The 131,227-nt window shown below is 31.4% G+C and overlaps 2 protein-coding genes and 2 long non-coding RNA genes across 27 annotated transcripts; all 4 read left to right on the top strand.

The window, feature by feature from the left end:
• Window positions 1–743: 743 nt before the first annotated feature.
• On the top strand, window positions 744–4,000 carry LOC145128696 (uncharacterized). 4 transcript variants are annotated; one of them, XR_013717057.1, is made up of 6 exons: window positions 744–1,075; window positions 1,240–1,433; window positions 1,530–1,653; window positions 1,733–1,798; window positions 1,897–2,048; window positions 2,216–4,000. It is a non-coding gene; the product is annotated as an uncharacterized LOC145128696 (long non-coding RNA). The 4 variants fall into 4 exon arrangements; XR_013717056.1 differs by having other exon boundaries at window positions 1,897–2,499; window positions 2,677–4,000; XR_013717054.1 differs by having other exon boundaries at window positions 1,897–4,000.
• A 9,489-nt stretch (window positions 4,001–13,489) lies between these two features.
• LOC145129726 (G-type lectin S-receptor-like serine/threonine-protein kinase At4g27290) lies at window positions 13,490–93,577 on the top strand. The gene is made up of 8 exons (XM_079064504.1): window positions 13,490–14,562; window positions 23,937–24,139; window positions 91,873–92,026; window positions 92,166–92,307; window positions 92,398–92,608; window positions 92,687–92,924; window positions 93,056–93,206; window positions 93,290–93,577. The coding sequence occupies exons 1-8, from the start codon at window positions 13,490–13,492 to the stop codon at window positions 93,575–93,577; spliced, it is 2,460 nt and encodes an 819-aa protein (XP_078920630.1).
• Window positions 93,578–107,955: 14,378 nt separating this feature from the next.
• Window positions 107,956–111,061, top strand: LOC145132582 (uncharacterized). Its single transcript, XR_013718152.1, has 2 exons — window positions 107,956–108,255; window positions 108,648–111,061. It is a non-coding gene; the product is annotated as an uncharacterized LOC145132582 (long non-coding RNA).
• A 1,359-nt stretch (window positions 111,062–112,420) lies between these two features.
• On the top strand, window positions 112,421–125,787 carry LOC145128485 (G-type lectin S-receptor-like serine/threonine-protein kinase B120). Of its 21 annotated transcripts, XM_079063287.1 has the most exons (20): window positions 112,429–112,871; window positions 113,002–113,041; window positions 113,234–113,500; window positions 114,082–114,232; window positions 114,320–114,360; window positions 114,435–114,580; window positions 114,829–114,930; window positions 115,044–115,085; window positions 115,209–115,320; window positions 115,396–115,441; window positions 115,633–115,653; window positions 115,831–115,909; window positions 116,894–117,626; window positions 117,930–118,023; window positions 124,523–124,657; window positions 124,767–124,924; window positions 125,017–125,227; window positions 125,311–125,364; window positions 125,437–125,548; window positions 125,645–125,787. In XM_079063287.1, exons 16-20 carry the CDS (start codon window positions 124,811–124,813, stop codon window positions 125,769–125,771), a joined length of 618 nt encoding a protein of 205 aa, XP_078919413.1. In that variant the 5' UTR covers window positions 112,429–112,871; window positions 113,002–113,041; window positions 113,234–113,500; window positions 114,082–114,232; window positions 114,320–114,360; window positions 114,435–114,580; window positions 114,829–114,930; window positions 115,044–115,085; window positions 115,209–115,320; window positions 115,396–115,441; window positions 115,633–115,653; window positions 115,831–115,909; window positions 116,894–117,626; window positions 117,930–118,023; window positions 124,523–124,657; window positions 124,767–124,810; the 3' UTR covers window positions 125,772–125,787. The 21 variants fall into 21 exon arrangements, 14 of the variants coding, with proteins under 14 accessions (XP_078919414.1, XP_078919403.1, XP_078919406.1 ...); XM_079063283.1 differs by having other exon boundaries at window positions 112,425–112,871; window positions 113,002–113,046; window positions 113,234–113,328; ... (1 more) ...; window positions 115,209–115,441; window positions 115,633–115,909; XM_079063282.1 differs by having other exon boundaries at window positions 112,427–112,871; window positions 113,234–113,328; window positions 113,446–113,500; window positions 115,209–115,441; window positions 115,633–115,909.
• The last annotated feature ends 5,440 nt before the right edge of the window (window positions 125,788–131,227 follow it).

The raw sequence follows: 131,227 nt of genomic DNA, 5'->3' as shown, positions 1-131,227 counted from the left end.
TCGTAGGTATTTCTTATTTTTCTAGTAGTGATGTTAGTGGGAGCATGATAATTATGATAAATGTTGCAAGTCAGCAATGTTAATTATAGAAAAACAATAGACCTGAGTTCGAATCCCACCCGCATTGTTTTTTTATTTTTTTCTTGTCCGTAGGTATTCCGTAGGTAAAATTAATGGGTGCATGTAAGGGTGGTTCCGTAGGTAAATACCGACGGAATTCCTACAGAATTCCTTCCGTCGATATTCCGTAGCTATTCCGTCATAATTTCGTTACTAAACTAGGGCATTTTTTTCCGTAGGTATTCCGTCACTATTCCGTCGGTAATTACCTACGGAAAATTTCCGTAGGTATTTTTCGTAGGTATTTCTTATTTTTCTAGTAGTGATGTTAGTGGGAGCATGATAATTATGATAAATGTTGCAAGTCAGCAATGTTAATTATAGAAAAACAAAAGTTCAATTGGGAAAAGTTGTTTTGCTATAATTAAGGGAGAGGAAATTATACTTCATTTCAATTCTAAAAGCTTAGATTGAGGTTTTAATCATCTTTAGTCAAAGATATATATATATATATATATATATTACTATATTATTATACAAAGCTTACTATTTCTAAAAATAGATTTAAGACGTGCAAAACTTTAAGCTTTAAAATACAATAAACCAATGCATATCGGTACTTCTCTGGCTTATTTGTTTACATAATTGTCTATTTTCTTCACTTTTTCTCTCCTTAATGGGCTTAGCCAGCTTACTGATGACCAATTCATAACACAAATCAAGGGAATATATTTATTTTGAATTCAAAGATTCACTGATATCTCGCCCTGCACTCTCTCTCATCTTTTCTCTCAAAAATCGAACTCACCGCCATCCTCCTTCATCATCAGTTAAAAGTTAAAACCACCACCACATCACCTTCCGCCTAATGATGCCACCCAACGTATGTACATTCTTTCAGCAGCATAAAAACTACAGACTACATTCCTCTCGATAAACACCTCTACGAGCCCTAAAAACGCCTACTAACAGCCGCCACCCTCACCGCCCGTTGCCACCATGTATCTCCATCTATGTAAGGTTTTAATTCGGGAGTCGATGACCCGTCTTCACCGTCGCTGAAATTTTCAGTTTTCCCTTGTTTCAAACTTTCACACGATTGAATAAAAAACAATTTGGGTTTCAACAAAATTTGATTAATTCATGTTTTTGTTGGTTTAATTTTACTTTGGTGAACAGGGGTTTACACCATCAAAATAAATCCAGGCGAAACCTAAGGATCTCAACACTGTCGTCGTCCCTGCTTCATCACCACCATCAGTTAATTAATATCTCCATCACTCTCTTAAAACCTAAAGATCTATGCGCCGCCACTTCATCCTTATATCTGATGTTGATTCCTCAAAGATTCGAAGGAGATACATCGAAGCAAGGTACATTTTCTTTAGTACGTTATGATTTTGGGTTTTGCATAAAAATGATTCTTGATTAAACCCAAAACGTAGGTTGATCCGAATTTGTGTTTGAAGGTCTGGTTCGATTTTCCTGTGGGATTGCGTTTGATCTTAAAACGTAAGGATCTATGCGCCACCACTTCATCCTTATATCCGATGTTTATTCATCAAAGATTCGAAGGACATCCATCGAAGCAAGGTACGTTTACTTTAGTAGGTTATGATTTTTGGGTTTTGTATAGAACTGATTCTTGATTAAACCCAAAAAAACACTGCAGGTGGGTTGATCTGAATTTGTGTTTGAAGTTCTGGTTCGATTTTCCTGTGGGATTGTGTTTCATTTGGTAACATATAGTTCCTCTTCTTTCTCATGATTTTGGTTTCTAATTGTTCTGATTTACAATAGCGGAATTAATATTTTAACAAGTTTTTTTTCTTGTAGGATAAAGAAACAAGAAATAGAAGCAATGAAAAGAAAAAAAAATCAATGGTTTCTCCTTCACAGTTCTCCCTATATAAAATCCTTTCTCTCTTGGCCCTAAACCGCTAAAATCGCACCTTGAAACCCCAAATGCCACCCTTAACACCATATGGGTCTATCTCTATCTCTGTTAACCTTCTCTCTGTTTGTTATATGTGTTTACCTCTATGTGTATGTGTGTATATGCCAATGAATTGTGTATATGTGTTTAAGTTTGTGTGTTTAGATTTCAGTATGCCATTATCTTTACAAATTGTGTGTTCATCTGTCTGCCTTTCAGTCTTTGTGTCATCTGTGAAGGGTTCAGGAATGCATAAAAACCATGTAGCCACCTGGTATGATTTCAAAACCTTTCTTCATCTTTTTATTTTATTATCGTTTCTTATTTTACCTTCTCTGATCTTCACCCATATATCACTTGAATGTTTTTGTGAACACATGTAACTAAGGGCTCTTACTTTGCAACACTTACCTGACCAACATGATTCCTATTAGCAATATTTTCTGGTGGTTGTTGATATCTTTAGTTTTTTCGGCAGATCCCACCATAAATGATCTATCGAGGTTATGCTTTATATAGTTTCTTTTGTGTTTATGTTAATGAGGTTTTTAGAAAATTTCAAGGTTAAGGTTCATCTTAAGCTCTAAAAAGATAATAATGTAAGGGCAAGAGCAGATTTTTATTGTTTATTTCAAAATTAAAGCAGTTGTATAAAATGAGCTGTAATTATCTGGATGTAGGACATATGGTGGTCAAATGAAGTTGTGTACAAGGTACGATGGATGTGAGAGTAGTATACGAAATCTACAACAGGTAAGATATCCTCATAAAGCTCCAATTTGCATGTTCCATAGCTCCAATCTTCAAAAAGAGCTTCACACTTTCCGATAATTTCAAGTTATAGCAAGGTATTTCTATTTAATTGTTTTTTATTGCAACTTACATTCATTTTCTAATACTATGTGAGTGTGTGTTTGTGGGTGTGGCTATGTATGTGTATTTGGTGCATGTTTATGTATTTTTCTTAAATGTTAAAGTTTTACATGATTCTTGTGGCTTGCTTGATGTTACATGATTCTTAAATGTATTTCTCTCTCTCTCTCTCTCTCTCTCTATATATATATATATATATATATATATATATATATATATATATATATATATAGACACGCAATACAATTATTGTGGCTTGCTTGATGTTACTTGAGGCGGAGTAAAGGTGCATGGGTTGGATTCTATCACCGGGAGGGGAAGAGGACAAATAGAGGCTTGACCTCCATTACAGGTCCCTATTATTGGTAAGTAAGCTTCTATTTTTTATTTACCTTAAACAATTGTATAATAAGCATATTTAATTGTAACTTATGTGTAGTGCCTGCATATTTGATTTTAGCAACAGTGAAGTTGTACTTATAAAAAGGCAAAGAGGTAGACAAATGGGAATCTTATAAAGATTTAAATGTAAAGTGTATTACTAAAATAGGTATGGAGTATAGTGTATTGCTATTTCCAACAATTAGCCCTTTTCTTTTTTATGACAAATTCACAACTAACCTGTTTTACTCTATAAAATTTTAAATAGATTGCTATTAGGGGTAAAATGTATATTGCTATTGTGGGTATAAAAGTGCACTGTTTACATAAGTAAAAAGATTCATAAGTACAATGTTATTGATTGTCAACAAATTTACTTTTAATTTTAAAAAGACTAAATTCAACAAATAGCAATGTACTCATTTTTTTTCTTACCACTGCTAGGTAATATTCATCTTGTGTTAGTTGTAGATTGGATTTGCGAGTTGACATCCAAAAGTAGCTAACATTTAAGTATTTTTTTTATGGTTGATGTTGGTTCTTTGTTACGAGGCTAGCTGTGGTGGAGAAGGTTCTCTTGAAGAAAATCTTGGTAAAGTTGTTGGAAGTTGTATCATCATATCTTTCACATGAATTTATTTTGTTTACAACTTCACATGGTTTTATTTCATTTAAAGCTTCTATGTATATCTGTTTGAATTTGATATTGTATTAAGTTCCTCATGTATAAAGAAAGCAACAAATTGAATATTATATTGTATTAAGTTCCTCATGTATAAAGAAAGCAACAAATTGTGATATTTTTGTTTTTAATATGTGATTTTGGATAACCTTTTGATTATTTTTTTGGGTTTAAGCTAAAAGTGAAGCTGTTTACCGAATGATGTTTTACAAATGATGTTTTACAGTTTCAACCAATTTGGTGATCTTAGAGTAGAATTAAATAACTTGTGTGATGCTTTGCTTCCCCACCCACACACATTTTTTTATATAATATGCATTTTAATAAAAAGTAAATTCAACCGGTGGTAGTATACATTATTTTTTTGTTGTATAAGTTTTCAATCCAAGTTTATTTTTGTTGGTAATTTACTAAGCATTATTCAAATAAATATGATCAATTTAAATCTTATTTTTTAATCGATCATTACTTGAAGGAAATCATAGAAATGATATATGGATTTCTTTAATTTAATGTAAATAAAAAACATGTCAAATGCGTTTCGGGTTATTAAAATGTGTTTGAATGTTTATACGTTACAACCAATTAAACTTCATTTCTCAAATTACTTATGTTAATATTTTAATAAATTGTATTTTAAAAATAATAAATGTATGAAGTTGATCCACTAACTACGTGTGAGGATGTACCGCTACCCCTTGTCGCAACTTTTTGGATGGTTCCATGAGCGAAACTGGAATTGAAGTTGGCAGAATGGTTTCTGTTCCGCATGACATGAGTGGTGGAATGGCATTGAGAGACACTAACCCATTCTAATTTGGTTCTTTGACTTCTACGCTTCTTCACCCATAGAAAAGATGACGATATGTTGCATTTCTTTTTAATTAATTTTCTACACTTCTGATTTGGTTTTGTTTTAGATTAAATTACAAAACCGGTTCATAATTTTGATCCTTACGGTAACGTTTTACAAAAATAAATCATTAAGTCTGTCTAAAGAGTAAATTACAAGAATGGTCCCTTTCTTGTACCCAAATGTCAAGTTTAGTGTTTCAAATAGGTATTTATTGTTTTTGTTAAAATGACTTTTTTACCCTATATGTAACAAAATTAATCTAATATCAATATAAATAGAAGATATTATATATAAAAGTGATTTTAACCCAAAACAATATATGTTTAACAAAGTTAGGTAAATGGTTTTATTTAGAGTATTTTAATCCAAAGCAATAAATTTTTATCCTTAACTCAAGAAAACAATGCAATGTTATTTTTAACCAAACAACACTTCTATTTTTAACCCAAAAAGGAATGCATTTAGGCTCTACACAATTTTTTTTGTTTGTTTTGAAGCTAAACCAACAAAATACTTAATTACTTAAGCAAAAACATCAACATACTATTCTTTTTTACCTAAAACAACATTGTAATTACATTTTTAATAGAAAACGATTAGAACTTAACCATATCCAAACCTGTTTAATTATCATGTCATGTCACTTCAACCTATTTCTCTTTTCACATTATTATGTTAATGTCGTGATGTGTTTCGATGCTTAAAAGCTCCATAATTATTTTTAAAAATAAGAAAATAAACTTGATACAATCATTTGGAGAGGCGAAAATGAAAAAAAAAATTAAGTTTATAGTTTATAATAATCAAACAGAATATTTGATTCAATTCACGTCAACCAAAAACATGAGAAATTCCAATTTCTCATAATTCGAATATCTCCAGATTAATATTCATTTGATGAAATCCAATAATTTTATGAACATTTCTCGAACCAACCATTGATGCATTGCATGTTTTTGGGATTATAAATGTTTTTGAAAGGAAAAATTATCATCTAAGAATAAACTTTTTATCAAAAGAATACTCTTGCACTGAAAGGAAATTAATAACCAAAACTAAACAATTCGTCGCCGATCTGTTATGACAAAAAAACAACCATAAATCGTAAAGTACATTTATATATAAAAAAACAACACTGTACATTTATTTTCAATCCAGATAAACACTTTTTTAACAAAAATTTAAATATACTTCTATTTTTAACGCAAAACAACAAATTATACTTTTTAAAGGGACATTTCCGAATGACAGATAAACACCGAAAAAAAAACGATTATGCGAAAAGTAACTTGTGTTCCTTTAAATATAACATGTTTCCAATTGAAAATAATTGTTGCAACAAACTATTTGTCGCCGCCGCTTTGCGCGGGTAACGGCTAGTATATATATATATATATATATATATATATATATATATATATATATATATATATATATATATATATATATATATATATATGAATTTTATGTTGGAATGAATCAACATAAGGAAACTCTATATATGATTCATTTATTTGCGTTCTAAAATTCGATTATGATTACGGCATCCCTTTTCATAATCTGAATTATGAGAACTTGGCAAATAGAAATAGAAATATTATAGCAAAAGGACTGGTCTAGTATCATGTCTTTATGTGAGACATCATGAATCGTGTCCCATATGCTTCAGATATAGGATCGATTGCATGTGCTATAATATTCATCATTTCTAAATTTTTCCAAATGCTCAGGGCATTAAGAGGGGAAAAGTCTAGAATTGGATATGACTAAAATGATTAAGCAATTGTCGAGGACAATCTAAGGTTTACCAAAGATTGGTTGCTCAGGGACAGTTGGAAGTATAATGCTAAATTTTGGAGAGGACCTTATTGACATATTCTGAAAAGAGGCAGCTCTTGTTCAGAAGTGATAGTCAAAATGAGAATATGGAAATATTCCCATAGGTGGCAGTTGTTCATTAAATCTGTCTAAGATTAGGAAACTTAATGCAAGAATGATGTTCAAAGAGATGTACTTTGAATTTGAGACTTCGGTTCCATGGAATGATCTCCATTGGAATACTCTGTAATGTCTGTTGACAAGTCTTTGTGACTTTGTGCATAATCATTACAGAGGACTGGTGCATATAAGTTTAGAATCTAACAGATTTAGGTAAATGGCAGGAATTTGGAATTCTTGCATTTGCGGTAAGGATTTGGGATTGTGAAATGAGAATCATTGGAATTATGTTCAATCGATCTATTTCACAAAGCAAAGATCATAGACAAACTTAGTATACATACTTGGTGTATGGCATAACTAATGTTTAGACAAACATAGTGTGCATACTTGGTGTATGGCATGACTAGTGTTTAGAAAACATAGTGTACATGCTTGGAGCATGGGACAACTAGTGTTTTAATTCAAGTATTAAGTTGATAAATTTGAAACATTATAATGTGTAATCAATATGGTGATAAATAAAAGATGTTTTTATTTATATTCATAAGTTTTGAGACCATATTGGATTCAATTATTCTTATGTTTCACTTTGCATGTTTTGACTTCCAGAATAATTAGGTCGTTCTTCCTGAATGACTAAGTTATTCAAACAATCCACAGTCGGTCATATGTTGGAAGTAGATATGAATCAAGACTGTCATGGGTTGGCTTGTAGAGGTCTAAGATGTTGGACAAAGTGGTGCTACAACACTCATGAGTGCTCATAAGTTCTGAGTATTGGATTCAACCCACGCTCATTGGAATCACTTCATGGATTTTATCACGAGTGATCGTGAAACGATAATATCTTATATTCTTCAAACCTATAGATATGAGTTGTTACTATGAGTTGGTTATACATTGATTGCACGAAAACGCATTTGGTAACTCGGTGCTATAAAACGTGCCTTTGTGTATGATTCAACAAGTAGTAGAATAAGCCATATGAGTCGAAGTTTATCCATTCCTTTTACCCTTAAAGGGATAAAAGCGATATTTGTGGGGCCCTCAATGATTTAGTGATGACACTTGTGAGTGCTTGACCAAGCCAGGACTAATGTGATTTGTTCAATTAGTCGGTCGTCATAAATCGGAAATCGGGAAACAACAAATGGACAGAGAGAATGATTATAATCCATGTCTCAGTCCATATGATATCTAGAATGGAGGAATATATGATCCCTTATCTAATGGACGCGTCATTGATTTGTTCAGAGTTCGACGGCAACAGCTTTTAAAAGCTACGATTGCTAGTCGGGTTTGAAGTCATACACAATAATAGTTTTAGACTTATCCAAGTGGGAGACTGTTGGATTAGTGTCTAAGTCCACAACTATAATTGGTATGTACTTGACCCGATTGGCATGGTCCATTTGGGTTGCATGGCATCATGCATTTAGATAGACTAAAATGAGAGAAATAACACTTAAGGTTTGGTAATATATTATAAGTTCTAATATATTAATAAGATTATTTGATTAGTATTGATCAAGAATTAATTTGGAATTAATTAAGTGATCAAAAGGAGACTAATTAAATATATGGGTTGATTGTGTAAATCATCCATACTTGTATAGTGGGCTAATGCTCTATGGATTATCAAGTTGGGCTAAAACCCATAGGATACTCCATGGATGCTCCATGGTGTTTTTGTACCCATGGATCATGGAAATGAAAGGCCATGACAATTAGGGTTTACATGGAGTAACCCTAATTGTGACACACTATATAAGCATCTTATTCTTCCAAAATCGGCAACCATGAGAGACTATGAAGGAATGGTGAGGGCTAGCCGATTTCATGGAGTGTATCATTTCTCTCTAAGTTATTCCAAGTGAATTTGATGTTGTGTGAACCATTTGAGGTGTCACACTTGAGGCATTAGGCTCTTAAGCTCCATGGAATCAAGTTACATCAAAAAGGTATGTCTTCTAACTTGCTTTATTACATATGAATCAATGTTTTGTATGCTAGTTAGGATAATACATTGGAATATTCATATTTGCATGTATAATAGAGAAAACATAGATCCAAGGTATTTAGGGTTGCATGTACACTTAGGAGTGTTAGAATGCTCAAAACCCAACAAAATTAACATAACATCAATATATAGACAAATTATAACTCCTTTGCTGGAATAATCAAATTTGCTATATACACATTTGTCAGCCTAGTTTAATGCAAAACCATTAGACAATATCACATCATCAAACTTTTGATGCCATTGTTTTGGTGCTTGTTTTAAACCATATAATGATTTCTTCAACTTGCACACCTTATGTTCATTACCATGCATCACAAACCATTTAGGTTGTTTCATGTAAATTTCCTCATCCAAGTCACCATTCAAGAATGCAGTTTTGACATCCATTTGGTGAATCACAAGATTATGTATAGCTGCAAGAGCTAAAAATAATCTAATAGTAGAAATTCTAGCAACAAGAGCATAAGTATCAAACAAGTCAATGCCTTCTTTTTGCCTAAAGCCTTGGATAACCAATCTGGATTTATACTTATCAACTGTGCCATCCACCTTCATTTTCCTTTTGAGGATCCATTCAATTCCCAATGCCTTGCAACCAGGAGGTAAATCTGACAATACCCAAATATTGTTATGCATGATAGAATCAATCTCATCTTGAATTGCTTCTTTCCAGAATTAAACATCCCTAGAAGCCATAGGTTCACTAAAAGTACTTGAATCGTCATCAATATTAAAACAATATTTATGTAGAAATATAGTCTCATTCCTTGTTCCTTCAACTAGATAAAGTTGAAAATCAGATCCAAAAGACTTAGCTTTTCTAGATCTTATGCTTTTCCTAGGTTCAGGTACAAAACTTGCACCAACAGAAACATCTTCAGCTTGATTAGTACTCTTGCTAGAAGATTGAAGAATCATGTCCCTTGGTCTATGTATAGATGTAAATCTTTCTTCATCAAAGACAGCATCTCTTGACTCACCCAATGTTTTCCTTTTGGGTTCAGTGAGCCTTACAACTGCTCTACAGCCCCAAACTTTGAGATAACTCAAATTTGGTACCTTTTTACACCAAAGTTCATAAGGATTATTCTTACTCCTTTTATTTGGAGTTCTGTTCAAGACGCAACATGCAATTAACATTGCCTCACCCCAAAACCCTTCACTTAATCTAGAATAGGACAACATGGAATTAACTATTTCTTTCAAAGTCCTATTCTTCCTTTCAGATACACCATTTTATTGTGGTGTATAAGGAGCTGTGGTTTGATGTATTATTCCAATTGATTCAAAATAAACTGGATCATAATACTCACCACCTCTATTACTACGCAAGAATTTTATTAATTAATTTTTATGAAGCTCAACTTGTTGTTTATAAATTTTAAAATTATCAAGTTCTTCATCCTTAGAATGTAGCAAATAGACATAACAATATCTAGATGCATCATCAATAAAAGTAACAACATACTTTTTGTTTCCAAGGGAAGGTGTTGCATGGAAATCACATAAGTCAGTATGTATAAGACCCAACACGTTGCTTTCCCTAACAACATCTTTGAAAGGTTGTCCAATGATTTTAGTTAGCATGCATGTTTTACATTTTTCATTATTTTGCATATCAAAAACAGGAATTAAACTCATTTTAGACATGTCTTTTAATATCTTGTAATGAATGTGTCCTAGTCTAGCATGCCATAATTCATATTTATTAAAATTATTGCTAGTACTAGTAGAAGCCATGCAAACAGAATTATCAATAAAAGGATAATTAATATTAAGCCTAATCATTCCATTACATACATATCCAAATCCCATAAAAGAACCATGTCTTGACAAGATATACTTGTCACTTTCTAATACTTGTTTGTAACCACAATTATTTAATACAATTTCAGACACAAGATTCTTACGAATCCCTGGAACATATAAAACATTGTTCAAACACAAACATTTCCTAGGAGTAAAGGTATGTAAAACAGATCCTAGTCCCTTGATTGGTTTAGTTGCAACATTTCTCATCTTCACAACAGATCCATCTTCAATTGGTTGAAATTCCTTGAACCAATATAGATATTTGCAAACATGACTTGTTGCTCTAGAATCAACCCACCATGCAACATTATCATCCTGCACATAAAATGCTTCAGAAATCACAGAAATATAATTCTGAATATATTTAGAATTCTGCATGAAAACATAAATCTGACCTTGTTGCTTTTCTGGATCCTTGGATCCACTTGGTCCAGCACCATCCTTGTTCACTTTACAAAAACGACAATCTTTCTTGAAGTGACCCGATTTGTTACAATTCCAACACACCAATTTAGCCTTCTTGTTGGAAGCCTTATCATCCTTTCCTTTAAACTTCCTTTTTACATTATACTTCTTTTGATTCTTTGATCCTTCTCCGTCCACCATGTTCATAGAAAAGGAACCAACTTGTTTCTTGCCTTTGGGATTGTTATCAAGTTCTTGAGTCCTTAAGGACTCTTCAATCCGTAAATGGCTTCCAAGTTGAGTCAAAGTCAATTCCTTTTTGTTATGTTTCAGATTGTGTTTAAAATCCTTCCAGGAAGGGGGCAGTTTGTCAATGGCCACAGCCACATAAATGACTACATCCACTTTCAGATTGTGTTGAGCAAACTGTCCCAGAATCCTTAACATTTCATGGAGTTATTCCATAACAGGCCCGGAGTCAACCATCTTGTAATCCATAAAGTTTTTGACAAGAAACTTCTGTCTAGAAGCATCTTCAGCCATGTACTGGGATTCAATAGAATCATACAGTTCTTTTGCAGATGCGACATTTTGATAGATATCAAACAGAGAGTCAGACATATCATTGAGAATATGACCACGACATATGTAATCATCATTTTCCCATTTTGATCTCCTTCTTGTTGCCTCGAAAGGTTCATCTTCAACAGATTCTGGTAAGACTGGCATGGGTGTACTCAGAACATACACCACTTTCAGAGTGGTAAGGAGAAACTTCATCTTCTTCTGCCATCTATGAAAGTCTTGCCCTTCAAACTTGTTCAGTTTGTCAAACTTACTTGTCATTTCCTTCACATAATCATCACTTGCCATGATTACAGAAATACTTTAATCTTTATTAGAAATTCAGGGTAATAAAAGGCTTGGAAATTCTGAGAATCATGTGTACACTTTCAGATTAAAGTATTTGGGTGGTACTCCCAACCTTTAATCGGATAAGACTCAGAAGAGTTTCAAGAACAGAGAATATGAAGTTATTGTTTTCGTGATTGTAGTTGTACCAGGAAAATTATGGCCAAAATGCTTAAAATACTTCCTTTGTCTGAAAACTATCAATGTTTTCTTTGTCCAAAAACTACTCAAACTATCAAAAGACAGTTTATAACAGTCATAAACTGTCACTAAAACCGTATTATTAATAAGGGTCAAAATGAAGTAAAAAACCGGGTTCATTTACAAGAATTCAGATTTCTAATGCATTTTTTATATAGCAACATAACTCATATTAAAAAGTTGCCCCTTGGACCCCGCCAGGGGCTGCCGCCCCTTTGACCCCGCTCCTAGGGGCGCTGCCCCAGACCGCCGTTCGTTTAGGGGCTTCGCCCCTAAATGATATATAGTCTACTTTAAATCTTGAATGAACTTAAACAAGTATGCACTCCACACCTTCCTCACTTGTTTAATATTTATGAAGATTGGTTTTGGTTAACAACTCAATCCATTACATTAAAATACACACTGATGATACAAAATCACCAACCTGTTGTGAGTGGCCGATCAAAAGTTATTGTCGTTTTAATATTCTCTTATTTTTTGCCCCTATTTTTCCTTTATGCTTCCCATCATCCAAAAGTGGTTTTTTGGATAACATATTAAAGATACAAGAATAACTTCGTACACCGTTAAATAAGAACTTGAAGTGGTAAACGGAGGTCAATCTCAGTGTATGACCTATGAAATTAACCCTGTTTTCTCTTTATGTTTCACATCATCCAAAAGAGGTTTTGGATAACATATCAAAGATTCAAGAATAACCTCGTACACGATATGTTAAATAAGAACTTGAATTGGTAAACGGAGGTCAATCTCAATGTATGACCTATGAAATTAACCGTGTTTTTTCTTTATGCTTCGCATCATCCAGAAGAGGTTTTGGACAACATATCAAAAATACAAGAATAACCTCGTGCACGATACGTTAAATAAGAACATGAAATGGTCAACGGAGGTCGATCTGAGTGTATTTCCTATGAAATCGTCTTAAAGTCCAGTTTTCAAAAGTGAAGGTTTCATGTCATTAGAATTTCTCATTATAACTTATGTAAGTTTTAAAATGAAAAATTCAAGCTTATGTGGTGCTATTAAAAGTTATGTCCTATGATATTAAACGTCTTAAAGTCCAGTTCTCAAAAGTGAAGGTTTCACGTCATTAGAATTTCTGATTATAAGTTTTAAAAAGAAAAATTAAAGCTTATGTGGTGCTATTAAAAGTCTTTCTAGTTTTATTTATTTATTTATGAAGTTGAAGTCTTTCGAGGTAGAAAAAAGTTCATCACAATACAGTTGTTCAATGTTAAACTCAGATATAACTCTCATTTTTTTATTCGTTGGAAAGCACTCTGTTCTGCCAAAAGTTCTCAAAGGGGATATATTCTGAAATTGTTTCTACAATCTTCATCCAAGCCTCCCACCGCCCACCATTTTCAAGAATATATCGATACCATTTTCAAGAATATATCAATGGTTGTCTATCTCATCCTTGTGTTGCTATCCTGTACCATATTCTTTTTCGTGTCATATTCTAATGCGGTAGACAGTGTATCTGCAAATCAACCAATCATAGATGGAAACACAATTGTTTCATATGGCGAGACGTATGAACTTGGGTTTTTTAGCCCCGGAAAGTCAAAGAATCGATATTTGGGGATATGGTACAAGAAGATATCACCTTGTACAGTTGTCTGGGTTGCTAACAGGCACACACCAATCACCGATGCATCTGGGGTGTTTGAAGTCACTACAGATGGAATCCTGCTGATTCACAGTGGTATTAGTATCGGTAATAGATCAGTGATTTGGTCATCAAATTCTACAATATTATCTGTTAATCCAGTGGCACAGCTTCTGGACACTGGAAATCTTGTGGTGTGGGATGAAAGTAGCAACAAAGAAAATCCGATCTGGCAAAGTTTTGACTACCCTGGTGACACATTCCTACCAGGAATGAAATTTGGGAAGGATTTGATAACAGGAAGAGAGAGATACTTGACATCTTGGAAGAGCCCTGATGATCCTTCTGTAGGAGAGTATAAACTCTGGTTAGACACAAATGGATATCCACAAATATTTGTGGTAAAAGGTCTAGTTAGACATTCCAGGCTTGGACCATGGCATGGTCTTGGGTTTCGCGGGTTTGCATTGGAAAACACGAATCCAATTTTATATGCAGAGTTTACTGTTAACGATAAGGAAATATATTATGGAGTTAAACTAAAGAGTTCAGTTATTCTGAGGAGGGTTATGATGAATGATGGCAACCCACGGCAGTTGAATTGGATCCAGCGAACCCAAGAATGGGTCATGTATGGAAATATAGTAGTTGATAGTTGCAGTTATTATGGACGTTGTGGTCCTTATGGAATCTGCAGCATCGAACTTCCCCCTTGTAGGTGTATGGAAGGTTTTGAACCACGAGTGTCAGAAGATTGGAATGGAGGAGATTGGTCGTTAGGGTGTCAACGCAGAAAGCCTTTGAATTGTGGGACTCGGGATGTCTTCCATAAAATTTCAGGAGTGAAATTTCCAGACACACAGCGCTCATGGTGTAGACAAATCGACTACAATAAATAATCGATAACTTCAAGATCGAAGTATAAAACTCAAATATCACGATAACGATTCAACGGAATATAAAACTATTTGAATAATCAACCAAGAATAAATCGAACGATAAAAAGAAAAAACACGCGATATTTACGTGGAAACCCAAATCGGGAAAAACCACGGGCGGAGGAAGCCGAGAACCAATTTACTATAATATTCAGTGTTTACAGAGATAGAGGAAAGAAAAACAAATATATCAAATATATATTTGTATGAATATGAGAGAAAAATGAAGATGTAATTTGAGGTGTGGTGTTTTTAATAAGCTTGGTTTCATTTCCTTTTATAGGCAAATGAATGTATGAATTCAATTGTCTATTACCATCCAAGCTTGACAAACATGCTACCATCCATTCTTGACAAACATGCTACCACCCATTCTTGACAAATTAAAACCACATTGTAGAATGGTATTCTAGAAATCATCCAATGTTGAAGTTTGAAGGAAACTTCCACAATCTCCACCTTGACTTCAAATGAGACAGGATGAAAAAACTTTAACTTGCACAATGATCATGCAAAACAGTTTATCAACAGCTCATCATACTCCAAATCTCTATAAGAATCTACAAACACCATATGAGAAAAAATTGATTTCGAAAAGTAAATATACTTCCTCCACCACGAGCCTATCAGGCTCAAATGCGATCTGAAACACCCACCAAATCCAAACATGCTTTGAATTTGGCTATTGGAAGACTTTTAGTGAACATATCAGCAGGATTATCATTGGTGCTGATCTTGTTTACTGTAATATCGCCTTTAGTAATAACATCTCTGATGAAGTGATAACGAACATCAATATGCTTCGTTCGATCATGGAACATTTGATCCTTCGTTAGAAATATTGCACTTTGATTGTCACAAAAAACAGTGTTAACAGATAACTTGTTTGAAAGCTCACCTATCAACCGTTTCAACCAGAGGGCTTCCTTCACTGCTTCCGTAGCAGCCATGTATTCGGCTTCAGTGGTGGATAACGCTACAGTAGATTGTAACTGCGCTTTCCAGCTAACTGCGCAATCACCCAAAGTAAACACGTACCCTGTAATCGATCGTCTTTTATCCAAGTCCTTTGCATAATCGGAATCCACATAACCAAGTACTCCATTATCGGTTTTTCCAAACCGCAGACATAAAGAGGAAGTACCTCGCAAGTAGCGAAAAATCCATTTAACAGCAACCCAATGCTCCTTTCCTGGATTCGCCATGTATCTGCTCACCATGCTTACCGCATATGACAAATCTGGACGTGTACAAATCATAGCATACATAAGAGATCCTACAGCGCTGGAGTATGGTACCTTTGCCATGTATGCTATATCTTCTTCGGTGGTAGGACTTAAGGCGGATGATAGCTTGAAGTGGGCTGCGAAAGGAGTGCTGACTTCTTTTGCGTCATGCATATTGAAACGGTGCAGAACCTTCTCAATGTAGCTTTGTTGAGAAAGGTATAGAGTTCTTGTACTATGGTCTCGCACTATTTCCATTCCTAGAATTTTCTTGGCAGCACCCAAGTCCTTCATATCGAACTCAGCATTCAAATGGTCTTTTATCTTTTGAATCTCCTTTATATTCTTCGCTGCAATTAACATGTCATCCATGTATAAAAGTAGATAGACCATTGAACCATCGTCACACTTTTTGTAGTAAACGTAGCTGTCGTAGGTGCACATTTTCAGCTTGTGACTGGTCATAAATGAGTCAAACCTTTTATACCATTGTCGAGGAGATTGCTTGAGGCCATAAAGAGACTTCTTCAATTTGCACACGTAGCTTTCCTTGCCAGGAGCTACAAAACCTTCAGGTTGTTGCATATATATCTCTTCCTCAAGCACACCATTTAAGAATGATGTAGTAACATCAAGTTGCTCTAATTCATAGTCATGAGAGGCAACTAATCCCAACAAGACACGTATTGACGTGTGTTTCACAACCGGAGAGAAAATGTCGGTATAATCAATACCTGGGATTTGACTGTAGCCTTTGGCTACCAAACGAGCTTTATATCTTGGTTTGTCACCAGGGTGGATAGCCTCCTTCAACTTGTAGACCCATTTGCACTTAACTGTCTTCTTACCCTTTGGAGCTGGAACGAGATCCAATGTGCCATTTTTCTGAAGAGATTCCATCTCCTCGTGCATGGCAACCATCCACTTATTAGAATGTTTGGATTGAATGGCCTCGTTGTAGCTTGTGGGCTCCATAACAGACTCAACTTCATTGGCAACTGTAAGTGCATAAGCAACAGAATTGGCTTGAACATATCTCTTTGGAGGTACAATCTGTCTGCGAGGTCTATCTCTTGCAATGGAGGGACTGTGAGGTTGGCTTGGAGCTTCGGCTGGCTCATGAGAAGAGGAATGTTGATTATTCGAGGGTTGAGAAACCTCGACACCTTCATGAGACTGGTCCTCGAAAGATGAATTTAAAGGAAACTCCACCTCCACTCGAACTTTGTCTTTTTCCGAATTTTCATTTTCTCTGGTCTGAATGTTGGAGACAGGATGAAGCATGGCTTTTTCATCGAAGGTCACATCTTTAGATGTCAAAACCTTGCTTAGCTCCGGGCTCCATAATTTGAACCCTTTAACACCTGTCGGATATCCGAGAAAGACGCATTTAATTGCCCTCAGTTCCAATTTACCGTTATCAACTCGGGCATATGCTGGACATCCAAATGGAATCAATTTCGTGTAATCAGCAGGTTGGCCGGACCAAAGCTCAAATGGGGTCTTCTTTTGAATAGCACGAGAAGGGGAACAGTTGATAATGTAGCATGCGGTTGAAGCGGCCTCGGCCCAAAAAGACTTCGGCAACTTCGAATGAGATAGCATGCATCGGACCTTCTCCATGATGGTACGGTTCATACGTTCCGCTACGCCGTTCTGCTGTGGTGTATGAACTACGGTGCGATGCCTCGTAATTCCTTCCCTACGGCAATAGGAGTTGAATTCTTCAGAACAAAATTCCAGTCCATTATCAGTACGAAGGTATTTCACTTCAAAACCTGATTGCTTTTCAACCAATACTTTCCAATCTCTAAAAGTTTGGAATACTTCTCCCTTTGACTTCAAGAAGAATGACCATACCTTTCTTGAGAAATCGTCAATGATCGTGAGCATATAAGAGGCTCCACCTTTCGATGTAACCTTCGCTGGTCCCCATAAATCAGAGTGTATGTAGTCAAGTGGCCCTTTCATCGTATGTTTGCCACCGATAAAACTCACTCGCTTCTGCTTTCCAAATACACAATCTTCACAGAATTCAAGTTCGATTGATTTGTGCTCCCCGAGCAACCCCCTTCGACTTAGTTCATTCATACCATGGTATGACATGTGAGCAAGCCTGAGGTGCCATAGACGAGAACGATCAGCGTTGGAGAGGGATTTAGAACATACCGAGACTTCGCCGGAGATAACTTGCCCATCCATAATGTAAAGGTTTGCAGATTTTCTAACTCCTCGGATGACCACAGAACCTTCCTTGAAAATATGGAGTTTCCCGTCTTTGCCAACAAACTCGTAACCTTTCTTCTCGAAAGTACCGAGACTTAGTAAATTTCGCCTAAGACCGGATACGTGCTTCACATCTTGAATCGTTCGAACAACGCCATCGAACATGCGGAACCTGAGTGTACCCCGTCCAATAATACGACACGAAGTGTCGTTACCCATTAGAACGTGGCCTTCGTTAACCTTTTCATATGAATGAAAAACGCTTCGGTTGGAGCTCATATGAAAAGTACACGCTGAATCAAGTACCCACTCACTCGTGGTCATTAAACCGTAGTCTGAAACGGATAGAAGCTCGCCATCGGAACCAGTTTCGGCAACATCGGCTTCAACGGTGTTATTGGTTGTTTTTCCCTTTGCGATTGCCTTTGCCTTCTCCTTGTTCTTTAACTTGAAACATTCATCGATCAGATGTCCCTTCTTGTGGCAATAATTGCAATACTTGCGATTGGCTTTGGACTTAGATCTAGATTGGTTTTGTGAAGAGCTACCTCTCTCGTTAGGTCTCCCTCTAATGTTGAGACCTTCGGCTTTAGAATCGCTGCTACTGTTCCCAACTATCTGCTTCATCTTTTCCTTTGAATCAAGTGCAGTCATTACCTCGTCAAGGACAAGAGTGTCCCGAGAATAGATAATGGTGTCACGAAAGTGATCGTAGGAGTCTGGGAGAGAAGATAATAAAAATAACGCCAAGTCTTCATCTTCGTATTTGACGTCCATATTCTCCAGATTTCCTACAAGATCTTTAAAGGTAGAGAGGTGATCAGACAAAGAACTACCTTCACCCATCTTTAGGTTAAAAAGTCGTTGCTTCAAGTGTAGCTTGTTGGGCAAGCTTTTCGTCATAAGTAGCTGCTCGAGTTTTAGCCAGAGAGCCGCTGCGGATGTCTCTTTCAACACATCTTGGAGAACGTCGTTAGAAAGATGCAGACGGATCTGCGACGACGCCTTTAGATCTTTCATCTCCTTTTCCTCAGTCGACCAAGTTGCTGGCATTTTATCCATTCCTAATAGTGCTTTGTGGAGATCCATTTGGATCAACACATCTTTCATCTTTACTTGCCAGAGAGGGAATCTTGTGTTTCTGTCAAGTAAAGGAATATCGTACTTCATCGATGACATGGTTGAAAATAGTTTTTTACGAATCGTTATCGGAAAACCCGGATAGCTCTGATAGCAATTGTAGACAAATCGACTACAATAAATAATCGATAACTTCAAGATCGAAGTATAAAACCCAAATATCACGATAACGATTCAACGGAATATAAAACTATTTGAATAATCAACCAAGAATAAATCGAACGATAAAAAGAAAAAACACGCGATATTTACGTGGAAACCCAAATCGGGAAAAACCACGGGCGGAGGAAGCCGAGAACCAATTTACTATAATATTCAGTGTTTACAGAGATAGAGGAAAGAAAAACAAATATATCAAATATATATTTGTATGAATATGAGAGAAAAATGAAGATGTAATTTGAGGTGTGGTGTTTTTAATAAGCTTGGTTTCATTTCCTTTTATAGGCAAATGAATGTATGAATTTAATTGTCTATTACCATCCAAGCTTGACAAACATGCTACCATCCATTCTTGACAAACATGCTACCACCCATTCTTGACAAATTAAAACCACATGTGTAGAATGGTATTCTAGAAATCATCCAATGTTGAAGTTTGAAGGAAACTTCCACACATGGTACAACATTGTTGGGGTTGAAACACACTTTTATTCAGAACTAGAACAAAAGAGAAGAGCTTACACGCTCAATATTACAAGAAAAAGAAACAACCCTCTAATACTCACTCTAAGTATTACACACTACACTCTCTGTTTGTGGTGTCTTACAACTGAGGTTAGAGCCTCTATTTATACTTAAACAAGCCTATAATTACTACTGCTACCATTTATTGTGTTCATTATGTGAACATACGAAGTTGCCATTTGAGTTCTTACTGTCAACAAAGGAGGCATTCATTTGTCAACAAAAGAGGGTGGTACAGCTACTCATGGCAGGTTCACACCCAAGTAGGTTTACACTCACATTCTCCCCCTTAAACCTAACTTGGCTCGAGATTCGTCACTCCGGTCATGTTTCGCATTTCACCATGTTTCACGTATGCTAAAGCCTTTGTAAAGATGTCCGGGTGGCAAATCGGTAAGTTGCCATGTCTTGTTCTTCTCGATTGCATCCAACTCTGTTTGCATAGCCTCCTGCCATGCTTTAGAGGTTACCGCCTCTTTAAAATTCAAGGGTTGATCAGCTGCAATCATCAACAATTCTCCGGGTTCAAGGAACACATTTTCGGTTTCAGAATAAATATCGGTTAACGGACGCAATCCCCTTGGCCCAATCTCACTAGAAGGGCTTTCCATATGGGGCGAGGTTGAAGAAAACGGGGCTGAGACAGGAGTATGTGGAGCTGGTTCAGGCTCGTCAAATTCAGCATATGGTTGTCCAACTTGGATAGCATCGATTCCTGGATTGTTTGGTTGTTCCAGATTGATTTCGGGGTCATTTTGAGGTGTTTCGAGGTGTATTTGGGGTTGTGGTTCAATTATGTTAAAGGTCTTAGGAGTCGCCATCTCTTCTTCTTTGTTTTTGTACCAATTCCATTCTTCTTTTTCGTCAAAAACAACATCGCGACTAACTCGCAACTTTCGGTCTTGCGGATCAAACAAACGGTTGCCTTTAGTTCCATCTTCCACACCTAAATACACCATCTTCTTACTGCGATCATCAAGCTTCTTCAGGTGACCACCTACAAGTTTAGCAAAAGCAACACAACCAAAAACTTTTAGATGTTCAAGGTTGGGCTTTTTGCCAAACCACGTTTCATAAGGCGTCTTGTCGGGAAGTACTTTTGTTGGCAGGCGGTTGAGAAGATAAACTGCATGTCTAACCGCTTCTCCCCAAAACTCTCCCGGAACATTTCTACCTTTGAGCAGACTTCTTGCCATGTCCATAACGGTCCGATTTCGCCTTTCTACAACTCCGTTCTGTTGAGGCGAATATGGTGTCGTAAGATGCCTTTGAATACCATTTTCTTCACAAAATAATGAGAATTCTTTTGAAGTGAACTCTCCCCCTCGGTCCGTTCGAAGTGTCTTTATTTTATAACCCGAATTCTTTTCAACCATCAACTTGAACCGTTTGAAAGCGCTCAAGGCTTGAGACTTCTCCGATAGCATGTAAACCCACATCCACCGGCTAAAATCGTCTACCAAAAGGAGAAAATATTTACTCCCTCCAACAGACGTAGGTGTGATCGGACCACATAAGTCCGCATGAACAAGTTGTAGAGGTTTTTGAGCTCGAAAAACTGCATGATCCGGGAAAGGAATTCGGGTTTGTTTGGAAAGAACGCACCCTTCACATACTTGGTTTGGGTGCTCAATCTTTGGGACTCCGATTCCCATATTCTGTTCGGACAACTTCTTTAAGGCGAGAAAGTTAACATGACCGAGTTTAGAATGCCATATCCAAGCTGGTTCGTCTTTTGTTGCTAAAAGACAAGTCGGTCTACCGGTCCTTAAAGGAGTTTTATATAACCGGTTTGGGGATCGTTTAACTCTCAAAAGTAGAGTTTTGTTTCTGTCAAACAATGTCAGATCCGACCCATCCATTATGACCCGACTCCCTTCCTCCGTCATTTGTCCAAGACTAATAATATTGTTTTTTAGACTTGGAATGAAATATACCTCATTAAGGAGTCTTTGGTCGCCATTTTTGCTATCGAATAAAATCGACCCTTTTCCCAAAATAGCGACGGTCGAACCATCCCCAAATTTCACATGGCCCGTAACGTGCTCATCTAGTTCCCGAAACTTTGAGCGGTCTCCAGTCATGTGATTGCTAGCACCGTTGTCGAGATACCATACTTCAGACTCGACTCGACTTTCTCCCGATGCAAGAAGATTAACACAAATCTTCTCTCTTAGAGACACTTTTTTGTGTGCATATTCTTGTGAGGTTGCCATCATTAAAATAGACTCTTCTTCGTTGGCTTGAGTGAGGTTTGCCTCCTCATCTCGATTCTTGTTTGGACACTCCGAAGCATAATGACCAAATTGTTCACAAGTAAAGCATTTGATTTTACTTTTATCCTTTCGAGAAGGATTATGGTCATTCCGATTTGTATTGTACTCGCGACCACCTCCTTGGCCACGTCCACGACCTCGGCCTCGTCCCCGGCCTCGGTTACCATGTCCTCCTCGTCCTCTTGAAGTGTTTGACGAGTTTCTCTCGCCAGTTTGCTTCGAATGAGATGCCCACTCGGCATGTGTAAGCAATAGAGAAGGTCCTTCTTCTTTTTCTCCATAGCTTCGAAGTCTCTCTTCATGGGTCTTAAGACGACCCACAACTTCTTCCACCGTCATATTCTTCAAATCTCCGAATTGCTCGATCGATGTTACGATTTGTATAAATCGTATCGGTATGGCTCACAAAAACTTCTTCACAACCGTAATTTCTTCAATCTTTTCACCTAGAGATCGAATACCGGTTACGATAGTATTCAATCTCATGGAAAAATCATCTACCGATTCACTGTCTTTCATCCGGATCACCTCGAAGTCACTTCTCAAGGTTTGAGCTTTAGCCTCCTTGACCCGATCGGCTCCCATGTGCATCATCTTGAGCGTTTCCCATGCTTCTTTAGCTGTGTCCTTCTCAGCTAACATCAGAAGTACGTCCTCTGGAATTGCTTGATAAATAGCCGCAAGAGCCATCCGATCTTTACGTTCGTCCGTTTCTGCATTTTTAATTACATCCCATACTCCTTGTGCTTGTAAATTCACTCGCATTTTTATGGCCCACACCGCGTAGTTCATCTTCGTGAGCATTGGATAGTGTAACGTAACGCTACCGTCTTTCCCGGTCCTTTGAAAACTTTCAACTCCGGCTTGAGAAGATGACGAGGTTGGTGTAGTCATTCTTGACATATACTTGGGCATACACGAGTAAGAATATTTTTTTTTGAAGTACGGGGACCAATATGAACTTTTCAGAAGTTCAGGGGGCAAATAGAACTTTTACAGAAGTAAAACAGGGGCTAAATTGAAATTTTTCTGAAAAAACGGGACCAAAATTGCAATTTTTCTGAAAAACAGGGGCCAAATTGCACTTTCCGAAAGAACAGGGGCTAAACTGCAATTTCCAGAACTTTGGTCAGCTGCTGACGTCACTGCTGATGTCACTGCTACAGTGCTTGCTACAGTGTCGTCTTCTCCGGCGAACCTTGGTTTTTCCGGCGACTTTTCCGGCAGATTTGACCAACTTTGACCGGTGATTTGGAGGCCTTCCGGTGGTCAAAAAATTAAAAAAAAAATATATTTTCGGAATCCTTAGAACGAGACCTTTCCAACGGTGTACTCCGAAATTGTTTTTGAGACAAAAAATTTTCGACCAAAAAACAGAGAATGCTTCCCCCGGAGCTTAACCAAGCTCTGATACCACTTGTTGGGGTTGAAACACACTTTTATTCAGAACTAGAACAAAAGAGAAGAGCTTACACGCTCAATATTACAAGAAAAAGAAACAACCCTCTAATACTCACTCTAAGTATTACACACTACACTCTCTGTTTGTGGTGTCTTACAACTGAGGTTAGAACCTCTATTTATACTTAAACAAGCCTACAATTACTACTGCTACCATTTATTGTGTTCATTATGTGAACATACGAAGTTGCCATTTGAGTTCTTATTGTCAACAAAGGAGGCATTCATTTGTCAACAAAAGAGGGTGGTACAGCTACTCATGGCAGGTTCACACCCAAGTAGGTTTACACTCACAAACGTGACCATGTCTCTTGGTGAATGTGAGATGGTATGCAGAAGGAATTGCGCTTGTACAGCTTACGCAAATGTAGATATCAGAAACGGGGGAAGTGGGTGTTTGCTATGGTTTGATGACCTGATGGATATTACTGAGTATGAAGATCAGCAGGAACTATACATAAGACTGGCAAGCTCTGAGTTAGCAGGTAAATATATTCTATACAATATATATATATATATATATATGAACAAGTCCCATATAACGATACCAATTGACAAACCATCTGGGATATTCACAGGTAAAATTTTTATCAAAGAAAATGAACCATGAATGAGAATAGTTGCGAAGAAAAAATGCTTTAGTCCAAGCTTCTTGGTAATCATAATATGAATATCTTGGATAAGCAGGGAATTGATAAAGGGGTTTTTCGAAGGAAAGATTGGATGACCAATTTTCTGGAGAAATGATTTTAAGAATTCGGGCTTTGCTAAAATCAATAGATCCTTCTTTATTATTAGAACGGTGATCAATCTGAACAGATCCAGATTCCTATAGAATGGTTTGATAATATTCTCGAGATTTGTAAGAGTTTTCATGAAAGGTTTTTCCTCGGCCAAAGAGGTGTTCAGTAAGAACATGAAAACCTTGATTGAGCTTAAGAATTTGAGAATCTTCAAGTATTTGGATTTTCAAGAGATTTGAATTGAGAACATAAGGGGCTTTATTTGTAGGTTTAGAAGTTGTTGAAAGTTGTGTTTCAGAAGGAATAGGTTTTGAAAAAGGGCCATTTTTCAAATAGGATTTTCAATTAGCCCTTTTTCAAAACCTATTCCTTCTGAAACACAACTTTCAACAACTTCTAAACCTACAAATAAAGCCCCTTATGTTCTCAATTCAAATCTCTTGAAAATCCAAATACTTGAAGATTCTCAAATTCTTAAGCTCAATCAAGGTTTTCATGTTCTTACTGAACACCTCTTTGGCCGAGGAAAAACCTTTCATGAAAACTCTTACAAATCTCGAGAATATTATCAAACCATTCTACAGGAATCTGGATCTGTTCAGATTGATCACCGTTCTAATAATAAAGAAGGATCTATTGATTTTAGCAAAGCCCGAATTCTTAAAATCATTTCTCCAGAAAATTGGTCATCCAATCTTTCCTTCGAAAAACCCCTTTATCAATTCCCTGCTTATCCAAGATATTCATATTATGATTACCAAGAAGCTTGGACTAAAGCATTTTTTCTTCGCAACTATTCTCATTCATGGTTCATTTTCTTTGATAAAAATTTTACCTGTGAATATCCCAGATGGTTTGTCAATTGGTATCGTTATATGGGAGTTGTTCCTAGTTGTTTACCCACTGAAATTCTCAAAGGCTTTTCTAAATTCAAAGAGCTATTTATTCAACAAATCCCAGAATTTGAATATTTGTTACAATTCACCATGTTATTTAAAGTTCCATGGATTATGTCCTGGACATTCTCTTATCAAGAAGCAACAGACTTCAATCCCCCTTGGCTCAATAGACAATTTCGTCTAAAATGGTGGCATAAAGTCACAATTTCTCAAGCAAACGAGCAAGCTGTTTTCAATCATTATCAATCAATGTATAATCAAAAGCCAGAAATTGAAGCAAATCTTATCAAGAGTCTATCTTCTCCAGATGCTAATCTTATTAGCAAAATTCGTGCCGCTGCAAATTCTTCCCCTGAAGATCTACAACAATTACTTCAAGAAATTCGCAATTCTCCAACTAATTCAGAACATTCTCCCACATCTGTTAAAAATAATTTTCAAGATACTCAAGATCCTTTTGATGATCCATTTGCAGATTAATTAAGTTTTTAATTTTGGTGTTATACCTTCAATGTAAGGTATTCTTTTATATGTGTTTGTTATTCAAAGGGGGGTAATACGTGTGTTATCAAATTGTTCAACTATTATACACTGTGTGGGTACATCAATTATCAATTATACACTGTGTGAGTACATCAATTATAAAAAATATTATCATGTCTTCTGCAGAGATAAGATGCTAAATTATTGCATGAAAACAAACAACTTTTACAAAGATGAAAGAAGATGCTCCATTATCGCCAAAGAAGATTTCCATTATCAAAAAATGACAAAATATGATGCCAATTTGTCAAAAGCTTTAAAGTTTTGTCTGCCACATCTACACTCCGACAAATGCAAGTTGATTCAATAATTCTCAAGATGATCCGGTAATCCTTCGGTTTCCCGTTTCAAGATGTTTCAAGACTCCAAGACTCCTATATATTGAAGAGATATGTTTTAATGAAGAGCATCTCAAAGTTATCTAAAAATCCCTCTTATAAAACTTCTCTCAAATGTTTAGTTCATGTCTAAGAAAAGAGTTCTCCTATCTACTTCTAGGTGTTCAAAATCTTTAGATTTTCAAATCATACTTGCTCCAGACGGATGCGCTGATTGTAATTTAAAAGAAGGTAATATATAAAGAATTTTATTCAACTATTGTCTTATCTCTGTTATCGCTATGACAATCTCTTTTCGAGTTATTCTAACTATTAATTCTACGAAATTTGAAATTTTTGTTAAAATAATACTTGCATTTAATAATAATCAAATCAATCAAATTCATGCTTAAAATATTTAAATAACTTTTGTTCTTTTATTATGTCTGATTCAAAGATACAAGCTAATCGTCATTATTATTGTAATCAATTAAAAGCTTTACAAGTTCTAATCCATAATCATGAGTTTATAAGCAAAGATAGAAAACAGTTTTATAAAATAATGTATGATTTTTATCATCAAAAAATATCTGAAACTACTAGTTAGATAATGGTATCAAAGCTACGTTTTAGACCAGAGATTAGTATGTATGATAACTCTGTTTGTTATTTGGTTAATTTTTGTTTGAAGAATTTTAAGAAAATTATGAGTTTTGTTAAGAATGATACAGAGACCAGACCAGTGATTGGTTGGATTAGCGTAAGACGTGCAAGTATGGTAAGTCACGGAGCCGGACCACAATCATCGTTGGGCCGATGCCCTCTCTGTTCATCCTAGATAAAACAAGTAAGTTTTCTTATAAAATTTTTAAACTAAAATTAATCAAATATGAGTAGATTTTCACGCATATTATCTAAAAAATATGATACTGGTAAAAATATTATGAAAAAAGAACAAGATTATGATGATAATCATATAAACTCTATTGAAGAAACTATTGATGATATAGAACAAAATTTAAATGATTGGACTATACCTAAAACCAATATAAACACAATTTATAGAATAGGGACTTTTGATTATTTTCAAAGTTACTCAATTAAAATGACTGAACAAACCCTATCCATTGGTCAAAACCAACAAAATATAAATTTGTTATCATCAAGATCTATTTTCGAACATAGACAAAAATATAAATTTCTTCATTTAGGTCTTGTTCAAATTGCTATCAAACCTCTTTTTAGAATTGGTGTTGATGCTCCTGTTCTCTTAATATTAAGAGATAAAAGACATACAGATTTTCAAAATTCTATTTTAGCTATGGCAGAAACAAATATCGCAAATGGACCAATTTATTTTAATTGTTATCCAAATTTTTCCGTAGGATTATTTGACAAAAATATTTTAGACACTTTGGTTTTAACTGTTGAAACAAAGAATTTAGAATTTAAAAATAACTCTAAACCTTTAGCAATTATTTATCGTGTTTGTTATAAAACCATGACAACTACCTTAGAACCAAAAACCCGTTTGTCAAATCCAAGAAATGAAACAATTATTTACGAAGCAAATACTAATCATACAAAAGTTCATATGCCTAAACGACTTAAATGGTCAGAAATTACTCAATCATGTAATTGGAATTTACAAAATGTTATTGAACCAAAATCTTTAGATTCTTCAAAACAAATTTCAAATATAATTGAGCATAATGATGGCTCAGTTGATATAAACTTTTCTTCTACGAATTTTTCTTCATCTAGATTTTCTACTAGTTCTATTCCTGAAATTGGTACTTCTAAATTTTCGCTTTCAAAATCAAAGTCTTTAAATTTAAAAACTGTTGACTATTCTAGTCCTATTCCTAAACCTCTTTATCAAGAAGACCAAACTAGTGATACAAGTTTACCAAGTCCTACTAAATCTGATTTTATTAATGAACTTCAAAATTATAGACAACAATTATGACTAATAAAGTTCAAATAAATTGTAATTCTTTAAATAGAAATAGAGTTACTGCTATTAAGAGATTAAGAAATTCAATAAAAATATTTAAAAAACTCTTACAAGAAAAGATATTAGAATTAAAAAATATAAATGATGATAAAGAACTATTAGAATTAGAACAAGAAATTAATAACATAAAAGCAGTATTAAAAACCTTTAATATACATCTTGATAATTATTTAACAAATTTATCTAAATATACGTGTTAATGAGTTCTAAAAGACAGATTAGTTGTAGTAATAATAATAAATTTTGGAATAATTTATTAAAGACCAGATGGCAAATTATTGCAAGCATTTCTAAAGAAATAAATAGAATTAAACAACTCAAAGAAGACGAAGAAATTAAATTAATTAATACTGAAAAAGACACATATAATTATAATATTCAAAAGGAAATAATATATTGTTTATCAAAAATGATTAAAAATAAAAATATTGTTATTAGTGCTCAACTTAGTATTATTAAAAATATATCTTTTAGATTAAATCAATCAACTTGTTAAAATGAATATTAATATAGATATTTCTAAAATACCATCATATGTTAATTTTGATTATTTAAAAGAAGAAGAATATTATAAAGATTATAATAATACAAAAAGAATTTGGCATGAAGAAAACTTTTCATATTATATAAGATTTTTACATTTTGGACTTTGGGAAGATTATGTTTTATCAAATCAAATTCACTCTCCGTTTTTTCAATGGTTCGAATTAATTTATGCTCCTAAACATAATATAGATTATCCTTTTAAAATGCAAACTATTTTTCCTGTTTCTTCAAAAACATACAAGGATGTTATTACTAATCAAGAAATTATTTCTGAATACCCGCCAAAAAAGGAAATCATTATTGATAATAATTTTATTGCAACTCCTTTAGTTAAAGTTCCGAGTCAGATAACAAATGAAAAATGTTTTCAAAACATTATTTATCAAAATAATTACTCAAATGAAACTCTTTTAACTATTTCAGATCAACTAAATAGGATTGAAGAAAATACTATAAATTTACAATTATCAAAAGAAAATAAAATCAAAACAAAAAATTTTTATAATAATATAGCAAGTTCTAGTAATGTCAGCTTTATTCCTCATCAAATAAATGGAAATTTTAATCTTGGAAATAAAGATTTAATTGATGAATTAGAAAAAAGACTTACTAATTTCCGTATTTCAAAAAATGTATCTATAAATATGTTAAGAACAAATAATGACTCTCTTGACGAATCTGATGAAAGTAATAATGAAAGTGAATTAAATTTAGACAATCTTACTCAACAATTCATAAATGACAATGATGATATAAATCAGCTTACAAATGAATTTTCAAGATTAAATAAGATTAATTATTTTGGTAATAATCCAAAACCAACTATTAAAAATTATTGGAATAGACCTTCTCTTCCTGATGTTCAAATTGAAGAAAGAGCTTTTCAATATGATCGTTCAGCTTACGATGGTACTTCTGTTTACGAATGGAATATCGATGGTAACTCTGAACATCAAATTCTTAATATTGTTCAAGAAATGACCATGGCAGCTAATGCTTACAAGTCTCACAATAATACTCAACTTCAAATTGTTAATATTATTATTTCTGGGTTTACTGGTACTCTTAAAGGTTGGTGGGATTTCTATATTACACCAGAAGAAAAGAATTTTATTATGAATGCCAAGAAAACCGTTATAAAACAAGAAAATAATTTACCAATTCAAACTCAAGAGGATGATATGGTTAATACTTTAATTTTTGCTATAATCAAAAACTTTGTAGGAGATCCTACTACTTTTCAAGAAAGAACTTCTGAAATTCTAATGAACTTACATTGTAGAAAATTAACTGATTTCAGATGGTACAAAGATAATTATCTCGTTAAAGTTTTTTCAAGACCAGATTGTAAAGAATCTTATTGGAAAGAACGTTTTATTGCTGGACTTCCAAAACTTTTTGCCGAAAGAATTAGACAAAAATTAAGAGAAAATTTTAATAATACAATTCCTTATCAAAACTTAACTTATGGAGACTTAATTAATTATATTAATAAAGAAGGATTAGCTATTTGTGCTGACCTTAGATTTAAAGAAAAACTTAAAAAAGATAGAATTAATAGTAAGAATGAATTAGGAAATTTTTGTCAACAATATGGTTATCAACCATTAACAGGTCCGTCTACTTCAAAAACCAAAAAATATAATAAAAAATCTTCAAAATATTTCAAGAAAAAGAAATATAATAAATCAGAAAAATATAAGAATTATAAGAAAAATAAATTTTTAACATCAAAAAACCCTTATAAACGATCTAATAAAAATTCTAAAAGAAAATCAAAAGACATTATTATTTGCCATAAATGTGGTCGTAATGGTCATAATGCTAATAATTGTTATGCAAAAACAAAAATTAATGAATTAAATATTTCAGAAGAATTAAAAGAACAAATTAGAAAAATTATGTTAAATTCTGATTCCGATTCTGATTCTAGTTTTACCGATTTTCAAGAAAATGATTTAAACATCTTAGAACAAAATACTTCAAGTTCGGAAGATTCTGATACATGCAAATGTGTTGGAAAATGTAATTGTAATTATTCAATTAATGTCCTTACAAACAATGACAAAGATCTTTTAAAAAATTTGGATTCAATTAAAGATAAAAATATCCAAGAACTGTTGATAAAACAAATGCTTAATAAGAATGAAAATTCTGTTTCAAATAATACAAAATTTTTTAATTTAAAAGACATATATGAAAGATTTTCTGAAACAAAACCCATTTCCATACAAGAACTTCAAGAAGAATTAAAATTAGTTAAACAAGACATAAAAGAAATTAAAGGCAAAATTATAACTCTAGAAAAGGGAAAAAATATTATTAATTCACAAAATAATGAAAATAAAGATGAAAAGGTTATCGAAAGAATTATAAATGATCAAATTTCTCAAAAATGGAATACTCAAATAACTCTAGTAAAAAATAATTTTAAAATGGATATTACTGCTCTAATTGATAGTGGTGCTGATATGAACTGTATACAAGAAGGTTTATTTCCCACTCAATTTTATGAAAAAACTTCTTCTAGGCTTACTGGAGCTGAAGGAACCAGTTTAAAAATAAATTATAAAATTTCCGATGTTCATATTTGCAACAATCAAGATTATTGTTATAAAACTCATTTAATTTTAGTAAAAAATCTTACTTCTCCTTTAATTTTAGGAACACCTTTTATTACTAAATTATATCCTTTTATGGTTCAAGATGATGGAATTATTACTAAAGTTTTTGGAAAAGAAATTATGTTTAAATTTTGTGAACCTCCGTCTTATTCAACTATTAATATTCTTAATTATAAAACAAAACAAGCAAATTACCTTATCAATGAAATTAATGATTTTCGTATACATAATCAATTACAAGATAAGTATATTCAAGACAAAATTATAGCTTTAAAACAAAAGTTTGAAAATAATGTTTGCTCAAATATTCCAAACGCCTTTTGGAACAGAAAACAACATATTGTCAAATTACCTTATATTAAAACTTTCAATGAAAAGGATATTCCTTCAAAATCAAGAGCTATTCATATGAATAATGAATTAGAAGCCCATTGTAAAAAAGAAATTCAAGATTTATTGGACAAAAAATTAATTAGACCTTCTAAATCTCCTTGGTCTTGTTCAGCTTTCTATGTTATGAATGCTGCTGAATTAGAAAGAGGATCACCAAGATTAGTTATCAATTATAAACCTTTAAATAAAGTTTTAGATTGGATTAGATATCCTATTCCTAATAAAAGAGATTTATTGAAAAAACTTTATGATTCAAAAATATTTTCAAAATTTGATATGAAATCTGGTTTTTGGCAAATTCAAATTCATGAAGAAGATAAATACAAAACAGGTTTTAATGTTCCTTTTGGTCATTACGAGTGGAACGTTATGCCCTTTGGTTTAAAAAATGCTCCTTCTGAATTTCAAAACATTATGAATGATATTATCATTCCTATAAACAGTTTTTCAATTGTTTATATTGATGATGTTCTTATTTTTTCAAAATCTATTGATCAACATTTCAAACATTTAAATCAGTTTTATGATTTAATTTATAAAAATGGCTTAGCTGTTTCAGCTAAGAAAATGCATTTATTTCAAAATGAAATTAGATTTTTAGGACATAACATTGTTAATAATACTATTAAACCTATTATAAGAAGTTTAGAATTTTCTAATAAATTTCCTGACGAAATTATAGATAAAAAACAACTTCAACGATTTTTAGGATGTCTAAATTATATTCATGATTTTTTCAAAGATTTAGGAGAAATGTTTGGAGTGACTAGTTTTGATTGAAGCATATTTGAATAAAGTTGAGAATTTTTTGCAATTGGAGTTAATGGAGAAAAACGATTCTGACTTGAGAAAGGAACAAGCTTTTGATTAATTGGTTTCTTGTCTTCAATCTTAGAGGAAGACGATGAACTCATTTTCCCTGCAAAAATTCACGAGAAAGAAAATCCGGTAATGAATTGCTTTCTCCTTTTATAAATTCAATATCAAAATCAAAATTGCCCAACAATGCTTGCCATCTAGCAAAGATTTGTTTAGAAATAATATTTTTAACATCTTTTTCTAAAATTGATTTTGCAGATTGACAATCAATTCTTAATAAAAAAAATTTCATAAATAAATCATCTTCAAATTTAGTAATACATAAAACAATACTTAAAATCTCCTTTTTAACAGTTGAATAATTCTTTTGAGTATTATTCCAAGCACCTGAATAAAAACGATCAGTTTCGACTATGATATTAGCATAAGGATGTGGTAAATTTAAACAAGGTAAAGAAGGAATTTTTTGTTTTATAAGTTTAACAATATTAGTATGTTCTTGAGTCCAAGGTTGTGGATTATTTTTTAATCTATTATAAAGAGGTTTGCAAAGAGTTCCTAAATCTTTGAAAAAATCATGAATATAATTTAGACATCCTAAAAATCGTTGAAGTTGTTTTTTATCTATAATTTCGTCAGGAAATTTATTAGAAAATTCTAAACTTCTTATAATAGGTTTAATAGTATTATTAACAATGTTATGTCCTAAAAATCTAATTTCATTTTGAAATAAATGCATTTTCTTAGCTGAAACAGCTAAGCCATTTTTATAAATTAAATCATAAAACTGATTTAAATGTTTGAAATGTTGATCAATAGATTTTGAAAAAATAAGAACATCATCAATATAAACAATTGAAAAACTGTTTATAGGAATGATAATATCATTCATAATGTTTTGAAATTCAGAAGGAGCATTTTTTAAACCAAAGGGCATAACGTTCCACTCGTAATGACCAAAAGGAACATTAAAACCTGTTTTGTATTTATCTTCTTCATGAATTTGAATTTGCCAAAAACCAGATTTCATATCAAATTTTGAAAATATTTTTGAATCATAAAGTTTTTTCAATAAATCTCTTTTATTAGGAATAGGATATCTAATCCAATCTAAAACTTTATTTAAAGGTTTATAATTGATAACTAATCTTGGTGATCCTCTTTCTAATTCAGCAGCATTCATAACATAGAAAGCTGAACAAGACCAAGGAGATTTAGAAGGTCTAATTAATTTTTTGTCCAATAAATCTTGAATTTCTTTTTTACAATGGGCTTCTAATTCATTATTCATATGAATAGCTCTTGATTTTGAAGGAATATCCTTTTCATTGAAAGTTTTAATATAAGGTAATTTGACAATATGTTGTTTTCTGTTCCAAAAGGCGTTTGGAATATTTGAGCAAACATTATTTTCAAACTTTTGTTTTAAAGCTATAATTTTGTCTTGAATATACTTATCTTGTAATTGATTATGTATACGAAAATCATTAATTTCATTGATAAGGTAATTTGCTTGTTTTGTTTTATAATTAAGAATATTAATAGTTGAATAAGACGGAGGTTCACAAAATTTAAACATAATTTCTTTTCCAAAAACTTTAGTAATAATTCCATCATCTTGAACCATAAAAGGATATAATTTAGTAATAAAAGGTGTTCCTAAAATTAAAGGAGAAGTAAGATTTTTTACTAAAATTAAATGAGTTTTATAACAATAATCTTGATTGTTGCAAATATGAACATCGGAAATTTTATAATTTATTTTTAAACTGGTTCCTTCAGCTCCAGTAAGCCTAGAAGAAGTTTTTTCATAAAATTGAGTGGGAAATAAACCTTCTTGTATACAGTTCATATCAGCACCACTATCAATTAGAGCAGTAATATCCATTTTAAAATTATTTTTTACTAGAGTTATTTGAGTATTCCATTTTTGAGAAATTTGATCATTTATAATTCTTTCGATAACCTTTTCATCTTTATTTTCATTATTTTGTGAATTAATAATATTTTTTCCCTTTTCTAGAGTTATAATTTTGCCTTTAATTTCTTTTATGTCTTGTTTAACTAATTTTAATTCTTCTTGAAGTTCTTGTATGGAAATGGGTTTTGTTTCAGAAAATCTTTCATATATGTCTTTTAAATTAAAAAATTTTGTATTATTTGAAACAGAATTTTCATTCTTATTAAGCATTTGTTTTATCAACAGTTCTTGGATATTTTTATCTTTAATTGAATCCAAATTTTTTAAAAGATCTTTGTCATTGTTTGTAAGGACATTAATTGAATAATTACAATTACATTTTCCAACACATTTGCATGTATCAGAATCTTCCGAACTTGAAGTATTTTGTTCTAAGATGTTTAAATCATTTTCTTGAAAATCGGTAAAACTAGAATCAGAATCGGAATCAGAATTTAACATAATTTTTCTAATTTGTTCTTTTAATTCTTCTGAAATATTTAATTCATTAATTTTTGTTTTTGCATAACAATTATTAGCATTATGACCATTACGACCACATTTATGGCAAATAATAATGTCTTTTGATTTTCTTTTAGAATTTTTATTAGATCGTTTATAAGGGTTTTTTGATGTTAAAAATTTATTTTTCTTATAATTCTTATATTTTTCTGATTTATTATATTTCTTTTTCTTGAAATATTTTGAAGATTTTTTATTATATTTTTTGGTTTTTGAAGTAGACGGACCTGTTAATGGTTGATAACCATATTGTTGACAAAAATTTCCTAATTCATTCTTACTATTAATTCTATCTTTTTTAAGTTTTTCTTTAAATCTAAGGTCAGCACAAATAGCTAATCCTTCTTTATTAATATAATTAATTAAGTCTCCATAAGTTAAGTTTTGATAAGGAATTGTATTATTAAAATTTTCTCTTAATTTTTGTCTAATTCTTTCGGCAAAAAGTTTTGGAAGTCCAGCAATAAAACGTTCTTTCCAATAAGATTCTTTACAATCTGGTCTTGAAAAAACTTTAACGAGATAATTATCTTTGTACCATCTGAAATCAGTTAATTTTCTACAATGTAAGTTCATTAGAATTTCAGAAGTTCTTTCTTGAAAAGTAGTAGGATCTCCTACAAAGTTTTTGATTATAGCAAAAATTAAAGTATTAACCATATCATCCTCTTGAGTTTGAATTGGTAAATTATTTTCTTGTTTTATAACGGTTTTCTTGGCATTCATAATAAAATTCTTTTCTTCTGGTGTAATATAGAAATCCCACCAACCTTTAAGAGTACCAGTAAACCCAGAAATAATAATATTAACAATTTGAAGTTGAGTATTATTGTGAGACTTGTAAGCATTAGCTGCCATGGTCATTTCTTGAACAATATTAAGAATTTGATGTTCAGAGTTACCATCGATATTCCATTCGTAAACAGAAGTACCATCGTAAGCTGAACGATCATATTGAAAAGCTCTTTCTTCAATTTGAACATCAGGAAGAGAAGGTCTATTCCAATAATTTTTAATAGTTGGTTTTGGATTATTACCAAAATAATTAATCTTATTTAATCTTGAAAATTCATTTGTAAGCTGATTTATATCATCATTGTCATTTATGAATTGTTGAGTAAGATTGTCTAAATTTAATTCACTTTCATTATTACTTTCATCAGATTCGTCAAGAGAGTCATTATTTGTTCTTAACATATTTATAGATACATTTTTTGAAATACGGAAATTAGTAAGTCTTTTTTCTAATTCATCAATTAAATCTTTATTTCCAAGATTAAAATTTCCATTTATTTGATGAGGAATAAAGCTGACATTACTAGAACTTGCTATATTATTATAAAAAATTTTTGTTTTGATTTTATTTTCTTTTGATAATTGTAAATTTATAGTATTTTCTTCAATCCTATTTAGTTGATCTGAAATAGTTAAAAGAGTTTCATTTGAGTAATTATTTTGATAAATAATGTTTTGAAAACATTTTTCATTTGTTATCTGACTCGGAACTTTAACTAAAGGAGTTGCAATAAAATTATTATCAATAATGATTTCCTTTTTTGGCGGGTATTCAGAAATAATTTCTTGATTAGTAATAACATCCTTGTATGTTTTTGAAGAAACAGGAAAAATAGTTTGCATTTTAAAAGGATAATCTATATTATGTTTAGGAGCATAAATTAATTCGAACCATTGAAAAAACGGAGAGTGAATTTGATTTGATAAAACATAATCTTCCCAAAGTCCAAAATGTAAAAATCTTATATAATATGAAAAGTTTTCTTCATGCCAAATTCTTTTTGTATTATTATAATCTTTATAATATTCTTCTTCTTTTAAATAATCAAAATTAACATATGATGGTATTTTAGAAATATCTATATTAATATTCATTTTAACAAGTTGATTGATTTAATCTAAAAGATATATTTTTAATAATACTAAGTTGAGCACTAATAACAATATTTTTATTTTTAATCATTTTTGATAAACAATATATTATTTCCTTTTGAATATTATAATTATATGTGTCTTTTTCAGTATTAATTAATTTAATTTCTTCGTCTTCTTTGAGTTGTTTAATTCTATTTATTTCTTTAGAAATGCTTGCAATAATTTGCCATCTGGTCTTTAATAAATTATTCCAAAATTTATTATTATTACTACAACTAATCTGTCTTTTAGAACTCATTAACACGTATATTTAGATAAATTTGTTAAATAATTATCAAGATGTATATTAAAGGTTTTTAATACTGCTTTTATGTTATTAATTTCTTGTTCTAATTCTAATAGTTCTTTATCATCATTTATATTTTTTAATTCTAATATCTTTTCTTGTAAGAGTTTTTTAAATATTTTTATTGAATTTCTTAATCTCTTAATAGCAGTAACTCTATTTCTATTTAAAGAATTACAATTTATTTGAACTTTATTAGTCATAATTGTTGTCTATAATTTTGAAGTTCATTAATAAAATCAGATTTAGTAGGACTTGGTAAACTTGTATCACTAGTTTGGTCTTCTTGATAAAGAGGTTTAGGAATAGGACTAGAATAGTCAACAGTTTTTAAATTTAAAGACTTTGATTTTGAAAGCGAAAATTTAGAAGTACCAATTTCAGGAATAGAACTAGTAGAAAATCTAGATGAAGAAAAATTCGTAGAAGAAAAGTTTATATCAACTGAGCCATCATTATGCTCAATTATATTTGAAATTTGTTTTGAAGAATCTAAAGATTTTGGTTCAATAACATTTTGTAAATTCCAATTACATGATTGAGTAATTTCTGACCATTTAAGTCGTTTAGGCATATGAACTTTTGTATGATTAGTATTTGCTTCGTAAATAATTGTTTCATTTCTTGGATTTGACAAACGGGTTTTTGGTTCTAAGGTAGTTGTCATGGTTTTATAACAAACACGATAAATAATTGCTAAAGGTTTAGAGTTATTTTTAAATTCTAAATTCTTTGTTTCAACAGTTAAAACCAAAGTGTCTAAAATATTTTTGTCAAATAATCCTACGGAAAAATTTGGATAACAATTAAAATAAATTGGTCCATTTGCGATATTTGTTTCTGCCATAGCTAAAATAGAATTTTGAAAATCTGTATGTCTTTTATCTCTTAATATTAAGAGAACAGGAGCATCAACACCAATTCTAAAAAGAGGTTTGATAGCAATTTGAACAAGACCTAAATGAAGAAATTTATATTTTTGTCTATGTTCGAAAATAGATCTTGATGATAACAAATTTATATTTTGTTGGTTTTGACCAATGGATAGGGTTTGTTCAGTCATTTTAATTGAGTAACTTTGAAAATAATCAAAAGTCCCTATTCTATAAATTGTGTTTATATTGGTTTTAGGTATAGTCCAATCATTTAAATTTTGTTCTATATTATCAATAGTTTCTTCAATAGAGTTTATATGATTATCATCATAATCTTGTTCTTTTTTCATAATATTTTTACCAGTATCATATTTTTTAGATAATATGCGTGAAAATCTACTCATATTTGATTAATTTTAGTTTAAAGATTTTATAAGAAAACTTACTTGTTTTATCTAGGATGAACAGAGAGGGCATCGGCCCAACGATGATTGTGGTCCGGCTCCGTGACTTACCATACTTGCACGTCTTACGCTAATCCAACCAATCACTGGTCTGGTCTCTGTATCATTCTTAACAAAACTCATAATTTTCTTAAAATTCTTCAAACAAAAATTAACCAAATAACAAACAGAGTTATCATACATACTAATCTCTGGTCTAAAACGTAGCTCTGATACCATTATCTAACTAGTAGTTTCAGATATTTTTTGATGATAAAAATCATACATTATTTTATAAAACTGTTTTCTATCTTTGCTTATAAACTCATGATTATGGATTAGAACTTGTAAAGCTTTTAATTGATTACAATAATAATGACGATTAGCTTGTATCTTTGAATCAGACATAATAAAAGAACAAAAGTTATTTAAATATTTTAAGCATGAATTTGATTGATTTGATTATTATTAAATGCAAGTATTATTTTAACAAAAATTTTAAATTTCGTAGAATTAATAGTTAGAATAACTCGAAAAGAGATTGTCATAGCGATAACAGAGATAAGACAATAGTTGAATAAAATTCTTTATATATTACCTTCTTTTAAATTACAATCAGCGCATCCGTCTGGAGCAAGTATGATTTGAAAATCTAAAGATTTTGAACACCTAGAAGTAGATAGGAGAACTCTTTTCTTAGACATGAACTAAACATTTGAGAGAAGTTTTATAAGAGGGATTTTTAGATAACTTTGAGATGCTCTTCATTAAAACATATCTCTTCAATATATAGGAGTCTTGGAGTCTTGAAACATCTTGAAACGGGAAACCGAAGGATTACCGGATCATCTTGAGAATTATTGAATCAACTTGCATTTGTCGGAGTGTAGATGTGGCAGACAAAACTTTAAAGCTTTTGACAAATTGGCATCATATTTTGTCATTTTTTGATAATGGAAATCTTCTTTGGCGATAATGGAGCATCTTCTTTCATCTTTGTAAAAGTTGTTTGTTTTCATGCAATAATTTAGCATCTTATCTCTGCAGAAGACATGATAATATTTTTGATAATTGATGTACTCACACAGTGTATAATTGATAATTGATGTACCCACACAGTGTATAATAGTTGAACAATTTGATAACACACGTATTACCCCCCTTTGAATAACAAACACATATAAAAGAATACCTTACATTGAAGGTATAACACCAAAATTAAAAACTTAATTAATCTGCAAATGGATCATCAAAAGGATCTTGAGCATCTTGAAAATTATTTTTAACAGATGTGGGAGAATGTTCTGAATTAGTTGGAGAATTGCGAATTTCTTGAAGTAATTGTTGTAGATCTTCAGGGGAAGAATTTGCAGCGGCACGAATTTTGCTAATAAGATTAGCATCTGGAGAAGATAGACTCTTGATAAGATTTGCTTCAATTTCTGGCTTTTGATTATACATTGATTGATAATGATTGAAAACAGCTTGCTCGTTTGCTTGAGAAATTGTGACTTTATCCCACCTTTTTAGACGAAATTGTCGATTGAGCCAAGGGGGATTGAAGTCTGTTGCTTCTTGATAAGAGAATGTCCAGGACATAATCCATGGAACTTTAAATAACATGGTGAATTGTAACAAATATTCAAATTCTGGGATTTGTTGAATAAATAGCTCTTTGAATTTAGAAAAGCCTTTGAGAATTTCAGTGGGTAATTTGCCATCTGGTCTTTAATAAATTATTCCAAAATTTATTATTATTACTACAACTAATCTGTCTTTTAGAACTCATTAACACGTATATTTAGATAAATTTGTTAAATAATTATCAAGATGTATATTAAAGGTTTTTAATACTGCTTTTATGTTATTAATTTCTTGTTCTAATTCTAATAGTTCTTTATCATCATTTATATTTTTTAATTCTAATATCTTTTCTTGTAAGAGTTTTTTAAATATTTTTATTGAATTTCTTAATCTCTTAATAGCAGTAACTCTATTTCTATTTAAAGAATTACAATTTATTTGAACTTTATTAGTCATAATTGTTGTCTATAATTTTGAAGTTCATTAATAAAATCAGATTTAGTAGGACTTGGTAAACTTGTATCACTAGTTTGGTCTTCTTGATAAAGAGGTTTAGGAATAGGACTAGAATAGTCAACAGTTTTTAAATTTAAAGACTTTGATTTTGAAAGCGAAAATTTAGAAGTACCAATTTCAGGAATAGAACTAGTAGAAAATCTAGATGAAGAAAAATTTGTAGAAGAAAAGTTTATATCAACTGAGCCATCATTATGCTCAATTATATTTGAAATTTGTTTTGAAGAATCTAAAGATTTTGGTTCAATAACATTTTGTAAATTCCAATTACATGATTGAGTAATTTCTGACCATTTAAGTCGTTTAGGCATATGAACTTTTGTATGATTAGTATTTGCTTCGTAAATAATTGTTTCATTTCTTGGATTTGACAAACGGGTTTTTGGTTCTAAGGTAGTTGTCATGGTTTTATAACAAACACGATAAATAATTGCTAAAGGTTTAGAGTTATTTTTAAATTCTAAATTCTTTGTTTCAACAGTTAAAACCAAAGTGTCTAAAATATTTTTGTCAAATAATCCTACGGAAAAATTTGGATAACAATTAAAATAAATTGGTCCATTTGCGATATTTGTTTCTGTCATAGCTAAAATAGAATTTTGAAAATCTGTATGTCTTTTATCTCTTAATATTAAGAGAACAGGAGCATCAACACCAATTCTAAAAAGAGGTTTGATAGCAATTTGAACAAGACCTAAATGAAGAAATTTATATTTTTGTCTATGTTCGAAAATAGATCTTGATGATAACAAATTTATATTTTGTTGGTTTTGACCAATGGATAGGGTTTGTTCAGTCATTTTAATTGAGTAACTTTGAAAATAATCAAAAGTCCCTATTCTATAAATTGTGTTTATATTGGTTTTAGGTATAGTCCAATCATTTAAATTTTGTTCTATATTATCAATAGTTTCTTCAATAGAGTTTATATGATTATCATTTTGTTATTTGGTTAATTTTTGTTTGAAGAATTTTAAGAAAATTATGAGTTTTGTTAAGAATGATACAGAGACCAGACCAGTGATTGGTTGGATTAGCGTAAGACGTGCAAGTATGGTAAGTCACGGAGCCGGACCACAATCATCGTTGGGTCGATGCCCTCTCTGTTCATCCTAGATAAAACAAGTAAGTTTTCTTATAAAATCTTTAAACTAAAATTAATCAAATATGAGTAGATTTTCACGCATATTATCTAAAAAATATGATACTGGTAAAAATATTATGAAAAAAGAACAAGATTATGATGATAATCATATAAACTCTATTGAAGAAACTATTGATAATATAGAACAAAATTTAAATGATTGGACTATACCTAAAACCAATATAAACACAATTTATAGAATAGGGACTTTTGATTATTTTCAAAGTTACTCAATTAAAATGACTGAACAAACCCTATCCATTGGTCAAAACCAACAAAATATAAATTTGTTATCATCAAGATCTATTTTCGAACATAGACAAAAATATAAATTTCTTCATTTAGGTCTTGTTCAAATTGCTATCAAACCTCTTTTTAGAATTGGTGTTGATGCTCCTGTTCTCTTAATATTAAGAGATAAAAGACATACAGATTTTCAAAATTCTATTTTAGCTATGGCAGAAACAAATATCGCAAATGGACCAATTTATTTTAATTGTTATCCAAATTTTTCCGTAGGATTATTTGACAAAAATATTTTAGACACTTTGGTTTTAACTGTTGAAACAAAGAATTTAGAATTTAAAAATAACTCTAAACCTTTAGCAATTATTTATCGTGTTTGTTATAAAACCATGACAACTACCTTAGAACCAAAAACCCGTTTGTCAAATCCAAGAAATGAAACAATTATTTACGAAGCAAATACTAATCATACAAAAGTTCATATGCCTAAACGACTTAAATGGTCAGAAATTACTCAATCATGTAATTGGAATTTACAAAATGTTATTGAACCAAAATCTTTAGATTCTTCAAAACAAATTTCAAATATAATTGAGCATAATGATGGCTCAGTTGATATAAACTTTTCTTCTACAAATTTTTCTTCATCTAGATTTTCTACTAGTTCTATTCCTGAAATTGGTACTTCTAAATTTTCGCTTTCAAAATCAATGTCTTTAAATTTAAAAATTGTTGACTATTCTAGTCCTATTCCTAAACCTCTTTATCAAGAAGACCAAACTAGTGATACAAGTTTACCAAGTCCTACTAAATCTGATTTTATTAATGAACTTCAAAATTATAGACAACAATTATGACTAATAAAGTTCAAATAAATTGTAATTCTTTAAATAGAAATAGAGTTACTGCTATTAAGAGATTAAGAAATTCAATAAAAATATTTAAAAAACTCTTACAAGAAAAGATATTAGAATTAAAAAATATAAATGATGATAAAGAACTATTAGAATTAGAACAAGAAATTAATAACATAAAAGCAGTATTAAAAACCTTTAATATACATCTTGATAATTATTTAACAAATTTATCTAAATATACGTGTTAATGAGTTCTAAAAGACAGATTAGTTGTAGTAATAATAATAAATTTTGGAATAATTTATTAAAGACCAGATGGCAAATTATTGCAAGCATTTCTAAAGAAATAAATAGAATTAAACAACTCAAAGAAGACGAAGAAATTAAATTAATTAATACTGAAAAAGACACATATAATTATAATATTCAAAAGGAAATAATATATTGTTTATCAAAAATGATTAAAAATAAAAATATTGTTATTAGTGCTCAACTTAGTATTATTAAAAATATATCTTTTAGATTAAATCAATCAACTTGTTAAAATGAATATTAATATAGATATTTCTAAAATACCATCATATGTTAATTTTGATTATTTAAAAGAAGAAGAATATTATAAAGATTATAATAATACAAAAAGAATTTGGCATGAAGAAAACTTTTCATATTATATAAGATTTTTACATTTTGGACTTTGGGAAGATTATGTTTTATCAAATCAAATTCACTCTCCGTTTTTTCAATGGTTCGAATTAATTTATGCTCCTAAACATAATATAGATTATCCTTTTAAAATGCAAACTATTTTTCCTGTTTCTTCAAAAACATACAAGGATGTTATTACTAATCAAGAAATTATTTCTGAATACCCGCCAAAAAAGGAAATCATTATTGATAATAATTTTATTGCAACTCCTTTAGTTAAAGTTCCGAGTCAGATAACAAATGAAAAATGTTTTCAAAACATTATTTATCAAAATAATTACTCAAATGAAACTCTTTTAACTATTTCAGATCAACTAAATAGGATTGAAGAAAATACTATAAATTTACAATTATCAAAAGAAAATAAAATCAAAACAAAAAGTTTTTATAATAATATAGCAAGTTCTAGTAATGTCAGCTTTATTCCTCATCAAATAAATGGAAATTTTAATCTTGGAAATAAAGATTTAATTGATGAATTAGAAAAAAGACTTACTAATTTCCGTATTTCAAAAAATGTATCTATAAATATGTTAAGAACAAATAATGACTCTCTTGACGAATCTGATGAAAGTAATAATGAAAGTGAATTAAATTTAGACAATCTTACTCAACAATTCATAAATGACAATGATGATATAAATCAGCTTACAAATGAATTTTCAAGATTAAATAAGATTAATTATTTTGGTAATAATCCAAAACCAACTATTAAAAATTATTGGAATAGACCTTCTCTTCCTGATGTTCAAATTGAAGAAAGAGCTTTTCAATATGATCGTTCAGCTTACGATGGTACTTCTGTTTACGAATGGAATATCGATGGTAACTCTGAACATCAAATTCTTAATATTGTTCAAGAAATGACCATGGCAGCTAATGCTTACAAGTCTCACAATAATACTCAACTTCAAATTGTTAATATTATTATTTCTGGGTTTACTGGTACTCTTAAAGGTTGGTGGGATTTCTATATTACACCAGAAGAAAAGAATTTTATTATGAATGCCAAGAAAACCGTTATAAAACAAGAAAATAATTTACCAATTCAAACTCAAGAGGATGATATGGTTAATACTTTAATTTTTGCTATAATCAAAAACTTTGTAGGAGATCCTACTACTTTTCAAGAAAGAACTTCTGAAATTCTAATGAACTTACATTGTAGAAAATTAACTGATTTCAGATGGTACAAAGATAATTATCTCGTTAAAGTTTTTTCAAGACCAGATTGTAAAGAATCTTATTGGAAAGAACGTTTTATTGCTGGACTTCCAAAACTTTTTGCCGAAAGAATTAGACAAAAATTAAGAGAAAATTTTAATAATACAATTCCTTATCAAAACTTAACTTATGGAGACTTAATTAATTATATTAATAAAGAAGGATTAGCTATTTGTGCTGACCTTAGATTTAAAGAAAAACTTAAAAAAGATAGAATTAATAGTAAGAATGAATTAGGAAATTTTTGTCAACAATATGGTTATCAACCATTAACAGGTCCGTCTACTTCAAAAACCAAAAAATATAATAAAAAATCTTCAAAATATTTCAAGAAAAAGAAATATAATAAATCAGAAAAATATAAGAATTATAAGAAAAATAAATTTTTAACATCAAAAAACCCTTATAAACGATCTAATAAAAATTCTAAAAGAAAATCAAAAGACATTATTATTTGCCATAAATGTGGTCGTAATGGTCATAATGCTAATAATTGTTATGCAAAAACAAAAATTAATGAATTAAATATTTCAGAAGAATTAAAAGAACAAATTAGAAAAATTATGTTAAATTCTGATTCCGATTCTGATTCTAGTTTTACCGATTTTCAAGAAAATGATTTAAACATCTTAGAACAAAATACTTCAAGTTCGGAAGATTCTGATACATGCAAATGTGTTGGAAAATGTAATTGTAATTATTCAATTAATGTCCTTACAAACAATGACAAAGATCTTTTAAAAAATTTGGATTCAATTAAAGATAAAAATATCCAAGAACTGTTGATAAAACAAATGCTTAATAAGAATGAAAATTCTGTTTCAAATAATACAAAATTTTTTAATTTAAAAGACATATATGAAAGATTTTCTGAAACAAAACCCATTTCCATACAAGAACTTCAAGAAGAATTAAAATTAGTTAAACAAGACATAAAAGAAATTAAAGGCAAAATTATAACTCTAGAAAAGGGAAAAAATATTATTAATTCACAAAATAATGAAAATAAAGATGAAAAGGTTATCGAAAGAATTATAAATGATCAAATTTCTCAAAAATGGAATACTCAAATAACTCTAGTAAAAAATAATTTTAAAATGGATATTACTGCTCTAATTGATAGTGGTGCTGATATGAACTGTATACAAGAAGGTTTATTTCCCACTCAATTTTATGAAAAAACTTCTTCTAGGCTTACTGGAGCTGAAGGAACCAGTTTAAAAATAAATTATAAAATTTCCGATGTTCATATTTGCAACAATCAAGATTATTGTTATAAAACTCATTTAATTTTAGTAAAAAATCTTACTTCTCCTTTAATTTTAGGAACACCTTTTATTACTAAATTATATCCTTTTATGGTTCAAGATGATGGAATTATTACTAAAGTTTTTGGAAAAGAAATTATGTTTAAATTTTGTGAACCTCCGTCTTATTCAACTATTAATATTCTTAATTATAAAACAAAACAAGCAAATTACCTTATCAATGAAATTAATGATTTTCGTATACATAATCAATTACAAGATAAGTATATTCAAGACAAAATTATAGCTTTAAAACAAAAGTTTGAAAATAATGTTTGCTCAAATATTCCAAACGCCTTTTGGAACAGAAAACAACATATTGTCAAATTACCTTATATTAAAACTTTCAATGAAAAGGATATTCCTTCAAAATCAAGAGCTATTCATATGAATAATGAATTAGAAGCCCATTGTAAAAAAGAAATTCAAGATTTATTGGACAAAAAATTAATTAGACCTTCTAAATCTCCTTGGTCTTGTTCAGCTTTCTATGTTATGAATGCTGCTGAATTAGAAAGAGGATCACCAAGATTAGTTATCAATTATAAACCTTTAAATAAAGTTTTAGATTGGATTAGATATCCTATTCCTAATAAAAGAGATTTATTGAAAAAACTTTATGATTCAAAAATATTTTCAAAATTTGATATGAAATCTGGTTTTTGGCAAATTCAAATTCATGAAGAAGATAAATACAAAACAGGTTTTAATGTTCCTTTTGGTCATTACGAGTGGAACGTTATGCCCTTTGGTTTAAAAAATGCTCCTTCTGAATTTCAAAACATTATGAATGATATTATCATTCCTATAAACAGTTTTTCAATTGTTTATATTGATGATGTTCTTATTTTTTCAAAATCTATTGATCAACATTTCAAACATTTAAATCAGTTTTATGATTTAATTTATAAAAATGGCTTAGCTGTTTCAGCTAAGAAAATGCATTTATTTCAAAATGAAATTAGATTTTTAGGACATAACATTGTTAATAATACTATTAAACCTATTATAAGAAGTTTAGAATTTTCTAATAAATTTCCTGACGAAATTATAGATAAAAAACAACTTCAACGATTTTTAGGATGTCTAAATTATATTCATGATTTTTTCAAAGATTTAGGAACTCTTTGCAAACCTCTTTATAATAGATTAAAAAATAATCCACAACCTTGGACTCAAGAACATACTAATATTGTTAAACTTATAAAACAAAAAATTCCTTCTTTACCTTGTTTAAATTTACCACATCCTTATGCTAATATCATAGTCGAAACTGATGCTAGTGATATTGGATTTGGAGGTATTTTAAAACAAAAATTATCAAATTCTTCTGAAGAACAATTGGTTCGTTTTTATTCAGGTGCTTGGAATAATACTCAAAAGAATTATTCAACTGTTAAAAAGGAGATTTTAAGTATTGTTTTATGTATTACTAAATTTGAAGATGATTTATTTATGAAATTTTTTTTATTAAGAATTGATTGTCAATCTGCAAAATCAATTTTAGAAAAAGATGTTAAAAATATTATTTCTAAACAAATCTTTGCTAGATGGCAAGCATTGTTGGGCAATTTTGATTTTGATATTGAATTTATAAAAGGAGAAAGCAATTCATTACCGGATTTTCTTTCTCGTGAATTTTTGCAGGGAAAATGAGTTCATCGTCTTCCTCTAAGATTGAAGACAAGAAACCAATTAATCAAAAGCTTGTTCCTTTCTCAAGTCAGAATCGTTTTTCTCCATTAACTCCAATTGCAAAAAATTCTCAACTTTATTCAAATATGCTTCAATCAAAACTAGTCACTCCAAACATTTCTCCAGTTCAATCAATTAGCCCTTTTTCAAAACCTATTCCTTCTGAAACACAACTTTCAACAACTTCTAAACCTACAAATAAAGCCCCTTATGTTCTCAATTCAAATCTCTTGAAAATCCAAATACTTGAAGATTCTCAAATTCTTAAGCTCAATCAAGGTTTTCATGTTCTTACTGAACACCTCTTTGGCCGAGGAAAAACCTTTCATGAAAACTCTTACAAATCTCGAGAATATTATCAAACCATTCTACAGGAATCTGGATCTGTTCAGATTGATCACCGTTCTAATAATAAAGAAGGATCTATTGATTTTAGCAAAGCCCGAATTCTTAAAATCATTTCTCCAGAAAATTGGTCATCCAATCTTTCCTTCGAAAAACCCCTTTATCAATTCCCTGCTTATCCAAGATATTCATATTATGATTACCAAGAAGCTTGGACTAAAGCATTTTTTCTTCGCAACTATTCTCATTCATGGTTCATTTTCTTTGATAAAAATTTTACCTGTGAATATCCCAGATGGTTTGTCAATTGGTATCGTTATATGGGAGTTGTTCCTAGTTGTTTACCCACTGAAATTCTCAAAGGCTTTTCTAAATTCAAAGAGCTATTTATTCAACAAATCCCAGAATTTGAATATTTGTTACAATTCACCATGTTATTTAAAGTTCCATGGATTATGTCCTGGACATTCTCTTATCAAGAAGCAACAGACTTCAATCCCCCTTGGCTCAATAGACAATTTCGTCTAAAATGGTGGCATAAAGTCACAATTTCTCAAGCAAACGAGCAAGCTGTTTTCAATCATTATCAATCAATGTATAATCAAAAGCCAGAAATTGAAGCAAATCTTATCAAGAGTCTATCTTCTCCAGATGCTAATCTTATTAGCAAAATTCGTGCCGCTGCAAATTCTTCCCCTGAAGATCTACAACAATTACTTCAAGAAATTCGCAATTCTCCAACTAATTCAGAACATTCTCCCACATCTGTTAAAAATAATTTTCAAGATACTCAAGATCCTTTTGATGATCCATTTGCAGATTAATTAAGTTTTTAATTTTGGTGTTATACCTTCAATGTAAGGTATTCTTTTATATGTGTTTGTTATTCAAAGGGGGGTAATACGTGTGTTATCAAATTGTTCAACTATTATACACTGTGTGGGTACATCAATTATCAATTATACACTGTGTGAGTACATCAATTATCAAAAATATTATCATGTCTTCTGCAGAGATAAGATGCTAAATTATTGCATGAAAACAAACAACTTTTACAAAGATGAAAGAAGATGCTCCATTATCGCCAAAGAAGATTTCCATTATCAAAAAATGACAAAATATGATGCCAATTTGTCAAAAGCTTTAAAGTTTTGTCTGCCACATCTACACTCCGACAAATGCAAGTTGATTCAATAATTCTCAAGATGATCCGGTAATCCTTCGGTTTCCCGTTTCAAGATGTTTCAAGACTCCAAGACTCCTATATATTGAAGAGATATGTTTTAATGAAGAGCATCTCAAAGTTATCTAAAAATCCCTCTTATAAAACTTCTCTCAAATGTTTAGTTCATGTCTAAGAAAAGAGTTCTCCTATCTACTTCTAGGTGTTCAAAATCTTTAGATTTTCAAATCATACTTGCTCCAGACGGATGCGCTGATTGTAATTTAAAAGAAGGTAATATATAAAGAATTTTATTCAACTATTGTCTTATCTCTGTTATCGCTATGACAATCTCTTTTCGAGTTATTCTAACTATTAATTCTACGAAATTTGAAATTTTTGTTAAAATAATACTTGCATTTAATAATAATCAAATCAATCAAATTCATGCTTAAAATATTTAAATAACTTTTGTTCTTTTATTATGTCTGATTCAAAGATACAAGCTAATCGTCATTATTATTGTAATCAATTAAAAGCTTTACAAGTTCTAATCCATAATCATGAGTTTATAAGCAAAGATAGAAAACAGTTTTATAAAATAATGTATGATTTTTATCATCAAAAAATATCTGAAACTACTAGTTAGATAATGGTATCAAAATTATGAGTTTTGTTAAGAATGATACAGAGACCAGACCAGTGATTGGTTGGATTAGCGTAAGACGTGCAAGTATGGTAAGTCACGGAGCCGGACCACAATCATCGTTGGGCCGATGCCCTCTCTGTTCATCCTAGATAAAACAAGTAAGTTTTCTTATAAAATCTTTAAACTAAAATTAATCAAATATGAGTAGATTTTCACGCATATTATCTAAAAAATATGATACTGGTAAAAATATTATGAAAAAAGAACAAGATTATGATGATAATCATATAAACTCTATTGAAGAAACTATTGATAATATAGAACAAAATTTAAATGATTGGACTATACCTAAAACCAATATAAACACAATTTATAGAATAGGGACTTTTGATTATTTTCAAAGTTACTCAATTAAAATGACTGAACAAACCCTATCCATTGGTCAAAACCAACAAAATATAAATTTGTTATCATCAAGATCTATTTTCGAACATAGACAAAAATATAAATTTCTTCATTTAGGTCTTGTTCAAATTGCTATCAAACCTCTTTTTAGAATTGGTGTTGATGCTCCTGTTCTCTTAATATTAAGAGATAAAAGACATACAGATTTTCAAAATTCTATTTTAGCTATGGCAGAAACAAATATCGCAAATGGACCAATTTATTTTAATTGTTATCCAAATTTTTCCGTAGGATTATTTGACAAAAATATTTTAGACACTTTGGTTTTAACTGTTGAAACAAAGAATTTAGAATTTAAAAATAACTCTAAACCTTTAGCAATTATTTATCGTGTTTGTTATAAAACCATGACAACTACCTTAGAACCAAAAACCCGTTTGTCAAATCCAAGAAATGAAACAATTATTTACGAAGCAAATACTAATCATACAAAAGTTCATATGCCTAAACGACTTAAATGGTCAGAAATTACTCAATCATGTAATTGGAATTTACAAAATGTTATTGAACCAAAATCTTTAGATTCTTCAAAACAAATTTCAAATATAATTGAGCATAATGATGGCTCAGTTGATATAAACTTTTCTTCTACAAATTTTTCTTCATCTAGATTTTCTACTAGTTCTATTCCTGAAATTGGTACTTCTAAATTTTCGCTTTCAAAATCAAAGTCTTTAAATTTAAAAACTGTTGACTATTCTAGTCCTATTCCTAAACCTCTTTATCAAAGAAGACCAAACTAGTGATACAAGTTTACCAAGTCCTACTAAATCTGATTTTATTAATGAACTTCAAAATTATAGACAACAATTATGACTAATAAAGTTCAAATAAATTGTAATTCTTTAAATAGAAATAGAGTTACTGCTATTAAGAGATTAAGAAATTCAATAAAAATATTTAAAAAACTCTTACAAGAAAAGATATTAGAATTAAAAAATATAAATGATGATAAAGAACTATTAGAATTAGAACAAGAAATTAATAACATAAAAGCAGTATTAAAAACCTTTAATATACATCTTGATAATTATTTAACAAATTTATCTAAATATACGTGTTAATGAGTTCTAAAAGACAGATTAGTTGTAGTAATAATAATAAATTTTGGAATAATTTATTAAAGACCAGATGGCAAATTATTGCAAGCATTTCTAAAGAAATAAATAGAATTAAACAACTCAAAGAAGACGAAGAAATTAAATTAATTAATACTGAAAAAGACACATATAATTATAATATTCAAAAGGAAATAATATATTGTTTATCAAAAATGATTAAAAATAAAAATATTGTTATTAGTGCTCAACTTAGTATTATTAAAAATATATCTTTTAGATTAAATCAATCAACTTGTTAAAATGAATATTAATATAGATATTTCTAAAATACCATCATATGTTAATTTTGATTATTTAAAAGAAGAAGAATATTATAAAGATTATAATAATACAAAAAGAATTTGGCATGAAGAAAACTTTTCATATTATATAAGATTTTTACATTTTGGACTTTGGGAAGATTATGTTTTATCAAATCAAATTCACTCTCCGTTTTTTCAATGGTTCGAATTAATTTATGCTCCTAAACATAATATAGATTATCCTTTTAAAATGCAAACTATTTTTCCTGTTTCTTCAAAAACATACAAGGATGTTATTACTAATCAAGAAATTATTTCTGAATACCCGCCAAAAAAGGAAATCATTATTGATAATAATTTTATTGCAACTCCTTTAGTTAAAGTTCCGAGTCAGATAACAAATGAAAAATGTTTTCAAAACATTATTTATCAAAATAATTACTCAAATGAAACTCTTTTAACTATTTCAGATCAACTAAATAGGATTGAAGAAAATACTATAAATTTACAATTATCAAAAGAAAATAAAATCAAAACAAAAATTTTTTATAATAATATAGCAAGTTCTAGTAATGTCAGCTTTATTCCTCATCAAATAAATGGAAATTTTAATCTTGGAAATAAAGATTTAATTGATGAATTAGAAAAAAGACTTACTAATTTCCGTATTTCAAAAAATGTATCTATAAATATGTTAAGAACAAATAATGACTCTCTTGACGAATCTGATGAAAGTAATAATGAAAGTGAATTAAATTTAGACAATCTTACTCAACAATTCATAAATGACAATGATGATATAAATCAGCTTACAAATGAATTTTCAAGATTAAATAAGATTAATTATTTTGGTAATAATCCAAAACCAACTATTAAAAATTATTGGAATAGACCTTCTCTTCCTGATGTTCAAATTGAAGAAAGAGCTTTTCAATATGATCGTTCAGCTTACGATGGTACTTCTGTTTACGAATGGAATATCGATGGTAACTCTGAACATCAAATTCTTAATATTGTTCAAGAAATGACCATGGCAGCTAATGCTTACAAGTCTCACAATAATACTCAACTTCAAATTGTTAATATTATTATTTCTGGGTTTACTGGTACTCTTAAAGGTTGGTGGGATTTCTATATTACACCAGAAGAAAAGAATTTTATTATGAATGCCAAGAAAACCGTTATAAAACAAGAAAATAATTTACCAATTCAAACTCAAGAGGATGATATGGTTAATACTTTAATTTTTGCTATAATCAAAAACTTTGTAGGAGATCCTACTACTTTTCAAGAAAGAACTTCTGAAATTCTAATGAACTTACATTGTAGAAAATTAACTGATTTCAGATGGTACAAAGATAATTATCTCGTTAAAGTTTTTTCAAGACCAGATTGTAAAGAATCTTATTGGAAAGAACGTTTTATTGCTGGACTTCCAAAACTTTTTGCCGAAAGAATTAGACAAAAATTAAGAGAAAATTTTAATAATACAATTCCTTATCAAAACTTAACTTATGGAGACTTAATTAATTATATTAATAAAGAAGGATTAGCTATTTGTGCTGACCTTAGATTTAAAGAAAAACTTAAAAAAGATAGAATTAATAGTAAGAATGAATTAGGAAATTTTTGTCAACAATATGGTTATCAACCATTAACAGGTCCGTCTACTTCAAAAACCAAAAAATATAATAAAAAATCTTCAAAATATTTCAAGAAAAAGAAATATAATAAATCAGAAAAATATAAGAATTATAAGAAAAATAAATTTTTAACATCAAAAAACCCTTATAAACGATCTAATAAAAATTCTAAAAGAAAATCAAAAGACATTATTATTTGCCATAAATGTGGTCGTAATGGTCATAATGCTAATAATTGTTATGCAAAAACAAAAATTAATGAATTAAATATTTCAGAAGAATTAAAAGAACAAATTAGAAAAATTATGTTAAATTCTGATTCCGATTCTGATTCTAGTTTTACCGATTTTCAAGAAAATGATTTAAACATCTTAGAACAAAATACTTCAAGTTCGGAAGATTCTGATACATGCAAATGTGTTGGAAAATGTAATTGTAATTATTCAATTAATGTCCTTACAAACAATGACAAAGATCTTTTAAAAAATTTGGATTCAATTAAAGATAAAAATATCCAAGAACTGTTGATAAAACAAATGCTTAATAAGAATGAAAATTCTGTTTCAAATAATACAAAAATTTTTAATTTAAAAGACATATATGAAAGATTTTCTGAAACAAAACCCATTTCCATACAAGAACTTCAAGAAGAATTAAAATTAGTTAAACAAGACATAAAAGAAATTAAAGGCAAAATTATAACTCTAGAAAAGGGAAAAAATATTATTAATTCACAAAATAATGAAAATAAAGATGAAAAGGTTATCGAAAGAATTATAAATGATCAAATTTCTCAAAAATGGAATACTCAAATAACTCTAGTAAAAAATAATTTTAAAATGGATATTACTGCTCTAATTGATAGTGGTGCTGATATGAACTGTATACAAGAAGGTTTATTTCCCACTCAATTTTATGAAAAAACTTCTTCTAGGCTTACTGGAGCTGAAGGAACCAGTTTAAAAATAAATTATAAAATTTCCGATGTTCATATTTGCAACAATCAAGATTATTGTTATAAAACTCATTTAATTTTAGTAAAAAATCTTACTTCTCCTTTAATTTTAGGAACACCTTTTATTACTAAATTATATCCTTTTATGGTTCAAGATGATGGAATTATTACTAAAGTTTTTGGAAAAGAAATTATGTTTAAATTTTGTGAACCTCCGTCTTATTCAACTATTAATATTCTTAATTATAAAACAAAACAAGCAAATTACCTTATCAATGAAATTAATGATTTTCGTATACATAATCAATTACAAGATAAGTATATTCAAGACAAAATTATAGCTTTAAAACAAAAGTTTGAAAATAATGTTTGCTCAAATATTCCAAACGCCTTTTGGAACAGAAAACAACATATTGTCAAATTACCTTATATTAAAACTTTCAATGAAAAGGATATTCCTTCAAAATCAAGAGCTATTCATATGAATAATGAATTAGAAGCCCATTGTAAAAAAGAAATTCAAGATTTATTGGACAAAAAATTAATTAGACCTTCTAAATCTCCTTGGTCTTGTTCAGCTTTCTATGTTATGAATGCTGCTGAATTAGAAAGAGGATCACCAAGATTAGTTATCAATTATAAACCTTTAAATAAAGTTTTAGATTGGATTAGATATCCTATTCCTAATAAAAGAGATTTATTGAAAAAACTTTATGATTCAAAAATATTTTCAAAATTTGATATGAAATCTGGTTTTTGGCAAATTCAAATTCATGAAGAAGATAAATACAAAACAGGTTTTAATGTTCCTTTTGGTCATTACGAGTGGAACGTTATGCCCTTTGGTTTAAAAAATGCTCCTTCTGAATTTCAAAACATTATGAATGATATTATCATTCCTATAAACAGTTTTTCAATTGTTTATATTGATGATGTTCTTATTTTTTCAAAATCTATTGATCAACATTTCAAACATTTAAATCAGTTTTATGATTTAATTTATAAAAATGGCTTAGCTGTTTCAGCTAAGAAAATGCATTTATTTCAAAATGAAATTAGATTTTTAGGACATAACATTGTTAATAATACTATTAAACCTATTATAAGAAGTTTAGAATTTTCTAATAAATTTCCTGACGAAATTATAGATAAAAAACAACTTCAACGATTTTTAGGATGTCTAAATTATATTCATGATTTTTTCAAAGATTTAGGAACTCTTTGCAAACCTCTTTATAATAGATTAAAAAATAATCCACAACCTTGGACTCAAGAACATACTAATATTGTTAAACTTATAAAACAAAAAATTCCTTCTTTACCTTGTTTAAATTTACCACATCCTTATGCTAATATCATAGTCGAAACTGATGCTAGTGATATTGGATTTGGAGGTATTTTAAAACAAAAATTATCAAATTCTTCTGAAGAACAATTGGTTCGTTTTTATTCAGGTGCTTGGAATAATACTCAAAAGAATTATTCAACTGTTAAAAAGGAGATTTTAAGTATTGTTTTATGTATTACTAAATTTGAAGATGATTTATTTATGAAAATTTTTTTATTAAGAATTGATTGTCAATCTGCAAAATCAATTTTAGAAAAAGATGTTAAAAATATTATTTCTAAACAAATCTTTGCTAGATGGCAAGCATTGTTGGGCAATTTTGATTTTGATATTGAATTTATAAAAGGAGAAAGCAATTCATTACCGGATTTTCTTTCTCGTGAATTTTTGCAGGGAAAATGAGTTCATCGTCTTCCTCTAAGATTGAAGACAAGAAACCAATTAATCAAAAGCTTGTTCCTTTCTCAAGTCAGAATCGTTTTTCTCCATTAACTCCAATTGCAAAAAATTCTCAACTTTATTCAAATATGCTTCAATCAAAACTAGTCACTCCAAACATTTCTCCAGTTCAATCAATTAGCCCTTTTTCAAAACCTATTCCTTCTGAAACACAACTTTCAACAACTTCTAAACCTACAACTAAAGCCCCTTATGTTCTCAATTCAAATCTCTTGAAAATCCAAATACTTGAAGATTCTCAAATTCTTAAGCTCAATCAAGGTTTTCATGTTCTTACTGAACACCTCTTTGGCCGAGGAAAAACCTTTCATGAAAACTCTTACAAATCTCGAAAATATTATCAAACCATTCTACAGGAATCTGGATCTGTTCAGATTGATCACCGTTCTAATAATAAAGAAGGATCTATTGATTTTAGCAAAGCCCGAATTCTTAAAATCATTTCTCCAGTAGTTTCAGATAATGGTATTAGAGCTACGTTTTAGACCAGAGATTAGTATGTATGATAACTCTGTTTGTTATCATATATATAACAAACAGAGTTATCATACATACTAATCTCTGGTCTAAAACGTGGCTCTGATACCATTATCTTTGCATTATCTAACTAGTAGTTTCAGATATTTTTTGATGATAAAAATCATACATTATTTTATAAAACTGTTTTCTATCTTTGCTTATAAACTCATGATTATGGATTAGAACTTGTAAAGCTTTTAATTGATTACAATAATAATGACGATTAGCTTGTATCTTTGAATCAGACATAATAAAAGAACAAAAGTTATTTAAATATTTTAAGCATGAATTTGATTGATTTGATTATTATTAAATGCAAGTATTATTTTAACAAAAATTTCAAATTTCGTAGAATTAATAGTTAGAATAACTCGAAAAGAGATTGTCATAGCGATAACAGAGATAAGACAATAGTTGAATAAAATTCTTTATATATTACCTTCTTTTAAATTACAATCAGCGCATCCGTCTGGAGCAAGTATGATTTGAAAATCTAAAGATTTTGAACACCTAGAAGTAGATAGGAGAACTCTTTTCTTAGACATGAACTAAACATTTGAGAGAAGTTTTATAAGAGGGATTTTTAGATAACTTTGAGATGCTCTTCATTAAAACATATCTCTTCAATATATAGGAGTCTTGGAGTCTTGAAACATCTTGAAACGGGAAACCGAAGGATTACCGGATCATCTTGAGAATTATTGAATCAACTTGCATTTGTCGGAGTGTAGATGTGGCAGACAAAACTTTAAAGCTTTTGACAAATTGGCATCATATTTTGTCATTTTTTGATAATGGAAATCTTCTTTGGCGATAATGGAGCATCTTCTTTCATCTTTGTAAAAGTTGTTTGTTTTCATGCAATAATTTAGCATCTTATCTCTGCAGAAGACATGATAATATTTTTGATAATTGATGTACTCACACAGTGTATAATTGATAATTGATGTACCCACACAGTGTATAATAGTTGAACAATTTGATAACACACGTATTACCCCCCTTTGAATAACAAACACATATAAAAGAATACCTTACATTGAAGGTATAACACCAAAATTAAAAACTTAATTAATCTGCAAATGGATCATCAAAAGGATCTTGAGCATCTTGAAAATTATTTTTAACAGATGTGGGAGAATGTTCTGAATTAGTTGGAGAATTGCGAATTTCTTGAAGTAATTGTTGTAGATCTTCAGGGGAAGAATTTGCAGCGGCACGAATTTTGCTAATAAGATTAGCATCTGGAGAAGATAGACTCTTGATAAGATTTGCTTCAATTTCTGGCTTTTGATTATACATTGATTGATAATGATTGAAAACAGCTTGCTCGTTTGCTTGAGAAATTGTGACTTTATCCCACCATTTTAGACGAAATTGTCTATTGAGCCAAGGGGGATTGAAGTCTGTTGCTTCTTGATAAGAGAATGTCCAGGACATAATCCATGGAACTTTAAATAACATGGTGAATTGTAACAAATATTCAAATTCTGGGATTTGTTAAATAAATAGCTCTTTGAATTTAGAAAAGCCTTTGAGAATTTCAGTGGGTAAACAACTAGGAACAAGTCCCATATAACGATACCAATTGACAAACCATCTGGGATATTCACAGGTAAAATTTTTATCAAAGAAAATGAACCATGAATGAGAATAGTTGCGAAGAAAAAATGCTTTAGTCCAAGCTTCTTGGTAATCATAATATGAATATCTTGGATAAGCAGGGAATTGATAAAGGGGTTTTTCGAAGGAAAGATTGGATGACCAATTTTCTGGAGAAATGATTTTAAGAATTCGGGCTTTGCTAAAATCAATAGATCCTTCTTTATTATTAGAACGGTGATCAATCTGAACAGATCCAGATTCCTGTAGAATGGTTTGATAATATTCTCGAGATTTGTAAGAGTTTTCATGAAAGGTTTTTCCTCGGCCAAAGAGGTGTTCAGTAAGAACATGAAAACCTTGATTGAGCTTAAGAATTTGAGAATCTTCAAGTATTTGGATTTTCAAGAGATTTGAATTGAGAACATAAGGGGCTTTATTTGTAGGTTTAGAAGTTGTTGAAAGTTGTGTTTCAGAAGGAATAGGTTTTGAAAAAGGGCTAATTGATTGAACTGGAGAAATGTTTGGAGTGACTAGTTTTGATTGAAGCATATTTGAATAAAGTTGAGAATTTTTTGCAATTGGAGTTAATGGAGAAAAACGATTCTGACTTGAGAAAGGAACAAGCTTTTGATTAATTGGTTTCTTGTCTTCAATCTTAGAGGAAGACGATGAACTCATTTTCCCTGCAAAAATTCACGAGAAAGAAAATCCGGTAATGAATTGCTTTCTCCTTTTATAAATTCAATATCAAAATCAAAATTGCCCAACAATGCTTGCCATCTAGCAAAGATTTGTTTAGAAATAATATTTTTAACATCTTTTTCTAAAATTGATTTTGCAGATTGACAATCAATTCTTAATAAAAAAAATTTCATAAATAAATCATCTTCAAATTTAGTAATACATAAAACAATACTTAAAATCTCCTTTTTAACAGTTGAATAATTCTTTTGAGTATTATTCCAAGCACCTGAATAAAAACGAACCAATTGTTCTTCAGAAGAATTTGATAATTTTTGTTTTAAAATACCTCCAAATCCAATATCACTAGCATCAGTTTCGACTATGATATTAGCATAAGGATGTGGTAAATTTAAACAAGGTAAAGAAGGAATTTTTTGTTTTATAAGTTTAACAATATTAGTATGTTCTTGAGTCCAAGGTTGTGGATTATTTTTTAATCTATTATAAAGAGGTTTGCAAAGAGTTCCTAAATCTTTGAAAAAATCATGAATATAATTTAGACATCCTAAAAATCGTTGAAGTTGTTTTTTATCTATAATTTCGTCAGGAAATTTATTAGAAAATTCTAAACTTCTTATAATAGGTTTAATAGTATTATTAACAATGTTATGTCCTAAAAATCTAATTTCATTTTGAAATAAATGCATTTTCTTAGCTGAAACAGCTAAGCCATTTTTATAAATTAAATCATAAAACTGATTTAAATGTTTGAAATGTTGATCAATAGATTTTGAAAAAATAAGAACATCATCAATATAAACAATTGAAAAACTGTTTATAGGAATGATAATATCATTCATAATGTTTTGAAATTCAGAAGGAGCATTTTTTAAACCAAAGGGCATAACGTTCCACTCGTAATGACCAAAAGGAACATTAAAACCTGTTTTGTATTTATCTTCTTCATGAATTTGAATTTGCCAAAAACCAGATTTCATATCAAATTTTGAAAATATTTTTGAATCATAAAGTTTTTTCAATAAATCTCTTTTATTAGGAATAGGATATCTAATCCAATCTAAAACTTTATTTAAAGGTTTATAATTGATAACTAATCTTGGTGATCCTCTTTCTAATTCAGCAGCATTCATAACATAGAAAGCTGAACAAGACCAAGGAGATTTAGAAGGTCTAATTAATTTTTTGTCCAATAAATCTTGAATTTCTTTTTTACAATGGGCTTCTAATTCATTATTCATATGAATAGCTCTTGATTTTGAAGGAATATCCTTTTCATTGAAAGTTTTAATATAAGGTAATTTGACAATATGTTGTTTTCTGTTCCAAAAGGCGTTTGGAATATTTGAGCAAACATTATTTTCAAACTTTTGTTTTAAAGCTATAATTTTGTCTTGAATATACTTATCTTGTAATTGATTATGTATACGAAAATCATTAATTTCATTGATAAGGTAATTTGCTTGTTTTGTTTTATAATTAAGAATATTAATAGTTGAATAAGACGGAGGTTCACAAAATTTAAACATAATTTCTTTTCCAAAAACTTTAGTAATAATTCCATCATCTTGAACCATAAAAGGATATAATTTAGTAATAAAAGGTGTTCCTAAAATTAAAGGAGAAGTAAGATTTTTTACTAAAATTAAATGAGTTTTATAACAATAATCTTGATTGTTGCAAATATGAACATCGGAAATTTTATAATTTATTTTTAAACTGGTTCCTTCAGCTCCAGTAAGCCTAGAAGAAGTTTTTTCATAAAATTGAGTGGGAAATAAACCTTCTTGTATACAGTTCATATCAGCACCACTATCAATTAGAGCAGTAATATCCATTTTAAAATTATTTTTTACTAGAGTTATTTGAGTATTCCATTTTTGAGAAATTTGATCATTTATAATTCTTTCGATAACCTTTTCATCTTTATTTTCATTATTTTGTGAATTAATAATATTTTTTCCCTTTTCTAGAGTTATAATTTTGCCTTTAATTTCTTTTATGTCTTGTTTAACTAATTTTAATTCTTCTTGAAGTTCTTGTATGGAAATGGGTTTTGTTTCAGAAAATCTTTCATATATGTCTTTTAAATTAAAAATTTTTGTATTATTTGAAACAGAATTTTCATTCTTATTAAGCATTTGTTTTATCAACAGTTCTTGGATATTTTTATCTTTAATTGAATCCAAATTTTTTAAAAGATCTTTGTCATTGTTTGTAAGGACATTAATTGAATAATTACAATTACATTTTCCAACACATTTGCATGTATCAGAATCTTCCGAACTTGAAGTATTTTGTTCTAAGATGTTTAAATCATTTTCTTGAAAATCGGTAAAACTAGAATCAGAATCGGAATCAGAATTTAACATAATTTTTCTAATTTGTTCTTTTAATTCTTCTGAAATATTTAATTCATTAATTTTTGTTTTTGCATAACAATTATTAGCATTATGACCATTACGACCACATTTATGGCAAATAATAATGTCTTTTGATTTTCTTTTAGAATTTTTATTAGATCGTTTATAAGGGTTTTTTGATGTTAAAAATTTATTTTTCTTATAATTCTTATATTTTTCTGATTTATTATATTTCTTTTTCTTGAAATATTTTGAAGATTTTTTATTATATTTTTTGGTTTTTGAAGTAGACGGACCTGTTAATGGTTGATAACCATATTGTTGACAAAAATTTCCTAATTCATTCTTACTATTAATTCTATCTTTTTTAAGTTTTTCTTTAAATCTAAGGTCAGCACAAATAGCTAATCCTTCTTTATTAATATAATTAATTAAGTCTCCATAAGTTAAGTTTTGATAAGGAATTGTATTATTAAAATTTTCTCTTAATTTTTGTCTAATTCTTTCGGCAAAAAGTTTTGGAAGTCCAGCAATAAAACGTTCTTTCCAATAAGATTCTTTACAATCTGGTCTTGAAAAAACTTTAACGAGATAATTATCTTTGTACCATCTGAAATCAGTTAATTTTCTACAATGTAAGTTCATTAGAATTTCAGAAGTTCTTTCTTGAAAAGTAGTAGGATCTCCTACAAAGTTTTTGATTATAGCAAAAATTAAAGTATTAACCATATCATCCTCTTGAGTTTGAATTGGTAAATTATTTTCTTGTTTTATAACGGTTTTCTTGGCATTCATAATAAAATTCTTTTCTTCTGGTGTAATATAGAAATCCCACCAACCTTTAAGAGTACCAGTAAACCCAGAAATAATAATATTAACAATTTGAAGTTGAGTATTATTGTGAGACTTGTAAGCATTAGCTGCCATGGTCATTTCTTGAACAATATTAAGAATTTGATGTTCAGAGTTACCATCGATATTTCATTCGTAAACAGAAGTACCATCGTAAGCTGAACGATCATATTGAAAAGCTCTTTCTTCAATTTGAACATCAGGAAGAGAAGGTCTATTCCAATAATTTTTAATAGTTGGTTTTGGATTATTACCAAAATAATTAATCTTATTTAATCTTGAAAATTCATTTGTAAGCTGATTTATATCATCATTGTCATTTATGAATTGTTGAGTAAGATTGTCTAAATTTAATTCACTTTCATTATTACTTTCATCAGATTCGTCAAGAGAGTCATTATTTGTTCTTAACATATTTATAGATACATTTTTTGAAATACGGAAATTAGTAAGTCTTTTTTCTAATTCATCAATTAAATCTTTATTTCCAAGATTAAAATTTCCATTTATTTGATGAGGAATAAAGCTGACATTACTAGAACTTGCTATATTATTATAAAAAATTTTTGTTTTGATTTTATTTTCTTTTGATAATTGTAAATTTATAGTATTTTCTTCAATCCTATTTAGTTGATCTGAAATAGTTAAAAGAGTTTCATTTGAGTAATTATTTTGATAAATAATGTTTTGAAAACATTTTTCATTTGTTATCTGACTCGGAACTTTAACTAAAGGAGTTGCAATAAAATTATTATCAATAATGATTTCCTTTTTTGGCGGGTATTCAGAAATAATTTCTTGATTAGTAATAACATCCTTGTATGTTTTTGAAGAAACAGGAAAAATAGTTTGCATTTTAAAAGGATAATCTATATTATGTTTAGGAGCATAAATTAATTCGAACCATTGAAAAAACGGAGAGTGAATTTGATTTGATAAAACATAATCTTCCCAAAGTCCAAAATGTAAAAATCTTATATAATATGAAAAGTTTTCTTCATGCCAAATTCTTTTTGTATTATTATAATCTTTATAATATTCTTCTTCTTTTAAATAATCAAAATTAACATATGATGGTATTTTAGAAATATCTATATTAATATTCATTTTAACAAGTTGATTGATTTAATCTAAAAGATATATTTTTAATAATACTAAGTTGAGCACTAATAACAATATTTTTATTTTTAATCATTTTTGATAAACAATATATTATTTTCTTTTGAATATTATAATTATATGTGTCTTTTTCAGTATTAATTAATTTAATTTCTTCGTCTTCTTTGAGTTATTTAATTCTATTTATTTCTTTAGAAATGCTTGCAATAATTTGTCATCTGGTCTTTAATAAATTATTCCAAAATTTATTATTATTACTACAACTAATCTGTTTTTTAGAACTCATTAACACGTATATTTAGATAAATTTGTTAAATAATTATCAAGATGTATATTAAAGGTTTTTAATACTGCTTTTATGTTATTAATTTCTTGTTCTAATTCTAATAGTTCTTTATCATCATTTATATTTTTTAATTCTAATATCTTTTCTTGTAAGAGTTTTTTAAATATTTTTATTGAATTTCTTAATCTCTTAATAGCAGTAACTCTATTTCTATTTAAAGAATTACAATTTATTTGAACTTTATTAGTCATAATTGTTGTCTATAATTTTGAAGTTCATTAATAAAATCAGATTTAGTAGGACTTGGTAAACTTGTATCACTAGTTTGGTCTTCTTGATAAAGAGGTTTAGGAATAGGACTAGAATAGTCAACAGTTTTTAAATTTAAAGACTTTGATTTTGAAAGCGAAAATTTAGAAGTACCAATTTCAGGAATAGAACTAGTAGAAAATCTAGATGAAGAAAAATTTGTAGAAGAAAAGTTTATATCAACTGAGCCATCATTATGCTCAATTATATTTGAAATTTGTTTTGAAGAATCTAAAGATTTTGGTTCAATAACATTTTGTAAATTCCAATTACATGATTGAGTAATTTCTGACCATTTAAGTCGTTTAGGCATATGAACTTTTGTATGATTAGTATTTGCTTCGTAAATAATTGTTTCATTTCTTGGATTTGACAAACGGGTTTTTGGTTCTAAGGTAGTTGTCATGGTTTTATAACAAACACGATAAATAATTGCTAAAGGTTTAGAGTTATTTTTAAATTCTAAATTCTTTGTTTCAACAGTTAAAACCAAAGTGTCTAAAATATTTTTGTCAAATAATCCTACGGAAAAATTTGGATAACAATTAAAATAAATTGGTCCATTTGCGATATTTGTTTCTGCCATAGCTAAAATAGAATTTTGAAAATCTGTATGTCTTTTATCTCTTAATATTAAGAGAACAGGAGCATCAACACCAATTCTAAAAAGAGGTTTGATAGCAATTTGAACAAGACCTAAATGAAGAAATTTATATTTTTGTCTATGTTCGAAAATAGATCTTGATGATAACAAATTTATATTTTGTTGGTTTTGACCAATGGATAGGGTTTGTTCAGTCATTTTAATTGAGTAACTTTGAAAATAATCAAAAGTCCCTATTCTATAAATTGTGTTTATATTGGTTTTAGGTATAGTCCAATCATTTAAATTTTGTTCTATATTATCAATAGTTTCTTCAATAGAGTTTATATGATTATCATCATAATCTTGTTCTTTTTTCATAATATTTTTACCAGTATCATATTTTTTAGATAATATGCGTGAAAATCTACTCATATTTGATTAATTTTAGTTTAAAGATTTTATAAGAAAACTTACTTGTTTTATCTAGGATGAACAGAGAGGGCATCAGCCCAACGATGATTGTGGTCCGGCTCCGTGACTTACCATACTTGCACGTCTTACGCTAATCCAACCAATCACTGGTCTGGTCTCTGTATCATTCTTAACAAAACTCATAATTTTCTTAAAATTCTTCAAACAAAAATTAACCAAATAACAAACAGAGTTATCATACATACTAATCTCTGGTCTAAAACGTGGCTCTGATACCATTATCTTTGCATTATCTAACTAGTAGTTTGCATTATCTGTATCATTCTTAACAAAACTCATAATTTTCTTAAAATTCTTCAAACAAAAATTAACCAAATAACAAACAGAGTTATCATACATACTAATCTCTGGTCTAAAACGTATCTCTGATACCATTATCTAACTAGTAGTTTCAGATATTTTTTGATGATAAAAATCATACATTATTTTATAAAACTGTTTTCTATCTTTGCTTATAAACTCATGATTATGGATTAGAACTTGTAAAGCTTTTAATTGATTACAATAATAATGACGATTAGCTTGTATCTTTGAATCAGACATAATAAAAGAACAAAAGTTATTTAAATATTTTAAGCATGAATTTGATTGATTTGATTATTATTAAATGCAAGTATTATTTTAACAAAAATTTCAAATTTCGTAGAATTAATAGTTAGAATAACTCGAAAAGAGATTGTCATAGCGATAACAGAGATAAGACAATAGTTGAATAAAATTCTTTATATATTACCTTCTTTTAAATTACAATCAGCGCATCCGTCTGGAGCAAGTATGATTTGAAAATCTAAAGATTTTGAACACCTAGAAGTAGATAGGAGAACTCTTTTCTTAGACATGAACTAAACATTTGAGAGAAGTTTTATAAGAGGGATTTTTAGATAACTTTGAGATGCTCTTCATTAAAACATATCTCTTCAATATATAGGAGTCTTGGAGTCTTGAAACATCTTGAAACGGGAAACCGAAGGATTACCGGATCATCTTGAGAATTATTGAATCAACTTGCATTTGTCGGAGTGTAGATGTGGCAGACAAAACTTTAAAGCTTTTGACAAATTGGCATCATATTTTGTCATTTTTTGATAATGGAAATCTTCTTTGGCGATAATGGAGCATCTTCTTTCATCTTTGTAAAAGTTGTTTGTTTTCATGCAATAATTTAGCATCTTATCTCTGCAGAAGACATGATAATATTTTTGATAATTGATGTACTCACACAGTGTATAATTGATAATTGATGTACCCACACAGTGTATAATAGTTGAACAATTTGATAACACACGTATTACCCCCCTTTGAATAACAAACACATATAAAAGAATACCTTACATTGAAGGTATAACACCAAAATTAAAAACTTAATTAATCTGCAAATGGATCATCAAAAGGATCTTGAGCATCTTGAAAATTATTTTTAACAGATGTGGGAGAATGTTCTGAATTAGTTGGAGAATTGCGAATTTCTTGAAGTAATTGTTGTAGATCTTCAGGGGAAGAATTTGCAGCGGCACGAATTTTGCTAATAAGATTAGCATCTGGAGAAGATAGACTCTTGATAAGATTTGCTTCAATTTCTGGCTTTTGATTATACATTGATTGATAATGATTGAAAACAGCTTGCTCGTTTGCTTGAGAAATTGTGACTTTATCCCACCATTTTAGACGAAATTGTCTATTGAGCCAAGGGGGATTGAAGTCTGTTGCTTCTTGATAAGAGAATGTCCAGGACATAATCCATGGAACTTTAAATAACATGGTGAATTGTAACAAATATTCAAATTCTGGGATTTGTTGAATAAATAGCTCTTTGAATTTAGAAAAGCCTTTGAGAATTTCAGTGGGTAAACAACTAGGAACAAGTCCCATATAACGATACCAATTGACAAACCATCTGGGATATTCACAGGTAAAATTTTTATCAAAGAAAATGAACCATGAATGAGAATAGTTGCGAAGAAAAAATGCTTTAGTCCAAGCTTCTTGGTAATCATAATATGAATATCTTGGATAAGCAGGGAATTGATAAAGGGGTTTTTCGAAGGAAAGATTGGATGACCAATTTTCTGGAGAAATGATTTTAAGAATTCGGGCTTTGCTAAAATCAATAGATCCTTCTTTATTATTAGAACGGTGATCAATCTGAACAGATCCAGATTCCTGTAGAATGGTTTGATAATATTCTCGAGATTTGTAAGAGTTTTCATGAAAGGTTTTTCCTCGGCCAAAGAGGTGTTCAGTAAGAACATGAAAACCTTGATTGAGCTTAAGAATTTGAGAATCTTCAAGTATTTGGATTTTCAAGAGATTTGAATTGAGAACATAAGGGGCTTTATTTGTAGGTTTAGAAGTTGTTGAAAGTTGTGTTTCAGAAGGAATAGGTTTTGAAAAAGGGCTAATTGATTGAACTGGAGAAATGTTTGGAGTGACTAGTTTTGATTGAAGCATATTTGAATAAAGTTGAGAATTTTTTGCAATTGGAGTTAATGGAGAAAAACGATTCTGACTTGAGAAAGGAACAAGCTTTTGATTAATTGGTTTCTTGTCTTCAATCTTAGAGGAAGACGATGAACTCATTTTCCCTGCAAAAATTCACGAGAAAGAAAATCCGGTAATGAATTGCTTTCTCCTTTTATAAATTCAATATCAAAATCAAAATTGCCCAACAATGCTTGCCATCTAGCAAAGATTTGTTTAGAAATAATATTTTTAACATCTTTTTCTAAAATTGATTTTGCAGATTGACAATCAATTCTTAATAAAAAAATTTTCATAAATAAATCATCTTCAAATTTAGTAATACATAAAACAATACTTAAAATCTCCTTTTTAACAGTTGAATAATTCTTTTGAGTATTATTCCAAGCACCTGAATAAAAACGAACCAATTGTTCTTCAGAAGAATTTGATAATTTTTGTTTTAAAATACCTCCAAATCCAATATCACTAGCATCAGTTTCGACTATGATATTAGCATAAGGATGTGGTAAATTTAAACAAGGTAAAGAAGGAATTTTTTGTTTTATAAGTTTAACAATATTAGTATGTTCTTGAGTCCAAGGTTGTGGATTATTTTTTAATCTATTATAAAGAGGTTTGCAAAGAGTTCCTAAATCTTTGAAAAAATCATGAATATAATTTAGACATCCTAAAAATCGTTGAAGTTGTTTTTTATCTATAATTTCGTCAGGAAATTTATTAGAAAATTCTAAACTTCTTATAATAGGTTTAATAGTATTATTAACAATGTTATGTCCTAAAAATCTAATTTCATTTTGAAATAAATGCATTTTCTTAGCTGAAACAGCTAAGCCATTTTTATAAATTAAATCATAAAACTGATTTAAATGTTTGAAATGTTGATCAATAGATTTTGAAAAAATAAGAACATCATCAATATAAACAATTGAAAAACTGTTTATAGGAATGATAATATCATTCATAATGTTTTGAAATTCAGAAGGAGCATTTTTTAAACCAAAGGGCATAACGTTCCACTCGTAATGACCAAAAGGAACATTAAAACCTGTTTTGTATTTATCTTCTTCATGAATTTGAATTTGCCAAAAACCAGATTTCATATCAAATTTTGAAAATATTTTTGAATCATAAAGTTTTTTCAATAAATCTCTTTTATTAGGAATATGATATCTAATCCAATCTAAAACTTTATTTAAAGGTTTATAATTGATAACTAATCTTGGTGATCCTCTTTCTAATTCAGCAGCATTCATAACATAGAAAGCTGAACAAGACCAAGGAGATTTAGAAGGTCTAATTAATTTTTTGTCCAATAAATCTTGAATTTCTTTTTTACAATGGGCTTCTAATTCATTATTCATATGAATAGCTCTTGATTTTGAAGGAATATCCTTTTCATTGAAAGTTTTAATATAAGGTAATTTGACAATATGTTGTTTTCTGTTCCAAAAGGCGTTTGGAATATTTGAGCAAACATTATTTTCAAACTTTTGTTTTAAAGCTATAATTTTGTCTTGAATATACTTATCTTGTAATTGATTATGTATACGAAAATCATTAATTTCATTGATAAGGTAATTTGCTTGTTTTGTTTTATAATTAAGAATATTAATAGTTGAATAAGACGGAGGTTCACAAAATTTAAACATAATTTCTTTTCCAAAAACTTTAGTAATAATTCCATCATCTTGAACCATAAAAGGATATAATTTAGTAATAAAAGGTGTTCCTAAAATTAAAGGAGAAGTAAGATTTTTTACTAAAATTAAATGAGTTTTATAACAATAATCTTGATTGTTGCAAATATGAACATCGGAAATTTTATAATTTATTTTTAAACTGGTTCCTTCAGCTCCAGTAAGCCTAGAAGAAGTTTTTTCATAAAATTGAGTGGGAAATAAACCTTCTTGTATACAGTTCATATCAGCACCACTATCAATTAGAGCAGTAATATCCATTTTAAAATTATTTTTTACTAGAGTTATTTGAGTATTCCATTTTTGAGAAATTTGATCATTTATAATTCTTTCGATAACCTTTTCATCTTTATTTTCATTATTTTGTGAATTAATAATATTTTTTCCCTTTTCTAGAGTTATAATTTTGCCTTTAATTTCTTTTATGTCTTGTTTAACTAATTTTAATTCTTCTTGAAGTTCTTGTATGGAAATGGGTTTTGTTTCAGAAAATCTTTCATATATGTCTTTTAAATTAAAAAATTTTGTATTATTTGAAACAGAATTTTCATTCTTATTAAGCATTTGTTTTATCAACAGTTCTTGGATATTTTTATCTTTAATTGAATCCAAATTTTTTAAAAGATCTTTGTCATTGTTTGTAAGGACATTAATTGAATAATTACAATTACATTTTCCAACACATTTGCATGTATCAGAATCTTCCGAACTTGAAGTATTTTGTTCTAAGATGTTTAAATCATTTTCTTGAAAATCGGTAAAACTAGAATCAGAATCGGAATCAGAATTTAACATAATTTTTCTAATTTGTTCTTTTAATTCTTCTGAAATATTTAATTCATTAATTTTTGTTTTTGCATAACAATTATTAGCATTATGACCATTACGACCACATTTATGGCAAATAATAATGTCTTTTGATTTTCTTTTAGAATTTTTATTAGATCGTTTATAAGGGTTTTTTGATGTTAAAAATTTATTTTTCTTATAATTCTTATATTTTTCTGATTTATTATATTTCTTTTTCTTGAAATATTTTGAAGATTTTTTATTATATTTTTTGGTTTTTGAAGTAGACGGACCTGTTAATGGTTGATAACCATATTGTTGACAAAAATTTCCTAATTCATTCTTACTATTAATTCTATCTTTTTTAAGTTTTTCTTTAAATCTAAGGTCAGCACAAATAGCTAATCCTTCTTTATTAATATAATTAATTAAGTCTCCATAAGTTAAGTTTTGATAAGGAATTGTATTATTAAAATTTTCTCTTAATTTTTGTCTAATTCTTTCGGCAAAAAGTTTTGGAAGTCCAGCAATAAAACGTTCTTTCCAATAAGATTCTTTACAATCTGGTCTTGAAAAAACTTTAACGAGATAATTATCTTTGTACCATCTGAAATCAGTTAATTTTCTACAATGTAAGTTCATTAGAATTTCAGAAGTTCTTTCTTGAAAAGTAGTAGGATCTCCTACAAAGTTTTTGATTATAGCAAAAATTAAAGTATTAACCATATCATCCTCTTGAGTTTGAATTGGTAAATTATTTTCTTGTTTTATAACGGTTTTCTTGGCATTCATAATAAAATTCTTTTCTTCTGGTGTAATATAGAAATCCCACCAACCTTTAAGAGTACCAGTAAACCCAGAAATAATAATATTAACAATTTGAAGTTGAGTATTATTGTGAGACTTGTAAGCATTAGCTGCCATGGTCATTTCTTGAACAATATTAAGAATTTGATGTTCAGAGTTACCATCGATATTCCATTCGTAAACAGAAGTACCATCGTAAGCTGAACGATCATATTGAAAAGCTCTTTCTTCAATTTGAACATCAGGAAGAGAAGGTCTATTCCAATAATTTTTAATAGTTGGTTTTGGATTATTACCAAAATAATTAATCTTATTTAATCTTGAAAATTCATTTGTAAGCTGATTTATATCATCATTGTCATTTATGAATTGTTGAGTAAGATTGTCTAAATTTAATTCACTTTCATTATTACTTTCATCAGATTCGTCAAGAGAGTCATTATTTGTTCTTAACATATTTATAGATACATTTTTTGAAATACGGAAATTAGTAAGTCTTTTTTCTAATTCATCAATTAAATCTTTATTTCCAAGATTAAAATTTCCATTTATTTGATGAGGAATAAAGCTGACATTACTAGAACTTGCTATATTATTATAAAAAATTTTTGTTTTGATTTTATTTTCTTTTGATAATTGTAAATTTATAGTATTTTCTTCAATCCTATTTAGTTGATCTGAAATAGTTAAAAGAGTTTCATTTGAGTAATTATTTTGATAAATAATGTTTTGAAAACATTTTTCATTTGTTATCTGACTCAGAACTTTAACTAAAGGAGTTGCAATAAAATTATTATCAATAATGATTTCCTTTTTTGGCGGGTATTCAGAAATAATTTCTTGATTAGTAATAACATCCTTGTATGTTTTTGAAGAAACAGGAAAAATAGTTTGCATTTTAAAAGGATAATCTATATTATGTTTAGGAGCATAAATTAATTCGAACCATTGAAAAAACGGAGAGTGAATTTGATTTGATAAAACATAATCTTCCCAAAGTCCAAAATGTAAAAATCTTATATAATATGAAAAGTTTTCTTCATGCCAAATTCTTTTTGTATTATTATAATCTTTATAATATTCTTCTTCTTTTAAATAATCAAAATTAACATATGATGGTATTTTAGAAATATCTATATTAATATTCATTTTAACAAGTTGATTGATTTAATCTAAAAGATATATTTTTAATAATACTAAGTTGAGCACTAATAACAATATTTTTATTTTTAATCATTTTTGATAAACAATATATTATTTCCTTTTGAATATTATAATTATATGTGTCTTTTTCAGTATTAATTAATTTAATTTCTTCGTCTTCTTTGAGTTGTTTAATTCTATTTATTTCTTTAGAAATGCTTGCAATAATTTGCCATCTGGTCTTTAATAAATTATTCCAAAATTTATTATTATTACTACAACTAATCTGTCTTTTAGAACTCATTAACACGTATATTTAGATAAATTTGTTAAATAATTATCAAGATGTATATTAAAGGTTTTTAATACTGCTTTTATGTTATTAATTTCTTGTTCTAATTCTAATAGTTCTTTATCATCATTTATATTTTTTAATTCTAATATCTTTTCTTGTAAGAGTTTTTTAAATATTTTTATTGAATTTCTTAATCTCTTAATAGCAGTAACTCTATTTCTATTTAAAGAATTACAATTTATTTGAACTTTATTAGTCATAATTGTTGTCTATAATTTTGAAGTTCATTAATAAAATCAGATTTAGTAGGACTTGGTAAACTTGTATCACTAGTTTGGTCTTCTTTGATAAAGAGGTTTAGGAATAGGACTAGAATAGTCAACAGTTTTTAAATTTAAAGACTTTGATTTTGAAAGCGAAAATTTAGAAGTACCAATTTCAGGAATAGAACTAGTAGAAAATCTAGATGAAGAAAAATTTGTAGAAGAAAAGTTTATATCAACTGAGCCATCATTATGCTCAATTATATTTGAAATTTGTTTTGAAGAATCTAAAGATTTTGGTTCAATAACATTTTGTAAATTCCAATTACATGATTGAGTAATTTCTGACCATTTAAGTCGTTTAGGCATATGAACTTTTGTATGATTAGTATTTGCTTCGTAAATAATTGTTTCATTTCTTGGATTTGACAAACGGGTTTTTGGTTCTAAGGTAGTTGTCATGGTTTTATAACAAACACGATAAATAATTGCTAAAGGTTTAGAGTTATTTTTAAATTCTAAATTCTTTGTTTCAACAGTTAAAACCAAAGTGTCTAAAATATTTTTGTCAAATAATCCTACGGAAAAATTTGGATAACAATTAAAATAAATTGGTCCATTTGCGATATTTGTTTCTGCCATAGCTAAAATAGAATTTTGAAAATCTGTATGTCTTTTATCTCTTAATATTAAGAGAACAGGAGCATCAACACCAATTCTAAAAAGAGGTTTGATAGCAATTTGAACAAGACCTAAATGAAGAAATTTATATTTTTGTCTATGTTCGAAAATAGATCTTGATGATAACAAATTTATATTTTGTTGGTTTTGACCAATGGATAGGGTTTGTTCAGTCATTTTAATTGAGTAACTTTGAAAATAATCAAAAGTCCCTATTCTATAAATTGTGTTTATATTGGTTTTAGGTATAGTCCAATCATTTAAATTTTGTTCTATATTATCAATAGTTTCTTCAATAGAGTTTATATGATTATCATCATAATCTTGTTCTTTTTTCATAATATTTTTACCAGTATCATATTTTTTAGATAATATGCGTGAAAATCTACTCATATTTGATTAATTTTAGTTTAAAGATTTTATAAGAAAACTTACTTGTTTTATCTAGGATGAACAGAGAGGGCATCAGCCCAACGATGATTGTGGTCCGGCTCCGTGACTTACCATACTTGCACGTCTTACGCTAATCCAACCAATCACTGGTCTGGTCTCTGTATCATTCTTAACAAAACTCATAATTTTCTTAAAATTCTTCAAACAAAAATTAACCAAATAACAAACAGAGTTATCATACATACTAATCTCTGGTCTAAAACGTGGCTCTGATACCATTATCTTTGCATTATCTAACTAGTAGTTTGCATTATCTGTATCATTCTTAACAAAACTCATAATTTTCTTAAAATTCTTCAAACAAAAATTAACCAAATAACAAACAGAGTTATCATACATACTAATCTCTGGTCTAAAACGTATCTCTGATACCATTATCTAACTAGTAGTTTCAGATATTTTTTGATGATAAAAATCATACATTATTTTATAAAACTGTTTTCTATCTTTGCTTATAAACTCATGATTATGGATTAGAACTTGTAAAGCTTTTAATTGATTACAATAATAATGACGATTAGCTTGTATCTTTGAATCAGACATAATAAAAGAACAAAAGTTATTTAAATATTTTAAGCATGAATTTGATTGATTTGATTATTATTAAATGCAAGTATTATTTTAACAAAAATTTCAAATTTCGTAGAATTAATAGTTAGAATAACTCGAAAAGAGATTGTCATAGCGATAACAGAGATAAGACAATAGTTGAATAAAATTCTTTATATATTACCTTCTTTTAAATTACAATCAGCGCATCCGTCTGGAGCAAGTATGATTTGAAAATCTAAAGATTTTGAACACCTAGAAGTAGATAGGAGAACTCTTTTCTTAGACATGAACTAAACATTTGAGAGAAGTTTTATAAGAGGGATTTTTAGATAACTTTGAGATGCTCTTCATTAAAACATATCTCTTCAATATATAGGAGTCTTGGAGTCTTGAAACATCTTGAAACGGGAAACCGAAGGATTACCGGATCATCTTGAGAATTATTGAATCAACTTGCATTTGTCGGAGTGTAGATGTGGCAGACAAAACTTTAAAGCTTTTGACAAATTGGCATCATATTTTGTCATTTTTTGATAATGGAAATCTTCTTTGGCGATAATGGAGCATCTTCTTTCATCTTTGTAAAAGTTGTTTGTTTTCATGCAATAATTTAGCATCTTATCTCTGCAGAAGACATGATAATATTTTTGATAATTGATGTACTCACACAGTGTATAATTGATAATTGATGTACCCACACAGTGTATAATAGTTGAACAATTTGATAACACACGTATTACCCCCCTTTGAATAACAAACACATATAAAAGAATACCTTACATTGAAGGTATAACACCAAAATTAAAAACTTAATTAATCTGCAAATGGATCATCAAAAGGATCTTGAGCATCTTGAAAATTATTTTTAACAGATGTGGGAGAATGTTCTGAATTAGTTGGAGAATTGCGAATTTCTTGAAGTAATTGTTGTAGATCTTCAGGGGAAGAATTTGCAGCGGCACGAATTTTGCTAATAAGATTAGCATCTGGAGAAGATAGACTCTTGATAAGATTTGCTTCAATTTCTGGCTTTTGATTATACATTGATTGATAATGATTGAAAACAGCTTGCTCGTTTGCTTGAGAAATTGTGACTTTATCCCACCATTTTAGACGAAATTGTCTATTGAGCCAAGGGGGATTGAAGTCTGTTGCTTCTTGATAAGAGAATGTCCAGGACATAATCCATGGAACTTTAAATAACATGGTGAATTGTAACAAATATTCAAATTCTGGGATTTGTTGAATAAATAGCTCTTTGAATTTAGAAAAGCCTTTGAGAATTTCAGTGGGTAAACAACTAGGAACAAGTCCCATATAACGATACCAATTGACAAACCATCTGGGATATTCACAGGTAAAATTTTTATCAAAGAAAATGAACCATGAATGAGAATAGTTGCGAAGAAAAAATGCTTTAGTCCAAGCTTCTTGGTAATCATAATATGAATATCTTGGATAAGCAGGGAATTGATAAAGGGGTTTTTCGAAGGAAAGATTGGATGACCAATTTTCTGGAGAAATGATTTTAAGAATTCGGGCTTTGCTAAAATCAATAGATCCTTCTTTATTATTAGAACGGTGATCAATCTGAACAGATCCAGATTCCTGTAGAATGGTTTGATAATATTCTCGAGATTTGTAAGAGTTTTCATGAAAGGTTTTTCCTCGGCCAAAGAGGTGTTCAGTAAGAACATGAAAACCTTGATTGAGCTTAAGAATTTGAGAATCTTCAAGTATTTGGATTTTCAAGAGATTTGAATTGAGAACATAAGGGGCTTTATTTGTAGGTTTAGAAGTTGTTGAAAGTTGTGTTTCAGAAGGAATAGGTTTTGAAAAAGGGCTAATTGATTGAACTGGAGAAATGTTTGGAGTGACTAGTTTTGATTGAAGCATATTTGAATAAAGTTGAGAATTTTTTGCAATTGGAGTTAATGGAGAAAAACGATTCTGACTTGAGAAAGGAACAAGCTTTTGATTAATTGGTTTCTTGTCTTCAATCTTAGAGGAAGACGATGAACTCATTTTCCCTGCAAAAATTCACGAGAAAGAAAATCCGGTAATGAATTGCTTTCTCCTTTTATAAATTCAATATCAAAATCAAAATTGCCTAACAATGCTTGCCATCTAGCAAAGATTTGTTTAGAAATAATATTTTTAACATCTTTTTCTAAAATTGATTTTGCAGATTGACAATCAATTCTTAATAAAAAAAATTTCATAAATAAATCATCTTCAAATTTAGTAATACATAAAACAATACTTAAAATCTCCTTTTTAACAGTTGAATAATTCTTTTGAGTATTATTCCAAGCACCTGAATAAAAACGAACCAATTGTTCTTCAGAAGAATTTGATAATTTTTGTTTTAAAATACCTCCAAATCCAATATCACTAGCATCAGTTTCGACTATGATATTAGCATAAGGATGTGGTAAATTTAAACAAGGTAAAGAAGGAATTTTTTGTTTTATAAGTTTAACAATATTAGTATGTTCTTGAGTCCAAGGTTGTGGATTATTTTTTAATCTATTATAAAGAGGTTTGCAAAGAGTTCCTAAATCTTTGAAAAAATCATGAATATAATTTAGACATCCTAAAAATCGTTGAAGTTGTTTTTTATCTATAATTTCGTCAGGAAATTTATTAGAAAATTCTAAACTCCTTATAATAGGTTTAATAGTATTATTAACAATGTTATGTCCTAAAAATCTAATTTCATTTTGAAATAAATGCATTTTCTTAGCTGAAACAGCTAAGCCATTTTTATAAATTAAATCATAAAACTGATTTAAATGTTTGAAATGTTGATCAATAGATTTTGAAAAAATAAGAACATCATCAATATAAACAATTGAAAAACTGTTTATAGGAATGATAATATCATTCATAATGTTTTGAAATTCAGAAGGAGCATTTTTTAAACCAAAGGGCATAACGTTCCACTCGTAATGACCAAAAGGAACATTAAAACCTGTTTTGTATTTATCTTCTTCATGAATTTGAATTTGCCAAAAACCAGATTTCATATCAAATTTTGAAAATATTTTTGAATCATAAAGTTTTTTCAATAAATCTCTTTTATTAGGAATAGGATATCTAATCCAATCTAAAACTTTATTTAAAGGTTTATAATTGATAACTAATCTTGGTGATCCTCTTTCTAATTCAGCAGCATTCATAACATAGAAAGCTGAACAAGACCAAGGAGATTTAGAAGGTCTAATTAATTTTTTGTCCAATAAATCTTGAATTTCTTTTTTACAATGGGCTTCTAATTCATTATTCATATGAATAGCTCTTGATTTTGAAGGAATATCCTTTTCATTGAAAGTTTTAATATAAGGTAATTTGACAATATGTTGTTTTCTGTTCCAAAAGGCGTTTGGAATATTTGAGCAAACATTATTTTCAAACTTTTGTTTTAAAGCTATAATTTTGTCTTGAATATACTTATCTTGTAATTGATTATGTATACGAAAATCATTAATTTCATTGATAAGGTAATTTGCTTGTTTTGTTTTATAATTAAGAATATTAATAGTTGAATAAGACGGAGGTTCACAAAATTTAAACATAATTTCTTTTCCAAAAACTTTAGTAATAATTCCATCATCTTGAACCATAAAAGGATATAATTTAGTAATAAAAGGTGTTCCTAAAATTAAAGGAGAAGTAAGATTTTTTACTAAAATTAAATGAGTTTTATAACAATAATCTTGATTGTTGCAAATATGAACATCGGAAATTTTATAATTTATTTTTAAACTGGTTCCTTCAGCTCCAGTAAGCCTAGAAGAAGTTTTTTCATAAAATTGAGTGGGAAATAAACCTTCTTGTATACAGTTCATATCAGCACCACTATCAATTAGAGCAGTAATATCCATTTTAAAATTATTTTTTACTAGAGTTATTTGAGTATTCCATTTTTGAGAAATTTGATCATTTATAATTCTTTCGATAACCTTTTCATCTTTATTTTCATTATTTTGTGAATTAATAATATTTTTTCCCTTTTCTAGAGTTATAATTTTGCCTTTAATTTCTTTTATGTCTTGTTTAACTAATTTTAATTCTTCTTGAAGTTCTTGTATGGAAATGGGTTTTGTTTCAGAAAATCTTTCATATATGTCTTTTAAATTAAAAAATTTTGTATTATTTGAAACAGAATTTTCATTCTTATTAAGCATTTGTTTTATCAACAGTTCTTGGATATTTTTATCTTTAATTGAATCCAAATTTTTTAAAAGATCTTTGTCATTGTTTGTAAGGACATTAATTGAATAATTACAATTACATTTTCCAACACATTTGCATGTATCAGAATCTTCCGAACTTGAAGTATTTTGTTCTAAGATGTTTAAATCATTTTCTTGAAAATCGGTAAAACTAGAATCAGAATCGGAATCAGAATTTAACATAATTTTTCTAATTTGTTCTTTTAATTCTTCTGAAATATTTAATTCATTAATTTTTGTTTTTGCATAACAATTATTAGCATTATGACCATTACGACCACATTTATGGCAAATAATAATGTCTTTTGATTTTCTTTTAGAATTTTTATTAGATCGTTTATAAGGGTTTTTTGATGTTAAAAATTTATTTTTCTTATAATTCTTATATTTTTCTGATTTATTATATTTCTTTTTCTTGAAATATTTTGAAGATTTTTTATTATATTTTTTGGTTTTTGAAGTAGACGGACCTGTTAATGGTTGATAACCATATTGTTGACAAAAATTTCCTAATTCATTCTTACTATTAATTCTATCTTTTTTAAGTTTTTCTTTAAATCTAAGGTCAGCACAAATAGCTAATCCTTCTTTATTAATATAATTAATTAAGTCTCCATAAGTTAAGTTTTGATAAGGAATTGTATTATTAAAATTTTCTCTTAATTTTTGTCTAATTCTTTCGGCAAAAAGTTTTGGAAGTCCAGCAATAAAACGTTCTTTCCAATAAGATTCTTTACAATCTGGTCTTGAAAAAACTTTAACGAGATAATTATCTTTGTACCATCTGAAATCAGTTAATTTTCTACAATGTAAGTTCATTAGAATTTCAGAAGTTCTTTCTTGAAAAGTAGTAGGATCTCCTACAAAGTTTTTGATTATAGCAAAAATTAAAGTATTAACCATATCATCCTCTTGAGTTTGAATTGGTAAATTATTTTCTTGTTTTATAACGGTTTTCTTGGCATTCATAATAAAATTCTTTTCTTCTGGTGTAATATAGAAATCCCACCAACCTTTAAGAGTACCAGTAAACCCAGAAATAATAATATTAACAATTTGAAGTTGAGTATTATTGTGAGACTTGTAAGCATTAGCTGCCATGGTCATTTCTTGAACAATATTAAGAATTTGATGTTCAGAGTTACCATCGATATTCCATTCGTAAACAGAAGTACCATCGTAAGCTGAACGATCATATTGAAAAGCTCTTTCTTCAATTTGAACATCAGGAAGAGAAGGTCTATTCCAATAATTTTTAATAGTTGGTTTTGGATTATTACCAAAATAATTAATCTTATTTAATCTTGAAAATTCATTTGTAAGCTGATTTATATCATCATTGTCATTTATGAATTGTTGAGTAAGATTGTCTAAATTTAATTCACTTTCATTATTACTTTCATCAGATTCGTCAAGAGAGTCATTATTTGTTCTTAACATATTTATAGATACATTTTTTGAAATACGGAAATTAGTAAGTCTTTTTTCTAATTCATCAATTAAATCTTTATTTCCAAGATTAAAATTTCCATTTATTTGATGAGGAATAAAGCTGACATTACTAGAACTTGCTATATTATTATAAAAAATTTTTGTTTTGATTTTATTTTCTTTTGATAATTGTAAATTTATAGTATTTTCTTCAATCCTATTTAGTTGATCTGAAATAGTTAAAAGAGTTTCATTTGAGTAATTATTTTGATAAATAATGTTTTGAAAACATTTTTCATTTGTTATCTGACTCGGAACTTTAACTAAAGGAGTTGCAATAAAATTATTATCAATAATGATTTCCTTTTTTGGCGGGTATTCAGAAATAATTTCTTGATTAGTAATAACATCCTTGTATGTTTTTGAAGAAACAGGAAAAATAGTTTGCATTTTAAAAGGATAATCTATATTATGTTTAGGAGCATAAATTAATTCGAACCATTGAAAAAACGGAGAGTGAATTTGATTTGATAAAACATAATCTTCCCAAAGTCCAAAATGTAAAAATCTTATATAATATGAAAAGTTTTCTTCATGCCAAATTCTTTTTGTATTATTATAATCTTTATAATATTCTTCTTCTTTTAAATAATCAAAATTAACATATGATGGTATTTTAGAAATATCTATATTAATATTCATTTTAACAAGTTGATTGATTTAATCTAAAAGATATATTTTTAATAATTATAAGTTGAGCACTAATAACAATATTTTTATTTTTAATCATTTTTGATAAACAATATATTATTTCCTTTTGAATATTATAATTATATGTGTCTTTTTCAGTATTAATTAATTTAATTTCTTCGTCTTCTTTGAGTTGTTTAATTCTATTTATTTCTTTAGAAATGCTTGCAATAATTTGCCATCTGGTCTTTAATAAATTATTCCAAAATTTATTATTATTACTACAACTAATCTGTCTTTTAGAACTCATTAACACGTATATTTAGATAAATTTGTTAAATAATTATCAAGATGTATATTAAAGGTTTTTAATACTGCTTTTATGTTATTAATTTCTTGTTCTAATTCTAATAGTTCTTTATCATCATTTATATTTTTTAATTCTAATATCTTTTCTTGTAAGAGTTTTTTAAATATTTTTATTGAATTTCTTAATCTCTTAATAGCAGTAACTCTATTTCTATTTAAAGAATTACAATTTATTTGAACTTTATTAGTCATAATTGTTGTCTATAATTTTGAAGTTCATTAATAAAATCAGATTTAGTAGGACTTGGTAAACTTGTATCACTAGTTTGGTCTTCTTTGATAAAGAGGTTTAGGAATAGGACTAGAATAGTCAACAGTTTTTAAATTTAAAGACTTTGATTTTGAAAGCGAAAATTTAGAAGTACCAATTTCAGGAATAGAACTAGTAGAAAATCTAGATGAAGAAAAATTTGTAGAAGAAAAGTTTATATCAACTGAGCCATCATTATGCTCAATTATATTTGAAATTTGTTTTGAAGAATCTAAAGATTTTGGTTCAATAACATTTTGTAAATTCCAATTACATGATTGAGTAATTTCTGACCATTTAAGTCGTTTAGGCATATGAACTTTTGTATGATTAGTATTTGCTTCGTAAATAATTGTTTCATTTCTTGGATTTGACAAACGGGTTTTTGGTTCTAAGGTAGTTGTCATGGTTTTATAACAAACACGATAAATAATTGCTAAAGGTTTAGAGTTATTTTTAAATTCTAAATTCTTTGTTTCAACAGTTAAAACCAAAGTGTCTAAAATATTTTTGTCAAATAATCCTACGGAAAAATTTGGATAACAATTAAAATAAATTGGTCCATTTGCGATATTTGTTTCTGCCATAGCTAAAATAGAATTTTGAAAATCTGTATGTCTTTTATCTCTTAATATTAAGAGAACAGGAGCATCAACACCAATTCTAAAAAGAGGTTTGATAGCAATTTGAACAAGACCTAAATGAAGAAATTTATATTTTTGTCTATGTTCGAAAATAGATCTTGATGATAACAAATTTATATTTTGTTGGTTTTGACCAATGGATAGGGTTTGTTCAGTCATTTTAATTGAGTAACTTTGAAAATAATCAAAAGTCCCTATTCTATAAATTGTGTTTATATTGGTTTTAGGTATAGTCCAATCATTTAAATTTTGTTCTATATTATCAATAGTTTCTTCAATAGAGTTTATATGATTATCATCATAATCTTGTTCTTTTTTCATAATATTTTTACCAGTATCATATTTTTTAGATAATATGCGTGAAAATCTACTCATATTTGATTAATTTTAGTTTAAAGATTTTATAAGAAAACTTACTTGTTTTATCTAGGATGAACAGAGAGGGCATCGGCCCAACGATGATTGTGGTCCGGCTCCGTGACTTACCATACTTGCACGTCTTACGCTAATCCAACCAATCACTGGTCTGGTCTCTGTATCATTCTTAACAAAACTCATAATTTTCTTAAAATTCTTCAAACAAAAATTAACCAAATAACAAACAGAGTTATCATACATACTAATCTCTGGTCTAAAACGTAGCTCTGATATCATTTTCTAACTAGTAGTTTCAGATATTTTTTAATGATAAAAATCATACATTATTTTATAAAACTGTTTTCTATCTTTGCTTATAAACTCATGATTAGTAGTTTCAGATATTTTTTGATGATAAAAATCATACATTATTTTATAAAACTGTTTTCTATCTTTGCTTATAAACTCATGATTATGGATTAGAACTTGTAAAGCTTTTAATTGATTACAATAATAATGACGATTAGCTTGTATCTTTGAATCAGACATAATAAAAGAACAAAAGTTATTTAAATATTTTAAGCATGAATTTGATTGATTTGATTATTATTAAATGCAAGTATTATTTTAACAAAAATTTCAAATTTCGTAGAATTAATAGTTAGAATAACTCGAAAAGAGATTGTCATAGCGATAACAGAGATAAGACAATAGTTGAATAAAATTCTTTATATATTACCTTCTTTTAAATTACAATCAGCGCATCCGTCTGGAGCAAGTATGATTTGAAAATCTAAAGATTTTGAACACCTAGAAGTAGATAGGAGAACTCTTTTCTTAGACATGAACTAAACATTTGAGAGAAGTTTTATAAGAGGGATTTTTAGATAACTTTGAGATGCTCTTCATTAAAACATATCTCTTCAATATATAGGAGTCTTGGAGTCTTGAAACATCTTGAAACGGGAAACCGAAGGATTACCGGATCATCTTGAGAATTATTGAATCAACTTGCATTTGTCGGAGTGTAGATGTGGCAGACAAAACTTTAAAGCTTTTGACAAATTGGCATCATATTTTGTCATTTTTTGATAATGGAAATCTTCTTTGGCGATAATGGAGCATCTTCTTTCATCTTTGTAAAAGTTGTTTGTTTTCATGCAATAATTTAGCATCTTATCTCTGCAGAAGACATGATAATATTTTTGATAATTGATGTACTCACACAGTGTATAATTGATAATTGATGTACCCACACAGTGTATAATAGTTGAACAATTTTAACAGATGTGGGAGAATGTTCTGAATTAGTTGGAGAATTGCGAATTTCTTGAAGTAATTGTTGTAGATCTTCAGGGGAAGAATTTGCAGCGGCACGAATTTTGCTAATAAGATTAGCATCTGGAGAAGATAGACTCTTGATAAGATTTGCTTCAATTTCTGGCTTTTGATTATACATTGATTGATAATGATTGAAAACAGCTTGCTCGTTTGCTTGAGAAATTGTGACTTTATCCCACCATTTTAGACGAAATTGTCTATTGAGCCAAGGGGGATTGAAGTCTGTTGCTTCTTGATAAGAGAATGTCCAGGACATAATCCATGGAACTTTAAATAACATGGTGAATTGTAACAAATATTCAAATTCTGGGATTTGTTGAATAAATAGCTCTTTGAATTTAGAAAAGCCTTTGAGAATTTCAGTGGGTAAACAACTAGGAACAAGTCCCATATAACGATACCAATTGACAAACCATCTGGGATATTCACAGGTAAAATTTTTATCAAAGAAAATGAACCATGAATGAGAATAGTTGCGAAGAAAAAATGCTTTAGTCCAAGCTTCTTGGTAATCATAATATGAATATCTTGGATAAGCAGGGAATTGATAAAGGGGTTTTTCGAAGGAAAGATTGGATGACCAATTTTCTGGAGAAATGATTTTAAGAATTCGGGCTTTGCTAAAATCAATAGATCCTTCTTTATTATTAGAACGGTGATCAATCTGAACAGATCCAGATTCCTGTAGAATGGTTTGATAATATTCTCGAGATTTGTAAGAGTTTTCATGAAAGGTTTTTCCTCGGCCAAAGAGGTGTTCAGTAAGAACATGAAAACCTTGATTGAGCTTAAGAATTTGAGAATCTTCAAGTATTTGGATTTTCAAGAGATTTGAATTGAGAACATAAGGGGCTTTATTTGTAGGTTTAGAAGTTGTTGAAAGTTGTGTTTCAGAAGGAATAGGTTTTGAAAAAGGGCTAATTGATTGAACTGGAGAAATGTTTGGAGTGACTAGTTTTGATTGAAGCATATTTGAATAAAGTTGAGAATTTTTTGCAATTGGAGTTAATGGAGAAAAACGATTCTGACTTGAGAAAGGAACAAGCTTTTGATTAATTGGTTTCTTGTCTTCAATCTTAGAGGAAGACGATGAACTCATTTTCCCTGCAAAAATTCACGAGAAAGAAAATTCGGTAATGAATTGCTTTCTCCTTTTATAAATTCAATATCAAAATCAAAATTGCCCAACAATGCTTGCCATCTAGCAAAGATTTGTTTAGAAATAATATTTTTAACATCTTTTTCTAAAATTGATTTTGCAGATTGACAATCAATTCTTAATAAAAAAATTTTCATAAATAAATCATCTTCAAATTTAGTAATACATAAAACAATACTTAAAATCTCCTTTTTAACAGTTGAATAATTCTTTTGAGTATTATTCCAAGCACCTGAATAAAAACGAACCAATTGTTCTTCAGAAGAATTTGATAATTTTTGTTTTAAAATACCTCCAAATCCAATATCACTAGCATCAGTTTCGACTATGATATTAGCATAAGGATGTGGTAAATTTAAACAAGGTAAAGAAGGAATTTTTTGTTTTATAAGTTTAACAATATTAGTATGTTCTTGAGTCCAAGGTTGTGGATTATTTTTTAATCTATTATAAAGAGGTTTGCAAAGAGTTCCTAAATCTTTGAAAAAATCATGAATATAATTTAGACATCCTAAAAATCGTTGAAGTTGTTTTTTATCTATAATTTCGTCAGGAAATTTATTAGAAAATTCTAAACTTCTTATAATAGGTTTAATAGTATTATTAACAATGTTATGTCCTAAAAATCTAATTTCATTTTGAAATAAATGCATTTTCTTAGCTGAAACAGCTAAGCCATTTTTATAAATTAAATCATAAAACTGATTTAAATGTTTGAAATGTTGATCAATAGATTTTGAAAAAATAAGAACATCATCAATATAAACAATTGAAAAACTGTTTATAGGAATGATAATATCATTCATAATGTTTTGAAATTCAGAAGGAGCATTTTTTAAACCAAAGGGCATAACGTTCCACTCGTAATGACCAAAAGGAACATTAAAACCTGTTTTGTATTTATCTTCTTCATGAATTTGAATTTGCCAAAAACCAGATTTCATATCAAATTTTGAAAATATTTTTGAATCATAAAGTTTTTTCAATAAATCTCTTTTATTAGGAATAGGATATCTAATCCAATCTAAAACTTTATTTAAAGGTTTATAATTGATAACTAATCTTGGTGATCCTCTTTCTAATTCAGCAGCATTCATAACATAGAAAGCTGAACAAGACCAAGGAGATTTAGAAGGTCTAATTAATTTTTTGTCCAATAAATCTTGAATTTCTTTTTTACAATGGGCTTCTAATTCATTATTCATATGAATAGCTCTTGATTTTGAAGGAATATCCTTTTCATTGAAAGTTTTAATATAAGGTAATTTGACAATATGTTGTTTTCTGTTCCAAAAGGCGTTTGGAATATTTGAGCAAACATTATTTTCAAACTTTTGTTTTAAAGCTATAATTTTGTCTTGAATATACTTATCTTGTAATTGATTATGTATACGAAAATCATTAATTTCATTGATAAGGTAATTTGCTTGTTTTGTTTTATAATTAAGAATATTAATAGTTGAATAAGACGGAGGTTCACAAAATTTAAACATAATTTCTTTTCCAAAAACTTTAGTAATAATTCCATCATCTTGAACCATAAAAGGATATAATTTAGTAATAAAAGGTGTTCCTAAAATTAAAGGAGAAGTAAGATTTTTTACTAAAATTAAATGAGTTTTATAACAATAATCTTGATTGTTGCAAATATGAACATCGGAAATTTTATAATTTATTTTTAAACTGGTTCCTTCAGCTCCAGTAAGCCTAGAAGAAGTTTTTTCATAAAATTGAGTGGGAAATAAACCTTCTTGTATACAGTTCATATCAGCACCACTATCAATTAGAGCAGTAATATCCATTTTAAAATTATTTTTTACTAGAGTTATTTGAGTATTCCATTTTTGAGAAATTTGATCATTTATAATTCTTTCGATAACCTTTTCATCTTTATTTTCATTATTTTGTGAATTAATAATATTTTTTCCCTTTTCTAGAGTTATAATTTTGCCTTTAATTTCTTTTATGTCTTGTTTAACTAATTTTAATTCTTCTTGAAGTTCTTGTATGGAAATGGGTTTTGTTTCAGAAAATCTTTCATATATGTCTTTTAAATTAAAAAATTTTGTATTATTTGAAACAGAATTTTCATTCTTATTAAGCATTTGTTTTATCAACAGTTCTTGGATATTTTTATCTTTAATTGAATCCAAATTTTTTAAAAGATCTTTGTCATTGTTTGTAAGGACATTAATTGAATAATTACAATTACATTTTCCAACACATTTGCATGTATCAGAATCTTCCGAACTTGAAGTATTTTGTTCTAAGATGTTTAAATCATTTTCTTGAAAATCGGTAAAACTAGAATCAGAATCGGAATCAGAATTTAACATAATTTTTCTAATTTGTTCTTTTAATTCTTCTGAAATATTTAATTCATTAATTTTTGTTTTTGCATAACAATTATTAGCATTATGACCATTACGACCACATTTATGGCAAATAATAATGTCTTTTGATTTTCTTTTAGAATTTTTATTAGATCGTTTATAAGGGTTTTTTGATGTTAAAAATTTATTTTTCTTATAATTCTTATATTTTTCTGATTTATTATATTTCTTTTTCTTGAAATATTTTGAAGATTTTTTATTATATTTTTTGGTTTTTGAAGTAGACGGACCTGTTAATGGTTGATAACCATATTGTTGACAAAAATTTCCTAATTCATTCTTACTATTAATTCTATCTTTTTTAAGTTTTTCTTTAAATCTAAGGTCAGCACAAATAGCTAATCCTTCTTTATTAATATAATTAATTAAGTCTCCATAAGTTAAGTTTTGATAAGGAATTGTATTATTAAAATTTTCTCTTAATTTTTGTCTAATTCTTTCGGCAAAAAGTTTTGGAAGTCCAGCAATAAAACGTTCTTTCCAATAAGATTCTTTACAATCTGGTCTTGAAAAAACTTTAACGAGATAATTATCTTTGTACCATCTGAAATCAGTTAATTTTCTACAATGTAAGTTCATTAGAATTTCAGAAGTTCTTTCTTGAAAAGTAGTAGGATCTCCTACAAAGTTTTTGATTATAGCAAAAATTAAAGTATTAACCATATCATCCTCTTGAGTTTGAATTGGTAAATTATTTTCTTGTTTTATAACGGTTTTCTTGGCATTCATAATAAAATTCTTTTCTTCTGGTGTAATATAGAAATCCCACCAACCTTTAAGAGTACCAGTAAACCCAGAAATAATAATATTAACAATTTGAAGTTGAGTATTATTGTGAGACTTGTAAGCATTAGCTGCCATGGTCATTTCTTGAACAATATTAAGAATTTGATGTTCAGAGTTACCATCGATATTCCATTCGTAAACAGAAGTACCATCGTAAGCTGAACGATCATATTGAAAAGCTCTTTCTTCAATTTGAACATCAGGAAGAGAAGGTCTATTCCAATAATTTTTAATAGTTGGTTTTGGATTATTACCAAAATAATTAATCTTATTTAATCTTGAAAATTCATTTGTAAGCTGATTTATATCATCATTGTCATTTATGAATTGTTGAGTAAGATTGTCTAAATTTAATTCACTTTCATTATTACTTTCATCAGATTCGTCAAGAGAGTCATTATTTGTTCTTAACATATTTATAGATACATTTTTTGAAATACGGAAATTAGTAAGTCTTTTTTCTAATTCATCAATTAAATCTTTATTTCCAAGATTAAAATTTCCATTTATTTGATGAGGAATAAAGCTGACATTACTAGAACTTGCTATATTATTATAAAAAATTTTTGTTTTGATTTTATTTTCTTTTGATAATTGTAAATTTATAGTATTTTCTTCAATCCTATTTAGTTGATCTGAAATAGTTAAAAGAGTTTCATTTGAGTAATTATTTTGATAAATAATGTTTTGAAAACATTTTTCATTTGTTATCTGACTCAGAACTTTAACTAAAGGAGTTGCAATAAAATTATTATCAATAATGATTTCCTTTTTTGGCGGGTATTCAGAAATAATTTCTTGATTAGTAATAACATCCTTGTATGTTTTTGAAGAAACAGGAAAAATAGTTTGCATTTTAAAAGGATAATCTATATTATGTTTAGGAGCATAAATTAATTCGAACCATTGAAAAAACGGAGAGTGAATTTGATTTGATAAAACATAATCTTCCCAAAGTCCAAAATGTAAAAATCTTATATAATATGAAAAGTTTTCTTCATGCCAAATTCTTTTTGTATTATTATAATCTTTATAATATTCTTCTTCTTTTAAATAATCAAAATTAACATATGATGGTATTTTAGAAATATCTATATTAATATTCATTTTAACAAGTTGATTGATTTAATCTAAAAGATATATTTTTAATAATACTAAGTTGAGCACTAATAACAATATTTTTATTTTTAATCATTTTTGATAAACAATATATTATTTCCTTTTGAATATTATAATTATATGTGTCTTTTTCAGTATTAATTAATTTAATTTCTTCGTCTTCTTTGAGTTGTTTAATTCTATTTATTTCTTTAGAAATGCTTGCAATAATTTGCCATCTGGTCTTTAATAAATTATTCCAAAATTTATTATTATTACTACAACTAATCTGTCTTTTAGAACTCATTAACACGTATATTTAGATAAATTTGTTAAATAATTATCAAGATGTATATTAAAGGTTTTTAATACTGCTTTTATGTTATTAATTTCTTGTTCTAATTCTAATAGTTCTTTATCATCATTTATATTTTTTAATTCTAATATCTTTTCTTGTAAGAGTTTTTTAAATATTTTTATTGAATTTCTTAATCTCTTAATAGCAGTAACTCTATTTCTATTTAAAGAATTACAATTTATTTGAACTTTATTAGTCATAATTGTTGTCTATAATTTTGAAGTTCATTAATAAAATCAGATTTAGTAGGACTTGGTAAACTTGTATCACTAGTTTGGTCTTCTTGATAAAGAGGTTTAGGAATAGGACTAGAATAGTCAACAGTTTTTAAATTTAAAGACTTTGATTTTGAAAGCGAAAATTTAGAAGTGCCAATTTCAGGAATAGAACTAGTAGAAAATCTAGATGAAGAAAAATTTGTAGAAGAAAAGTTTATATCAACTGAGCCATCATTATGCTCAATTATATTTGAAATTTGTTTTGAAGAATCTAAAGATTTTGGTTCAATAACATTTTGTAAATTCCAATTACATGATTGAGTAATTTCTGACCATTTAAGTCGTTTAGGCATATGAACTTTTGTATGATTAGTATTTGCTTCGTAAATAATTGTTTCATTTCTTGGATTTGACAAACGGGTTTTTGGTTCTAAGGTAGTTGTCATGGTTTTATAACAAACACGATAAATAATTGCTAAAGGTTTAGAGTTATTTTTAAATTCTAAATTCTTTGTTTCAACAGTTAAAACCAAAGTGTCTAAAATATTTTTGTCAAATAATCCTACGGAAAAATTTGGATAACAATTAAAATAAATTGGTCCATTTGTGATATTTGTTTCTGCCATAGCTAAAATAGAATTTTGAAAATCTGTATGTCTTTTATCTCTTAATATTAAGAGAACAGGAGCATCAACACCAATTCTAAAAAGAGGTTTGATAGCAATTTGAACAAGACCTAAATGAAGAAATTTATATTTTTGTCTATGTTCGAAAATAGATCTTGATGATAACAAATTTATATTTTGTTGGTTTTGACCAATGGATAAGGTTTGTTCAGTCATTTTAATTGAGTAACTTTGAAAATAATCAAAAGTCCCTATTCTATAAATTGTGTTTATATTGGTTTTAGGTATAGTCCAATCATTTAAATTTTGTTCTATATTATCAATAGTTTCTTCAATAGAGTTTATATGATTATCATCATAATCTTGTTCTTTTTTCATAATATTTTTACCAGTATCATATTTTTTAGATAATATGCGTGAAAATCTACTCATATTTGATTAATTTTAGTTTAAAGATTTTATAAGAAAACTTACTTGTTTTATCTAGGATGAACAGAGAGGGCATCGGCCCAACGATGATTGTGGTCCGGCTCCGTGACTTACCATACTTGCACGTCTTACGCTAATCCAACCAATCACTGGTCTGGTCTCTGTATCATTCTTAACAAAACTCATAATTTTCTTAAAATTCTTCAAACAAAAATTAACCAAATAACAAACAGAGTTATCATACATACTAATCTCTGGTCTAAAACGTAGCTCTGATACCATTTTCTAACTAGTAGTTTCAGATATTTTTTAATGATAAAAATCATTTTGGTTCAATAACATTTTGTAAATTCCAATTACATGATTGAGTAATTTCTGACCATTTAAGTCGTTTAGGCATATGAACTTTTGTATGATTAGTATTTGCTTCGTAAATAATTGTTTCATTTCTTGGATTTGACAAACGGGTTTTTGGTTCTAAGGTAGTTGTCATGGTTTTATAACAAACACGATAAATAATTGCTAAAGGTTTAGAGTTATTTTTAAATTCTAAATTCTTTGTTTCAACAGTTAAAACCAAAGTGTCTAAAATATTTTTGTCAAATAATCCTACGGAAAAACTTAAAAAAGATAGAATTAATAGTAAGAATGAATTAGGAAATATTTGTCAACAATATGGTTATCAACCATTAACAGGTCCGTCTACTTCAAAAACCAAAAAATATAATAAAAAATCTTCAAAATATTTCAAGAAAAAGAAATATAATATATATAAGTGAAAAGTGAAAAGTCTAGAGCCTGTTGAATTGTGGTGTGACATGGTTGGCCGAGAGATTTGACCTCCCACCACGTTGGCATGGAGTTCAAAGGCGCACTGACTAGGTAACACAATTAAAGCGATTACATTATACAATTTCCTAAAACTTATTAGCCATACATATGATGAAGACTTACATGACCCTAACAGAGTAAGTACTATCATTAGCTATAGCTAGAATTCGACTATCTTTTGATTTCAAGCTAATCCTTTTAGGTGCTAAAACCTATTAGCCATACATTATACATATGATGAAGACTTACATGACCCTTAGGAACATTACATTATAAAATTTCTTAAAAGGAATTTTCAAAAAAAAAAAAAAAAAAGTATGTGTAATGTGCATAAACTGCAGGTTTGGATTTATTTGCATGGTTTTGGATTGTAACATTAATAACTATTACATTTATTAGAAAAAGGCCAATCCAGCTTCAACAAAAAGAAGGAAGTACTCATGGTGATGCTGTCAGTTTCTTCAGCTGCACTGCTTCTGTCTACAGTAGCATATGCCTGTAGAAAGAAAATGAAAATGCATCACAAAAAAGGACGAGGTAACATGGAGACAAGATATTTGTTATGCTTCCATAAATGATACATTAACAATTACCATTACAAATTACAACTTTCCAAGAATATATTATTTGGCATATCCATGTAATTAGGAGAAAATGAAAATGAACTTTTTTGTAGGGAGCAGTCCACATACCCTTGTTAAGGATCATTCCAGTGTTCAGATAGAAAACCTTGATGAGGTACCTTTTCTTAGCATGTATCAAATAGCTAAGGCTACTGATAACTTTAAAATTGATAATAAGATTGGAGAAGGTGGTTTTGGTCCAGTTTACAAGGTAATTACTGCTGTTTTAATTAAAATGTGATACTTGACAGTATCATCAAAAGGAATATTACAATCGTAAGTTCCAATATTTATTTTTTAGGGTGTGTTGGAAGATGGGAAAGTAATCGCTGTAAAGCGTCTCTCAGAAACATCCCAACAAGGACTTGATGAGTTCCAAAATGAAGTCATTTGTATCGCCAAACTTCAACATCGGAATCTTGTGAAGCTTCTTGGATACTGCATTCATGCAAATGAAAGGATTCTAGTTTATGAATACATGGAAAACAAAAGCTTGGACTCATTTCTGTTTGGTTTGACTCCCTCTAATGCCTTACTTTCACACTTGTTGTAGCAACATGCAGACTTATTAAGTAGTTCATATTTCGCAGATGAAGCCACAGGTTCGATGCTTGACTGGCCTCAGCGCTTTCACATTATCCATGGTATTGCTCGAGGTATTCTTTATCTACATCAAGATTCCCGCCTCCAAATCATCCACAGAGATCTCAAGGCAGGTAATATCTTGCTGGACAGTGAAATGAATCCAAAAATATCAGACTTTGGCCTTGCTCGGAAATTTGTAGGACAGGATGACATGGCTAAGACAAAGAAGGTTGTTGGAACATAGTAAGATTCTACAAAACATGGACTATATTAATGCTCGCATTTCTTTCTCAAGACATGGGAAAATAAAAAAAAACTTAAAAAAAAACACGAAACCCTACTAATCTATGTTTATTAATTGAACTTGGTTGCAGTGGTTATATTTCTCCTGAGTATGCGGTACATGGATGTTTCTCTATAAAGTCGGATGTATTTAGCTTTGGTGTAATTGTGCTGGAGATAGTGAGTGGAAAAAAGAACAGAGAGTTCTCTCATGAGGCTCACAGTGACAACCTTCTTGGACATGTAAGTAGACTGAAAGGGACAGCCACTACTGTTTTCTTTAAGATCAGCCTTAGCATATTTATTTGATGTTTGTTTTCATTCAGGCATGGAGACTCTATAAAGAAAACAAGTCCATTCAACTATTGAGTGCGTCTTTACGCAACTCCTGCGTTATCTCTGAAGTACTACGATCAATACATATTGGATTATTGTGCGTGCAACATCATGCAGAAGATAGGCCAACTATGTTGTCTGTGGTTTTGATGCTGATTAGCGAGGGTGCATTGCCTCCACCTAAGCAACCAGCTTTCTTCACGGAAGAAAGTCACCGTCAAGTCAACTCTGTTTCAACTCTAGAGGAATACACAATAACACTATTGCATGCTAGATAGAAAGCTTGTGTCTATGGTAGATTTGAAAGTGCATCTTATGGACAACTGTATTCATCTCCTTTCTTTGATGCTTCAGTTTTGTCCTTTCCAGATTGTAATCTTATGTTCCATATCTAGAGGAACACATGGTAAAACTGCTGCATGCAGTGTTGAGTATGAATCCACAGAAATGTTGAGTGTGAATCCACAGAAAAGCTGGTCAAAAATGGCAGGAACAATGTGAAGTTGTGAAGCCACAATTGTTGAATGAAGACCCAGTTGTGTTTTTTGACTACTTCTGATTTCCATCTCTATATAAGAGATTATTCTGTATTTGTAAAACTTGTATCTAGTGTAACACAGAAAGAGTGCAGATTAGCACCAAGAAATGTAAATTCCTAGTTACCGGTGGACGTAGGTCAGAGAAGGACCGAACCACGTTAAATCCCTCGTGTTCTTGTTTTTCGTGAGCTGTGTGTGTGTTTAGAGTCGTGTGTTAAGTGTCTCGATCCTAACAAGTGGTATCAGAGCAAGGTTGTAGCTACAGAAGGTGATTTTAAGTTTTTGGTCGAAATTTTTTTTCGTCAAAAACGATTTTGGTGTATACCGTTGGAAAGGTCTCGTTCCGAAGATTCCGAAAATATTTTTTTCTGAATTTTTGATCACCGGAAGACGTCCAAATCGCCGGTCAAAGGTTTGCCGGAATATTGACCGGGAAAACGAGTTCGCCGGAGACGACGACATTGTAGCACCAGACACTGTAGCAGTCCGTCGGAGAAGACGACACTGTAGCAGGACTGTAGCACGATGTCAGCAGTGATGTCAGCAGACACTGTAGCAACACTGTAGCACCAGACACTGTAGCAGATTTGAAAAATTGCAGTTTAGCCCCTGAACTTTCAGAAAATTGTAGTTTAGCCCCTGAACTTTCAGAAAATTGCAGTTTAGCCCCTAATCTTTCAGAAAATGGCAGAAAGCAGTAAGCTTCAGATTGAGAAGTTTGATGGGAAAGATTTTGGTTGGTGGAAGATGCAAATTGAAGATTTGCTCGTGCAGAAAGACTTGGACGCAGTTTTAGGTGAAAAACCGGAGGCGATCACACAAGCAAACTGGGAGACTTTGGATAAGAAGGCCAAGGCATTTATTAGACTGACTTTGTCAAAGGATGTTGCCTTCAACATTTTGAAGGAGACCTCGGCAAAGGGAATCATGGAGGCATTGTCTAATATGTAAGAGAAGCCGTCGGCAGCAAATAAAGTCTTCCTGATTCGGGAACTAGTCAACACGAGGATGAGGGAAGGAAGTTCAGTTACAGTACACATCAACAATTTGAACTCAATTTTATCCAGACTTGGGTCAGTGGGAATAAAATTTGAGGACGAAGTTCAAGCTTTACTACTGTTATCATCATTACCTGACAGTTGGTCCGGAACAGTTACAGCCGTTACTAGTTCCGCAGGATCGAAAGAGCTCACTTTTGAGGGAATTCGGGATTTAATTCTAGGCGAAGACGTCAGACGAAGAAATTCCGGGGAATCATCAAGTGAACAATTGAATGCGGTCAGAGGTAGAAGAAATAACAGAGGTAGTGGGAGCGGGAACAGGAGAAGGAGTCAGTCGAGGACTCGAAATGATGTGACTTGTTGGAACTGTAAAGAGGTTGGACATTTCAGGAATCAATGTCCAAAAGACAAGAAAGAAGTTAACGTTGCAGTAGACCATTCAGATGATGATGTTTTGATCTGTAGTGTGGAGAGCAATGTGGATTCCTGGGTTATGGATTCGGGTGCTTCATTTCACGCTACCCACAGCCGTGAAGCACTGCAGAATCTGAAAGAAGGAGATTTTGGTAAGGTAAGACTGGCGAACTATGAGGTTCTTGATGTGACGAGCATAGGTGACTTAGATTTGAAGACTCCAGTTGGTCCATGGACTTTGAAGGATGTCCGGGTAATTCCAAGTCTGAAGAAACAGTTGATTTCTGTTGGGTAGTTGGATGAACAGGGACACGAGGTTAAGTTCAGGAATGGGCAGTGGAAGGTTGTCAAAGGAAATCTTGTGATAGCTCGTGGACATAAGAGGGGTTCATTATATATGGTCAGTTTACCGTCTGAGGGAGTAACCGTCCCAGTTCAAAAGAAAAACAAAATCCGGTTCATAGAGTCTCGTGGACAGAAGAAGGTTTGCTTTGCAGATGGCAAACCCAGAGTCACAGGTCAGATTCAGGTTGAACGTGTTTGGAACGGTTCAGAAAAACCAGTCAAGGGCATTCATAGCAGTGGGAGCATGGGCTTTGTTTCAGCTAGAATACCCAGAACACAGTGGGTTAAGAGAACCAGTATTCCATCTGTAAAAGTCTCTCCAGATTATCTGCTTCACATGGAGAGTGTCGTTTGTTCTCAGGATGTTCCAGGATCGGGCAGTTCATTTCAGTGGGAGCCGATGGAGACAGAGAACAGGTCAGTGGCAGACTTAGCCATGACTGATGTGTTGGAGCTAACGAAAGCTTCAACTGGCCTTCAGGTTAATTGAAGAGAAGGCCAGGGTAACTAGGAAGGAGTTAAGATCAAATACAGATGCACAGTTGAAGCACATGTGAAGATTGTTCCGTGGCTTCAAGTGGGAGATTGTTGAGTATGAATCCACAGAAATGTTGAGTGTGAATCCACAGAAAAGCTGGTCAAAAATGGCAGGAACAATGTGAAGTTGTGAAGCCACAATTGTTGAATGAAGACCCAGTTGTGTTTTTTGACTACTTCTAATTTCCATCTCTATATAAGAGATTATTCTGTATTTGTAAAACTTGTATCTAGTGTAACACAGAAAGAGTGCAGATTAGCACCAAGAAATGTAAATTCCTAGTTACCGGTGGACGTAGGTCAGAGAAGGACCGAACCACGTTAAATCCCTCGTGTTCTTGTTTTTCGTGAGCTGTGTGTGTGTTTAGAGTCGTGTGTTAAGTGTCTCGATCCTAACATGCAGATGTAAAATTACAAGCGAGAAACTCTAATCATCTCCTCTCTCGATGCTTGAGTTGTGTCCTTTCCGGATTGCAATTCATGGTTTCGGCTCTCTAGACTAGTCCACTTGAATACTTGATATATATATATATATATATATATATATATATATATATATATATATATATATATATATATATGCTACAGCTTGTTCTCTTGTTATTATATGTGTTAACTAAATATAATTTTAAACTTCCTCGTCATCATGTACCAAAATAGAATAAGATTTTGGACTTTCTGGTCAATGTTTAAGATAAATTCACATATTCTCGGAGACAATACATGGTAGTTCCATTATCTGATGGAATAATAGAATATCATAATTATTGACGTATGTTTATATCAGGGATTTATTGTTGCTGACAACAAAACAAGTTAAGCACTTCAGACAAATATCAAAACAAACTTCGGTGAACTTGCGGAAATAAAACTTCTGAAAATGTAAATCAAGTGAACACAATATTTAACGTGGTTCAGTGACCTACATTCACGGGCGAACGAGAGAGAGAGAGAGAGAGAGAGAGAGAGAGAGAGAGGATTTTATTAACTTCCAAGAACAATTACAATCACACAAAGGTTACACCACACTTGAGCTCTCAAAACAAAAGAATCTCTCTTGCTTACTAACTGCTCCAAAGGAGTGCTCTCAACCTCACAATGATTAATTTCTTGAAATTTCTGCACACTCATAATGATGGAGATATGATTATATTTATACTTGATGGATCATACCTAAAACCATAGTGGTCCAAGCCCATTGGCCCATAGGCCAATGAGTGGTGACAACCAATCATCTTCTGCCATGCAGCATCTTCTGGAACATTCTTCCATGTCATACAACCCACGAGCATCAACAACACACATGATGGACCACGTTAACCATAATGGAGCATCATGATGTACAGGTGCTGCATCATGAACACTAATGGCCCAACATCTATCATGGTGGCACAACGTGGTGTATATCTTGAGCAATACCAACTTCTAAGCATCCTTAAACGATCTTGAGTATCATAGACCACTTCATATCATACTTGGCTCACCAGGGATACCATGGCTCATCAAAGAACCAAAAATAACCCATCTTGCACCATGATGGCGCAACATGTGCAAGGTTGACGCAACAGGCATCAAGTATGGTGCAAGAACTTCTAGGTTGGAGTAACATCACCATCTTGGCACAACAACAACATGCATAGGCGCAACAAGGACATACTTGGCGCAACAACATACTCCATGGCGCAATAGGAGTACCTCATGGCGCAAGAGAGGTACCCCATGGCTCAAGAGGGAGTAGTTTGGCGCAAAAAGGAGTGCCCTCGGCGCAACAACATCCTTCTTGGCCCAACCCTTCAACAGATGGCGCAACAAGGTTCCCATGTTGCTCCATATCACTACCAAGTGCTCCAAACCTCTTCCAGATGCTCCAAACCCCCTTTTATATGATCCTTTCCTCTGGCACTTGATCCGTTTCTTTGTCAGACAATCCATTCCCTTCTCAGATGATCCGTTCCTTTGTCACATGCTCCATGAACCTCAAGTGCTCCATTGAGTTCTAATTGCTCCAAATGAACTCAAAATGGTTCGTCCAAGTGCTCCACTTGATTCTAAGTGCTCCATGTTGGACAAAAAATCATACCTCAAGAATCTCCCACTCGAAGGCTTGAACAACTTCATCTTCCAGTTAAAGTCTTCATCATTATCTGAATCTCTCTCCTTCTCTACGCTAACCCACATCCTTAAAATCTTGGAAGGGCAGTTGATGCCATACATGGCTTCAAATTTTTAGTGGTAAACACCTTATTATATTCATCCGCTAAGTTCTCCTAACTAAGGACTTTCTTTAGCTTAGTAGTCCCTTGGTTCATTTTCTTGTCCTCTCCGGTCAGCTGCATCTTAAGCTCATTGATCTTCTGCGTGTTGGAACCAACAATCAACACAACGTCAACATTTAATACGAGGATAATGTATGAGGAGCTTAACTTCTTCAAGTAACAACCGTGATCAACCTTACATATTTTAAACCCACTCCTCCTCATGAAGTTATCAAACTTTAAGTACCATTGCTTAGAAGTATGCTCCATGCCATACATGTTTTCTTTATTCTTGAACACCAGCTTTTTCTTACTAGCTGTAAGAGCACTTTCTGGCTGTGCCTTCAAGATTTCTCCTTCCAGGTTATCATGAAGGAGATCAGTTGTATTCATATCTAGGTGCTCTAGATGGAGATTTTCAGAGGCTACTGCATTCAACATAGAAGTGACTGTAGTCATCTTCGTAATTGGAGAATCGTCCTCTCCCTTCTTTTGTATTCCCTTGACCGACAATCTTTCATTGCAAGTTTTACCACCATCTATCTCATCCTTAACTTGAAACATATTAATGTTCTGCAGTCCGCTCAACTTGTCATCCATAGCCTTGTCCCACTGTATGGAGTTCATCTTCAAGGCCTCTAGTTTTGACCCATTCTCACTTGTCAACGTGTCACTGGTTGATGGAGAATGCCTCACTGGGGTAATTTGCTTCGTGGTCCTTTGGATAATATGTGGTTTGATCTTTGAAACACTTACAGCTCCACCCTTATAACCATTATCACCAGAGCTCCCACTAGGCTCAAAGTTGACCCAAAGGTTGGTGCTTTATAGACATACATCTCCAATGCATGTCTTGAACCCAAAATTGATTAAAAAGGGGAAATATGACTTAAACTCCATGCATGGCATCAAAACTTGACTAAAGGCCAGATCCAAGCTACTACAAGGTCATCTTGACCTGGAGATTCATAAAGTTGAAAACTTTATGAGGTCCTTCCATTGCAACATCGAAGAATAAGGAGAAAAATGGACAAAACTCAAGATCTAGCTACATAGAGGAATAAAAATCGGATCTTGGACACTTACAAAGGTCCAGAAGAGATTCAAACTGAAGATGAGAGCTTTGCTTGCTAGATCCTTGCTTCCTTTTTCCAACTTTCTTCTTCTTTTGCTTCAAATGCCACACTAGTTCACAATGTGAGAGGGAAGGATGATTAGGGTTCACAAGGGCCGATATGAGGGTTTGGAGGCTGATAAAAGATCAACCTTAAGGACTTAAGGAGGTTATATGGGATGCAAAACCCTAAAATTTAGGGTTTCTCATCCAGCCATCAACACGTCGAGTTCCCCTCACCAACTCGCCATGTTGGTCCATAAAAATACGTGGCCCAAAAGTCCTTCAACACGCCGTGTTGAGGCTACCAACACGCCGAGTTCAAATGGAAGAACATGCTTAAGGAAATAAATCTCATACCTGGGAATCAGGATGTTACAGGTATTTTTAAGTATTTTAAATATTTTTTCTATGTATTTTAATGTGTTTTTTTGTATAATGTATTTATATGTATATTTACGTATTTATGTATTTTTTTAAGTTTTTTATATAGATGTTTATGTATTTTTTATGCATTTTAAATGTGTAACCGTATTATCTTTACATATGTATGTAATTTTTACTTCAAGTCGTATTCACCATTTCATCCAATTTCCACAGCTTCTTCGAGTATGTCTAGATGGTTTTCCTACATACCCACATATTTTAAGATTTTCTCGTTCGTTTATCTTGAAGTTAAACATCGAATTAAAAAACAAAATAATAATGTATGCCTTCGGGCAGAATGCAACCGTCTTAGAGATGTTAAAACTAGAGTAGTTTTTATCGACCGCGAACAAAATATGTATCCCTTACAAATTCTGAATTTAGGGAAAGGAATTTAAGTGTGTAACAACTTTTGAAAGGTTATTTAACCTAATACCAAGGTTGTAAAAAAAGTTAGTGAACTGATATTAAGGTACTAATCGGTTAAGGGGGGATTAAACAGAAAATTAATCGAGGACCAATAATTATTAAGAAAATTATTTAAAAAATAGTAAATATAAGTTTAATCCTAAGAATATAAATGTACAATAACGTTTTTCTTTATACAAAATATGTAACAACGTTTTAAAATAAGGCCAAATAACACAATGAATTCAAATGAAATCGTTAAATTTTTGATGTTCCACCACACACATCTTCATCTTCTCAACATAAGACTTGTGGTTCCTTTGAGGCCACATGAGACCGGCGAAGTTTTCATATGTGCACAAATTATTATTTTGTTTTACAATTCGATGTTTAATTTCAAGATAAGCGAATGAAAAAAGTTCAAAATATGTGGGTATGTAGGAAAGCCATCTAGACATACTCGAAAAAGTTGTAAGAATTAGATGAAATGATGAAGACGACTTGAAGTAAAAAAAATACATAAATACATAGAAATAATATGGTTATACATTTAAAATACATAAACATCTATATAAAAAACTTCAAAAATACATAAATACACAAAAATACATATAAATACGTAATACATAAAATAACACATAAAAATACATAAAAAAATATGTAAAATACTTAAAAAGAAATATAAATCCTTAAAACAAATACGTTTAAACATTTAAAATACATAAACATCTATATAAAACACTTAAAAATACATAAATATGTAAAAATACATATAAGTACGTAACACATAAAAAATAACACATAAAAATATGTAAACTAGTTAAAAATACATATAAATACGTTTATACATTTAAAATACATAAAAATACGTAAAGCTATACATACAAAAAAAATTAAAAAATACGTAAATAAGTAAAAATAGATATACATACTAAAAAAATACATTCATAAAGTATATACAAATTTTAAAGAAATATACAGAAAAATCTCATTATTTTGTAAATTAACGATTTGGTCTCATGACTTGCTGAATAGATCGAGAATGGCTAAAGTGAATAAAGTAGCCGTTTCTAGATTTTTTTATTCAAAAAGTTAAATAGTCAAGACTTTTCTGTTAAAAAAAGAATTAGAACTTTATAAATTTTTTTCCCCAAATATTAGAAATTTTCTACAGATTTCCATATATATATATATATATATATATATATATATATATATATATATATATATATATATATATATATATATATATATATATATATATATATATATATATATATATATATATATATATATCAGTGTGGTAAAAATCGGTCTAGGCGGCCGATTAATCGGGGATTAATCGCTAGGCGGTCTTCAACCGAATAGGATTAAGGCTAATGAGTCGGCTTAATCGGTTTTGGTCAAAGGGGGTCAAAGTCGGAGCTAGACGATCCTAATCAGTCCTAGGCGGTCCTAATCGGTTCTAGGCGGCCAAATCGGCCAAATTTTCAAATTTTTAAATATTAAAACAAAATTTCAAAATTTCAAAAGTTCATAATATTTTAAAGTTCAACTAATATATAAAAAAAATTTAATTTTTTTTTAAAGTTTTTCTTCAAAATTTTCAAAATTTGATGTGAAAATTTTTAACAGTTCTTTCCTGTGATTGGCTGGAATTTTTTTTTATTTTTTTTAATTTTTTTTATTTTCAGGTTGCTGTCCACCGCTTCTTATTCTCTTCCGATTAAAAATCCCTAAAACCACCCCACCGCCATAGACTCTATTCCCGATTTTCCTCACCGACTCCATCCATCTCTCGATTCTTCTTTTGTATTTTCAATTCCATCCAAAACTCAAACGCTCCAATACAGTTTCCTTGAGTCGGCTTTTGATTTGTCGAGGTGAAAGAAAGGGCGACGGACAAACAGGTTGCTTTTCCCCCGATTTCTATTTCTAGGGTACGTATCTGTTTCTTCTCCAGTTTTCTACTTGCTCCAGTTTTCTACTTCCTCCGACTGGTCCTCCCATTCACCGACCCCACCTCAACATCACCAACGAACTTGATTAGCAACATAGATGAAATCAAACTTCAAAAACATACCTGAATTTCAAGGCGGAGGCGGTCAAAGAAGGTGGTGCGATGGTTGGGGGTTCGATGTTGCTCCTGCTGTGTGGTGTGCGACAGCTCGCCCAATCACGTACGGTTACTTCCACTGCCTTCTACTTCTTTCATCCACTTCCGTATTTTGGATATGGTTGGTTTCTTCTCCCACCGTCTCTCTCAACAAATGTTAACGCACACGGACATCCTCTTTCTCTTCCTGTTAGTTCATCTTTTCGCTTAATGATTTCATGTCGCTATTCGTAAACCTGAATGATCTGCAGTTTGTTTTTTTCTTATGCTGTAAAGATTCAAGGTGGAAAGTGCCAGTCGACAACGTCATCAGATATGTGAAGGGTTTGTCTTGGAAACACGAGTACGCTGATGTTGACGCCGCACTTGCATAGAATGTTACGAGGAGGCGATCGCCACTGAGGAAGAATTGAAGCATGATATTGAAGAGGTAAAATCAAAAGTTAAGTTTCTCCGATCCCAAATTGATCTACTATTTAGGCTTGCTGTATTTTTTTGAATGAGTGGTATGCTTGATTACGTTGATTAATCTAAACGAGACATCTTCCATTTTCTTTGATTTCACTTTTCCAGGTTCCTCTTTTCTTATTCTCATTAGGAATTGATTATCAGAAAAAATCAAAAGAGGAGGGTTGCTACTTTTTTCTCCTGAGGTTTCTTCTTCATTATTTTTATCAATTCTATTCTTGAAAGCAGTTCACTTTTATATTTTACCCTTCATAATGTATGTTCATTGCAGGTATATTGATATATGTATGCTTGGCAATGGCAAGAAAGAATCATGAACCTATTTGAGAACAACACTTATTCTGTTGTCAATATATTTGATATAACTCTATGCCCCCAGCTTAATGTTACAGGGGTAGTTGAAGTAATTTTGAACAAACATTGAACCCTGGTTGTAGTGAGTTTGACATGTATTGTATTTGAGACTGATAGATTCCTGAAGGCAATGGTTCAGGAGTTGTTTGGGATGAAGAAGGGCACATTCTCATGAATTACCATGGTAAGGACATACGATGTTTTACTCTCTTTAAAATTTCGTCAATGATTAATATGTTAAATATGATTATAAAAATTATCATCAAATTACTAATCCAGTTTTTGAAAAAAACTATTTCAAAGGTTGAGTAAACTTTGGGCATCTTTTGAACTATCCTACCTTTTAGCTAAATCGCTTTTTGTACCCAAAATAACCAATTTATACAAAAAATGTATCGTTTTTTGTTCTTTAATATCTTTTCTCATTATTGTTTCATAATGGTGTTTTGAAACTATGGTGAATGCATCTATCGTCATTGATGCATAAGTAAAGATACCAATTAGTAGTGATTGAATTCCTTCTATGGTTCCACATGAGAAACCAGTACGAATATAACCTACATGTCCAATTGAACTATGAGCCAGAAGTCTTTTTACTTACGTTTGGTTCATGGCAGCCAGCGCTCCTAAGATCATAGAAACAATGCTGCAGAAAAAGTTGCATTTCTTTATCAACGAATCCAAAACCTAGACAAGCAGTTGCAGAGTTAATATTTCTTGCCTCATAAGGGTGAGACTCTAAAATATTTTCGAAGCCAAGTTAAAACCATTATTATTTTTTTAAGAATTTTAAAAACCATTTTCCTGGTTACTCGGTTTTGGAAAAGGTTAAAATATAAAAAAACACACCACATTTCACCATTTTATCGATTTACAACTGAACTATTACTTTTTTATGATTATTATAATAATAATAGTTCAGTTACTAAATGGATATCAAAACCGGGTGATTGGAAACATTATTTTTTTTCTAAACAAAGAAAAATAATAGTTCTGTGGCTAAATCAATTAATGGTGAAAGTATGTTGTGCTTATAGCCTTACCTTATCTGTTGTATTTCACTATTTTCCCCTGATTTGTAATCCGGAAAAAAGAGTTCCTTGAATATGGTAAAAAAAAGTATTTTGAAGATAAATACCCGTCAAGTAATATTAGTTTCCTGTTGATCATAAATCTGTTGTTTTTTGCCAGTATACGAAGTATCATGTAACTAAATCATAAAGCTCATAATAAATTATTATTTAACTATAATCACAAAACTTAATTTCCAAATAAATTCATGAATAAAAAATTGATTAAATTGCAATTTTTCATTCCATTGTAGAGTCAAGTGAAGGATTAACAAAATGGAAGGAGTCATATTCCAAAGTAATGGAATGAGTGATTCCATTCCATTTCTAATTCCATGAAATCAATAGGTATATTTATAGAATCAAAAGTTAAAAATTAACTCTCCAAACGCAATGCAGATGTATGAGCATGACTAAGTTTCTGATTGGTCTCTTTTGGGTGAGAATGTTCCGTCACCTTTACAATCAGGTATGAAAAAATATTGTAGGTTTACGAAAAAAAAACTTACCCACCTTTTTACTATAACCATAAAAGTCTTTGGTCAAAATGTGGTGGGTTGACCTACAGACAATTTTTCAACCCGTGTTGAGATTGGGTGAATAAGTAAGGGACATTTGCATAAAATAGCAATGTCATTTACTTTTTTTATTTGTCGTTATAATACTCTAATATTATTTTTATTATATGATTATCTGGTTTCAAACTTTGTTCGAGACGATGCCAGAGAGCATTGTGCCTTCCGTGGTCTCTAAAAAATAGAAAAGAATCGTTCGTCTCTTTTTTTTCTACACTACTCCAGGCACCAAGTATTTTTACTTGACCACTTTGCCCTTGATAAAAAAATTATTTTTAATGTTGATTAAACATTCACTCCAATATGTTGACTTGGTTAAGTAAATGATAGTTTTGCATTTTTTAACCATAGATATTTTTTTTCCATTCAAACCATCAAAATGGATAACTTGGAAAAAAAAGATTTCATTGGGTCCAACTAAATTGAAAAAAATGATTTGATTGTGCCACGTGGAGAACCTATCACTATTGAAACATTTTTCGCATGGAGAGAAAAATTTGAAGCACAAATAGCCCTTCAGAGAGCCAAATAATTAACAGAGTTTGTTATTTTCCACAATTTATATAATTATTAATTACTACCCTCCCACTTTCAGGCTATTACTAGAATTAGCTCTTACTACAAGCAAAAAAAAAAAAACTCACTGGAAGACAATGGTTCCAAAGTAGAAAAGCTTCTGCAGTAAGTTATTCTGTTTATGACTTTATGCTGATGTGGCATTGATGACTTGAAATGGCAATGACGTGGCGATGACATGGCATTAATATATATTTTATATTGTTACTTTTGGCAGAGACATACAACACCAATCATGGAAGGATCTAATGATGAAGAGGAAGATGATGATTTCGATGATGATTCTGAAGGTTTGTTTTCTCACTATTTTTTTCTCTATTTAAATACTTGTCAATATATGGAATTTATTTTGAATATAATGTCTATCTGGTTGCAATATTTGATGTGTTACCATGTTGTTGACTAAGAACCACCATAGATTGATGAAGTGATACACAGAATTTTGTCTATATCTAGAGTGCATTCCTCTGGTTTTTCCAGGTGAAATCAGAGTTTCGATACATTTTTGTGCCTAGAATCACACAAATCTACTAAACCTAACTTTGATTTCTAGCAGTGATGCAGGATTTAGTGGTGGTGGACTGCTTATACAGTCGGAGATGCAACATGGTTCGATGAATATGGTGGCATGTGCTCAGAATGTGAATGGGGTTGCAATCAGTGGACCTGAAGAGTATTTGGGTAATTCGAGATTTTCCTATTAGGTTACTCATGGTTATGGCAATGGTCCATCAACTATATTTGGGTCATTTTAAAGTTGCTTCCTTTTTTTTGGTCCCTCTACTTCCGTTGGTTATTTGTGGCATTATAGGTTCCTATGTTTTCGTTTAATTATCACTTTATTAGTTTTGCTTACAGATTCATTGATGTTTTTTTATTTCTTATTTATTTATTTATTTATAGATCAGTTAAAGAGGGAAGGAATGAGCAACTCAAACTATAAACATTTTCAAAGAATAAATTGTCGCATCGCATCCGACCCCCGCAACGCGGGGGTTCCCCATCTAGTTATTATTATTATTATTATTATTATTATTATTATTATTATTATTATTATTATTTATAATTTATGATATTATTAATTGTTTGTTCCTATATGCATAGTACTTTCATCCTATCGGTTGAATTTTTTTAATTTTTTTTATAGTTTTTTTGGAATGAAATATTTTTATTTTTTAATTTACTTTTTGCCTGACGTATGAGTCGTTCGGCACCGTTTCTGTTTGCCAATTGGATTGCTCCACCGTACCACCGACTCCTTATCCCCTCCTGCTCCACCGTCTTAGGGGTCGTTTGTTTACCTCTTAATTGCAAAATTAAGAGGCAATGTCTTAAAATTTCAGATTCAGAGCGTTTGTTTGCGTATTATATTTTACCTCTTAAACTTAAAAATACCTCTTATTTTTTCAGATGTTAAACCAAGTCTGAAAAAAAAGCACGCGTGCTTTCTATTTGCCCTAATCGACCGATCGACCGCCTCCTTTCTTTCCTTCCCACATCATCTGCTCCCATCGCATCTTCTCCCACCGGCGACACCTGCGACTGCTACCACCGGCGACGCCGCACACCGACGACGCCAGCAATGCCGCCAGCCTCCGCCGCCGCCGACTGCAGCTTGTTTTCTTTCTTCCGTCGACTACAGCAGGTTCGTTTCTTCCTTTTTTGCCCTCGAATTCAATGGTCTTGTTTGTTCCTTCTTTCCCTTCAAAATTGAAAATCAAAAATCGAATTCAATGGTCTTGTTTGGTTTGAAATATGGTTTGATTTTGATGAAATGTTGCTGATTCTGGTTTGATTTTGATGAAATGTTGTTGATTTTAGTTTGGTTTTGTTTGATTTATCAGCTATGGCTTCTTTCCCATGTTTATTTTACTTGCATATGAACCATTTGATAAAATGCCTGAATGAAATTGTTTCAACTTATGAACCATCTGTTAATATTCTCTCTTAAATTGTTCAATGTGGATGGTAAAATCTGATGTATCCTTTGTTTGGTTGATATAGGTGATTGATAATGAACAAGATGCTATCAAGATGAGGATGATAATGGATGCAGTTTTCAATGTGATTGTTCTGATGTTTATTGCTGCAATTATTAAGTTTATTTGGAATGTTGCATTTGTGTGTAGATCTGTTAACATCAATTTCTGTACTGTGATCAATATTAGCATACAATTTAAAACAAAGCAATTTTGATTGTTATAATTGGATACATTAGCCAAATATTTATGTTTGATTGTTTAATTTTAACTTATGTCTAATTTGGATTTTGTATGGTGTTTTTATAATTTTGCAAAAAATAATACAGAAGGGTAAAATTGTCATTTTTATAATTAAGCACAAAAATTCAGAGGTTCTAAACAAACAGCATGTTCACAATTCAGATCTTAAAAATTCAGACCCTCTTAAAAATATTCAGATCGTTTAGAAATTCAGATCTTAAAAATTCAGATTACTTTATCTTTGCTTCTACAATTTTCTCACCGTCTCTATTTCTTTGCCAAGAGATGATATTCTCCCTTCTTTTCTTCTGATCCGCTCACGCTAAAGGAAGCGGCTCACCAGCGGTGGTCCTCTCGCTATCTTCCGATGCTCAATTGCTACCAATTTTTAAGCTGCAAAGGAAACCGACGGCTTCTAATCGGCCTTCGAAGGCGGTCACCACTTCACCGCCTTATGTAAGCAAGCATGGTCCTCATCCTTGAATTTCTCTGAACAATAACAGTTTGGTGGCTCAGCAGCTTCGATTGTTTTTTTGGTAAGTTTAAGGATTTGATGCGTTTTATGAATTTCATGATCCATTTAATCGTTGTAATGAACAATACTGTCGTTAGATTTGTGTTTTTTGTTAGGGTTTTGATTTGGGGTTCCGGATTTCTCTATCCTAATTGATACGCTTCTTTGTCTGTCTTCTATTGTGTCTAGCTTCCCATGTCAGTAACATCACTTCGACCCAGCCAAAGAGAAATAAGTTCTCGCTTTTAATTAGGTTTCTTTTCTCTAATTTTCGTCCTAAATTTGCAATTTGATATGCCCTCTTTCATCTGCTCCATCATTATTAATCGGAATGGTTTCATTATGATTTGAACTGTTGCATCTTCACCTTGAATTATGTAAACAATTACCTAATGCCTACTACTAATTCTACAGGGAAAAACATTTGCTTTCATTTTGTGAATATTAGAGTCCCTTATCAATGGACCTGAGAAAGTTTCAAGGAAGACCGGCTATGACAGGTAGGGATGAGCATCGCAACCGGGTACCCGCTTTTGGAACCGGAACTGCCTCGGAACTATCGGTTCCGGAACCGGAACTGCCTTAAGCGGTTCCGGTTCCGGTTCCTAAAGTTATGGAACCGCCTTAAGCGGTTCCGGTTCCGGTTCTCATTTTTTCGGAACCGCTACCCGCTGGGTACCCGCCGAAACTGGTTATATATATATATATATATATATATACACACACACACAGCACACACATTTTTCCGTACTTGATCGGCAAATATAAAATAAACAAAGTATCTACTTTAAAGCCTTAACATTACCAAAGCATATTGTTGTAGTTTGATATTAAAAAAATGTGTAGTATTATTTAGACCGGTTTAGAATATATTTGTCTAATTTTATCTGTCGTTGGTTCAAATTGTTTCGATTTAGACCGAACTAAATTGCGGTTTTTATTGACAAAAGTAAACAAATATTGAAGTAACCGGGTTACCCGGCCTTGGAACCGGAACCGCCGGTTCCGGGACTGGTTCCAAAAATTTAAGAACTGCCTTGACCGGTTCCGGTTCTAACTTTCTATGAACCGCCGGTTCCGGTTCTGATTCCGGTTTTCGCAAAATGAGGCGGATACCCGCCTATGCTCATCGCTAATGGCAGGTCACCTACGATCCTTGTGCTTCTGCCAACCAGAGAATTAGCAAAGCAACTGTCTTATCATTTGGTTGCTTCCCTTACTTTCCAAAAATGGTATTATCTTGAAATCTTATATTGTCATTTACAAATTGCATGCCAGCTGTTTGTTTTTATGCTTCAAAGAGAAAGGTCATTGGTTTACAACTTTTTTTTCTCAATATGACGTTTCATTTCTGTTTTCACTATTGTTTTGTTTCTATTTACTTGAAATTGACCAATTTTCTTTATGTAATTAAGAGTGTTTACTTCAAATTGACCAATTTCACTTTATGGTGTGATGTTCATGTAATTGGGTGTTCATAGAATCAAAAGGATATATGTAATTTTATAAAACAAAGTTCATACAAATTATATTGCCTATAATTCTGATCAATTTGTTTCTCACAAGGGTAAAGGGGTGTTGGATCGAACCGTAATACCAAGTGTTAATGTCAAAATAAATGAGAAACATATATGCCATTTTTACCCTCCACGTTATTGATGTTGTTTATTATGTAAGTTGTTGCATTATGCATGATTTTGTGTTTTAAAACAGACATGTATCTCATACAGGTAAGTAGCGCATGAATATTCGGATAGAATTTTTTGTTTCACTCATGTAAGGTCTTAATTTTTCATCTTTTTGAGTTGTTGAGGAATGTGATTTTGTTTTTCCCTAAAAAAATTAATTTGACAGATTTCGTTTGTTTGTCTATGTCAAATCTAGCATTTGGGTTTTTAGTTCTAACCCTTTGTTTTATAAATAAAGCCAAATGAACTTAAGTTCAAGGAAGAAAAGTACCATTTTTCATCACAAGGTTTAAATTTAAGTTTGTCACTTTATCAAATTGGACGAATTTGCCCTTGTAGTTGATTTTAATGCTACCTGATGACGATTTCAAGTTTTTGGACAAAACTACCCTTGCTTCAGGTTTGATGTCTTGTGTATCTATTTGGATAGAGTGTAATATGGTATTTTGGCTTACATTGGACGATTTTACCTCCCATGTTGATATTACTATTTCTGATGGGGTTTCTTTTGTCACAATATGCCAACTTCTTTATCAAGTTTTTTTTTTTTTCAAAAAACTTTGATCGACTTACTGGAAACTTTTTACCAATATAGACAATGTATTTTACTTTTCACCCATACTTACATTTCTTTGTCTATAATAACAACTTACTTACCAACAATGGGAATATGTAACAGTCGCTTATATCAGCTTATGTTATTACTTTTACAACTATGACATTGACAAGGAAAAAAACTCAACTTAATTTCAATTTTACACGTCTTAGAGAAAAAGATGAATTTTTTTCTTTTCTTTAATTATATTTTGTTTTGATGGAAATCTTGGGAAGCAACGCAAGTACATTGTCATTTTCACACATTCTTTATTGATTATATTTTATTATTACTGACAAACTTCATATGTGTGTGTCAATGTCACTTGTAGGCGGCATGTAGAAACGCACCAGAAAGAAGTGAGGCGAAGAGAGGTTTGGTCTCTAGCGAATTTACTTTGACTTTTATTTTTATTTTTTACAAAAAAATTTATTATTCGTCTACATTGTACTGAAATTGTAATTTAAGTGGTGTTGGATCAATCGGAAAACAAAGAGGTTGTGAGGTTACATACACATTATTGAATCAATGGTTTTATTTGCTCATTCATAACTGCAAAGGGACTATAGTTTTTTTGTTGGTTTGGTTTGTAATAAGAACATGGGCTTACTCTGCTGTTGACAGAAACGTGGTAATCAAACTAGTGAATATTAAACGCAATACCATTTAACTATAACAAAAAAACAACATTGAAGGCTTCCGACCCCCGCAAAGCGGGGAGCAGTTCTCTAGTTATTATTATTATTATTATTTTCCATGATTCGGTTGCTAATATTTTTTTTGCTTGGTTATTTTCACATAATTATCACACATATACACATGCATACACGTAAAATAATAATAATAATAATAATAATAAATGTGTACGTACATACATACACGTAAACGTATACATATATAAAAAGACCGAGGCAAAAAAGACTATGTTTAGCATTCTCATAATGAAAAATAATAATAATAATAATATAAACGATGGTGGTGGTGGTGGTGAAAGATAAAAAAAGAATAATAATAATAATAATTGGTGTATATAAGATATTAAGAAGATGGTTAGAACCTCTTCCCCCCCTCCCCCCCCCCCCCCCCCCCACACACACACACACACACACACCCTCACTCACAAACAGGAATCGCTTGAGTTCGAACTCCAACGTTGTGTTTTTAAAGATTTTATTAACAGCGACAGTTTGTGACAGAAAGTAAATAAAACAATCTTTTACTGTATTCCGTTGGTATTTATCGACAAATTTATGTTGACTTTTGAGTCCGTAGCTATTCTGACGGAAAGTGGGTGCTTTTTGATTGCTTATGAGGGATATGAAGGGGGGTGTGAGTTGGTGAAGGGTTAGCTGTGAAGAATATGGTGATGAATATGGTGATGCTGTTGGGTTATAAAGATTCTTACGGTGGTGTAGCTTATGGTGGGTATGGTTAGGTATGTTGTTAATGATAGAGTCATAGAGATAATCGTGGATGAAGAAACGTTAGTTTAAGCTCACTGTCATCAATCTGTGTGCAATATAATGATCGAGTCATAGAGATAATGGTGGATGAAGAAACATAATGGTTGTAGTTATTTTTGATTTTTGATTTTTTTTATTCATCCATTTAATAAAAGGTAACTAAATTGCAAAAATGGTCCCTGTGGTTGGCAAATTTATGTACTTTTGGTCCAAAACGAAATGTTGGTACACCATTGGTCCAATTTCGAATACCTTATGTGATTTTGGTCCCTATGATTGACATTTTTGTGTGGTTTTGGTCCACACCCAACTTAAAAAGACGGATATGCCCTTATATTTCTTTTATTAATTTCTTATTGTATATACTATTAATCCTTAAAAACCTGGTGAACAGGAATGTTTGGGAGTTCAGAGGATGGCCACACGACTTCTTGGACTTACAATTTGACCACGAAAGTTTTATTTCTGCCCTCATTTTAATAATTCAGCTTATCCCACCGCCTCTTCTTGGACTCACAGCTTATCCCACACGACTTCTTGGACTCACCGCCGTCGCCTTCCAATGGGATGGGATGCCTTCTCCTGCTTTCCTTTTAACCCTATTCCTTCTCGATCCCTTCTTACTTCCGTCCTAATTTCGTTTTTCATCGCTCTACAAAATCTGGACGACCGCCATACGGATTGCCGCTTCACTACCTCTCTCTTACCCAATAACAAAATCTGCTGTCTGAAATCTGACCATATCGTTCTGAGCTTCGATTAGCTGCTGATGGAACGTCGTCTCCAAACCTTGCTACAACAGACCTGACGGAGCCGACCGCGGAGCTTCTGTCCTACGTGTCTGTAACACCCGTGGCGAGGCTATCATAACTACTGTCGTATACCTTGTCAGGTACTTTCTCTCATAACTTTTATAAATTCACTAATTTTCTTTTCTTAAAACGCAATTACACTCTATTTCCACTTTTTCCAGTCAATTTGAAGATATTGAATATGTTAGAATTTGGATTTTGTTTTGGCAGGATTTGAAAAAAAGAAGGTCTGAGAGAGAAAGCACATCACGTAAGGTTCCTCATGCCTTCCCCCTCTTCTGTATTTTTATTTTTAACCTATCTTCATATAAATAAATACATTTTTGAATTATAGGTCCATCTATGTTGTAGAGAAACGAAAAATGGAATGTCCAAACAGGAACTGACACATTGTTCAAAGAATTTGTTATTACTTGTAATTGTATTTCGTTTTGCGCACCAGGTGTTCGATAAAATGCCCGACTCAACTTCTTTTTTAATAGAGGAGCGGATTAGGAGAACCAATGTGTTGTAAGATGCTAACGTTGGAGCTTTAAGGTTTCAATCCAACCTTTTTCTATAATTATTGTAATATTCATCTATTATGGATCTTTTTATTTTGTTTTTTTTTCATACTCAACTGTATGCTTCTTTAGTTTTTCTTTTTCATAAAAGTTGCGACGCAGTAATATCTCAAGAAAAGACAGTTGAAGAAATTAGAGGATGTCAGGTAATCTTTTTGTTTAACATATAGTCATACGTTATTTTGAACCGGAAGTTATATTTGCAAAAAAAATGGTGACATTTTTTAACATATAATCGAACGTTTGTTTGAACTGTATGCTTCTTTAATTTTTCTTTTTCATCACAACTAATTTTTTTTATACCTCTATCTGTGTGTTTGTGTAAATGTGTAATAGTATATGTATATTTTCAGGTCCTGAATGGATTGTTGATTTCCTCTTTCACTGATTTTTGTCCACCTATTGATTTTGTTTCATGTTTGGTTTTCTCCACTATGGTAGATTGTTGTGCCGACAGTACCTTTATTCTTCCTTCATTTTCTAATCGTAACTATCACATACAAATCAGTCGCTTCTCCGTAATTTTTTTTATCAAAACTCCTTTACTTGATGAAATACACTGACTTGCAGAACAACAAAAATTCACCTGATTTATTTAATTGAGACTAATTAATTGGAAGTTGAATTTATTTTGAAATTGGTTAATAAAAAATTGATCCGTGTTTTGGTTCCTGTTTTGCTTTCCATTGTGTTTGATTTGGATTTTCATCTTCTCTCTCCAACACAGGTTTCAGGTTGTACAGTTTTATTTGCGTTTAAGGTTAACATTTGAAAGAAAGTTTGATAAAGCACTCCAACCGCTCGATGAAATGCTTCAACCAGGTTTCTGATTTTTCGCTCCAATCTTCCTTTGACGTAAGAACATCTTATGAAAGCTGGTAATTACCTGGATGTGGGTTATTGAGAGTTTATACAAATTTGCAAGCTGGTAATTAATCTAATTTGTTATTGGTTGGGTTGTGCAGTAAATAAACCGAAAATTCAAAGCCTATGACAAACATTTCAGGTTGTGCAGTTTTATAACTCAAAACTTGATGTATTTTTGTTCATTATTAATTGAAAGTGGATACTTAATTGCAGCAATTGAATGTGGAATTCTTTGTGCTGATTTTAAAGAGTTGTTTATTCTTGATGTCACTCTTCTTTCTCTTTGTATTGAGACACTTGGTGGGATCTTCACTAAGGTTATTGGTAGAAACACCACAATTCCAACAAAGAAAAGTCAGGTAAAATCATCATATCATTTATCTGAGATTGTGTTTTGTCCGGTTGTCGTGATCGATAAAAACCCTACCTTTTATTCTTGCAATTGTTTTCTAGGTAAATTTCCAGTAATAGCAACGTACTTGACCATGAACTTCATATTTCTTAATCATAAATAGCAATTTTTTTACATAATCTGTTATTTGATTGTCAGTAATTGTGTGTAACTTTCTTTTTTTTATATAATTTTGTTATCTTTTATTTTTTATAGATCAAATGGAGGAGAAGTAGAAGATCCTGATCTATTGCCGAGAATCAGATTGACCATTATAAACATTCTGTTGAAGTATTTATCTTTCGTGTTTCCTTTGAGGTACAACTACCACCTCTGCTTGATTTTGTCAATTATATATAACACTTATTTTCATATATGTTTGAATTTGAATGTATCGATATTTAGTAGTGATTTAATTTGGTATTTTCTAGGGGATCAATCATGGTGGTGTAACTGGGTTGTAGGGAGAATCAGTAAGCAGTAGAGTTAATACATTCTGAAAAAAAATTATAGCAATGAAAAGGACAATAAACGAAGGGAACATTGTCGGTTTGTATGACATTCTAAAAGTTGAATTTTGTATTGTTTTTTTGCAGTTATCACATATTTAAAAATGGAGCTAAAAGATTCTGAAGATGAATTTCCCAGCATATAGCCACCGATAACAACGATTAGATTATCTAAGAATATAAGCATCATATGTACAATGTAATCTAGTATGTCTTTTGCTCATGTCAACTATATAATGTTTCCTGTGTTTTTATGTTGATGTCAACTATGTAGATTCAGCTGTTCGATGTCTACACCACAGACGATTTGTAATTTGCAGGTAAGCAGACTTTCATTTCGGATTTTAACGAACCTATTGTTCGATTTCAGTATAATTTGGATTTTGTTTTTGTTGGTAAACTTTTTGTAAAATATTAAACACTACCCCTTCACAAAAAATTTATTATTTTTATTTTTGTGTAGTACAATTACTCAAATAATTAAAAAGTAATTCATACTTCTTCTGTGCAGATATTTTCAAGTAAAAGATATGTAGGAGTTTTTACAAATACTACTTCTCAATTGTTTCTTGCTTTGAAAACCGGAAAACAGCTCAAACATGAATCCTGAACCGTGATTTTAGTTATTTACTTAATTTTTTTTTATTTGCGGCTGACATTGAATTCTAATTTGGAGACAATTAAGTTGAAATGGAATGTTGAATTCCAGACGGGGTACTTCCGGTGAGGTCGGCGACTTCGTCACCCGAATTCCTGCAGTAGTCCTTCATGGACGTAGTAGTAAAGAGGTATGTCGTATATGGACCATATGATTTTTTTTCCTTTCAAAAAAATTTAGAAATTTCTGAATGAATCCTAATTGACTTTGCTTTTTGTCACTTCGAATTACATATACAACCTGAAAAAAGAAAAAATAAAATTACTCAGCGCCAAGGGGGCGCATGATACCCATCTAGTTATTAAAAGAAAAAAAAACACCTACCCCACCCCTCCTACTCACGTCTCTCTCTCTCTCTCTCTCTCTCTCTCTCTCTCTCTCTCTCTCTCTCTCTCTCTCTCTCTCCAAAGAGTGTGGCTTGGGTACTTCCCTTTCAATTGTTTCCCTTAAAAACCTAAACCACCATACACCCCTCCCATTTGCTTCCTTCTGGCATTCAATCGATCACCGACACAGAGAACCCTTCCTTTGTTCTTCTTTATCTTCATCAATTGTATAGCTCCACCATCGATTTCCTGAGAAAAAAACGGATGCTGCTTCAACCCTAATCACATTCCAAGATTCGTAGGTATCCACATTGGCGCCACCTTGATACAACCAGCGATCGGGGAGTTTGTCTCCAACGAAGATGGTGGCGGTGATTTTAGGGCGGTGGAGTATCTTATGATGTGATGTGATGTAACAGGTAGGCGAGGCAGAGGTTTTGTCTTTTCATGCGGAGGGGAGAGATGGAGGAAGAACAGGGGAGAGAATGAGGTTTTAGATGAGAAATACGCTGAAGAATTCATTCTACAAAACCCCTTTCGTTTTCTTCAAATGGGTTCATTGCCTACTGTGCCCTCAATTTGTTTGGTTTCAAAATGAAAAATATATTATGCTGGTTATAAAATCAAAATCCCAACAATGCAATGATTGTATTTTGCTAGATTTCAAAATCAATTTTGATTTCTTCCATAAATATGTGTTTTGTTGGTTTTAAAATTGAAATCCCAGCAACTCAACATTCAGTTTAATTGACTATGGTTTGCTTTTTTGTTCTCACTGATTGAATTAGGGACGACTTCAACATCCAGTTTATTTTGTTTCACCTAAATGCCGACAGAAGAGGATAAAAGATTACCGGTTAGTTCTTGCCGGAGCTGCAACTTCTCGAAAAACAAGACTTGCCTCCTTCATCTATAGCCTTCTTTATAGAGATGGGGAAGGAGAGATGGATCCACCACCAGCAGAGTCTAGTTAATCAACGTGTGTCAAATTCCGACGAAGTCTTTCAACACTGGTGGTGGTGGTGTTGATTGGTTTTTGTGGGTGTTGTGTTGGGGGAGAAGAAGCAAATGAATTAACTGATAAAGGGGTTGACTTGTTATCAACTTTGACCGGTTTAAGATTGAGCAAAAATGGGTTTTCTGGTGATTTACCAGATCTACAAGATTTGCCAAACAGTTTGATCATTTTGTATCAGAATAACAACTCGTTTTCTGGTCGAATCCCAGTCAAATACAGTCAACTCAACCACCTTCAAGAACTCGATCTTTTAATTGTGTGTGTGTTTCTTTTGTTAAGAGAGAAATTACAAATGAAAAATATAAATTAAATTAATTTATGTATTTCTGGAATTAAAGAAAATGAAAAATATAAATTGTAAGGGCATAATTGTCTTTTTAAGTGTGTAGGGACCAAAAACAATAAAAAGATCCAAAATTGGACCAGTGGTGCACCAAGGTATCGTTTTGGACCAAAACTGCAGAAATTTGCCAACCACAGGGACCATTTTTGCAATTTTGTCGGTAACTATTTTACCCTTTAATTTGACCAAAGCGATCATTTAGACTCGATAAACAATAATATAACTTTATAAAACAGTAAAATAACTTTAGGAATTGAATTGACCAACTTTTGAAACATTGTAGTGGTATTGTGTTATTTTCAACTTATTTAAAGCATGTTTTAGTAAATAATTAATTAAAAACTATATTCTTTTATATAATTTGATAAATATTTTTTACAACTATTATTATTTGGTTAAAAACTAGCATCTTTGCTTGTGTTTTACCAAAATGTAATAAAATTTCCTTCAAATTTCATTGAAGTTGTAGGTTAACGGCGGTCAAGCTGAGAGTAGAACATACGAAAGTAAACGTGTAGAAGTCAACGCTGAGCCTTTCAAGTCAATAACTTATATATGTAAGTTCTAATATTCAAACTTCAAACTTATCGTACACGTTTACCACTAGCCATCTTCAAGCGCACGTCATTAGTTAACGGAGCTATGTCGCACTGTCCTTGTATTGCTATACTGTAATGTATTCTTTTTCTTGTCATGTTCTGCTGCACTAGACAGTACTGTATGTCTGTATCTGCAAATCAACCAATCAAAGATGGCAACACCATTGTTTCAGATGGTGAGACGTATGAACTGGGGTTTTTTAGCCCCGGAAAGTCAAAGAATCGATATTTGGGGATATGGTACAAAAACATATCACCCTGTACAGTTGTCTGGGTTGCTAACAGGCAGACACCAAGAATGGACCATGTGGTTGATGCTTGTAGTCGTTATGGACCATGTGGTCCATTTGGAAGCTGCAGGATGAAAAGTTCTGTCCCTTGCAGTTGTTTGGAAGGTTTTGAACCAAAAGTCCCAGAAGAATGGAAAGCAGGGGATTGGTCGAGTGGGTGTCAACGTAGAAAGCCATTGGATTGTAGGACTCCGGATTTCTTCCATAAAATTTCAGGAGTGATTTTTCCAGACACACGACGTTCATGGTACAACAAAAGCATGACACTTGGAGAATGTGAGATGATCTGCAGAAGGGATTGTAATTGTACAACTTATGCTAATTTAGATATCAGAAATGGGGGAAGTGGATGTAATGGATTGTAAAATATTCAACGTGTCTCGCTCTTTCTCATTGACTAGAATATATATATATATATATATATATATATATATATATATATATATATATATATATATATATACTTACAAATGTTACAGTTTAGTACCATGAGAATTACAAAATATATAATATACATCATAAAGTTTTCTAGTCTAATATACCCCCTCAGTCTAAGGGGGAGGATTGCGGACACTTAGACTGGATCGAAAATCTTGAAAAAGTACTCGTGGTAAACCTTTGGTGAATATATCGGCAAGCTGGTATCGAGACGGCACATGTAAAACCCTGATTTGGCCGCGTTGTACCTTTTCTCTAACGAAGTGAATATCAATCTCAATGTGTTTAGTGCGTTGATGTTGTATGGGGTTGCCCGACATGTAAATCGCACTAACATTATCACAGTAAACTAAAGAAGTATGCATTGGAGAATGACCCAATTCGAGTAATAAATTACGTAACCAACATATTTCAGCAACTGCATTTGCAACACCTCTATATTCCGCCTCTGCACTCGATCGTGAGACTGTGGTTTGCCGTTTAGAAGACCATGATAGAAGGTTATCACCAAGAAAAACGCAATATCCAGAAGTAGAGCGACGAGTGTCTGGACAACCAGCCCAATCAGCATCCGTGTATGCTGTAAGAATGGATGGGTTGCTGCGATGCATGTGAAGACCCATAGATAGACTCCCCTTAATATACCTGAGAATGCGTTTAAGAGCATTCATGTGTGCTAGACGAGGAACATGCATATGCATGCACACCTGTTGTACTGCGTATGAGATATCGGGTCGAGTGAAAGTGAGGTATTGTAGGGCACCAGCCAAACCCCGGTAAGTGGTTGGGTCATCTATCAAGTCTCCTGTAGAATGACTTAGTTTTCCTGCAGAGTCAACAGGTGTAGTAACCGAATTACAATCTGTCATATTAGCACGACGGAGGATGTCTGTGACATATGTCTGTTGAGATAGGAATAGGCCTCCTGGATTTCTAGTGACAACAATACCAAGAAAATAATGCAAAGGCCCTAAATCCTTCATGGTAAACTCGTGTGACAGGCAAGACATGAGATGTTGCTTTAATACCGATGATGACGTGGTAAGAATGATATCATCCACATAGAGTAAAAGGTAAGCGATGTCGTGACCATTTCTATAAACAAACAATGAATGGTCGCATGAACTATGGTGAAATCCCAAAGTGGTGACATAATCTGTGAACCTTTGGTACCATGCCCGTGGTGCCTGTTTTAGACCGTACAATGATTTCCTCAGTCTACAAACATGATGAGGATAAGATGGATGATGGAAACCGGCAGGCTGATGCATATAAACCGTCTCTGCCAGATGTCCATGTAAAAAAGCATTCTTGACATCTAATTGATTAATCTCCCATCCGTGAAATAATGCAATACTAAGAACTGAGCGTATAGTTGCCGGTTTAACAACCGGGTTGAATGTCTCATCGCAATCGACCCCGACCTGTTGTGTTCTCCCGTCACAGACCAGTCGCGCTTTGTAGCGCTCAAGTGAACCATCTGACTTGGTCTTGTGTTTGTAAATCCACATGCAACGTATAACATTCATATGCGGCTCACGAGGTACTAATTCCCAAGTGTTATTGTCAATAAGAGCATTAAACTCATCAGTCATGGCACGGTTCCAAACGGGTTTGTTAAGGGCCTCGGTTGGGTTACGGGGTAATGGTTCGAAGGTAGTAGAAGTGTGTAGGTTGAGGGGTTGTTTTGGTTTTGTGTTCCCAGTCATGCTACGGGTTGTCATAGTGCGGGTTGGTTGAGTAGGGGGTACCGGTGTGGGGTTCGGTGTGGGAGAGGTAGTGACAGATGTCGAAGTGTGAGTGATGGGTGAAGGTTGTTGAGTTTCAGTGGGTTTTGGACGCCGACTATAAACGTAGCGGGGAGGGGCGTCAGAGCGAGGAGGAGGAGGGGAGGAAGGTGATGGGGGTGGGGTAGAAGATGAAGGATGTGTAGTAGTGTGTTGGTTTGGAGGTAGAGGTGGTGGGGTAGTATTTTGATTCATAGAAACTAATTTCCATATGGCGGGATGTAGGTCATCGGAAGACGAGTGGAGGAATTCATAAGATGGAGGGATGGAGTGGCGAGTAGCAAAGGGAAAAACATGTTCATCAAAGACAACATGTCTTGAGATAATGATTTTGCGTGTTGACAGTTCGTAGCATTTGTATCCCCTATGATCAGAGGGGTAACCAAGGAAAACACACGGGGTGGATCGATTTTGAAGTTTGTGAATGGAAGTGGAAGGTAATAGGGGATAGCAGAGGCATCCAAAGGTTCTTAAGTGATGGTATGTTGGATGTTTGCGGTATAGCAAGTATGTAGGAGTGGAATGGTTTTTCGTTTTAGTAGGTAGAATATTTAGAAGATATGTGGCCATCTGGAGTGCATGATGCCAAAAGGTGGGGGGAAGAGAGGCATGTGTAAGTAAAGTCCGAATTATATTATTAATTGATCGAATTTTACGTTCGACTTTACCATTTTGTGGTGAAGTGTGGGGGAATGAAAAACGGAAAACCATTCCGTTTTTAGTACAAAAATCATGAAAGGATTTATTATTGTACTCGGTTCCATTATCACATTGAAACGATTTAATATCACGCTCAAATTGAGTCTTGATAAATTTGGAGAAATTTAGAAAAGTGGAATAGACATGTGATTTATTACTTAATGGGAATGTCCAAAGATAGTTGGTATAATCATCAAGGAAAAAGAGGTAATATCGATGACCTCCGGTGCTTGCAACCGGGGAGGTCCATAAATCACTATGGAGTATGTCAAATGGCATTGAGGTGTAAGTCAAAGAACTATAGAAAGGCAATTTAATATGTTTACCAAACACACAAGATTGACATAAATGTTTATCAGAAAATTTGCCAACAGAAATAAAGTTGTTCTTATTCAAAACACGCAATAATGATGAACTAGGATGCCCCAAGCGGCGATGCCATAAGTCTTGAGACAGGGCAGCAAAAGTGGAAGGAGGAGTGACTCGAGTAGATGGCAGTGATAGAGGATAGAGATCTCCAGTGCTGTTACATCGGAGGATAGGAATCCGCGTCTGAAAGTCCTTCACAAGAAAGCCAAAAGGGTCAAATTCAATGGATATATTGTTATCAGTGGTTAAACGACGAACAGACAAAAGGTTTTTGATTAGCTTAGGTGCGTGAAGAATATTTTTGAGTTGTAAAGGTGGAAAGGGTGGTGGTAAGGTTGTGTGACCGGTGCCATGAATTGGGATTTGAAAACCGTTGCCAACAACTATGTTGTTTTGTATACCATTATTGAAATAACGGGAAATGTTACCTGTATTGTTTGGCATGTGATTTGTAGCCCCGGAGTCCAAATACCAATTCTGATCAGGATTGAGAGTCATGGTGTACATAGCCTGCTCGATGTTTGTTGGTGTATATGAGTCTGCATAACCAAAAGGTGGGCTGCCAAGAACACCTGCAAATGTGTTTCGGTTAGGGTGCCTGTTACCTGGTGTGGTAGGATATGGTGCAGGAGGGGCTTTCCACTGTTGTTGTTGTTGCCAAGTAGGATTCCAACCATTAGAGTTCCAACCATTCCAAGGAGTTTGTGGATAAAAGTAGTTACCCTGACCTAAATTGTTCCCACGTCCGCGACCACGTCCCCGGCCATGTCCACGCCCACCTCTGCCTGAGTGACCTCCACCGCGACCCTGCTGTCCACGGACTCCTGTGTGGTGTTGTTGCTGATCATAACCAGACCTATCACGACTACCTGTGTTGTGTGAGATGGATTGTTGGGCTGCTGCAGGAGCTTTTTCTGAGGCAGCAAGCAGCGCAGTAGAAGATGTGGCTGCAATGTGAGCTTTTCGGGTTTCTTCCAAAATAAGTTTGGACCTTGCTGTATAAAAATCAGATAGGGGAGAGGTTTGTTGCAAGTGTGTTGCTATGTTTTCATATTTTTCACCAAGACCAACAATCAATTGTAGCACCAACCGATCCTTAGAAACCGGTGCATCAACATTTGAGAGTTGATCAGATAGAGTTTTTAACTCTTGACAGTAGGCAGAAACATTGGGAAAAGATTCTAACCGGACATTAGAGAACCGGTTTTCCAAGTATAAGGCTCTTGAAGGCTTGTTATCAATGAATATATTCTCCAAGGCTTTCCATGCCTGTTCAGCAGTAGAATCTGGCTTGAGAATGGTGATTAGTAAATCCTTAGAGATTGTATTGTGAATCCATTGTAGAACTAAAGAATCTAATCGTTTCCATGGAACTTTGTCATCCATCTTTTCTTTATCTTTATCACTGGGTGATTTAGATGAAGATCCTTCAGCGGGAATAATGTGATTAATTACATCATGGGCGCGACAGTGGATCTTGAAGAGTTCCACCCATGTCGTGTATTGTCCATCATCCTGGTCCAACACAATGGGAATGAAATTCCTGATGTTGGTAACTGTAAGAGTAGGATGTAGATTAGCCATTCGAACGTTAGAGAAGAAGATGAATGAGGAGATAATGAAGATAAATCAGATGCAAAGAAAGCAAAATCAGGTTCTGATTGGAAGATGGAATGCTGCTAATGAAGATAGAATTACAAGTGCTGAGAACGAAAAGAAGATGAGAAGGGAATCGATGCTGTAACTGGAGCCGTGACTGGAAGATGGAATGCTACTAATGAAGATAGAATTACAAGTGCTGAGAACGAAAAGAAGATGAGAAGGGAATCGATGCTGTAACTGGAGCCGTGACTTGAGTTTTCGGCTGCTAGGGTTGTTGGGGAGATCAGAGGTATAACTCTGATACCATAATGGATTGTAAAATATTCAACGTGTCTCGCTCTTTCTCATTGACTAGAATATATATATATATATATATATATATATATATATATATATATATATATATATATACTTACAAATGTTACAGTTTAGTACCATGAGAATTACAAAATATATAATATACATCATAAAGTTTCCTAGTCTAATAGGATGTTTGTTGTGGTTTAATGAGCTAATGGATATCAGAGAGTATGATGATGATCAAGAACTTTATATAAGAATGTCAACCTCTCAGTTAACAGGTACCAACATTTTGATCTATATATAACAGTGATAATTCTTGAGCCTGTTGAGTAAGTTGTGGGGTGTGATGGTTGGGTCTCTACCGGCGTTATCCTCTAAATTTAGTCCATGTGTTGCTTGTTTTTCATTTCCCTTACAAAGTCAGTACTAACATTAGCCTGGATTAGACTACCTTGTGTATGCTAGCTAATCCTCTTAGCCATAAAACTTATTAGACATACATAGGATGCAGATTTAATTGAACCTACGAGCGGCCACAATGCATAGTTGAATGGAAGAGTTGAATAAGTTGGAATTCCTAATGGCATGCATTGAACTCTACCATTCTGAGATGAATGTTGGTGTTCAAATGGATGTGGAGTTAAATGGTCATTAAACTCTACAATGGGAAAAAAAGAAATCTTTTAATTATTAAATATGTCATAAATTAGATTTTAGAAATATTCCATTAAACTTTATATAGTTCAGTGTATTGTAGGAAAATTTTAGTAAAGTTGTATGCAGAGTAGAATGATGATACGGAAACCTTTTTAAACTAAAATGAACTCAATGCATTGTGGACACACTAACAAGAATTACCTTATACACTAATTAATAAGGAATCTTGACAAAAACAATTGTCAGTATCCGACAGGTTGAATGTATTTGGTTTTGAATTGTAACCTTACTAACTATTTTATTCATTAGCAGAAAGCCAATTCAGCTTCAACAAGAATAAGGGAGTACTCGCGGTGGTGCTGTCAGTTTCGATAGCTGCACTACTTTTGTCTGCTGTAGCATATGCATGTAGAAAGAAAGTGAAGAGGCTTAATAAAAAGGGACGAGGTAAACAAGCCATTGATTATTCTTCGAGAAATGAAATATTATATGTCTTCAAGAGTATGATTTTTGGCATATTCGTGTAACCATGAGAAATTAAAAATGAACTTTTTAGGAAGCAGGGCACCTACTCTTGATAAAGATCATACGAGTGTTCAGATGGAAAGCCTTGATGAGCTACCTTTTTTTAGCCTGCATAAAATAGCCGAGGCCACCAATAACTTTAACATTGATAATAAGATCGGAGAAGGTGGTTTTGGTCCAGTTTACAAGGTAACTTGCTGATTCTCTTGAAAAAAAGATGCAATACATGGCTGTAATGACAAAGAAATATTAGAATCATAAGCTCCAATATTTATCTGCAGGGTGTGCTGGAAAACGGACGAGTAATCGCTGTAAAGCGTCTCTCAGAAACATCACATCAAGGACTTGATGAGTTCCAAAATGAAGTCATTTGTATTGCCAAACTTCAGCATCAGAATCTTGTGAAGCTCCTTGGATATTGCATTCATGGAAATGAAAGGATTCTAATTTATGAGTACATGGAAAACAAAAGCTTGGACTCATTTTTATTTGGTTTGACTCCCTCTATTGCCTTAATTTCACACTTGTTGTAGCAACATGCATGGACTGATTTTTAAGTGGTTCATATTTGTCAGATGAAACCAAAGGTTCAATGCTTGACTGGCCTCGGCGCTTTCGCATTATCCATGGTATAGCTCGAGGTATTCTTTATCTACATCAAGATTCCCGCCTTCAAATAATCCATAGAGATCTCATGGCAGGTAATATCTTGCTGGACAGTGAAATGAATCCAAAAATATCAGACTTTGGCCTTGCTCGAAAGTTTGTAGGACAGGATGCCATGGCTAGGACAAAGAAGGTGGTTGAAACACAGTAAGAATCCGTAAAACATTTTCCAAGACAAAGGAACAAATACAAACAAATGCAAATCCCACTAATCTTTTTTATGTTAAATAAACTTGGCTACAGTGGTTACATTTCTCCTGAGTATGCAGTACATGGCCGTTTCTCTATAAAGTCGGATGTATTTATATCAGTCAAATGTAATTTTGTATGTTTGTGTTCATGTAACTCTTTTATAGGGTCTCTTATGTAAGTTTGCTCTCTATTTATTCAATTGCCTCCTCCCGTTTTGGGTAGTGAGTCATTTTACCACATGGTATCAGAGAGAAAAATAAACATGGGGGGCTTTGAGGGGGGGCAAAGTGGGCAGCTGCACAGGGCCTAATTTTTTTCATTATATATTTTTATTTAAAAATAAAAAATTATAATAAAGATAAGGGCCTTTTTTTTCTTGTTCGTCCTGGGCCTTTGAGAATATTTACTTTTTCAGGACCGGCTCTGAAAATAAATCCCTCTTTTTTTCACATCCCTCTTCTGCCGCTGCTAATCTCTTCCTCTCCTTTTCAGTTTAATCTTTTCTTCTCCCCATGTCTTCCTCATCTTCTTCCGATCCCACCATCACCATGAATTCTATCCTTCATCTTCTCACAATTAAACTATCATCCTCTAATTATCTATTATGGAAAAATCAAATCTCACATCTTCTCTCCTATCAGAACCTGTTTGATCATGTTGATGGGTCATCTACCCCTCCTACCCCTATGCTTATGGTTGCAGAAAAGATGGCTCCAAATCCAGATTATTCCGCTTGGATGTCGGCAGATCAACGTGTCATAATCCTCATTCAGGCCTCGCTCACCGAGGAGGCTTTCTCGGAGATTGTGGGTCTTTCCACCGCCAGAGAGATTTGGCTTGCCCTCGAACGAGCATACGGCAACTCCTCCATGGAACGGGTGCAAACTCTACGTGATCAGTTACGCCATTTAACTAAAGGTATATCCACAGTTTCAGATTTTGGAAGAAAATTTAAAGCAATCTGCGATCAACTCGCTGCCATCGGTCACCCGGTTGATGAAACTGATAAAACTCATTGGTTTTTATGTGGTCTCGGTGCTTCATTTGAAACCTTCTCCACAGCTATTCGTGCCTCTCGGATGCCTTCTGTTTTTCGTGATCTTTTAGCACAGGCTGAGGGCCATGAACTGTTTTTGCGGACCATACATAACAATGATACTCAGCCTCCAGTTGCTTTCTCGGCTCAGCAACATCAGTCTGCTACTTTCCCTTCTGCACCTCCAACATATTCTGCTCCTTCCGGATATCGTGGTCGTGGTTATCGTGGCTCTCGTGGGGGGCGTGGACGTGGTCGTCGCCCACCACATTGTCAGCTATGTCGCACTAACGGTCATTATGCATCGTCATGCCCTCGTCTTGCTTCTTTTGCTGTCTCTCCACTGCCCCCTGACACGGATCTTGCCAGGGCTTTCAATGCTCAGTGCTCTATTCATCCTTCACGTCCCGATTGGTATGTTGATTCGGGCGCTACCGATCACATGGTTTCATCTCCCGGATCTGTGCACAAAACCGAGCCCATTACTAGCGAAGCATCTGTTATGTTTGGTAATGGTACTTACTTACCTGTTTCTTCTATTGGGACATCTTCAATCGCTACTGGTCTTCACTTGCGCGATGTGTTGGTGGTTCCCCATCTTACAAAAAATTTATTATCTATTAGTAAGCTAACTCATGATAATGATGTGGATGTGGTATTTTCCAAATCTTCATTTTTTATTCAGGACCGCATCAAGAAACATGTGCTAGCTCAAGGGCGATGTGAAGATGGTCTCTATATTCTTATGTCCTCTCCACCGTCGTCTGCGTTTTTTGTGCAGTCCAGGCCACGAGACTCTTATGAACGTTGGCACTTACGATTGGGACATATTTCTTTTGATATAATTACAATGTTAAATAAATTGGGACATTTATCAGTTTCATCCATTTTACCAAAACCAGTTGCATGTTCTCCGTGCCAACTTGCTAAGTCTCACCGACTTCCGTTTGTGGAAAATCCCAAACGGGCGTCACATATTTTGGACTTGATTCATTGTGACCTTTGGGGTCCGTCACCGGTTTTTTCCGATGATGGATATCGTTATTATGTCACGTTTATGGATGACTTTTCTCGGTTTACGTGGTTTTACCCACTCAAAGTCAAATCTGATTTTTCCAAGGTTTTTGATACGTTTATTAAATTTGTTCAGACGCAATTTGATACCAAAATCAAGATTTTTCAAAGCGATGGTGGGACCAAATTTTTAAACCACAAAGTTAAAAAATTACTTACTGAAAATGGCACATTTCATCAAATATCGTGTCCCTATACTCCGCAACAAAACGGTCGTGCAGAGCGTAAGCACCGTCATATTGTGGAAATGGGGCTTGCAATGATGTTCAATGCTAATATTCCACCATCATATTGGGTGCATATCTTTAGCACTGCAGTTTATATTATCAATCGTTTGCCTACGAGAGTATTGGCTCACCGCTCCCCATTTGAGCTTTTATTCAATCGGACTCCGTCCTACATGAATTTTCGGCCACTTGGATGTCGTGTTTATCCCTACTTACGAGATTATTCAGATCACAAGCTTTCGCCACGTAGCATACCGTGCATTTTTTTGGGTTATCATGCTCAATACAAAGGATATAAATGTCTTGATCCGGTCACTTCTCGGATATTCATAACACGACATGCCCGTTTCGATGAGGATACCTTCCCTTTTGGCACCCACAATGCTTCCACACCTCTCACTCAATTATCCATACACTCGTTCTGTGATGACTATCCTATCAAAACCCCACACCCTATCACCCCACCATCTGTGGTGTCACCATCTCAGCCCCCACCTACTGTGCCATGTACCTTGTGTGTGCCACTGGCCCCCACACCTCCCTCTAATCCTCAACCGCCCCCACCTATCAGTACGCCTTCGCCCCAACCTGATGACACCAACTTCATCAGCTCACCCCAATCGACTTCATCTGAAGACAGCCTTCCGGACAATCCTCATCCAAGCTCGTCATCCTCTCCAACTTCACCTCATAGCCCTCCTTCACCTCCTACCCATGGGCATCCCATGATCACTCGAGCCAAGGCCGGAATTTTTAGACCTAATCATCGTGCAGACATCTCCTATGTGCATGATCAACCGTTACCCTCGGCTCTCTTTGCCTCTCGGGATCCCACACACCATTCCAAAGCCATGGGCACCACCGAGTGGTTACGGGCCATGCAATCTGAAATGTAAGCTCTTCATTTAAATCAAAAATGGACTCTGGTTCCACCACCCGTCGAGCACAATATTGTGGGTTGTAAATGGTTGTTTCGTACAAAATTTCGTACTGATGGTTCTATTGAAAGATACAAGGCGCGCTTAGTTGCACAGGGATATAGTCAAGTTCATGGTCTTGATTTTTCCCACACGTTCAGCCCAGTGGTCAAAGCATCTACTATTCGTGTGGTATTATCTTTGACAGTCATCAATAATTGGTCCTTGCACCAGCTAGATGTTAATAATGCTTTTCTCCATGGCACATTGAGTGATACGATCTACATGCAACAACCGCCCGACTTTGTTGATCCTCATCATCCAAACTATGTCTGCCGCCTACACAAAGCAATCTATGGTCTCAAACAAGCTCCGAGGGCATGGTTTCATCGTGTTAGCTCGTTTCTTCTCTCAAATGGGTTCATGTGTAGTCGGGCTGATCCTTCATTGTTTATCTTTAAGCATGGTGATTCCATCTTATATTTACTTGTTTATGTTGATGATCTCATCCTCACAGGTAATCGCCCAGATCTCATTCGATCCTTCATTGAAAAATTGGATCATGAGTTCAAAATCAAAGATCTGGGCAGGCTCAACTACTTCCTTGGACTTGAGGTTCTCCACACGGATTCAGGCCTATTCCTTGGCCAATCCAAATATGCTCATGATATTGTTTCACGTGCCGGGCTTCTTGATTCTAAACCTGTTTCAACACCTTTATCTTCTGTGACACCTCTTGTTCTTGATGGTCCAAGCTATGATAATCCAAGTCAGTATCGGTCACTTGTAGGTGCTCTTCAATACTTAACGATCACTCGACCCGATATTGCCTATGCGGTAAATCAAGTGAGCCAATTTCTCCAGGCTCCTACTATAGCTCATTTTCAAGCAGTTAAAAGATTAATTCGTTACATCAAGGGTACTCTATCATTTGGGTTAAGCTTTACTCGACCCATCTCTACCAATCTTGTCGGTTATTCGGACGCAGACCGGGCTCGATGCCTTGACACTCGTCGCTCGACATATGGCTACTCGATATTCCTGGGGGGTAATCTTGTATCATGGAGCGCTAAGAAACAACCCACTGTTGCACGCTCTAGTTGTGAGTCTGAATATCGAGCTATGGCCAACACTGCTTCAGAAATCATTTGGCTAACTCATCTCCTACGTGAACTTCATGCTCTACCGGACGGAAGACCGACTTTACTTTGTGATAATAAAGTGCCTTGTTTCTCTCTCAAAACCCGGTTTCTCACAAGCGTGCCAAACATATTGATCTGGATTACCATTTTATTCGTGAGTTAGTCACCTCCGGGAAACTTCACCCTAAGTTTGTTCCAACCAAGCTCCAAGTCGCGGACATCTTTACGAAAAGCCTACCACGTCATCAATTTGAATTTTTTCGTCATATGTTACGATTAGGTCCGCCTCCGTCTCGCTTGAGGGGGGATATCAGTCAAATGTAATTTTGTATGTTTGTGTTCATGTAACTCTTTTATAGGGTCTCTTATGTAAGTTTGCTCTCTATTTATTCAATTGCCTCCTCCCCTTTTGGGTAGTGAGTCATTTTACCACAATTTAGCTTTGGTGTTGTTGTGCTGGAGATTGTGAGTGGGAAGAAAAACAGAGGGTTCTCTCATGAGGCTCACAGTGATAACCTTCTTGGACATGTAAGTTAATCTTGTAAACTAAAAAGGATTAGAAACTATTTGTTCTTTAACATCATCCTTTAGTATATTTTTCTGAAATTTGGTTTCATTCAGGCGCGTGGAGACTATATAAAGAAGACAAGTCCATTGAACTCTTGAGTGCATCTGTACGTAACTCTTGTGTCGTGTCTGAAGTACTACGATCAATACATGTTGGATTATTGTGTGTGCAACATCATGCAGAAGATAGACCAACTATGTTGTCCGTAGTTCTTATGCTGATTAGTGACGGGGCGCTGCCTCCACCCAAACAACCAGCTTTTTTCACCGAAGAAAGTTACTGTGAAGTTGACACTTTTTCATCCTTAGAGGAATACACGATTACACTTTTTCATGCTAGATAGAAACTCATTTGTTCAAACTTTGTAAAAACATAACTTCCAAAATATAGTGATAATATAGCTCAATTACCTTATTACCCCACCCCTTCTTCCTATTTCTTTCTTTTTCAATTCCTCTTTTTGAAACGAGGCTTTGAAGGTTTTGAATGATTCTCAATCGTCTGATGAATGATTCAATCGTCCGACATCAATCGCCTTCTTAAGGTCTGTTCCTTGGCTTACACCGAGTTTCACTGTGATGCCAATTTGTCGTTATCTCTATCTACCATCACCCGGGGCGGAGCCAGAAATTTTGGATAAGGGGGGCTTTATATATATATATATATATAT

Source organism: Lactuca virosa, chromosome 8 (genome assembly GCF_052849685.1).
Source record: "Lactuca virosa cultivar CGN04683 chromosome 8, Lactuca_virosa_CGN04683_v6, whole genome shotgun sequence".
In the NCBI taxonomy this organism is placed as follows: Eukaryota; Viridiplantae; Streptophyta; class Magnoliopsida; order Asterales; family Asteraceae; genus Lactuca; species Lactuca virosa.
Note: the sequence above shows the minus strand (reverse complement) of the source record. Positions and strands in the feature narration are given on the sequence as shown.

What these genes read in the sequence shown, in the direction of transcription:
- LOC145129726 (XM_079064504.1), top strand. Translation starts at nt 13,490, where the DNA reads ATGGTTGTCTATCTCATCCTTGTGTTGCTATCCTGTACCATATTCTTT. An exon ending in GGCAAGCTCTGAGTTAGCAG is followed by an intron (nt 24,140 to 91,872) that starts GTAAATATATTC and finishes TACATTTATTAG; the next exon opens with AAAAAGGCCAATCCAGCTTC. An exon ending in GTGACAACCTTCTTGGACAT is followed by an intron (nt 93,207 to 93,289) that starts GTAAGTAGACTG and finishes GTTTTCATTCAG; the next exon opens with GCATGGAGACTCTATAAAGA.
- LOC145128485 (XM_079063288.1), top strand. Translation starts at nt 124,811, where the DNA reads ATGGAAAGCCTTGATGAGCTACCTTTTTTTAGCCTGCATAAAATAGCC. An exon ending in GTTTTGGTCCAGTTTACAAG is followed by an intron (nt 124,925 to 125,016) that starts GTAACTTGCTGA and finishes ATTTATCTGCAG; the next exon opens with GGTGTGCTGGAAAACGGACG. An exon ending in CTTGGACTCATTTTTATTTG is followed by an intron (nt 125,228 to 125,310) that starts GTTTGACTCCCT and finishes CATATTTGTCAG; the next exon opens with ATGAAACCAAAGGTTCAATG.